General features: G+C 35.0%; 2 protein-coding genes across 9 annotated transcripts in view; one reads left to right on the top strand and one right to left on the bottom strand.

Moving 5' to 3' along the window:
- The window catches only part of Slc25a12 (solute carrier family 25 member 12), a 170,514-nt gene extending 142,738 nt beyond the window's left edge, over positions 1 to 27,776 (top strand). For all 3 annotated transcript variants that reach the window (XM_058580186.1, XM_046447385.2, XM_046447386.2), the window contains 9 exons: positions 693 to 774; positions 2,206 to 2,364; positions 5,979 to 6,031; positions 6,284 to 6,364; positions 19,597 to 19,737; positions 21,642 to 21,780; positions 24,624 to 24,782; positions 24,885 to 24,975; positions 26,685 to 27,776. In XM_058580186.1, the coding sequence (XP_058436169.1) occupies positions 693 to 774; positions 2,206 to 2,364; positions 5,979 to 6,031; positions 6,284 to 6,364; positions 19,597 to 19,737; positions 21,642 to 21,780; positions 24,624 to 24,782; positions 24,885 to 24,975; positions 26,685 to 26,886 (1,107 nt within the window). In that variant the 3' untranslated portion in view covers positions 26,887 to 27,776. The remainder of the gene's footprint in view (positions 1 to 692; positions 775 to 2,205; positions 2,365 to 5,978; positions 6,032 to 6,283; positions 6,365 to 19,596; positions 19,738 to 21,641; positions 21,781 to 24,623; positions 24,783 to 24,884; positions 24,976 to 26,684) is intronic.
- Positions 27,777 to 51,131: 23,355 nt separating this feature from the next.
- On the bottom strand, positions 51,132 to 106,203 carry Dync1i2 (dynein cytoplasmic 1 intermediate chain 2). Of its 6 annotated transcripts, XM_058580181.1 has the most exons (18): positions 106,043 to 106,203; positions 105,797 to 105,904; positions 103,862 to 103,978; positions 100,891 to 101,008; positions 89,511 to 89,528; positions 88,680 to 88,770; positions 81,918 to 82,033; positions 71,057 to 71,152; positions 70,687 to 70,849; positions 70,480 to 70,579; positions 69,664 to 69,789; positions 68,691 to 68,837; positions 68,195 to 68,308; positions 67,743 to 67,876; positions 66,752 to 66,896; positions 55,602 to 55,742; positions 53,620 to 53,745; positions 51,132 to 52,205 (listed from the first exon to the last, which is right to left on the bottom strand). In XM_058580181.1, the coding sequence occupies exons 3-18, from the start codon at positions 103,967 to 103,969 to the stop codon at positions 52,092 to 52,094; spliced, it is 1,857 nt and encodes a 618-aa protein (XP_058436164.1). In that variant the 5' UTR covers positions 103,970 to 103,978; positions 105,797 to 105,904; positions 106,043 to 106,203; the 3' UTR covers positions 51,132 to 52,091. The 6 variants fall into 6 exon arrangements, with proteins under 6 accessions (XP_058436164.1, XP_058436162.1, XP_058436166.1 ...); XM_058580179.1 differs by lacking the exon at positions 105,797 to 105,904; XM_058580183.1 differs by lacking the exon at positions 105,797 to 105,904 and having other exon boundaries at positions 51,132 to 52,202.
- Between the last annotated feature and the right edge of the window lie 37,976 nt (positions 106,204 to 144,179).

Here is a 144,179-nt window from a genome sequence, read left to right as displayed (position 1 = left end):
ATAGGAGGAAAAAAGCTGTGTATTTTGTCATATATATATATATATATATTTTTTTTTTTTTTTAATAAAATCATAAATCTATTCTTACTCAATTTCACTGCCTGCTTAACTGTAGTCTACAAGGCTGCTACCGGGGACTCTAGATATGTTTTTTAAATGTTAATAATAGAAGTATTTATTTTTAGTTTTTAATTTTTTATAGTTTTTTTATTACATAGTATCTTTATTTTGATATAGAAATTTTAATAACCAAATGATATAAATAATTGTATGCACCAGTAATTATATCTGGGGCTCTTTCTTTTTCTTTTTTTAATTGGTTCTTTTTAGTTATATATGGCAGTAGAGTTTATTTTGATATTATTATACAAGCATGGAATATATCATATTCTAATTAGGATTCCATTCTTGTGGATGTACATGATGGTGGAATTCACTATGATGTATTCATGTATGTATATAGGAAATTATTTCAGATTCATTTCACTTTCTTTCCTTTTGAAGTATTTTTTAAAAACTTTTTTTACCATTTTTGACTACATGAATATCTTATTTTTTTTCAAAGATGTTACCTCATTAACCATATTGCTTTTACTTTTGTTTTTTTTATCTTGAAATAGCCAAATTCTTGCTTTTTTTCATTTCCTGTACATTTTTCCAAAGTTTTTTACATGTTTTCTTCTTCCCTACAGCAATCTCCTGGGTTAGGCAGGCCTGTCTGGCTCCAGATTGCCGAGTCCGCTTACAGATTTACTCTGGGCTCAGTTGCTGGAGGTGAGTGACATGTCTGTGTGCTGTTTCAGGCTTGTGTTAATGTAATATTATCTCACTAGACTGGGGCAGATCAGCAAAGGTGCAGTTCATTGTTCCCAGAGGTCAGGACTGCAGGGCTTTCTGAAGTGTTCTTTATTTTTACCTATGATCAGAGGACTTGTCATAACATGGCTGTGGCCCCTCTGGCTCCAGTCTGTCTTCAGAATAAAACCTCTCTCTGTCTGAGATGCAGTGCTATACTCACCTTAATTATACTGGTGAAGGCCAGTATGAAAAAAATGGAGAATAAGACCAAATTTTTGGCATAGGGGCAGGTAGGAAATCAAGATTTGTGATATAAACTCAGAACCTCATGAAACAAAACAACCTCTCAAAGTGATTTCACTTTTGCTTTTATGTTTATATTTTTTTCTTTCTTTTTTCACTGGCTTAAAACTATCTAGACTTACAGTTTATTTGCTAAAAGGAACTTCCCTTCCCTTCCTTGCTCCCAGCAGAAATTTAAAGAGATTGTTTTTGCTTAATACTCTGCAAAGAAAATGTGTAGTCACTTTGTTGAGAGGAGTCTAGCAGGTGTGATTAAAATGTTTATGATTTTTCAAAACAAGCCTGAACTTATGAAACTAGTATTTTTTTTTCAGTCTTAGTTTTAGAAGTCATAAAGCATGTTTGGGTTTCAACTGTCAAAAATACAATACTATGGCTCATGTAATAAATATTTCAGTTCCTGACAAATTCTAAAGCATGGCCTTATTTTTTTAAAAATCAAATTCTATATGTAGGGAATTTTGTTTCCAATATTATGGTTATAACTAAGATTAATTTACCAAAATGCTTTAGTATACTTGATTTTAAAAGTACAGCCACTTGGTTTGCATATATAGTCATTTTATAATTATTAAGATGTAGGACTGGGGTTGTGGCTCAGTGACAGAGCGCTTGCCTCGCATATGTGAGGCACTGGATTTGGTCCTTAGCACCACATAAAAATAAACAAACAAAATAAAGATATTGTGCCCATGTATAATTAAAAAAATATTTTAAAAAAGATGTAACTGCAGTAATAGCATTTAATGGAAAAATATAAAGAATTGTTATACATAATATTTTAATGTTGTTTTTATGGGAAATTGAGTGTGAATTATCTGATAGTGGTGATGACTTGATAATCTACTTTTCAACTTATGAAGCTAATATATCAAAGATCATTCTTGACAGTTGTTCTCTGAAGCAGTTCTTTTTATTGCCTCCAGTGGTTGTTAGTCTGCCATCCTTTGGCTATGTATAGGAGAAGGAAATAATAATAAGTCTCTTTTATAAGAATAGATCTTGTATTTTATATCCTCACCCTTTCAGATGAGATTTATTGTCCTTATAGACTCTATATTTAATTGTGTGCTTTTTTAAGACTAAACCTTGTTCTGTTTGTAGCTGTGGGAGCCACCGCAGTGTATCCTATAGATCTGGTGAAGACCCGGATGCAAAACCAGCGTGGCACTGGCTCTGTTGTTGGGGAGCTGATGTATAAAAACAGCTTTGACTGTTTTAAGAAAGTCTTGCGTTATGAGGGCTTCTTTGGACTCTACCGGGGTAAGCAAATCTCAGCAGCAGTTAAAGGTAGAGATCTTGTCTCACCAGCAGCAGATTTTTTAAAAAATATTTTTTAAAGTTGTGGATAGGCCTTTATTTTTTCATTTATTACTTATTTATATGTGATGCTGAGAATCGAACCCAGGGCCTCACACATGCCAGGCAAGTGCTCTACCACTGAGCCACAGCCACAGCCCAGCAGCAGATTTTAACTATTATGGAAACCAGTATATGGCCTACCTAGTCAGTTTAGAGATGCTTCCTCTCTATTTTCTCTTTGCTCATTTTCCTCTTTTACATTCTTTCTGGTGACTAGCAATATTAGTCTGCAAACAAGACCTGTGTGTCTTCTTCCTTCTATTTATATTTCTTGAAATCTAAATCTTGTGTTTGTGCCAACATGAGTCTATATCACCATGCTCTTACAAACTAAGGCACATGTCTGCAGGTGGAACACAGGGATGGAAGCTAAAAAATAGCTTCTTTTCTCAAAGAAGCTAGGCTCTACTTGAAGATGAGTTTATCTTCAATGCACTTGCTTCAACTAAAAGAAATATAAAATATTTTTGTTTCTTCTGAAGAGACAGTTTTATAAGTCTTATCCAGTGGTTCACTGAAAAAAAAAAAGAAAAAAACAGTAGAAAGCCCTTTGGCTCTAAGTCTCATTCTTGCTCCTTTCCTCCCCTGAGATTAGAGGCACACAGTCATAGCAGAGATTTTCTTTTGCAGGAATGTTACCACCAACTCTGCACTGAGCACAGTGCTATCAGCATCAGAGGCTGCAGCTCCATGCGGAATCCTCCCCAGCTCCCATCAGCTTTGTAGGAACTTGTTCTCTTTGGAAAGAGAATGACTTTCATGGACATGTTTTCACATTAGAATTTACAGTTCCTTTGTGGGGGGGGGGATCAATTTTTTAATCCATTTGGGCGCCACATGGAATTCTTTGAAAATACTCTCAACATGCTCAAGTCCAGAATATTTATGTACTTTACTGTACTTGTTTGTTTATACACAGAGGCTCATTAATCCCTAAGCTCATTCTGAGCTTTGTTGAACTGTTTGGCTTAGAACTTCTTCCTAAGAAAGAAAGATTGGGCCTGAGCAAAGCTGTAGGCTTCGGGCTGGGGTTGTGGCTCAGTAGTGGAGCAATTGCCTTATACATGTGAGGCACTGGGTTTGATCTTCAGCACCACATAAAATAAATAAATAAAATAAAGGTACTGTGGCTATCTACAACTTAGAAAAATGTATTTTAAAAAAACTTAAATAAAAAAGCTATAGGCTCATGGACAGAAGAAAAAACACCTCTAATTAGCATTATGTTTAAGTATTCAAGTTAAGAATGTAACTAACACACTTATTTGAAGGAGAGCATGATGAAGATGTTTGGTTTTTGGCATTTATAGAATAAGAGAAGAGAGTTATTTTGAATTCAAACTGGGCTCGAATACCCCATTCTTGAGAATAAATCTAATTAATTTTGCTCAAAAAATTAATAAAAATTAAAAAAAATTTAATATAAAAATTTTTAAAATTCACAACTGTAACCTCTTTAAATTCTGGTTGTATAGCGTATATTCCATGAGAAGAGGTGTGCATTCTCCCAAAAGTAGATCTGCCCATGTGAAGGCTTGTTTTAAGCTGATTAAGCCCTGTATGTCTAGAGTTTATTTAATGGGAATCAATTGCGTGGCACTATGATTGTTTTTCTCTTTGACATCACCAATCTTTTCATTGTTGAAAAATGACCTTTTTCTTCCTTAGTCTACAAAAAGAATGTTCTTAATTAGAAGAAACCTGGATATATAATGCATGGTTTAGCCTTTCCAAGGATAAATGCTCACAGAAGATTTCTTTTTTGGATTGAACCCAGGGGCACCTAACCACTTAGCTACATCCCAGCTCTTTCTTTTTTTCGTTCTTTCTTTCCTTCTTTTAAATTTTGAGACAGGGTCTCACTAAGTTGCTAGGGCCTTACTAAATTGCTGAGGTTGGTTTGAACTTGTGATCCTCCTGCTTCAACCTCCTGAGCCACTGGGGGCACACAGGTATGAGCCACTGTACCTGGCCAAGATTTCATGTGGAAGAGGTACCATACTAATTAAATGGGTGCAACACAGTAAGTGGGGGAAGAGATTGTTGGCTCTATTTGGGATATGAACTGATAAACTCAGTCCTTAAATGAGAGATTTTTGTTTTAGGGAGAAGGTTCTAGGAGTTCTGTATGTGAGCACTGTGATTATTGAGATTGTCATATATTGTTTAGAGCTGGTCCATTATTTTGTCAGATGATTGACAAAATTGTTGACAGATTAACTAAATTTCTTTGCAGGCAACAATGATAACATGACACAAGTCAGTACTTTATTAAAATTCCACAAGCTTTAGTGTGGCAAGTTGTAAAACAAATACCCATGCTGGCATGGTTGTATGGAAGTTAGATTAAAAATAATAGGGCCTGATAATCATGAGAGTTAGAAAGTTAAGACTGCCATCTGCTGATTCATTCTTTTAAATCATTCTGCTATCCATGAAAGGTATGTGCAGATTTGTGTTTGCCATTGATAATTCAGTTTGACTGACAGTAGCCTGTATGCATGATTATTTGCTGGCTCAACTCATGGAACCTCACTCAGCACTGTCCTCAAAGTAGGCTTAAGATCAGCAGTGAGTGAGCATGCAAACACATATATAACTCCCTGGGCTGAATGAGTTAAGGATATAAAATGTTTATTGTTAGCATACATTTTTTTTAAAGATGCTAACAATTTGGATAAGCTGTGTGCTTTAGAGAGCTGAACCCTTGGAATATCTACAGATGTTGAATCATTTATACTTTTTTTTTTTTTCCTAGTTTGCAACCTGCCTGGGAAATTTAACTTTCTAAGAATAACAGTTTCTTTTGTTTTGAGGGGATTCTTTTAAAATGTCTTAAGGTTGACACATGTTAGTAAATGCAAATATAAAAGGCATTTTTTAATAGAAAATATTCATCAGATAATACTAGAAACTTCATTTTTCTTTGCAGTTGTGGCTTCCTTTTAAATAGATGAATACTGAATGCTGGATTTCTCTGAAGAGAAAATTATGGGAGTTGGTATTCTATAATAATCAAGTTACTGTAGGCTGTTATGTCAATAGCATTATTTTTTTTGTAAAATTTGGGTGTACTTAACAAAACACTATTCAGAGGTTTTCCAGGTAGACAGCATTAACTTCCATAAAGTGTCTGTATATGTTTGTATATTGTTGGTTGTAACAAGGGAGGGAATTTGGTTCTGTTGCTATTGGCAGTATTCCCAGAGTAGAGAAATCCCATAGACTCTATTCTTTCCTCCTGTACTGTTTTAGAAGGTACTAGATAGCTAGGCTTTTAACAAAGCATGTTTAAGAAAAGGACTTATAGCCTCAAGAAAACATGACATTATATTTGACTTGTAAATGATTATTACATACATTTATAGAGTTGTTAGGGTAATCACTTTGCCCCATTTTAATTAAAGCCCTAAAATGTTTGCTGGGTAAATAGTATGAAGAAAGCACTTCCTTCTTGTGCTTTTGTATAAGTATTTAGTAATTTATATTGCTATTGATTCTCTCTCTTTACTTAGGTCTGATACCACAACTAATAGGAGTTGCTCCAGAAAAGGCCATTAAATTAACTGTAAGTTTCTTTCTCTCCAAACTTAAGTCATTTATTTAGATTGCCATTTATTTAGATTAAGTTAAAAATTAAAATTGATGCTGCTGAGACTGGTACACTATCAAGACACTTGTAAAACTTTACATTTATATGTAAACCTTTGGCAAATTAAATAATTTTATCATGAGACAAATATTTTGCTGACTTGGAAAAGCAACAGTAGAGGAAATGGTTGGGAATCCTGGTTAACTGACATATTATCTTTCTAATTAGGTTAATGATTTTGTCCGGGACAAATTTACCAGAAGAGATGGCTCTATTCCACTTCCAGCGGAAGTCCTGGCTGGAGGTTGTGTAAGTATTAATCCTGGGTGTTTCTTGTGGCAATTACATTCCTTTAATATTTTTTGCATGCAGGGTATGATAACTGAGTGCCATTTCCCTTGAACTCAAGTGATTCAAAGCAGGTTTTCTCATGTGGAATGATTTTTTAATTTTCTTGTACAATCTAAGTGGTTTTGAGGACAGAAAAGAGATACTATTTTCATCAGCTCTCTTAGAAGTTTCTGAAGCATAACCTTACAGACTTTTAAAAATCCTGATTCTTATTATTCTTAACTATCGCAGGAAAAATAGCATTGTAGAGTTATCACATATTTATATCGACTGGACCTTTTAAGTATGAGATGACTAATTAATTGAACCTTTATATTTTAGGTGTAAGTAAGCAATTGTGGTATAATTATAATTTTCCTTATTTAAGGGACTGAAGGGTGTGGCCAGCTTCTGAAACTATATTGCAGCTATTGATAAAAATTCTAAAGTTAAAGGTTCAGATTATACTTACTGACAGCACAAGGGCTTCTGTCTTAAAAATATAAGCTTTATGTTTGATTTAGGCCAATTATCATATCTAAATTACAACTCAAGTAATTTTACTTCTGGTATTTGTTTCACATTTGAGAATGTAATTTGTTTCATACTTCTTTAGTCCATTTTGTTCCTGAAAGTGTAAATAACTTCTAGCTGAATTGGCAGGCAGTCTTCACTAAAACTTTTTTAGTTGCTGAGCCTGAGGTGATGAGGTCAATGACCTCTGAAGTTTTAATTCAGAAAAGATGCCCCCTGGCTCATAGAGGTAGGTTGTTCAGGTTCTCCTTGATGAGATTTGTCAGCCTAATACATACTAAGTCTTACCTTTCTGCACCCAAAGTTCTAATAAAAGAGGTGGATTTGGGTGTGTGTGTGTGTTTACATTTATGTTTCTTGTATACATTCTGAGCAATGCATTCTGAGGATAAACAATGGACAAAAATAAAACTCTTGCCTAGGTGGATCACCAAACTTGTAGTTTCTCCTCTCTATCCCAACTAGACACTCTAATTGTTTCTCATCTAGTGAGATAAACTTTGTAAATTATAAATATTTATCTAAGTGGTTAGCTTCTATTTGGTTAAGGAGTTTCCTAGTTCATTTTTACCACAGCATGTGCATACATTTACCAGAAACCTAAGTCATGCTCTTTCTGTCCAATAGTCCTTATAATACCAGTTTCTCAGGAGACTAAGGAAGGATGATTCCAAGTTTGAGGTCAGCTAGGGCAACACAGTGAAACCATCTCAAAATAAAATAGAAAAAAAAGGGCTGGGGATATAACTAAGTGGTAGAATAAGCATCTAGCATGTGTGAAACCTTGGGTTCAATCCCCAGTTCTGCATGCATAAATAAATAAATAAATAAATAAATAAATAAATATTTCCATAGAGCTAATTATTTCTGTTTTTATTTGTGATGGAGGATTTTGGCCATAAAACCGAGCTATTCCCATGTCTGACATGTGACCTAAGAGATTAAATTATAATCAGATAACTTGGTTCCTTTCTTATTCCTGGGTATGGACCCCATTTATAGATTTGAACTTCTAAGGATTTCTGTTTAAATCTTGAGGATTGTGCTGACATTCTAAATCTCTTACTTAATCATGACTCATTTCTGGAAGCTTTAATGAATTGTCTAGCTGGAAATTAACAGGATGGAAATAATTAGGTTGGGCTCTAGGCAGAATGATTAGGTTGTTTGCAGTTCTTTACCTTGAACATTTTCTGCTTCCAACTTTAAATGTCTTTATTCATAGATGAAAGAAAATGCAATTATTGAGTTTTTACTGATGAATTCATACTACAGTATAAATGACTATTTCTTCCAAAATTTGATAAATTTCAACAGAGAATAAAGTCTTGGACATATAGGGTGAAACTATAGAATACCAGGCACTATGGGATACAAGATACTCTTTCCTGGATTATAAACACTGGGAAGCAAGTAGCTGCGTGACATCCTGTTCCTGAGAGTTCTCACTATCTGAGGTATCGATGATACAAGTACAGTGTCCTTGAAGGTATTTGAGTGCTGTCAGTGCTACCTGTGAGAAGAGTTCTGATCTTCTTCCAAAAATTATCCAATTTTAAAGTTGTACCTAATACAGGTTAATTTGGAAGAAATGATTGAAACTGAACAATAGGCTTTTTTTTTTTTAATGGGTACCAGGGATTGAACTTGGGGACACTCGACCACTGAGCCACATCCCCAGCCCTATTTTGAATTTTATTTAGAGACAGGGTCTCACTGAGTTGCTTAGTGCCTTGCTAAATTGCTGAGGCTGGCTTTGAACTCACGATCCTCTTGCCTCTACCTCCTAAGCCGCTTGGATCACGGATGTGCATCACCACGTCAGTTAGCAAAGACCTAGGCTTTAAGTTTCTTGAAGATAGGTGAGAGGGAAATTTTGTTGCCATGGAAATAACTAAAACATTGTCCTTTCTAAAAAACTATGTGTATTGTCTAAATCATGAAGTAATGAAGAAGTGAAAATCTGGTCCTCTGGCATTATATATTTTTCATTGTTGTTCTTTGTTTTATTTTATGATATTTTCTTTTCTTTCTTTTTTGGTGCTGGGGATCAAACTCAGGACCTCATGCATGCTAAGCATGACTCCACCACTGAGCTACACCTCTAGCCTATGATCAGTTTTTAAAGATATGTGATATTTGATACATGCAAAAGAATACATGCTATGTGGATATAAAGAGTAATAAAATGAACATCCACACACTTACTACCCAACTTAGCTAAAATATTATTACTATCTTTGCACTGATTTTTGCTTTTAATGTAGCCTGATCTGCTAGATTCCTAATGAGCAGTAGGGACTTTTCCTACTGGGCTGAACATTTTATAGCAATTATCTCATTATCATTCCTAACTAGGTTCACTAAAACCTCAGTGAGATCCAGCACTTAGTAAATGGCAAAGTTGAAATTAAAACCATTTCTGCCTCCAAAACCATATTCTTTCACATTTGATATATGTCCATTCATTCATTCTTTTATTTGTTCATTTTCTTATTCATTGAATACTATGTTTCAGGCAAAATTTAAAAAATAACAGCTTTGTTGTTGTTGCAATGGAAAACAAACCCAGGGCATTTCACTGGGGTGGAAACTGGGGATTGAATTCAGGGGCACTTGGCCACTGAGCCACATCCTAGCCCTGTTTTGTATTTTATTTAGAAACAGGGTCTCACTAAGTTGCTTAATGCCTTGCTTTTCTGAGGCTGGCTTTGAACTTGGGATCCTCTTGCCTCAGCCTTGTGAGCCCCTGGGATTACACTCATGCACCACCATGCCTGGGACCAGACTTTGCATATGCTAAGCATGTGATTTACCAACAAGATATATTCCCAACCTGTCAAAAAGCTGCTGTGTTGACATGCAATTCACATACTATACAATTCCCCCATTTAACATGTACAGTTAAATTGGATTTTAGTATATTCAGAGTTGTGCAACCATACTCTCAATCATTTTTAACATTTTCATCACCACAAAAAGAAACCTAATATCCTTATCTGTCCCCCTCCAATTTTCCCACCTCATTCCAAATTCTAACAAACCGTTAATATACTTTGTTTCTGTAGATTCACCAATTTTTTAATATTTCATATAAATGGAATCATATATCATATGCCATTGTGCCTGTCTTCTTACACAGAGCATGCTTTCAAGCTTTATCTATGTTTTAGCATATATCAATACTTCATTCCTTTTTATTGCTCAATATATGGATATACAGCATTGTGTTTATCCATTCATCAGTAAATGGAAATTTGGGTTGTTTCCATCTTTTGTTTATTGTGAATAATGCTGCTGTGAACATTGGTATATAAGGTTTTTACAAACAAACACAAAAATGTGATCCCCATCCACCATGCTAAAAACATGTTAAGCAAAAGAAACCAGCTATGAAAGAATGCACAAATGTTTTCATTTCTCTTGGGTACCTACCTATAAGTGGAATTAGTGGAGGGTCATATGGCAATTCCAGTTAGGATTTTAAGGTACCAAAATCCTGTTTCCAAAAATGATCACACTTTTACATTTCTATAGTAGTTCATGAGTTCCATTTTCTCCACATCTTTGCCAGTTGTCTGCCTTTTCATTGTAGCTATACTACTGGGTGTGAAGTGTGGCATTTTATTTGTGGTCTAACAACTAATAATATTGAGCATCTTTTCATGTGCATATTGGCCATTTGTATAATCTTCTTCAGAAAAACATCTATACAGAATCTTTACCCATTTTTAAATTGGTTGTCTTTTATTATTGAGTTATAAGGGTTCTTCATATATGCGAAATATGATTACCTTATTAGATATGTGATTTTCAAATATTTTTCACTTTCTTGATGATGTTCTTTGAAAAATTGGACTTTAATATAGTCCCATTTATCTATTTTTTCTTGTGCTGCTTGTGCTTTTTGTATTATGTCTAAAAAATCATTGCCTAAAGCAAGATCATGAAGAGTTATGTCTATTTTCTTCTAAGAGTTTTATAGTTTTAGCTCTTACATTTGGGTCTTTGATATTTAATGCCATTTTTTAATCTTACATTTTTAGGATCTTTTACCTTGAGAAGAGAGATTATCAAACAACAGCTTTTAAATTTTTTTTTTTTTTTTTTTTTTTTTTTGTATTTTTAGTTGTCGATGGACCTTTATTTTATTCATTTATATTTTGTGTTGAGACTTGATCCCAGGGTCTCACGCATGCCAGGCCAGTGCTCCACCACTGATCCACAACTCCAGCCCCCAACTTTGTTTTTCATTGCTAACATTTGGCATGTTTCCTTCTAAAGTTTTCATATACTGTACATGTGTACACGCTCTTCTGCATCGTGTGTATGAACACAGTGAACACGGTTCACACACATTCTCTTTTTTAAGCCAGATGGAAGTTTCATTGACTTTGACTTTCTGATTGGAAAAGCAAGCTGCTTTCACTAAGGGAAGGATAGAGTCACAAGTGGAACATCTCACTTTAGAAATAGAATATAGAGCTGGGGGTGTAGCTCAGGTAGTAGAGCCCATGCCTAATGTGTGAGGATCTGGGTTTGATCTCCAGCACCAAAAAAGAAAAGAGGAAAAATAGAATACGATTTTTGTAAATAGAACTATAAACAGATTGTGTATTTATTACTACCCAAGATAATGCTCCAGAAAATCCATTCATGCCTCTATTCGATCAGTCTCTTAGCCTACTTCCCTGATGCAACTATAGTTCTGAGTTCTGTCTTAAGTTTTGTTTGTACTTGGATTTCATATAAATGGAATATCAAAATGCATTCTTTCATGGCTGGCTTCTTTTGCTTAACATGCTTTCAAGTAGTCATCCTTGTTGTTATGTGGGAATCAGATTTGTCTGCATTTTTTTTTTTTTTTAATAATTTGGCTGAGTATTATTCCATTGTATAATTGTATAACATTTTGTTTATCCATTCTTCTGTTGGTGAACATTTGGGTTGTTTCCATATTTTGTTTGTTATAAATATGTTGCTATAAATGTTGTATCAATCTTTTTGTCAACATGTTTTCTTTTGGGGGGTTACTAAGAGTAGAATAGGGTAGATGTACGTTCAACTTAAAAGAAACTGCCAATTACTTCTTAGAAGTGGACAGGACATCTTACTCTCCTATTAGCAGTGTGTAAGTATCCCAGTTATTGCACATCCTCACTAATGTTCAAAATTCTTAATGTTTTTGCTCTTAGTCATTCTAGTTAGTATGAAATGGTATGTTATTTTGGTGTTTTTTTCTGCTTTTTATTTTTGTGGTCATGCTGAGGATTGAACCCAGGGCCTTGTGCATGCTAGGCAAGTACTCTACCAACTGAGCTATATCCCCAGCCTGTTATTGTGGTTTTAATTTGCTTTTCCCTGATGCCTAAAAATATTGAGTATCTCTTTATATGGTTTACTGGCTTTTCTTGTATCTTTTTTTTTTTTTTAGAGAGAGAAAATTTTTTAATATTTATTTTTTAGTTCTCGGCGGACACAACATCTATGTTTGTATGTGGTGCTGAGGATTGAACCCGGGCCGCACGCATGCCAGGCGAGCGCGCTACCACTTGAACCACATCCCCAACCCTTCTTGTATCTTTTTTGTGAAGTATTTGTTTAAGACTTTTGCCTACCTTTTTTTTTTTATAGGTTATTCATATTTGTTATTGATTTATAGTTCTTTATACATCATGGATATGGTTTTTGTCAGATACATGTGTACGTGTGTTATATTTTTCATAGTCTCTGACTGATTACATTATTATTTTTCTTCATGGTGTTTGGAGTAGTTTTTTTTTTTTTTTAAAGAAAATTTGAGGACTGGGGATGTGGCTCAAGCATGCTTGTCTGGCATGCGAGCGGCCCGGGTTTGATCCTCAGCACCACATGCAAAACAAAGATGTTGTGTCCGCCGAGAACTAAAAAATAAATATTAAAAAAAAAATTCTCTCTCTCTTTCTCTCTCTCTCTCCTCTCTCTTTAAAAAAAAAAAGAAAAAAAAAAGAAAATTTGACTATATATAGTTTCTTGGATGTATCTAGAAACTTATTTGGGAATAAATTTAAATGTCTTTCCAAATTGACAAAACCAAGTTTAAAACTCTAAATGGGCTGACCTGTAAGTTCTTTCTAAAGATTTCTCTGGTAAGTACCTATTATTTTTTGTTAAAAACTAACCACAGGTCAGTTTACTATTCACCTGACTGATTTACCCTCCTTCAGAGTGTGTTTACTTCTGAGTAGATGGAAATGATAAAACCCAAAATGTATTTATTGCTAGCAAAGGGCTAAAGTAATCTCCTCATGTTGCAGATAAAGTTCCGCAGCCATGTGCAAACATACTTCATAGAGGACACATCCTTTCTTTTGTGTCTTGTTTTTAATCTACATAGTGCCCTCACCTTAGTTAGCACTCCAAAGCCCTATGAAATAGATAGGTCAGTTGTTGGGATCCCAAGGAAACCAAGAATTGGATTGGCTTATGATTATCTAGGTCAACAGGCTTCCAAACCCAGAATCTTTCCACTGTCCAAAGTTTCTTCTTCTTAGTTTATGGATGTGTGCACATGTGTGGGCACACACACATGCCCTCTCCCCATATAGGTGCAGCAGAAATCTTACTTGTTAATTGGAGCATTTAGCAATCTTTGTGGCCAGAATCTTGAGCTACCCAGCTCCCTAACTGAAGAAGTCTGCTTGCATCTTCCTCTATAAGCTGATCTTGTGCATCTTTAAATTGCTCCTCTGTCTCCCATCTCCAGGGGTATCTGTATGGTCTCAACTTTATGCCTACATACTTAACGTGAATATGTAAACGTATGCTTACAAGTTAAAAGTGTTATATGATAGGTACACAGGGATTTTGATACTTCTTTTATTAGCCTGTTTTGGCAGCTATAACAAAATCCCTTAGACTGGGTACTTTATAATATAAATTTATTGTTCATAATTCTGGGAAGCTCAAGATCAAGGTGCCAGCAGATTTCCAGGGTGATAATGGTGCCTTGTTGCTATACCCTCACATGGAGGAAGGGACAAGATATTTACCTTCAACCTCTTCTATAAGGTTACCAAGCCCATTCATGAGGACAAAAGCCTCAAGATTTAATCACGTCCCATAGGTCCTACCTCTTGATACCGTCACCCTGGGGAATAGGTTCTAAACTATGAATTTGGGGGGAATACCAACATTGAGACCATAGTACTTCTTTTACCCTAGATGTAAGTATGTATAGTTTTATATCACAACAGCCAGCTGTATTTTATCACTTAGCAATGAACATTGCAGTTTGTTCTTTTTAAACTAGTACTATCTTAGACTATTTTAGAAAGAACTATTTCCTATTGCTTAATGAAAGTAAGAATGTTTGGTTGATGGTCTATAGGACAGAGTTACTGTTGCTGTTTCTCTTGAGTCAGTGCTAGTGACAGCTCATTTGGGAACACTTATTGATTTGTTCTGGGTATTTAAAATACACATATTTTGGGGGCTGTGGATGTAGCTCAGTGGTAGAACGTTCAATTAGTATGCACAATACCCTGAGTTCAATCCACAGTACTACCGAAACAAAACAAAACCCCCACATATTTTGTACATCTGCTTGAGTAACTGCATGGCCTTAAATAAATTGAAGTTAGATTTTTTTAGTGAGGGAAGTTTTTATAGTGAGTTCCATGATAAGATATTTTGTGGTTGGAGGGAAAGGGTTCTAAACTACAGAGACAAGAGATCAAAGAAAGCCAGAAGCAAGGGACTTGGATAAACAGGGCCCAGTCCATACTCTTTGTGGACCCTGCCCCTGGGGTAGGATTGTGAGGGCAGAAGGTTGAACTGGCCAAATCCTATGTATGTAACTATGCCAAATCCTCAGCCTTGGGCACATTGGAGGCCAGTGACACTTTAATATATCACATCCTTTCCCCACTAACTTTTCCTGCTAACTTTAGTTGGTTTATTTTCTCATTAAAAAATGGTGTGACATAAGATTAAATGTACATTCTTTCCATTTTTGTCACATAATAGTGACCCTTATTCTAAATGGGATTTATTCCCCTTTGTCTTTTTAATTCAGTTTTAGAACAACTACAACAAAATGACAGTACTGAAAAATAAAAGTGTCTAAGTATGTTTCAATATTAGTGTTTCCATTTCTTTAAGAAAAATAAGTAGCAGATCTCTTCTGCCCCCACATCAGGGATGAAACCCAGGGCCTTATGCATGCTACTCAAACATTCCTCTAGTAAGCTGTGCTCCCAGCCCCCTAAGCAGCAGATTTGCTGAGGAAAACTTACGGATTACAGGGTTAGAAGCTGAATTTGGTGATGAGGTGAGTGAAAAAATTCACCAAAGATATGGCATGTTATGTAATGTAAATCATCAGAAGCAGCAAGATGTCAAATCTGGCAATGTCCATTTAAATCTATGTAGTTGTATATTGTTGATGGTTTATTATAAACCATCCACAGTATACACAATATACATCTTTGTTTGTTTTTTGTTTTGCTGTGTTGGGAATTGGAACCAGGGCCTAAGGCCTAACAGGCAAGAAGATCTTTACCACTAAGCTACATTCCCAGTAGCCCTGACTCTCATTACTTTTTTTACATTTAAAAAATTTTGAAACAGGATCTCACTAAATTGTACAAGCTGGCCTTATATTTGTGATTCTCCTGTCTTAGCTTCCCAAGTAGCTGGCATTACAGCTATGTGCCACCATGCCTGGCTAAATTTTATGTATCTCAATGTCTGTTATTTCCAATAATTAGCTATATTTGGTTAGTGTTTTTTTTTTTAGTGTGTGTTGGTGTGTGTACGCACGCGTGCGTGTGTGTGTATGCTTTTTAAAGTTTGAATCCACAGATGACTAATGTCAACCAGCTAAAAAATAGATTTAAACTATAAAAATTGTCAAATTTGCTGTGAGGAGGAATGTATGAAGGAGGACTTAGTCTGTAAAGAAACCCAAGACTGGTTCTCTCTCTTGTCATTTTTGAGTAGTTTATACATTCGTATTATTCCAGAATTTAAAAGGTGCAACAAGGTATGCTATTAATTTTTTTCTTCCAGTTCTTCAGTTTCTCTTTCTAATATACAACTAATGTTTTAATCCTTAACTCACTTTGATTTTGGTAAACTTAAGTAAAATATTTTGACATATTTGTGATCAAATGTGTAGCTAATATTTTTCATTCTGTTTATGGAATTTGTCATGATTTAATGGCAACTTGCATTGCTTTATTAAAAGTATATAATTTGCTTCTATTTAACTGTTTTCTATTGAGCATTTGAATTTTTTCAGTTCAATTTTGTTCTTATTAAAATTAGCAAACAAACTGGGTTTGTGGCTCAGTGGTAGAGCACTTGCCTATCATCCGTGAACACCCATCCTCCTATATACCCCCTGCCCCCTCACACACACACACACACACACACACACTAAATAAATACATGTGCACTTACATAATAAAAATAAAATTGCAAACAAATTGGCATGGTGGTGCATAACTGTTATCCCAGCTATTTGGGAAATTGAGGCAGGAAATTGCAAGCTTCAGACCAGCCTGGACAACTTCATGAGACAGTCTCAAAATAAAGATGTCTGGAATATAGCTCAGTGGTACAGTGCCCCTGAGTTCAATTCCCAGCACAACAAAACAAAACATTAGCAAACATCATATTTGTATAAATACAGGTACTATTTTTTTTCATTGAAAATTTACAATGTTCATGAAATTCTATACATTAAATGTATAATTTGTAAGCAGTGCTTTTTTCCTTTGAAAAGTTGTTATTCTCTTAATGCTATCACTTAAAATTAGCAGAGTTTTAGAATAGAGGAAATGTATTTGTTTCTCAGAGGGAGAAGATTCAGTTGAAGGGTATGATAACATCATAATCTTTATGTTGCTTAGTTACTTACCAGTATAATAAACTAATTCAGATTTTATTGCCCCTCCCCCTATCTCCAGTTTAATATGTTTAAGATAGTGGTCAACATCAAAGTTTTTAAAAGGACAGTGCATATTTGCCCTTTAAATGATATAAACATCCAAAGTTTTAGACATATAGCAGTCGTCAGTCTAAACTATTATTTATTTAGTCTAAATTTATTCAGTGTTCCTGGATAGTATTTACTTACATGTTTCTAGGCTTATCATAAGGTTTTTTAAAAATGTTTATTGGTTTTTAAATATATACAAACTACATAATTGCTGGAAGTTTTGCTCTTTCTAGTACAGTAGAATAAGTAGGTAAGAAATAAACTATAGTCGTATGCCTTGCTATAATGTGTCATCGTTTCATTGTTTGTATGTTCCCTTGCCAGGTTAGGTATGTTTATAAATGCATATCAGTTTAGTTTTGTGTTCATGTCCAATGCATTTTTGTATCTTACTGTAAGGTAACTAACTTTTAAAACATATAACAATTAAGGGGAATGTATTTGAAAATGTTGTCACCTCCTCTCTATTGTACTGTTTTAGTAGAATTTTAGTAGATAGTTTGTTATTTGTACAGATGGAAAGAAATATGAAGAATTGTTAAAGAAGAACAAATCTTAATAAACTGGCATTTTTTTCCAAAAGTGGCCATGGTAGAAGGGAGGTGGGATGAGAGGGAACTTGGAGTTGGGGAATGCAGATTGTACTTCCCCTACTCTGCCGGATATTATAATTTACTAATAATTAAAAGCATGAAAGAACTTTGTATTTATTTAAACAAAATGTTCACATATAACACTTAGCACCTAGGGCTGACACTGTCTGATGGTAGCAAATTTGGGGGATTATGATTAAAATTTGTAGTCCTGTTCTATTCTTCTTCTTTTTTTTAAATCTGCTTGGAATATAAAACACATTTCCCAAAGATAGTCTTTGCAACAATTATTTAAACAAAAGATTTCAGGGAAGTAGTAAACTTTTCCAATTGGTTTGGTCTTTAATACTAGCTACAGGAGTAATTACTTGGATTATCAGTTTAACATAATTTTTCCCTCAGCAATCCTTTTGAAAGTATTGTTTGCTTAGATTCAAACATTGATATGCTCCCTTCTGCCTGCAGTGCAACAGATTAAAAGAGAGAGAAATGCAGGCATATCAACATATAAAACTGGGTCAGTACATTGTTGGGGGACCTGTGTGCCAGTGGTCTGAATTGCTTTGAGTCGGGGAGTTACAGGAAACAGTGTTCCTGCAGGAGAGTGTGTGCAAGTGTGCCCTCAAATCGCTGCATTCCTTGTTTGGTAGACAAAAGAGGGATTTAGGCCCTGGGGAATCCAGGAAAGAGGAAAGGATCTAGTGTTAGTGTTGGCAGTTGTGGATTATGACAAGAGGAAATGGTCAAATGGAACTTGTGTAGCTGTGGGGTTTTGTAGCCCCAGAGTGGTTTGGAAAATGCGCCAAGCAACACAACATTGCTGCTCTTTGGAAAGGGTTGTGGGTTTTACATAACTGAGCAGGACTGTTGTTGTGAAGTTAAAGCATGGATATGCTATTGAGGTTGCCTGTGTAGTGTTTTTGGGTATTGTTTGTAGCATTTTGATATCCATGGAATCACAGTGCCCCCAATGAGGCACACATTTCATATTTCACATGGTACATGCATTGCAGTTGTTATGATTACTTAATGATTATATGAATATGATTATGAATATTGTATGAATAGAGTTATGATTATATATATAATGTAAACAACCACAGTTTAAGATGACAGTGTATAAATGGGATTTTTTCACTTCATGGAAAGAGATAATATATATTTTATTTATTTTTATGTATCCATAGCTACACATCTTTTCTTTCTTACAGATGTCAAAAAGGAGTTGGTAGTATTTATTTTAAACATTCTTTTTTTCTTTACTAGTTAACAAATTTCAGATGCAAATACACTATGATTATCCAAATTCAAATCTTTTATCACTCACCACTAAGAGTATGGAATGTGGCTTTGATCTGAGGGTGTTGTACTCATGGTAACTAGATAGATGTTCCATTTCTTAGCTCTTCATACAAGAGTTTTTCTGGTTTTGTCTGAAATGATACTGAAATATATCTTTCTAAATTTCCTCCTTTTGTGTGGGATAGCTAGCTATCTGTCTATCTGTCTTAGAGTTCTCTCAGGCTCATCTATTTTAGAATTTGAATTGGAGACTTCCCTCTCTCAAACTTGAGATACTTCTGAGGGGCAAAAGTGTTGTTAATTGTTCTACAATCCAAGGAAGTAGAAGCAAGTGGCTAGGCTAAGGGAATGCTTTCTAAGAAACATTATAGATCTGGGTTATAGCTCCATTATATAAAAGATACCAGTCTTTTGTCATATTTTACCCTTTCACTGGGTAGGTACCCTACTGCCACATCTGCCTTCACATTTGTTTTCCAAACTAGGCTTATTAGTTTTGCTGTTTTTAATATGGCTGGGTTTATCTTGGTTAAGATTGGTCTGAGGAACAATCTTGACATTTTAAATAGAAACAAACCCAGACATAGGTTGACCTGTGACAGGGACCATCTCTCAGAGCATCAGCTAAAGCGTCAGCTAAAGCATCTTTTTCCAATGAATAAGAGGGAGGTGTAAAGGTGTGTGTGTGGGGGGGGAGGGAGGGAAGGAGAAATGGAAGTTTCCTAGTTTTTTCTTATTTTCATCGACACTCTGGCTCTGATGTGGAATTGCCTCTGTCTCTTCTCCTTTGTCTGCAGGCTGGGGGTTCTCAGGTCATCTTTACAAACCCACTGGAGATAGTGAAGATTCGCCTGCAGGTGGCCGGAGAGATCACCACAGGACCCAGAGTCAGTGCCCTGAATGTGCTACGGGACTTGGGACTTTTTGGTCTGTATAAGGTGGGTTGATTCCCTTGGGCTAGCTCAGCAAAGAAGTTGTAATGTACTCAATATAAATGTGAAAGAATGTGAAAACCAGACTTCGTCCCCACTAGTTTGAAAAGCAATCTTGTCCAGCAGGGTTGTCCATGGAGTAGAAAATCAAACAAAAAGAAAAAATCAGGACGCTGCTATTAAAGGCAGTGGGATACACAAGCACATTCTCCTGTTGTCATCTGCAGCTTTTGTGAAGCCTCTGGCAGGGAGGCCTGCACTGCAGACCTGCTGGCTTCAGGCTCTCAGCCTTTAATTCCATGGGGGCTTGGGAAGTTTCTTTGGTATTCTCTTTGCTGGGGGTTTAGAACTTCAAAATAGTCTTTATTTTGAATCTAAGTTATCTCTATTGTTATCCTCCCAATAGGAGCTTCTCTTTGTCTTAATAATTTGACCACAGTCAAACAGTAGTAGAGTTTGGTAGGATTCAGATCTTTAAGAAGTTAAGTGGTAGGATTTGTCAATAATGAATTCCATTAAAAAAAAGAGTGTATTATACTTTAGCAAAATGCCAGTCAACAGATCCTTCCCTGCAGGTATACTTACTCCCATCATTACAGATCAGATGTAATGGAGCAGAAGCTATTATTTTTCTTAAACAAGGAAGAGTATTTCTTTCCATTCCTTTGCCTCGTATAAGGAGGAATACATAAATTTAGCCACTCTAGGCAATTGTGTTTCCACAGCATCCAATTTATTTATAGATCCATCATTGTAGGAATGTGTAAATTTGCTTCAGTAGCTGAAAATTAGAAATTAGACATTCTCTAGATTAGAATCACACAGCTACAGGGTTCTCTGGAGACCAGCAAACAATGATGCTTATCTCGAGAGAGTCTTTGCACACTTTGCTCCTCCCTGTCCACCTCTAATTTCCATTCTTTTTAGAATTCCCTTTCAGAGCTGAATTTATGAATATTTTTTCTCTCTGTATTATCCTTTAGAGTCCTTGAATTTTTTTTTTTTTTTTTTTTTCCATTTAGCTTGCCTTTTCCTTAGGAACAAGTGCTGGATTGCTGTGGGCAAAGTTGAGAAAGGTGGTCATTGTGACCTTAGTCACTGGGACAAGCTATCACTTTTTCTACTCTCATGGAAACCTCCTGCTAAAATATTTGTCTGGGTTTCCCCTAATCCACTTCTAGTTAGCACATTGATAATAAAGAGGGAAAAATTCCTTAGAATAGTTACTCTCACCCCTGCCTATGTAGCCTTTTACCTTGCATGGAAAGAACTCTTAAACTGATAGAGATCAAATTGATAATTTGATAGTCTTTTTGGGCTATCTTTACTAATTACTTAGGAATTAAGCTATTAATCTTGGAATTTAAAGTCTAAACCCTCCCCTACAACTCTGCCCTCAACTTTCTTCCCCTTCCAAAGCCAAATAAAACAAGCAACCTGGAGGTTTGAGAATTAAATTTTTATTAATCTCAAAAAATTGAATGTAATTAAATGATATAACTTTTCAGTTATGCCAACATTAATAAGTTATAAAGATTTCTAGAGCCCTATGCTTGTAATTAATATTGTACTATATGCTCATAAATTTAAGAGGGTAGATCTCATCCTGTGTATTTTTACCACAACAAAAATCAAATTGATTAATTTAAAAAAAAATGTGAATCTATTAGAAATACCAGAAAAGTCTTGTTTGTGAGAATACTATCATTGCCCAGTTATTAAGTCTAGGACTCTAGGATCCACTCCATTAAGTTCTGTGCTTACATTCATCTCTCCCACCCCCATTTCCCTTCCACATCAGTTCTAATACTGTTTGAGGGACACATCAGGCTGAAAGCCCTCTGGATCCCATTTGAGCATTCACACCCTGTTTACACACTGTTTTGTACTATTTCCTGACTCTGTGACAGGGTGCCAAAGCGTGTTTCCTCCGAGACATTCCCTTCTCTGCAATCTATTTTCCTGTTTATGCTCATTGCAAACTACTTCTGGCTGATGAAAATGGACACGTGAAAGGTTTAAATCTCCTTGCAGCTGGAGCCATGGCAGGTAACTACAGAATATTTTAACCCAAAGAATTCTCCCATTGTCTTTGAGAAGTACAGAATCTCTATGTACTTTCCCCCTTTCTTTTTAGAAAAGTTATTGTTTATATCTGACTTAGTTAAATATGATTGCCTTTTCTCCTTTGTGGGATGTGCTGTAATTCTGATGAGAGTTAATTACATTTGCATAATGTGGATAAACAGCTTAATGCAGCTTAGCAACTTGGAGCCAAATTAGATCTGCCCATCTAAATTGGGCTTTCATCATTAACATGTTTCTTAGTCTCCCTCTCCCCTGAAACCTTGGGTGCCGCCAAGCTAAGCATTAAGGTGGAAAAGTTCTCATCAAATCAGCTGCTTTGTTACACCCCATGCTGATGCACAGGTCTTGCATGCCCTTACTTCCTAGCACTATATATTGGAGTTTATGTGATTTGGCCCAAAATTGAGTTCTCTTTGTGAAGCTGTCCCTATTCTTCCTGACATTGATTTTCATCAAGATCCTTAACTTTTTGTCTCTTGTCTTTTTTTTTTTTTTTTTTTTTTGTACCAGGAATTGAACCCAGGGGCACTTTACCACTGAGCCACATTTCCAGCCCTTTCTTATGTTTTATTTTGAAATAGGGTTTCACTAAGTTGCTTAGGGCCTTGCAAAATTGCTGAGGCTGCCTTTGAACTTGGGATCTTCCTGCCTCTGCTTCCTCAGTTTCTGGGATTTTTCTTTTGTTCATAGTTGTTTCTATGTTTTATAATCTGTACTAGGCTAAGTACTGCTTTAGGATAGGAGTTTCATTCTGTTCATCTTTGCCTTCTATATAGCCAACATAGTAATAATAATAGGAGCTCAATAAGTGTCAGTAGAATGAATGAAAATTTTCATCTAGTATAAAATACCAAAGTAGGCACAGAAGAGATTCCATTTGAAAGAAGAGTCTAAGACCTTTCCTTCTGATCTCACAGGTACAGCCTTACTTTTTTTTTTTGTACTGGTGATTGAACCCAGCAGTATTTAACTAGTAAGCTATATCCCCATTTCTTTTTATTTTTTGTTTTGAGACAGAGCCCTGCTAAATTGCTGAGGCTGGCTTTAAACTTGATATTCTCTTGTGTCAGCCTCCTGAGCCACTGGTATTACAGGTGTGCATCACTGTGCCTGGCTAGCCTTACTCTTGAGTTAGGAAGGAGCTAACTTGGAACAGAAGGGAGAACCAGGCATCCTTGGCTGTACCAACACTCAAGAAATGACAGAGGAAGGAAAGGGCATGTATTTGTTTTCCATATAGCCAGCAATAAGCCATTATAGAGCTCCATGTGGCTCTGACCAGCTGGGCTCAGGTACCCTGTTTGGTTCTCAGGTGCCAGGTTTATTCTTTTCTGGTAGCTTTGGCTATAAAGCAGGATAGCCTGAGCATGTCCAGAATTATGGTGTGCTCAGTGTGTTCTGAGTGTGGAGATGGACATGTTGTTATTCTTGCCTATAATGGCAGAGGATGGCTTGTGATGATTTAGAAACTCCCTCTGGGAATTTTGAGTCATAATTTTGGGTTCAGCAAATCCCTTTTCTTTGCCATTAGTAATTTTGGTTAGTTGAACATTAAAAGTTAGCTCAGTCTTGGCACTGAAGTGTTCATCGGGCTCCTTTCTTATATGCGCCAATCGCCCCTTCTTAAATGGGGGCCAGCATTTTCCCTCTAAGTTTTTCCTTGTACTTTCCAATCAGCAGGAAAAAACAGGCAGAGAACATTATGATCATGGACAGGAATTTGCCAGTGGTTGATTGAACTAAGTAAACATATTCCAACTCAGCACCATCTTCTTGCCCATAGACATTTGAAGTGTTTTCAGAATGAGATATGATTTTTTCTAATTTTTACCAGTAAAGCTTTGCTGGTGGGCACTGAGAACATTTGAAATCCTGTCTCCTAAAGGAGGCAATTTACCTAGTTTCATGTGAATAGGGTGCACCTGTGTGGAGGTATTTGCATCGTTCCTTAACAGAGCCCCCATAAGGCCACCCATTCCTTCTGCCTAGTGATGATACAGTAATATTTAGGCCAAATTGGATTTCTTCCCCTTGGGGAATGTTATGTCGCTCCTGTGTCCTGTTTTGTTTTATAAGTAAAAAGTGGGTTGTGAAATCCATCTTGTGTGTCCTGCTGATGATCAATCTCAATATGACTCCAGGGAGCTCAGGCATAGGAGATAGATACAAAGCCTTTTGATGATCAGCTTCCCTGTTGTTCCTTAACTGGTCACCTGGCCTCCTTTTGCTCCAGTTGTAATGATTCCTGTCATGTAAGTCTGTCTGAAAAGAGTTATTCAACTCTCAAGTTAGCTGGAGACTCTCAAGTTAGCTCACCCTCCAATAGGTGAGTCAGTACTTATTAGTATTGCAATTTACCTCATACAGTATAGTTGACAAGATTCAGCAAAAAACACCATAGTTGGGTGTCAGATACATTCAGCAGCTCCTTAAATTGACATTATCCTTATATTTTGTACATAAAATGATCACATTTGAGGAAAAAAGGAGATAAAATAATTGAAACTGAAAGGGAACACTTGGGAATAATCCTGTTACTATTGTTGCATTTTTTTCTTTTCACAGTTCTTTAGGATCATGCAATGTACAATGATTTTCTTCATTCAGAAAGAAAAAGTATTTTTCCTGGATCATACAGTAGCAGCTAATAGGTTCCTAGACGTCCCTTTTTCTATTAGTGCCTAGACATCTACTTAAGGAGCTTTGAGTTCCTCATACATGGTTAAAGTTGCAGATTGTATGGTTTAGATGTCAGCAGTATTTCTGTCCTTTTATGCATGAGTTAAATATGTCTCTCCTGAAAGGTGTGCCTGCTGCTTCTCTGGTGACCCCTGCTGATGTCATCAAGACAAGACTGCAAGTGGCTGCCCGTGCTGGCCAGACGACATACAGTGGTGTCATTGACTGTTTCAGAAAGATACTTCGGGAAGAAGGGCCCTCAGCGTTTTGGAAAGGGACTGCAGGTAGAACAGCTAATTGGCTTTACTGTCTTGCCCCTTGTTACTCAGTGATTGTCTTTGCCACAGTTGTTATGGTTTTAAGCCTACCCCACTCCTCTTTTTCAGCTCGAGTGTTTCGATCGTCTCCCCAGTTTGGGGTTACTTTGGTCACCTACGAACTTCTTCAGCGGTGGTTTTACATTGATTTTGGAGGCCTGTAAGTGCAGCTGCTCAACTATTTTACAAAGAAATCACCAAAACCAAAACAAATGTTTGTTCTGTTTACAAAGACATTTTGGAATTCAGAAAACCAGTAAGAAAGAATTTGTTAAGACCAATGCATTTTATTTATTTATTTATTTTTAATATCTTTAATTTTATGTATTTATTTGTATGTGGTCCTTAGGATCAAACCCAGGGCCTCAAGCATGCGAGGCAAGTGCTCTACCACTGAGCCACAATACCAGCCCCACATTTTATTTTTTTACTTTTTAATTTTTGAGTATTAGGAATTGAACTTGGGGGCACTCAACCACTGAGACACATCCCCAGCCCTATTTTGTATTTTATTTAGAGACAGGGTCTTACTGAGTTGCTTAGTGCCCCACTTTTGCTGAGGCTGGCTTTGAATTCGTAGTCCTCCTGCTTCAGCCTCCCAAGCCATGCCACTGCACCCAGCTAGACCAATACATTTTAAATAGTCAGCTTAAAAAGCTTCAGTGTTAAGAGGTAAGACCTTGGCAGAATGATGTAATGCACATAATAATCAGCTATTTGGGGAAAGTTTAGGGAGGCAGCAAATGAAAATGCTTTGTGAATGATCATCTGTTTTTGTGTAAGCAAGTTTGGAACTTTATGGAGTTAAGTCCTTCAATGTGAATTGTATTATATGGCCTTTCCAGCAGAAGTGATATAAATGTGTACTATTAACACTTTTGTGAATTTTCTGCCAAATACCCAAGCTCTTTTGCACCTCTAATATTTCATATTCACCATTATTTATTATTAGATAGTTATAGGTCTTCCTAGAGCTAATATACTGTCAACCTGCCCCTGTCCCCTAGCAGGTTCAAAAAGAGGTTATGCCTGTGGGTATAATCATTGGTAGGATATAGGCAAAAAAATTGGGACACTTGAAGCTTACCCTGGGGAGAAGAGCAGTTACTTGTTACATTTGCTGGGTGGGGAAGTTTTGTCCAAAGCAAGCAATTATCAGCTTTTCAGCAGAAGACCAAATACTGTTTCTGAATGCTCATAGCAAACTATGAACCTGACTCTTCCTCAGAGGTTAAGTAGGGAATTAGCTGATGAACCAGGAAGTGGAGGGACCCAAACAAAAAAGAATAAGAATAACAACCTTCAAATTATATCATACAAATATTAAGATTCTATGAAATCATAGAAAAGCCTGAATCTTAAAAAGAACTGGCTGTTTCTCTTTAACTTTTTGACATTTATGAGCTACTATTAAGCTACTATTTTAAACTATGCCAAAATAAAGAAAAATGTATGCTTTTATGATTAGTTTCACATATGCTTACTGTAGAAAAAAAATTTAGGAAATGGAAAAATATATTTTTTTTGGTCATCTATTTATATACGTATATAAGCATTGAAATTGAGACCATTCTCTTCAAATATGTGCATGTAGAGCTTCCAAAGTGCTATAAATCATGGCTAATGCAACATAGATGACATGGAAATGGTTGAAACAAACAAACTTCTTGGCATGTGGGTCAGACTGAAAATGTTCACTTTTAACCACCCTTGTCAATCTTTTTTTTTTTTTTTTTTTTTTTGTGGTACCAGGGATTGAACACAGGGCCTTGTGCATGTGAGGCAGGCACTCTACCAACTGAACTATATCCTTAGCCCCACCCTTGTCAATCTTGAGCACACTAACCATTGACTTTTTCCTGTCAACAGCAAACCTTCTGGCTCAGAACCAACACCTAAGTCCCGCATCGCAGACCTTCCTCCTGCCAATCCTGATCACATTGGTGGATACAGACTTGCCACAGCCACTTTTGCTGGAATTGAAAACAAGTTTGGCCTTTATCTCCCCAAATTTAAGTCTCCTACTGTTGCAGTGGTTCAGCCAAAGGCAGCAGTGGTAACAGCTCAGTGATGAGACACTGTCAAGAATGGCAAAATGGCACCCGAAAAAAGAGGCCTAGGAGAGCAGCCCTGTAGTGTATCCAGTCAGCTGCATGGTGCTGACTGAGCTGGGAAGTCAAACTATTCTTTCTATATGATATATATATACATATATTTGTTTATAAAGTAATCATCTGCCCAGGGAAAAAACCACAATGCAGTTATAAGCGTTAGTCTTATGTGTTGACATGTTTTCTAAGCCTTGGCATGAATTAGTGTTTTAGACTCTGCTTTGCACAGCTTGTACTTACAGTGACTGTACATATTGTACATCTTTGTACAGAGACATCTTGGCACCTCATCCGAACAAATCACATTTATAGAAATGTAATGCAGTTCTGAGTGGCTTGAAATGTACAGAATGTTTTGAAAGTGTTTTATTAAGAATCACATAAGAATCAATGTATTAAAATTAAATTCATTCTCTTATTGGTGACTTATGGAAATAAAGCATCAATATTGGATGTATTTAATTCCTAGTTTGTTTTCCGTTCTGGAATAAGAAGGTATTTGCTGATAAAAGGCATAATGAGACCCATCACCAAATAAGTAATACTTTGGAAAGGCGCATGCTAGTGGATGCCAGAGGATCAAGCTAATGACTTGGTGTGCTCATGTGTTTCCATTTATATTTAATGTGTGTGTGATCTTCCTCTGTTAATCAACAAGCATTTCTGGGACAGCTCTTCTCCTGTCGGTGTGCATATGGAAACAGGGTGGTTTCCAGCATTACTTGTTTAGGTTTGCTTTCCTCTGACACAGCAGAGCAAAGGTCAAGCTTTTGAAAGAGTAAAGGACACTTTGACAATTTCCCTTCATATGGTATGATTCCAATAAAAAATAAAAGCACACCAAAATGTATGAATGTAGTTGGATTTTCCTTCATAAATATACTGATAGTGCTTTTTATACTCATTCACTACTGATTTTAAACAACTCAAGGTCAGGTTTACCCTCTTACACATCTTTATAGGAAATAGACAATTTGGTTTCCTAAAGGGATAGGGTGGAATGAGGGGAGGCAAGAAAAAGAAAAGCTCTTTTTTTATGTGGTGATTTGGTGGTATCTAGCTCCTTACTTAGCAGTCCAATAAAAGCTTATTTCATCCAAAAGTCACTCACCAAGGGTGTGATTACTAATTTGGATCTAAACACACATCTTGATAGCTACATCTATACTTTGCTATGGATGTAATTTGATGTGTAGCCTTAGAATTTATTTACTCTTAACAGTGTTTTGAGAAGACATTGCTATTGCCCATAAGCAATGTAAGTAAGAGAATGTAAGCAAATATTTTCAAGGGGTGAGCCTGGAGATGGACCAGGTTACTTAGTATCCTATGCAACATTCATCAGTTGATGACTGACAGCCCTGGGACTGCAACTATAAGCTTTCTCAAGTCCTTCCAGGATCAAAACAACTAGCTTTGAAAGAAAGTTCTTTCCAGTGTATTAGATTAGTGTCTTTAGAATGGAACAAATACAATTGTTTTGCTATACTACTCATTAAAAATATACAAATAGTCTATGGATGTATAATTACATATATGTGTGTATAGAATAAGAGGTGAAAGTGCCCTCTTTACCCTGCCCCACTTCCTGCCCTAGAGTTAATAATTGCTAACAAATTATGTATTTGTAGTCTGTTTTCCACACTTACATAAGTATATGTACATATTTATATTTTTAAAACCAGAATTATGCTGTATATGTTATTCTGATACTTTTATTTACTTAGTACATCTGAACTCTTTCCATGTCAGTTCATAAAATGTATGTTAACAGCTGCATAGTGTTTCATTTTATGAATTATGAAAAATTTGGTAAATATTACATTATTGATACTTATTCATTTTCTTCACTATTGCAAACAATGCTGAAGTGAATGGAAAACATTTTTGTATGAATATACTAAGGATATATGTTATTATTTCATTAGGATACAGAATGGAAATGGAAAATTCACAAGACAAATGAGAGTTTTTGTGATACTGGGGATCAAACCCGGGGCCTCATACATGCTACATTTCCTAGTCCAAGATAATTTTTATATTTTTGTACATAATACCACATTATTCTTCAAAAAGCTTTTATTAATTTACTTTCTTTTTTTAATATTTTTTAGTTGTTGATGGACCTTTATTTTATTTATGTGTATGTGGTGCTGAGAATCGAACCCAGTGCCTCATGCATGCTAGGCAAGCGCTCTACCACTGAGCCACAACCCCAGCCCCTAATTTACTTTCCTATAAGAAGAGTATGAGAATGCCTAATTCTTAGGAAAACCAGTGGCAGGTGTGATCCTTGTTGTTTTAATTTTTGTTTTCCTAATTACTAGTGGGATTGAATGTCTTTTCATATTTACTGGTCATTTGTATATTTTCTTGTTAAGGAATATATAGAAAGAAACATGTATATGCATATTTTAAGCAATCGTAAAAAGAACTCCATATGATTAACCAGGTCAAGAAACAGAACGTTTCCAGCCATAGGAGTTCTTCCATATGCTCCTCTCTAACTCTTTCTCTCTACTTTAAAACCATCCATACTCTTTATTTCTTTGCTTTTCTTTATACTTTTACCACCCATGTATATTCCTAAACAATATATTCCTATAGTTGAAATTTGTATAAATCAAATTATATTGTAAACCTTTAAAATTTATTTTGCTAAATATTATGTTTGTAGGATTCATGTCATTGTGTGTAGCTATAGTTTATTTCATTGTTTAGCTATATTTATTTTTCATTTTACTCTTGATGGACATTTGGATTTTTCTAGTTTGGGGATTACAGACAGTGCTGCTATGGATATTGTGAACATGTATTCTGGACTATGCATCTTAAAAAGATAAGATGCTTAAGAGTGGAACCACAGAGTTACCAGGCTTATTATATTTTTAATTTTACTAGATCGTGTTAGACTGTTTTCCAAAGATTCTTGTACTAATTTACATGTTCCCAAGGGTATAATGGCTTTTTTATTTTTACCAAAAAAAGTAGATGTATAATGGTATCTTGTTTTTAATTAGCATTTTCATATGTCAAATGAGGTCGAACATCTTTCATGTTTATTGGCCATTTGAATTTCATCTTGGGTAGATATGTTAAAATATACTTTTAACCCATTTTTCTCATTAATTTACATATTCTGGTTACTACTTTGAGTTGTTTGTGTTACAGAATATTTTCTCACTTGGTGGCTTGTTTTCACAATGTTTTTTGATACATTAACATTTTAATTTGAATATGTTCAAATATATCAACATTATTCAGTATGGTTAATTTGTTTTGCATTTCTTATTTTAAAAAATATTCTCTTTCTAGGTCAAAAATATAGTAACTTTTTTTGCTAAATGCTTTACAGTTTGCCTCTCCCATTTAGGTTTCATCTACCTGGGAACTGTCTTTGGCATGCAATATGAGGTAATTGTTTGGCATCTTTATACGTCCAGTCTGTTGTGCCAGCACTGTTTATTGAAAAGTGTTTGTTGAAAACTCTGTGTGACTTTGACGTGCTTTCTTGTACAGTGTCAGTTTACCCTTGAATTTATTTTTGGGCTTTTGTTTTATTATATTGGTCTATGTCAAAATACATACACTATCTTCAGTACTCTATCCTTTAGAAAAGTTTTGTTATATAGTAGAGCAAATCCTTTCACCTTATTATTCTTTAAGAGCTTGTGGTTCTTCTTGGTTCTTTGATTTTTCCATATACATTTTAAACTTATCCATTTCCACCCCCAAATAACAAACTAAACACATGGAAACATTGATTGCAGTTGCAATGAATTCGTAAGCCATTTTCAGGAGAATATATATCATTATAGTAGGGCTTCTAATTCATCAACATGATATATTTCTATTTAAATTTTTTAATATCTTAATAAAATTTTACAATCACCAGAGGTCTTGTATATCTTTTGTTATGTATATCCCTCAGTGCTCCATATGTTTGAATGCTGTTATAAATTATGTCTCTTAAATCTCATGACTCAGGAGGCTGAGACAGAAGGATCTCAAGTTTGAGGCCAACCTTAGCAACTTAGTAAGGCCCTAAGTAACTTAGACCCGGTCTTAAAATGAAAAGAGAACTGGGGATGTAACTCAGTGGTAAAACTCCTCTGTGCTCAAACCCAAGTCTCCCCCTAAAAAAATTTTTATATGTCTTAAAATATTATTTCTGATATGCAGGACTAAAAGTATTACCCTACTTTTATTATTAAAAATTTTGGAAGTATAGAAAAGTTTGAAGAAATAAGATGAATTCTTCAATGCTTTTCACTTATTTACATTTTTCCACTATAATACGTATATATTTATATACATACATAAACATAACATTTATTTTTGTTGAACCATTGGAGAACAAGTTGCAGACATATCATACTTTATCCCTATTTCAGTATACGTCTTATTCTCTAACTGAACAATACTATTAACATAAAAATCTGTAATAACTTCATAATGTCTGGCATTCAGTCTAAATTCAAAATTCCTAATTACTTGCAAAATGTCTTTGTTTTTATGATCCAAGATCCAATAAAAATTGACACATGATGTTTAGTGGTTAACATCTTTCATTTCTAACTCTGAAATATTCCCTTTGTCATTTTGATCGTTTATCATAAGATTGTAAGCCAACTGTCTTGTAGAATATCTCATTTATTTATCTGATTATTTCCTTCTGGTATAACTTGTTCCAGTACTGTACACTGGAAATAGTCTAGCAGTAGTTTTTCTTTTAAATAGCTTTACTGATTCTTTTCTTCCTCCTTCCTTCCTTCCTTCCTTCCTTCTTTTTTTTGTAGATGAAGAGCATACCTTTATTTTATTTGTTTTTATGCGGTGCTAAGGATGTAACTCAGTGCCTCACATATGCTAGACAAGCCCTCTGCCACTGAGCCACAACCCCAGCCCTCCTGATGTATTCTTTACAGAGCTCTGTAACCATCACCACAATCCCATTTTAGTGCATTTCCATCACCCTCCAAAATGTAAAGTGTATCATAATCCCATCAGCAATGGAAAAGTGTCAGTTTCTTCACATGTTACCAACACTTTATAATTGTCAATCTTTTGTTTAGTGGGTATGAAGTGATACCACATCGTGATTTTGATTTGCATTTCCCTAATGACTAATGATGTTGGGCATCTTTTCATGTCTTATAAACATCTGTGTTTCTGAAAATCTGTTGTTTTTAAATTGTGGTTTGTCTTTTTGTTGAGTTGTAAGAGATTTTTGTTTTTATTTTGTTTTGTTTTGGTACTAGGAATTGAATTCAGCAGCGCTCAACCACTGAGCCACATCCCCAGCCCTATTTTGTATTTTATTTAGAAACAGGGTCTCAACTGAGTTGCTTAGTGCCTTGCTTTTGCTGAGGCTGGTTTTGAACTCATAATCCTCCTGCTTCAGCCTCCCAAGCCACTGGGATTACAGGCGTGTACCACCTCACCTTGCTGTTTTTTTTTTTTTTTCATACATTGTAGATTATATCAGATTTGCAAATATTTTCTCCTAGACAAATTTTTTCCCTTGTTGTACTGGGGATTTTGAACCCAAGGCCTTGTGCATGCTAGACAAGAACTCTAGCAGGGCGGCCTATAATCCCAGTGGCTCAGGAGGCTGAGGCAAGAGGATCATGGGTTCAAAACCAGCCTCAGCAAAAGTGAAGCACTAAGCAACTCAGTGAGACCCTGTCTCTAAATAAAATACAAAATGGGGCCGGGGATGTGGCTCAGTGGTTGAGTACCCCTGAGTTCAATCCCTGGTACACCTGACTCCACCCCTCAAAAAAAGAACTCTACCACTGAGCTACATTCCCATCTACTGATTTATCTTAGTGGTATCTTTTGAAACACCAAAGTTAAAAAAAAAAAAATTAAGTCTAACTTGATACATTTAGCTCTTATGGATCATGGTTTCAGTGCTTACTAAAAACTCTGCTTACAAACGAAGTTCACGAAGATTTTCTCCTCTTTTCTTTGAGAAATTTTTCATTTTAGCTCTTACATTTAGGTTCATAATCCATTTTGAGTTAATTTTTGTATGTGGTGTGAAGTAAGGATCTAAATTTATCTTTCATGTGGATATACAGTTGTCCCAACACCATTTTTTGAAAAGAGCATCCTTTCCCCAATAAATTGTCCAGATAGATTGATAGATGGGGATGTAGCTCAGTGGTAGAGTTCTTTTTTATGGGAGAGGGTACCAGAATTGAAATCAGGAGCACTCAACCACTTAGCCACATCCCCAGCCCTATTTTGTATTTTATTTAGAGACAGGGTCTCACTGAGTTAGCTCCTCACGATTGCTGAGGCTGGCTTTGAACTTGCAGTCCTCCTGTGCCACTGGAATTACAGGCGTGTACCACCATGCCTGGCTACATCATTTGTATTTAAGTCTAACATGTCATTTATTTTTTCTTTGTCCAATCTCTTTTATATTTCTTTTTACTTTTCCTGGGTGTTTTGGACCAATTATTTTAATGTTTCTCTTTTCCGACTATTTACTGAGACTGAAATTTTAAGTTTAATTCCTTTCTCCTCTACAAAGTTCTTGGTATACTCAAAGATTTTGTGTTAGCTTCCAAAGCAGAAGTTACTTAAGTGCTCAGTTTACTTCTCTGGGTTCTGGCTTTTCATTACATTGTTGACTAAGATCTTCTATTATACTCTCAGCTTTCAAGGGCTTTAAAGATTCTTAATCTAGTTTTGGGGGATTTAACTCAGGGGCACTCAACCACTGAGCGATATGCCCAGCTCTATTTTGTATTTTATTTAGAGACAGGGTCTCACTGAGTTGCTTAGTGCCTTTTGCTGAGGCTGGCTTTGAACTCGAGATCCTCCTGCCTCAGCTTCCTGAGCCGCTGGGCATTACAGGCCTGCACCACCACTCCCGGCTCTCAATCTACTGGTTTTAGTTTTCAGCACTAATATGAATAATCTAGCCTGCAGTATTTCTAGGAATAAAGTTTCTTTCTTGTGTGCTGTGAACATTGCTCATTTTAAAAATTTTTAATTAGGGTGACTATAAATTTTTTCTTTATTGATTTGTGTGATCTGCATAGTAACCCTTTGCAGTATTTCTCTCAATCCTTTTATATGCATTTAGCTTTTTTTTTTTTTGGAACATAGAGTGAGGAGTAGAGAGATTTTTTTTTTTTTTTTTTTTTTTAAGAGCAGTTTTAGGTAGGTACACAGGAAAATTAAGTGTTTACCCTGTACTTTTGTAAATCACATTTACAACTAATGCAAGTACACTTTTTAATAACACTATATTGTTTCATGGGTAGTGCAAGTACCTATAATAATAAAATGTCCCTAATTTTTCACCTCCTGAATCATTGCTGTTGTTCATTCCACTTAAGCATAATAAGCATACAAGAGCATCTATACACGCGTGCACACACACACACTCTCTCACATTCACACTTCTGAATGCATTGTTATTATTTTGAACGCAAACTATCAGGTCAGTTAAGCATAAGATAAGGAAAATTTTTTACTTTACCTTTATTTAGGCCTTCTCTGATGCTCTTCCTTTATATCAATCAGCATTTCTGACCTATGTAATTTCTCTCTCTGAAGAACTTCTTTTACACTTCTTGCAAGGCAAGTCTACTGGCAGCAAATCCCTCTTCCCTGTTTTTGTTTGTTTATTTGTGTTGTGGCTAGAGCTCATGCTTAGTAAGTGCAAGGACCTGGGTTTGATCTTACGCATTGCAAGAAGAATAATTTGTGTGTGTGTGTGTGAGAGAGTATTTCTTCTTAAATTTAGAGGGATAATTTCAGCGATTACAGAATTGTAGGTTGGTGGTTTGATTTTTTCAACTGTAAGTATTTCATTCCATTGTCATCATCTTGTTCACATGATTTCTGAGAAAAAGTGTTAGGTATTCTTATCTTTGATCCATATAGGCAAGTTGTTTTTCTCCTCTAGCTTCTTTCAAGATTTTTTTTTTTATATTTGACTTTCTGAAGTTTGAATATGTTATGCCTAGTTGAGGTCTTTTTGGCATTCATCCTGTTTGACATTCTTTGAACTTCCTGAATCTGTTTTGTTGTCTGCCATTAATCTGTGGGAAATTCTCATTCATTATGCCCTTAAATACTGCTTCTGTTCCATTCTTCTGGTATTCCCATCATGCATATGTTATACCTTCTATAGAAGACTAATTCTTGGATTTTCTGTAATGTTTTGTCTTCCCAATCTTTTTTTCTCTTTGCTTTTCAGTTTAGAAGTTTCTGTTGTATATTCTTAAACTTAGAGATTCTTTTTTCAACTAGGTCCAGTTTAGTAATGAGCCCATCAAAGGCATTCTTCATTTCTGGTAGTATTTTTTCCTGACATTTTTATTCTTAGAATTTCCATCTTTCTTCTTAAATTATTCACCTGTTCTTTCATGTTGTCTATTTTTTTCCATCAATGCCCTTCGCATATTAATCAGAGATTTTAAAATTCCTGGTGTGATAGCTCAAACATTCCTTTCACATCTGACTCTGGTTCTGATGCTTGTTCAGTCTCTTCAAACTGTACTTTTTGCTTTTTAAAAAGTATGCCTGTGGCCAGGTGCAGTGGCACACGCCTGTAATCCCAGTGGCTTAGGAGGCTGAGGCAAAAGTTCAAAGTCAGCCTCAGCAATTTAGCGAAGCCCTAAGCAACTCACGGAGACTCTGTCTCTAAATCAAATACAAAAAGGGGCTGGGGATGTGGCTCAGTAATTAAGGGTTCAATTCCTAGTACTTGCCCCACCCACTACAAAAAAAAAGTATGCCTTGTAATTTTTTGTTGAAAGGCAGACAAGATATACTGGGTAACAAGAACTGGTTAATTGAATTTTAGTAATGTAAGGTGTAGGCATTGGAGAAGTATTTCATAGTCCTCAAATGTTTTGGTGAGCCTATCATGAACTTCACCCGTGTTTCTGTTATCCCTATCTCTTCAGGATGGGTGGAGGGGAATGGAGTTGTCTATTTCCCTATCTCTCAATATGAAAGGCTAGAGCAGATAAAGTTCGATACTTCCCTTCCCCAGAGAGGTCAGACTTGGATAAAAATAGTCCCTCCAAAGGAAAGGCCTTGTCAAAAACAGTACTCTGGCATATTTCAAAATAGTTCCTTTTGCCTTCACTGTCAGTAGCTTCAAGAGACTTTTCTCCAACATTCACTGAGGACTTGATAAAGTTCCAAGAGATAGGACTAATAAAAATGTGTCCCCTCAACCCTATGCTTTGTGTTTCACTTAGACATCTATTTTGCAGTGCTGGGGACTGAACCCAGAGCTTCACACGTGCTAGGCAAGTGCTCTGCTACTGAACCGATTCCCAGCCTTCCATGGACTTTTTATCTCAGTCTCATCCATACTGAGCCTCTGGCAATTTGTCAATGAGTTTAGGTTTTCCTATCCTAGCACTGGTTTCTGTTTTGGTGGATTGTGATTCTCTGTATCCATTGGCTGTTTCTCCAATTTTGGGGGGCAGTCATTTGCCACTAACCTCACTTCTCTGATGTATCTAAGAAGAGTTGTTGATTTTTCAATTTGTTAAACTTTTACTTGTTAGAACAGGGTGAAGTCTTGTATGTTCGTTTTTTAAATGATGCATTTCATCATAAAAGCTTTTTAAAAATACTTTTTTAGATGTTGACGAACCTTTATTTTATTCATTTATTTATATGTGGTGCTGAGAATCAAATCTAGTACCTTACACATGCCAGGCAAGTACTCTGCTGCTGAGCCACAACCCCATCCCAAAGTTTTCTGTTCTTAAGACAGTTTTATCTACCAATTTTTTCTCGTATGGTTTTGTGTCATACTTAAAAACCATTTCAAACTCCAGTATATAAAAATGTTCTATATTTTTTCTAATATGATTATAGTTTTATTGAACTCTTACTAATCTAAAATTTGTATTTTTATAATATATGAAAAACTTTTTGAAATGCAGAGTCAGTTGTCCTCTACCATATATTCAAATCTGTACTTTTTGATTTTAAGGTCATCTTTATTACAAAGAAAATCCCAAATATAGATGAGCCTATTTCTGCATTATTCATTCACCCTCCTTTGAGCTATCTTATTCTTGCATCAATACCATATTGTTGAACTACTATTCAACATTACTATCACTTTAATATGAAACAGCATTTGGTAGGTAAAGTCTCCCTTCAATGTTCTTTGTTTTCAAAATTAAAATTATTGTGGTTATTTTTCTGTTATTTCTCTTCCATATACGTTTTACAATCAATGTTGTCTAAGTTTGCTTTAAAAATTCTGATGGGATTTTATTGGAACTTTGTAGATTAGTTTCTGGAGGTGTACTGGCATTTTACAGTATGGCATCTTTCATTTTTTCAGATTTTGTTGTTCTTCAGCAAAATTTTACACCCTTACTAAAGTAGTAAATAGATTTTTTTACACTTCTTTTATTAATCTTATACTTAGGTTTAAACATTTTCCTTCCAACTATGAACAGACTGTTGCCTATTTTCTAATTAATTAATGTTGTATGTTAGAAAGCTGCCGATTTTGGTACACTGATCTTATGCTCAGTCATCTTTAAATTGACAATAATTATACATTGGGGTAGGGTATGATTTTTAAAATACTTTTCATTGTAGACAGAACACAGTACCTTTAATTATAATTTACTTATTTGTCTTTATGTGGTGCTGAGGATTGAACCCAGTGCCTCACATGTGTGAGGCAAGCACTCTCCCATTAAGCCACAACCCCAGCCCAAGAAAAAGTGTGCAGTGATCATATCAGCGTAACTGAAATATCAATCATCTCAAATCATCTCAAACATATATTCTTTTTTTTTAGCTGTTTTGAAATATACAATTAATTGTTGTCAACCATACTTATCCTATGGTGCTATATAACATTAGTGGTTATTCCTTCTGTTCCATTACACTGCACCTGCTAACCATCCTCTTTCCATTCCTTCTCTCCCTCCCTTCCCAGCCTCTGGCAACCACTATTCTACTCTACTTCTCTGAAATCAACTTTTTTTTTTTTAGCCTCTGCAGATAAGTGAGAACATATGGTAATTGTCTTTCTCTATTTTACCTAACATAATGTCCTCCAGGTTCATCCATGTTGCTACAAATGACGGGATTTCATTAGGGTAGAGTGATTCTGGATGAAATATTTTTATTTATCACATTTCCTTTATCCATTCATCCATCAGCAGATACCTAGGTGAATTCTGTATCTATGACTGTAATGAATAGTGCTGCAATAAATATGGAGTGCAGATATCTGACATACTGATTTTAATTCCTTTGGTTATATATAGTGGGATTGCTGGTTCATATGGTAGTTTCTGTTTTTTTGAGGGATTTCCATACTGGTTTCCATGACTGTACTAATTTGCATTTCTATTAACCATGTATGAAAGTTCCTCTCTGTGCATTTTTAAAAATATTGTTTTAGTTGTAGATGGATACAATACCTTTCTTTATTTTTATGTAGTGCTGAGGATAGAATCCAGTGCCTCACATGTGCTAGACAAGAGCTCTACCACTGAGCACAACCCAGCCTTTACTGTGCATTCTTACGAGCATATTTTTTGTCTTTTTAATAATAGACATTCTAAAAGAGGTGATAGATTTGGCCATCTGAATGAATTATTGTAATAACTGTGGTTGATTGAGTTGCTTTTGTTAAAAACTTTTTCTGCAAAGGTAGTTTAATGTCTTTTTTTTCAGTATTTACATTTTCTGAATAGGAGGAGTTTGATAACAACCTTGCTGTTTCCTAGCTTTAGTGAGACTAACATTTTACCTTTAAGTATAATGCATACTAATAGATTTCTGATGGATACCCTTCATTAACTTAAGAGTTTTCTAGTATTTCTACTTTATTTTGGTGTTTTCTTTTAAAAATCAAGAATAGGGCTGGACATGGTGGGACATTCCTGTAATACCAACAACTTGGAAGGCTGCAGCAGGAGAATTGCAAGTTTGAGTTAGGCTCAGGAACTTAGTGAGACTGTCTCACAATAAAACGTAAAAAGGCTGGGGATGTGATTCAGTGGTGAACCCTTGTGTTCAATCCCAGGACTTCCCTCCCCCAAAAAATCAAGAATAGGAATTAAATTTTATCAAATACTTTTTAGGCTCTACTGAGAAGGTAGGATTTTTCTCTACTGATTAGTATTAATAAATTTACAAAAATTAATAAATTTAATTTCTTAATGATAAATCAATAAATTTCTACTACTGAAACATTTAAAAATTTCTATGATAAACCTTGCTTGGCTGTGGTATATTAATCCTTTCAAATATAGCATTATATTTAATTTTTGCATATTTATTTATAACTAAGATTGGCTTACTCTTGACTTTTTTTTACTGTCTGTTTCTGGTCTGGAGTTCATTACATTTTCCATCTTTTTCTTATTTCTGAAATAGCTGTTTTTGAAGCTCTATAAATTGTGCCTTTAAAAGTTAAGTCTTCTTAGCAAGTACTTTGTCTACCTTTTTAATTTCTTTTTTTAAATTTTTTTTCTATCATATTAGGGTTTTCTTTTTTTTCTTGTATGTGGGTGGGGGTACTGTGCAGGGAGCCACCTTGAGTTACTTGAGGGTCACTGGGTATCGAGCCCGGGAGGTTTAGGTTTGGCATTGTGAACTATTTTGTGGCTTCTCCCAATCAATGGATTGCCCAGTGCATGTGACCTCTATCTCCTCTCTATTGGGAAGACCACTCTGTAGCTCTGAGTTGGGCATAACCCGTTGGAAACTGGACAGCCCACCTGGTACCTCATTTGGCAAAGAACATTCCATGGAAAACCTTTGATGATCCCCCCATATAAATAAAGCAAGCACAGGCTCCATTGCTGCTTTTTTTTCAGTGTGGAAGCCCTATCCCCCAGATTGGCTAGTCCATCCACCCCTGCTTTTAAAAATTTCTTTCTGTACCATGTTTTTTTTTCTGCTGTTTTCTCTTTCTTAGCATTTATTCCACAGCCGGCCCATTCCACCAAGAGGGACTTCCATCCCATCACCTATGCAGGTCACAGGCGAGAGTACTGGGGATTGAACCCAGAGCCTTACACATGCTAGATCAAGTGCTCTATTACTGAGCTATATCCCTAGTCCTGGTTTTTCAAATTTATGAACAAAGAAGGTGCATACTATATTGACCATTTTTTAATGTTTGAAAAAATTAATAAAATATATGCAAGCTGCCAAAATAATATATTTCTGTTTATCCATCACCTAGCTTCAACAGTTTCAACTCATAGCTAATCCTGATTCAATTATATATGTCACTCACTTTCTCCCGTTACTTAATTGTTCTGAAACTCTAGACCTTTCTAGACCTGAAAAATTCTCATAGATTGATCTAGATGTATTTTTGAAAAAATACATAACCACAACACTCTTTCCCCAATTGTCTTTTTCCCTTACACATATATGGTTAGAATGGGGAACCAAAAAAGGTTCAGATTTGGAATTGATCTGAAGTCTCTAATTTCTGGTTTTCCTCTCCTCCTCCTTTTTAACTTCCAGTTTATTTAATACAGTAGCCTGTTTGTCCTGTAGAGTTTCCTATATCCTGGATTTTTAGGGTGGCATCATTCTGGGGGTGGTTAGCTTGTTCTTCTATTTCCCTAATTTTGTGTTTGGTAGTTACAGATTCAGGATTCTCCTCCTGCCCCCTGCTTTTTGGGGCAAAAATACTTTGTGGGTGTGGTGTGTGTACATCCAAAAGAAGGCACATAACGATGTGTGTTTTTGCATCAAGGAGCCAGAAAATGGTAGTATTCCATTAGTCTTCATTATCTGGGATACTTTTAACAAAGAGAAACTTAATTAGTTGGTTACTCAAAGATGAAAAACAGGATAAATGCTTGATTCCTTCTTTTTATTTATCAGTTTTTTTAAAAATAATTTGTTAGGTGCAGTGGCACATACCTGTAATTTCAATGACTTTGAAGGCTAAGACAGGAGGGTTGCAAATTTGCAGCCAGCCTCAGCAATTTAGCAAGACCCAGTCTCAAAAAGGGGTTGGGTTGCTGGGTATGTAGTTCAGTGGTAAAGCACCCCAGGGCTCAATGCCCAATAATGGAAACAAAAAAAAGTTTACCTGGGCTGGTTTTGTGGCTCAGTGGTAGAGCTTGCCTAGCATATGTGAGGCATTGGGTTCAATCTCCAACCCCACGTAAAAATGAACAAATAAAGGTATTGTGTCTGCCTACGACTAAAAAAATACTTAAAAAGGAAACGTTTCCCAGCAGGTTCCGGAAATAACCAATGGGAATTATTTTTTTTTAAAGTATCAAGGAATTAAACAGATTTGATATTTCAGTCCTTTGTAATTATTTTTCTTGCTGCTCAGTTATCTCATCTTTGGCCAGTTGTTAACTTGAGTCTTCTTGATCAAACCTCAGGAATCCTTTGGTAGCTTCCTAGCTTTCTCCTATTATACTCCAACCTGTTTCCATTCTTGGCAAGATTAGACAGTAGACATTTCTTCAAGAAGCCCTAATCCTGTGTTAAATACTGTGATTCACAATTTATTTTCTTTTACTCTCAGTTATTTAGAAGGATATTAAAAATTTTCTCAGACAAACCTTGCATTTTTAAATGTAAATTTTACTGTACTGTAGTCAAAAACATACCCATAATCACTCGAGATACTGGACATTTTTTTTATTAACAATTCATATTTAAAAGGAATAAATCCTTTTAAGACTTGTATCTTTTCAGACCAAAGAAATCGGGTCTTTTTTCTCCTTCCTACATCCCTTTTATCTCTTTTCTGTTTAGATACTGGAGATTTTGGACCTACCCCTCTCTCTCAGCTTTCCTTAATACTTATTTCATCTATAATTCTAGGTGGAGTATTGAGATCATCTTGTGATGATCCAGCTGACAGCTTTGTTCTTCAGCTATATCCCTGTTATTTAGCCTTTAAAAAATAAAAATAGCTAGGCACAGTGGTGCATACCTGTAATCCTACCTACTAAAGTGAAGCAGGAGGATCAAAGGTTGAAGGCTAGCTTTAGCAACTTCGTATGACCCTGTCTCAAAAAGGGGTGGGGATGTCTGAGTGGGTTTAATCTCCAGTGCCACAAACAAAAATCATATTTTTAATAACTAAGACCAGCTTGGTTGTTTTTTGTAATTACCTGTACTTATTTTATGCCTATGATATTCTCAATGCTCTTGATATATTAAATACACTTAATGTCTTCTTCATTCTATCCTGTTATTTGTGTAGATTTTGTGTGTGTGTGTGTGTGTGTGTGCGCGTGCTTGCGCGCGCATGATACTAGGAATCCAACCTAGGGGCATTGTACCCCTGAGCTACATTCCAAGCCCTTTGAGACACAGAGTCTTGCTAAGTTGCTGAGGTTGGCCTTGAACTTCCTAGTACCTGGGATTACAGGTACGTACCACCGTGTCTAGCTAGGTAGGTTTTTTAAATTTTTTTTTTAGTTTGGTTTTTCATCAGGTTCAAATGTTTTGGTGATTCATAGTTGAACTTTGTTTAGTTGCTTATTTAAATTTTTATAGTTGAGTGTTTCTTTTACAGATATCATTTCTGTTTATCAAAGCTTGTGATGGGAGCTGTGCTGCCAATCAAGGATACACCAGTATTCAGATTCTAGGCACAGGCTTTTCTTTTTCTGAGGATCAGCAGCTGTCTGGGAGCTTCATCCTACTTCTCCAGTCCCAGTGGCTTCGTCCAACACTCATACACTCTTTTTGCCCCTCAGTATGGGAGACAGCGGTTGGGAGATAGGGCATGCTTAAGCTATTTTGGAGCAGCTCCCTCATCACCTTGGTAAGCACCCCAGGTACCCTCCTGTTCTTTGTTGATTCTGGGTTCCTACCCATTCCTCCTGTTTAGTGGTCGTTGCTCATTTGAATTGTGATTTCTTCTCGTTTTGTTTGCCTATTAGCTTTGATCCTATCTGCTATTTTTCTGGCATTCCTCCAAATTTCAAATACATTGCTAGCCCTCTTATTTTTCAGTACTGTAGCAGATTTTATTTTTCTTCTGCTTTAGAAATCCATGAAATTTAGAAGGAGGTGCTTCCGTGCCATCTTGATCCAGTTTCATTAATGCCATTTAAACAAAACAAAAATTCTTATAACCTTTCTCTTGTTCCAGTTAATTTTCTTTAAAAGAACTAGTATTGAAATGCCTCCTGGGGTGATCCTATAGTGAGTGCTACACAATTAGCCATTCACAGAAAGTACTGGTTTACAAGGTTTTATTGAAATCTTCCAACATCTAAGTTTTGCAATGAACTCATCAATACTAAAAGCCAATTTCTAGGAGCCATGAAATATTATTCAGTGGTAACCAATTTTGTTTGTATTGAAAGTAGGGAAAACAGAAATATCTTTAAAAATGTCTCAGATGACTTTAGGAGAAAAGGCAATCTAGCATTTCCCTTAGTTGTCGCACTTTAGAAAGCTTCTAGAGACAAGAATTCTACGCTGAGGCCCTCTTACCATCTAGGGACAAAGTCTATAGGGTCAGCAGGATATGCCTCTGGGAGCTCATTTTGTTCCCTTTTAGACCATGTTCAAAGTACTTGGAATTCTGTTCCTGCCTGAATAGGTTGGATTCAGGGCTGGAGAGGGTCTCTTTCCCAGATTTACCTTCCCCTAAACTCACCCAAATCAAAAGGGTGGCTATTTTCAGGGGTGTGAACAAAACTTAGGCATATAGATGGAAGAGTCCAGAGTGTTCCTGTGAGGTCCTCTAGCATACTGAAGGAGCTGTGAGCTGTTTTCTACTGGATGCCATCTTCTGGCATGGAATTCTGAGAAGTCTGAAAATCTAAAATTCAAGTTGGACTTGCATATCATTGGGGACATAATAGTTTTTCTACTTAACTTATAACATTGAAATATTTGTACTTATTTCCTCAGGGTCCAGGAAGGAGAAAGGTGGGTCCTAGGTGGGTTCAGGCAGCATACCTACTGAGTGGTGGGCCTGAAGGGAATCCTGCTCTTCATTTAGGTAAGTCGTTTATAGCTACTGGCATCTTTTTCAGTAGTGGATTTTTTTTTTTTTTTTTTGTACTGGGGATTGAACCCAAGCTACCCCGTAGCCCTTTTTGAGATAGGGTCTTGCTAAATTGCCCAGGTTGGCTTTGAAAGTTGGGATCCTCCTGCCTCAGTTTCTTTTTTAAAATATTTATTTTTTAGTTGTAGGTGGACACAATACCTTCATTTATTTATTTATTTTTGTGTGGTGCTAAGGATCGAACCCAGTGCTTCCCACATGAGCACTCTCCCTCTGAGCCACAACCCCAGCCCATGCCTCAGGTTCTTGAGTAGCTGGAATTACAAGGTTGTGTCATCAAAAAAGCAGCAAGAAGTTCTGAAACTATGTTCCTGAAATCCATAGGACTAACCATAATTCCTCTCTTTCATAGAGATACTTTATGGTCTTTTTAAAAAAATATTTTTTAGTTATAGATGGATGCAGTATCTTTATTTTGCTTACTTATTTTTATGTGGTGCTGAGGATCAAACCCAGTGCCTCACATGTGCAAGGCAGGCGCTCTGCCACTGAGCCTCAGTCCCAGCCCCACTTTATGGTCTTTTAAACATGTGTCACTGTATGTAGGGTTTCCTGAGAAAAAACTAAAACCTCAGCAAGGTGCAGTGCCACATAATCCCAGATACTTGGGAGGTTGAGGCAAGAGGATCCTAAGTTACAGGCCAGCCTAAGCAACACAGTGAGACCCTGCCTCAAAAATAAACAGCAGCAGCAACAACAAGATCATAAAGGCAATGAAAAGTGGTTAAGTACATAACTGTAAAATCAAGACTTCCTGAGTTAGTGCCGAGAATTTGAGACTCTTATAGTTCCTAAACCCAATAATTGGCTAGACCTGGATTATTCCAGTGAGATATTTTATGTGTACATCTTCTCAATTCCATGTTCAGTGATCTCACTGATGATTGGTAGTTTATGTCTGAGCATGGTGGCAGTATTTATGCCACGGAAACTGGCTACAAACCTGGCCCAGATAAATTGGTTCAAATATTTTCCTCTTTTGTAAATTAGTAGTCATAATAGTTCCTGTGGAACTATTTCTATTTCCCTAAAGGAATTAGAATAAATGAGAATATGTGTTATGTACACATATAATCATTTAGCAAATGTAAAGTAAAAATGCTAGTAGTTATTATTACCACGTTAGAATGGACACAGGCCAGGTTTTTATAAGGCAGAAGAAATAACTTTGGAAACTGAGTCACAAAGTTCCATTAAGTATGAACTGTTGGTACTAGACCTTTGAGTAAGCACTCATATTATTTGTAACTCTATTTTTGTGAAACTTACCTCTTTCTGGTTTAGTGGTCCAGTAAAAGGAGCAAAATAAACTAAGACTACAAGGGAATCCAAACCGGTCAAGAAGACCTGTGTGGAAAAGCAGCTATGTCAGCAGAGCTTCCAATTTCTAAGCCTGTTGCCAACCTCTTAGAGCCTATGACTTGTAGGAGCAAATTCAGATTAGTAACTGAACCTGCTGAAGGTTATTTACTCATCACCTTGCACAATAGCAATGTGTATGTTTGTATGGAGCTTCATGGTTTACTATGCATTTTCACATACATCCTGGTTTAATTCTCATAACTGCTCTAAGTGGAAGATGAGGAAATAGGCTTAGAAAGGTGAAGCCATTTGCCAAAAGGCATGGTTAACTGAGTTTCAACATGTTGACTCAAAATCCAAGACTCTTAGAACTAGAAATATAAATCTCAGGACCACTATGTTTTGAAAGGGTTAATCTACCAACCAAACATCAAGATTTTTTTCTCTCAGTTGTTATAAGCACAATTAAAGCACATCATCTGGATATTCAATTAGCCTTTTAGGGCTTTTGACTTATGCGTTGTTCCAGGTATTCTCCTGTAACACTGATATTACTGTAACATTCATTTTACAGCAAAGAGAACAAAAGTCTAGAGAGATGAACTTGCCTAAGATGAGCAGGAAACCTAGGGGCAGTCTTCTTTGTATTACACTCAATTCCATAGCTGACTTGCAGCACAGAACATCTCTTTTCTCAATTGATAATGAATACTACTTAAGTAGCTCCTGAATTTCAGAAGCACTAAAGTCATTTCCTTTTATCTTTGAAGGATGAAGGATCCTCTAAACCCATCTAATGACCCTTAATGTACTGACGAATTCATGATTTTTATCAGATATTAGTGGAAGTGAGAGCCCTTAGTAAGGGCCTAGCCATTTTACCAAATTTCTTATTCAACTGATGTTCAATATATCAGGTTTTGACTTGTGTCTGGAAATCATACTTTGGACATATTAAGAAAGCAAGACATCTGGAGGTCACAGTGATGCATGCCTATAATCCCAGCTACTTAGGAGGCTGAATCAGGAGGATCCCAAGTTTGAGGCCAACCTAGGCAATTTAGTGAGACCCCTTCCCTCATCTCAAAATGAAAGTCTGGGGATATAGTTCTATGGTAGAGCATCCCTAGATTCAATCCCTAGTAGGGGGTAGGGGGAGGGGAATCAGGGATCTGCCAATCTAGGTCTGAGATTGATAAGAGTTATTCCTGAAAGACTAATTGCAGGGCTTTGTCTCAGCCTGACAACCACTCACACAGTTACCCTGCGATCAGTGCTCCTAGTGATCATCTTCACATGGTGAGCATGTGTTATTTCCAAGGGGACTAACCCTAGGAATATTGGAGGGGTACTGTATAAATTTGAACAAGTAATTGTTCTTTCCCAGATTTTTAAGGAAGTGACTGATGGAGGTTCTGCCACCATGTAGCAGTCTAGAAGCAAGTTTGTTTACTTGCTGATTCAAAAATAGGGTCCACTTCCTCTTTTCGAAGGCTCCAGATAATCTGTGTTCTGTATATAACTAAGAACAACACCTGGTAAAGACTGAAAATTCAAAATGGATCATTGTGTTCCATTTATCATAACTTGTAACTTTATCATAGAATGTAAAAAGGGGGATTATGACAATTAATATTTTACCCTCTGTTCACTGCTATTCCTAAATATCTTAAGTTTCTTAGGGTGTGTGTGCGCATGTATTTTTTGGGGGTGGAGAGACTGGTGATTGAACTCGGGCTGCTACTCTTTCACTGAGTTATATCCCCAGCCCTTTTATCTATCTATCTATCTATCTATCTATCTATCTATCTATCTATCTATCTATCTATCGACAGGGTCTCACTCAATTGACCAGTCTAACCTTGAACGTGCAATCCTCCTGCAGTCTCCTGAAAAACTGGGATTACAGTCATGTGCCTTGCCTAGTTCATAGGGTTTAAATGTGATGAGATTTCTTTAAAAATAGTTTAATCAACACCAATTCACTTTAATCCTTTGAAGATGAGGTCTGTTGTACTACACAAAAGTTTTACAGAATGCCCCTCTCCATTCTTTTTTTTAATATTTATTTTTTTTAGTTTTATATAGACACAATATCTTTATTTTACATTTATGTGGTGTTGAGAATTAAACCCAGTGCCTCATGCATGCTAGGCGAGCATGCTACCACTGAGCCACAACCCCAGCCCCTCCATTCTTATTCTTAAAAAAAAAAAAAAAAACACAAAGGAAAAAAAATCCTTGCATAGTCCTTTATAATCTACAAAGTTTCCACATAAACATTCTCTTATTGTCACAGAAAGCAAATATTTTCATTTAACAATACTGATCTGTGTTCCAGGTTACACTATTGGTAATGGGGGAAATCAGGAATAAAACTTGGTTGTTTTGAGTCCAGTATTCTTTCTCATATACCAGGCCACCCTTAAGTGTAAGAAATTTTGTTCTAAAGCATGTCTGTTATTTTGCTCAGAAAAAAAAAGTACTTAAAAAAATCTAGTACAAAAATTCACAAAAGATAAAATTACTTCCTATCAAGGTCTTACTGGTAGTATACCTGATTTCTGAAGTCACAGTGTCAGGTCTCTGCATGTTCGATGCAATGCAGATGTATTCTATACCCCATACAATCACTGCCCCACAGCCTTCTGAGCAAATAAAGTACATTATGAGAGAGGCAGGATAATACATTACCAGAGACGTGAATAAGTGACCTCACAAAGTGAAAGAGACCTTTCAAAAAGCTTACCTGAGTGCAAGCTGTTCCATCCTCTGACTGGGAACTGGTAATGGAATATTAAGAAGCCCAAACTGAGATTCCTGCTATGAAACTAACAACACAAAATACCATAATTTTATAAAAGTTTGTAAAAGATTGCTGATTGGCTATGTTGAAACTATCTGTGGCTAGAAGCTACATACTGAAAACTGAAATACCTGACATCCATTCGAACTTTGAGAAGTTGGGGAATTGTGAACATGGCAGGCAGAAAGAAAATCTAAACACCTAAAGTCCAACACAAAGGTCTGGAGAGCACTGGTCTATTATGAAAAGTATTACAATGTGATGACTATTCCAAGTCTTGCAGTTGGCATTCTGGTTAGGACTGTAAAGATCTTTTTCTAAAATCAACTGCATGTTTCCTATATATGAAAGGACTTTAAAATATAGTACAGTACAAGTAAATTAATAACACTTCAGGGCAATAAGACTAAAGACATAGATTAAAGGAATGTTCCTAACTGTAATTTTCCACTTGAAAATAAATACTAAACATGGATGTTCTTCCTATACTGCTTTTGGGGCATCTTTCTAAATCTTTGAGTCAAACATACAATTCTACTTGGGAATATATTTTTTTAAACCTTTGTTTTTATGCAGTGTTGAGGATCAAACCTAGTGCCTCACAACTCACATGTGCTAGGAAACCACAATACCACTGAGCCACTACTCCAGTCCTGGGAGTATTTTCTCCAAACCTATAACGTCTCCCTACTTGCCTAGCTATCAGCAAGATGACAGCTAGAAAGAACACCTTTCTTGTTATGTAGTATCAAAAATTTTTTGATACTCCAAATGATCAAGAGAAGCAAAGCTAGGGCTGTGGTTGTGGCTGGGTAGTAGAACACTTGCCTAGCATGTATGAGCACCACATAAAAAAAAAAAACATTGTGTTCATCTACAACTAAAAAAAAAAAAAAAAAAAAAAAAAGCCATTGACTTCTTGTTCTTTTTTTCTGGTATTGGGGCTTGAACTCAGGGACACACAGCCATACCCCCAGCCCTATTTTGTATTTTATTTAGAGACAGGGTCTCACCAAGTTGCTTAGTGTCTCACTTTTGCTGAGGCTGGCTTTGAACTCAGGATCCTCTTATCTCAGTCTCCTGAGCCTCTGGGATTACAGGAGTGTGCCACCATGCCCAGCAGCCATTGACTTTTTAATTTAGACTTGTGCCCAATATTGAAGCATGATACCATCACCGTGGATACCAATGAGCAGCTAGAGTTGTAACTGGAGCTCCAGTCTAACATAAATCTGATTAATGCAGCCTTTTCTATTTGGGGAATTACAATGTCAATGTTGAAATACTGGGGTTGTAAAAAAGACATTTAAAAGGCACTGCACAACAGAAAGAGGAAGACTGATATATTTTATAGTAGATTTTCATTAAGGCCTTCCTTTCCACATGGTTCAACTGATGGAGGTTATAGTCTATCTGTACTAGTACAGAACAGAATAAATCAATGTTCTTAAAACATTGAAAGACTAGGATCAATCATCCCTAGTACTACATTCCTTTAGTTCCTGATTCTACACTTCAAGTTATTCATTCATTCACAATGCAGTATCTCAGCATTATTGCAACCACATTTTATATGAATACATTTTTCCAAACTTTGTAGGGAACTGTAGTTTTAAGGAGGAAGAAAGCTTCTATCAATGACTATTTGGCTTAAATGCTACCCAAGGGTAATAATATTTTAACTTCCCATTCCAAACAGGAAAACCAAACAACAAAAATTAGCCAGAAAGCTACAACTTGTTTCCTGCTTAGAAAAAAAAAAAAAAAAAAGAAAGAAAGGAAACCTGATAGTAATTTCTGTAACTAGTTTTTCAAAATTGTATTTCATTTCTAAAAGTATTAAGAGCTATAATTAGCTCTTGGGTAAGAGCTAATCAACATCTTATCAGAAAATTCTACGTCAATGACAGTTTCAGTACTTTCTCTTCTGCTATTATATAGTCAACTGTAAATATAATTCCTTACATAAGTTCATGTTTTCCTAGAAAGGTATACTAAAATTGAATAGGCAAAGGTCTACATTAAGATTTTGGGAGCGGGGGAGAGAAATTATTCTCCCAAAGAAAAAACTCCTCGGTGATGAGTATTTTACAAATACTTACCAATTTTATTTTCTTTTACAATTGAACACAACTTGAGTCTGGTGAGTATCTGATTTGCTACATCTCTTGAGTTCTACCCTTAGTCAACACTGTATTTTAACATTTATGTGTTCCCCCTTTCTAGGAATTTTTACAAATTGAGGGTAAAAATATTACTATTATAGTGAATACATGAATTTTTCTATACAAAGACAATGTGACCCTGCTGAAAATGAGCTTCTGACTCTGTCACCATGAGATAACTTCAGTTGTTATCTTTGGTACATAATGGACAATTGTGGGGGGTCAATTTATGAAAACTGAATATATAAAAGTGGGAAATTGTTTGACATAATTTCAATTAATAATTTTAAAGACAGAAAGAAATTCAGATATCATCTAATTCAAACTTAATTAACTTAGAAAAGAATGAAAACACGGATTTTATGGCTAAAATCATACTTGTCATAGGTGCCAGAGCTAGAACTAGAGTCTGAGTCTAATATTCCTGGTCAATAATTCCTTACACTACAGAAAATCCACAGGAAGTTTTGTTATTATTTAGAATTCTATCCCAAGTAGCCTTTGTTAGAATTATTAAAAATGCTCAAATTCCAATTACTAATCTTCCTTCCTAGTTCAAATCCTGTTGAATAAAAGTTAAACTTTAAAAGAACAAAGGAGGATCAAGGGAATGGACAATGTAAAGTGGATAAAAAAATCAAGATCAGATCATAGGCCTTTCCTCTAGTCCTGAAACAAGTTGATTTCAATACTAGTTCTTAGATATTTGTCACCTACCTTTCACACTTATAGAGAAAGTGTGGAAACAGATCTGAAGGTATTGAGTTGATTCAGTGTCAAAGTATGGGTCATTTGAGCACTTTTCTTCATCTTTATTGTAACCATGAAATCAGTTTCTCTCAAAGGAGGCTTTACTCTGAGAGGTCACAATCATAGTAGTCTCAATCAGTGAAAATAATAAGAGATTTCCATTTATTCTTTTCTTAAAAAATATTTTTTAGTTGTTAATGGACTTTTTTTCTGTTTTGTTTATTTATATGTGGTATTAAGATTGAACCCAGGGCCTCACACTGAGCCACAACTCCAGCTACTCCATTTATTCTTTAAAGTAAATATAGATAGAAAGAACAGCACAAAAGTTAAACTAGGGGAAATTTTTCACTGACAGATTATACAGACATCCATTCTTAATGCACGGGGAGATCTATAATGTCCTGTATGGCATATTTAAGGCACAAAGCTTTACAGGATTAAGAGATGTGTGTGTGTGTGTATGTATATTTATATACATATTTATATACATATATATGTATATAAATATACATACACAGCAGGGGATTAAAGAATATATATGTATATATTAAAGACTACAAAGTGATGGAAAAATTAAAATTGCAAGGAGTGAAAATGAAAAGTTAGCACATATTTGCTTTTATTTATGGGTAACTACCACATGAACTATAAAGAGAAAGGATGTTAGAATGCAACTTGGATAGGTGTATGCATGCTGCAACTAAGAAGAAATAATGTTTATATTATGACTAGTGAGAACATTACAAGTTTAACAGGGAATTGTGATTATTTAAAATATGCAGAACTTATTTAATCTGTGCTTTAGAAATAACTGTATATAGTGTTATAAATCGAAAAGAATTCAAAAGAATAGTATTAAATATATCCCTGTGTTCTGTAAAGTCAGTCAGCTGTATTAAAAATGACAAATAAAAAAAAATGCATGTTAATATAAAAGGGGCACTGTAAGATTTGCTTGCTGCATTAAATCAACAGTTTAATCCATGAAATTTCTCTTTAATTATCATTTAGACAAAAGCATGCAAATAGTCTTAGGATCTACTGTAGAGCCTTCCCCCAGTCCACTAAAGGCTATACTCCTCTTTTTAGGAACTAAGCAGGTATTCGGGTAGCTGCTTCCTCTTCTGCATCAGCTCGGTTTGCATTAATTTCTGCGAGTGTTCGGCCGAATCGTGCCCATTCATCATTGCGGGGAACGGCAATCTGCTGTTAAAAGAAAAGACAATGTTTTGTGTTACACTGAAATAAAAGATCATTTTACCTGCTATTATTCAGCTTGTTTTCAAATAATTTTTTCCACTAAAAAGTAATAATTGACCTAAACGGCCTTTCCATAATTACAGGGACTATAACAATGATTTACAACATTTCAAAACAAAAGATGGTGTTTGTCAAGTATGTTGTGACAGCCTCAGAAATGACTTTGCTATTATCACCATCAGTGCAAGAGAGAATAACAATGATGCTTTGTAAATTTTACTCCTGTGTACCGTCTCATGGATTTTGCTGGTGGGAATTCCGTTAAAAATTTTTTAGTTCATTCTCATCTCATTCCTAGTTAGAAATAGTTTTGAAGCATTATTTTCATCTGAAGATAACCTTTCATGATTCCCTCACAAAAAGCTATGCTACTATTTCACATTTAGCATTGTAACAAGATAATAAAAGAAAAAGAGACTGCAGTTCTTTTGCCTCACAGAGGCAGTTGGGTGATAAAAATTTTTGATAATTGCCAAAATAATATCACCGAGTCTATCAGGATAGGACATAAGCCACTCTGTGGTAAATGGATGTTCCTTCTTCTAAATCTACACTATCCAGTAGGGGAGTTACTAGCCAATGTAACTATATTTAAAGCTAAATAAAACTTAAAATTCAGTTCTTCAGTTGTACTGCCACATTTTAATTATTCAATAGCCATGTGTGGCTAATAGCTACCATATTAGTACAGACATAGAACATTTCCATCTGTGCAGATCAACTGGCTGTTCTAAATGATTCAATCTACTTCCCTTCAGATTCAATTGCTAGAGGCCATGGGATTTTCAGTCAGGATGAGGAATCATAAAACAGCAACAGAAAAATGACAAAGTTACTAGCCAGGGCTAAAATGGAGGGAATCAATCCTGGGCATTACCATATAGCCCATCAGAGCACTAAAGATGAGGGAGCTGCATCTCATCTTATTGAATTCAGTTATAATGGATCAAGGATCCAGATTCACATTTCAGTCATCAGATAATTCTCAAAAAATACTACTTTTGGTTTCTACTATCTGGCCCAAACAAATGTATGAATAATAATAATAAAAAAAGACTTAGTATCAGTTCTTTAAAATTCCAGTGTCCATCTATAACTCCACATTTCTTTTTCTGCCTGAAGAATTTATGATTTCCAGTAACGTATTCTTAAAGAAACAAAGTACTTCCATCATACTATATTAGTCTCAAAATCTGCCCACGGACACAGAACATCCAGTTTAGAAAGAAAATCTCAAAAATTTCTTTTGTAGTACGAAGTATACAAGCATATGGTTTACACAATTCAGGATCCACAAAGATACCTTCACTACAATGTCACTAAATAGATGTATCAAAATTATAGACAGTAAGCCCCATACCTCTCCCACATCATATATAACAATCTGTCCTTCAGAATCACCCACGGCAATCTCTCTTCCAGAATGGGTCCATCTTACACGATTAAGAGCAGGATTACCCTCCACAGAAATGCTGGCAGTTGGTACCTAAAGTCATTTAAAATATAGTGCAGTGTTAAAAGTTTCATCAAGATTTCTATAAACATGTAAAACAGTATTTCCTCTTCCAATCTGTTTAAAAAAAATAGATGAAAATGGATAGAGAATTTTCCCAACTTTCTTCCTACTCAGCAATATATTATGAATGACATTATAGTCAATCCTTGAACATGGTTTGGGAAAATAAGTCCTTCATAAGAAATTCTCACATGACTGGATATACCATTTTGAAATAACTTTTCTTTAATAAAGGACTCTTTGTTGTTTTAACTTAAGTAGCCAAGCTATTTGAAAACACAGGGTCAAATCCCATTTAAGAGGAAAACATTTCAAAAGCCCTCATAAACAGATCATGGTTCAGTTTTACAGACAGGAATTACTTTTGTAGCTTGGATCTCTGAAACTTATGTTTGATCCTCAGTTCCAAAAAATAGTTCACACTGAAGGTGCACCATGAGTCTTTCCAAAACCCCTTAATTTGCACAGACTCAGAATGAAGGCATGATGATGGATGGCACTAATACAGCAGTACCAGCCTTTTGGGTCTGATTGTGTATCTCCTATGCTGAGGAAAACACATGAAGCAAATAAATTCAGACTAAAAAGCCCCCCCCCCCCCAAATTTAAAGTTTTGAAATGTGGCCAAAATAATCCTTTAATTGACACCAGTCTTCCCCAGATGATTAGCTCAAAATTGTTATAAAGAAACTTCTTTTCTTTTCTTTCTTTTTTTTTTTTTTTTTTGTGGTGCTAAGGATCAATCCCAGGGCCTCACACATGCTAGACAAGCACACTCTACCACTGAGCTACATCCACAGTATAAGAAACCTATTTTGGTGTATTCTTTAACTATTATGGGAAACACCCACACTTAATTATAATCATAAATCTCTGGTACCAAAATCAAAGCTAAGAAAATAAAGTTAGTACCTAATACCTACCTAGGTAAAAGGTAAAATAAATTCTAATCATTCAGCAAGGCTTACTTAACACCTTTTCCTACCTCCCAAAATTACTAAGTCTGTAGATGACAATGTTAAAATTCTTACATTTCCAATATATAACTTCCTTGTCCTGCACAACCACCCATTTGACTTCAGGGATTTGGAAAGATGCCACCAAAAATATGAAGAGATGTGAGAAAAGGCACCAAGTGAGTTTCTCCTCAACAACCATTACTCATGGGAACTGCTAATATTACTTCTACCAACTAACAGCAACACAGAAATCTTAAGAACATTTTAGCCTCTCTGCTGGTAAAAACACATGACTAAAAATAAGTGATAGCTGCAATTAAATTTCACTGCTAATGTTATTTGAGTATAGCAATTAGGAAATCTGATGGTTTCTATATTCATTTTATAGTACAGGAACTGACTTCAATCCTTCACAGAAAAAGTCATCAAAATACATTTCTCCTTCATTCATACAAGGCAGGCTAAGACTTATATTTATGAATCATAATTCTATCACATCTAAAAGGATAATTCAGAAATTCAGGATTAAGGTTAACATTACTTCAGTAGTCTGAAACTATTTTCCAGCTTATGAATGGAAAATATCCCAGCTGCCTTTTGAACGAGACTTTGCCAGGACATTAGAGATACGATACTGCTTTTCGTAAGTTAAAGGAAATGCCCCAGTGCTCATGGCAACATTATTTCTCCCTTCAGTTCTGCACAGCATGCTGTTTGTATTTAGGGTACAAAGCTTATTTGGTTTCTTTGTGATGAAGCCACAATCGGAGTCCTACATTTCTTTGGGATAAAAGGAATTTCACAAATTATTGAATAAATCTCCAATTTTCTATTTTTCAGTGCAATTTTTGTTATTTTCCTGCTCACCTCTGTATCATTATTGAGATTCCACAAATCCAATCTCCCCATGCCATCAACACAGGCAAACAGGGCTGGGTGGGTGGGTGACCACATAACATCATAAACGTAGTCTGAATTATCTTCAAATGAGTATAAAGGCTTGTTATTCTGAAAGGGAAAAGTTGATTCTTAGTACAGTAAAAACATGACAACTCACAAATCATTAAACTACTGATCACTGGAAAAAAATATGGCTTATATTCAACAGGTATACTATTTTATGATATTTAATACAGTAGAAAAAGTTTTTGTAATTCATTACAGAATTACTTGGCATTAAACTAAGAATCAACTACTGAATCACATTTTTCTCTTTTAATTTGTAGATGCCACATTGGTTTTAAAAAGGAATGGAATGTGCTTCAAATCATTTGTTAGTCAAATAATTCCAGGAAAATGGTAGCAGTGGCAGTGTAATTTTGAATCTCTTCTAAATCTCCCCATAAAACCTGTTACAACAACGAGCATGGCAAACCAAAAATTCACAATGTTCACGGTAAAATCAGGAGACAAACCTCCAAGCATAAGTAGGAGTTAACAAACCTCTGACAACCACAAGATCCACACAGTATCTGTATCTGTGTGGGAACAGTCCTGACAGCTCAAGTACAGAAGAACATCACAGTCAACAGGTGCTCACTGGACAGCACAGTGGGCCAGTCTGAGAATAGCAGTAGAAACTAAGATCACATTTATTAAAAAATGCCCCAGATTGCAATGCAATACCGAATCTGGGTCCTATAAGCTCTCAAAATTAAATCAATGCTCCCTTCCACGATAAAGTCCCAATAAAGAGAAATGGCTGGGAATAGAATCCAAGTTGTAAAATAGAGGACAACGGACAAAGGAAAAGAGAAGGTTCAGATAAAAGTGGTGCAGAAGAACAGAATATGTACATCTCAGACAAGATGTATTTGTATTTCCACTTTACAAAAACCACAGAAGAGAAAGATTTAACCTAGACCATGAAGCTAGGAAACCTATTCTTGCTCATTCTCTTTGTCTTAAGATTATAGAAAAATTTATTTTACTAATAGGTAATAAGTAACAGAAAAGGATCTTGGTCTAATTCCATACATAGTTACTGTGATATAAAGATAATTAAAGAAAAAGTCTTTTCAACAAATGGTGGTGGGACAACTGGATATATACATGCAAAAAAAAAATGAAGTTGTACTCCTCATCTCTCACCTATGTTTATGAACATAGGTGAACGCAAATAAATGCATCACAGATCTAAGTGGAAATACTAAAACTATACAACTCTTGTAAGAAACCATAGAAGTAAATCTGCATGGCCTTGGACTCAGCAATAGTTTCTTAGATATGAAACAAAAAGCTCAAGTGAAAAAAAATAAATAAATAAAAATTAGATAAACTTCTATATGAAAATTACCCAGGCATAGTGGTGCATTCCTTATCCCAATAACTTGGGATGCGGAAGCAAGAGGATTACAAGTTCAAGACCAGCCTGAGCAACTTAGCAAGGCTCTAAACAACTTAGTGAGTTACTGTCTTAAAAAATAAAAAGAACTGGGGATGTGTGATAAAGCACCTCTTGAGTTCAATCCCTAGTAACAAAACAAAGCAAAACCAACCAACAAACAAAAAAACTTCTATGTTTTAAATGACATCATCAAAAAAGTAAAAGAACAATTTACATAGCAGAAAAAAATATTTGCATCAGCTGTAGTGGTGCACGCCTGTAATCCCAGCAGCTTGAGAGGCTGAGGCAGGAGGACTGTGAATTCAAAACCAACATCAGCAAAAAGTGAGGTGCTAAGCAACTTAGCGAGACCCTGTTTCTAAATAAAATACAAAAACTGGGCTGGGGATATGGCTTGGTGGTTGAGTGCCCTTGGGTTCAATCGCCGGTACCAAAAAAAGAAAATATTTGCAAATCATGTATTTTATAAATGATATATCCAGAATTCTAATAATGACCAATTAAGGACAGAAAAAAATGCTCAAAATTATTAGTCATGAGCTGAATGCAAATCAACATCACAATGAGATATCACTTTATACCACTAGTATCACTAGAATGAAAGAGACAGACAATATGTGTGGCTGAAGATCTGAGAAGTCAGAACTCTATTTCTTACCTGTCAGGGAAGATACCATGATCACCAAGAAATCAGAACCCTCATACCTTGCTGGTAGGAAGGTAAAATGGTGTAGCCAGTTTGAAAACAGTTTTCCAATTCCACAAATACTAATTAGAGTTACCAAATGACCTGATAATTCTACCCCTAGGTATATACCCCAAAGAAATGAAAACGTGTGCACACAGAAAATTTGAACATGAATGTTCATAGTAACCTTACTCATAATAGCTAAAAAGTAGAAACTCCAAATGTTCATTAACTGATTAACAGATGAACAAAACATAGTAAATCTATTCAATGGGACATTATTTGACCATAAAAGGAATGAAGTATCGACATATGCTAAAACATGGATAACCCTTGAGAACATTATGTAAAGTTAAATAAATCAGTGCACATATTATATGACTCATGAGATGTCCATAAACTGTCCATATAACAGGCAAATCCAGAGACAGAAATAGATTAGTGGTTTCTAGGAGCTGTGAAAAGGGAAATGAATAGTAGCTAATGGTATAATGGGTTCTTTCTGAACTTTCTAAAATTTCTGAAAATGTTTAAAACATTCAATCCCAGTGACTTGGAAGGTGGAGGCAGGAGAAATGCCAAGTTCGAAAGCAGCCTCAGCAACTTAGCAAGGCCCTGTCTTAAAAAATAAAAAAGGAATGAGTATGTGGCTCAGGGGTTAAGTGCCCCTGGGTTCATTCCCAGTAACAATAACAACAAAAGAGACTGGTGACAGTATACTCACAGAAATATTCATGAAGAACACTGAATCGTAACTTTTTTTGTGTGTGTATTTTCAAATTTAGAGACAAGGTCTTACTGAGTTGCTTAGGGCCTTGCTAAGTTGCCAAGGCTAGCTTTGAACTCACAATCCTCCTGCCTCAGACTCCAGAGCTGCTGGGATTATAGGCATGTGCCATTGTGCCTGGCCTGAATTGTATGTTTTTGAAGGGTTAATTTTACACAAATTATCTCAATAAAACTGTCAACTTAAAAAACAGATAAAGTGAATTTTTAAAAAAAGTTATAGACACAAAGAAGATTAAAAAGACACATCTATACTGGCAGATCCTGAAGAAAGAAACAAAAGCAATAATACAGAACAAATACCCAAAAAAATTCTTCTAGCTGGACCTGGTGGCACACACCTGTGGTTCCAGTTACTCAGGAGGCTAAGGCAGGATTGATGGCTTGATTTCAGGAACTTGAGACAAGCCTGGACAACATAGCAAAACCCTGTCTCTTATAAGAAAAATAAGAGGGGGCTTGAGATGTAGTTCAGTGGTAGAGCACATGCTCATCTCATTACCCTGGGTTCAATCCCCAGCATTGCAAAAACAACCAACCCCTGCCATACATACACAAATGTCCCCCCAACCCCTCCACCAAAAAAAAAAAAAAAAAAAAAGACACAAAAAACAAAAAACCCTCTCCTTTGAAACTACATATTGATTGACTGATTGTATATGTGTGTGCATACTGAAGATTAAGGCTGGCCTCAAACTTGTGATGCTCCCACTTCAGCCTCCTGAGTAGCTAGGATTATAGTGTGCCATGGGGCCCAGTGAAACTACATATTAAAAGGGTACTCTTGTGTACTTAGGAAAACTGACCTACTTCAAAAAAGAAAAGAAAAAAAAAAAAAGATCATTTCAAAACCCAGGATTTTTTAAAAGACTAAGTCACAGTAAGGAAAACAAAATCAGCTTGTCAGATTTGACAATGATCTTTGCCAGAAGACAACAGACTAACATAGTTAAGGTACTAAAAAAAAATCTGTGTCATGGATTCTATATATAATCAAATGATTATGATAATATGATTTTATCATGAATATGATAATACTGTACCCTTGAGCATCTTTTGAGGAATCTATTACAGAATTGAGATACATGACCAAAAAAGATTGAACAGACATCGACATGAGAGGACTGGTGAATAAACCAAGTGAATCAAGAATGTAAGTGGTAGCACACTTACTTAGAATGCACGAGGCCCTAGGTTTGGTCCCTAGCAAATGGGAAAAAAAAGGGGGGGGGGGAGGGAGAAAGGGAAGGAGGGAGGGGCAGAAAAAGAAAAAGAGACAAAGACTCAACAGGCACTTCACAAAATGACCAATAAACTCATGGAAGGGTGCTTTAGCACATTAGTGTGACAGTAACACAAAACCACTACTCCATGCAACTATATCCATTGAAATGGTTAAAATGAAACACAAAAAATTGCAAGTGTAGTAAAGGATCTTACTACTGATGGATTATAAACTGGCAAAACAGCTTTGGCAACTTCATGGTAGCTATTAAAACTGAAAGTATGCATATACTCTGATCAAGTAATTCCACTTCTAGGTGTATGCCCAATAAAAATGACTATTTATGCCCACTGAACGAAAACCAGAATGCTCATGGCACAACTATTTATAACAGTTCCAAACTGAAATTAACACAAAAACCATCAGCAGAATGAATAGATTATGATATATTTATGTAATGGAATAGAGCAAAGAGAATGAACAATCTACAATTATTAACAATATGACTCTCACAAAAATAATGTTTAATAAGAGAAGACAGAGACGAGTGTGTGTACATACTAATTTTTATAAAATATAAAAAAACTATATGAAAATTAGATAAAACATTTATAATAAAAGAAGATTGCTAAATATCTCAGGAAATGATTAGATCAAATATTTCACCTATTGAGTGGACAATTATGCAGAGATAAAAGAAAGATGCATTATACTTGGGTAAACAACACTGCAAATTAAAATCCCAAAAGAATCATTTAAAATGTTTTATTTAAAAGTATATATTTTTTCCCTTACATTTAAAGCACTTCTGCCTAAATGATACAGAGGCAGCAGGGAAAAGTTGAAAATGGACCTACTCACTCATCTCAGGCCTGCCACTAACTAGCTTCAAGACTTTGGAAAAATCACTACATCATTCCAAGCCCCTAATTCCTTATTTATAAAACAAAGGCTTTGTACCTGTGGTTCTGAAGCTTGACTTTAATTGTAACCACCTAGAGGATTTTTAAAAAATTATGCTGTTACTTAGGTCTTCTCCTATTTTTGTTTAACTGGTCTGGGATGCAAGGTGAGCACTGAAAGTTTTAAAAATTGTTCAGGTGATTCTAATATGTAAGACTGAAAACTACTGAACTAGATAATGTCTATAGGTCTCTGAAGCTTTAAAATTTTCACAAATAAACAATTTACAAAACATATTTGCCAAAAGAATGAATCAAAACAAAGAGCTTCTTTGAATGACAGCATTTTAATAGGCAAAAATAGCTCATCCTGGTTCAGTGGTAATAACCATTGTCTGGTCAAGGGACAAGTCACATTTTTTTCTTTTTTAAAAAAATATTTACATATTTTTAGTTGTAGTTAGACACAATACCTTTTATTTTATTTATTTATTTTTATGTGGTGCTGAGGATCGAACCCAGGGCCTTGTACGTGCTAGGCGAGCACTCTACTGCTGAGCCACAACCTCAGACCTACAAGTCATATTTTTTTCTAAGCTCAAGTTATATTCAAGTTTAGAGAGTGCCCCCTAAAATTCATTTCTACCTGGTACCTGTAAATGTTACCTTATTTAGAAATAGATGTAATCTATTTCTAAATATATGTAAATGTAATCAAGTTAAGATGAGATCATGCTGCATAAGGGTGGTCCCTAAATCTAGCATGATTGGTGTCCTTAAAAGAGAACAGTTTAGATGCGCACAGAGGCATGGCAAGACAAATAGGTAGATAACATTTGATGACAGAGGCAGAGATCAGAGTAAAGCAGGTGCAAGCAAGGAATATAAAGGACTGCTAGCCATCACCAGGAGGTAGTAGAGAAGCATAGAACAGATTCTCTCAGAACCTCCCAAAGTAACCAGTCTACCAACACCCTTGTTTTGGAATTCTAGCTTCTTAAACTGTAGAGAAATAATTCCTGTTGTTTCAATCCACCCATGTAATAATTTGTTGTAGCAGTAACAGAAAACTAATGAAGATAATTTTTCAAAACTGGGTAACTGTAGAGTTCTAGTTTAATAACAAAGAGATTCTCTAGAGTAAATACTTGACAATAACAGTAAGGTGCTCCCAAGAAAAGTGGGAAATAAATATGTCCTCAACCTGGATCAGAAGAGAGAAAGATTTCTTTTAAAAGAAATTAGTCTAAGTTCAGAAATAACTTCTTATATAACCCAACGGAAGACAAAGTTTGTGGAATGTGTCTGTTAAAAGCCTAGAAATACAAAGAAGCAGAGTCTTACAGGAAAATGAAGACAGTACCTATTTAAGCATTGTCCAGGAGAGGAGTCTTAGAATTACTACCCCATGGTAAGGCTATCTCTATGTGAAGATGAGTGAATCAAGCTATCTTAGCTTGATGCCACTGAATATTCAAATTATAAAACTTCTTTTGTTCTAATTCCTTGCTCACCAAGCAATCTTCTGATTATAATTTGGCTTCCCATGTGGATTGTCTACAGGGAAACAATGAGCTGGTCAAGCCAGCAGGAGTATCTAGATCTTCTGGCAGTTAGGTTTCGCACTGTAAATTAATAAATTGATATTCTCCAATGGATCAGTGTCCTGGGAGCCTGTTCCATTCAGCACTCCTTTGTCTAATCAACTCTAGTAGGATGACAAAACTGAGTTTCTGAATATGCAAAGGAAAGGCTCAAAGGAAAGGCTCAACACTGGCCAGTGCTAAGTTACTGAGGCAAAGGCTGCTAGACAGGGCTAGGTCTGCATCATCAGTCAGCCTTACCCAAGAAATATCTCAACTTCAGAGCATTTTTTCATTTTACATACTCTATTATGTGCACAGTTGTTTTTAACCCTGTTTTAATGCTAGTATCATCTGAAATTTAAAAAAAGATAAGCTGTTGAAATAAGGAGCGCCTTTGAGACATCAAGGATTGTGAAATTTTTCAAGGTGTATATGGACTATAAAAGTCTTAAATCTACCTATTTTAAGAAACGATCACACTAACAATCTTAACTTTGGCACTTCATGGCAAATATGGTTCTGATGAATGTTTATTCTGAAACTAGAATATACTGCGCCTACATTAAAACACCTTGCCCCTCAAATAAATAATTCTTACATTTTAAGAGTAACCTGTAACAAGTATGGTTGAGGGTGATGGAACATTCAGCTAATTTACCAGGCCTACCCCTAATCAAGCTCTTCCACAATCCTTGGTAACCCTGAAGAAGGTTCCACTCCTCATTTACTCTCCCTACCATTTTTCAGACCTGCCAAAAATGCTTCTGCTGTGAATTTTCAAATCTGGTATTTTGAGATGGTAACAGTGATTACCAAATGTATTAGAAGCAATCCTTGATTGGTTTAAACATCACCAATATGTTGAAGAATCTAATTTTGCCTGTCTTCTATTCTAAAAACAGATGAATTTGATGAACCACAACTATTTGACTGAATATAAATTTACTGCCCAGGCAAAGATTAGAAACTAGCACAGAAGTAGATTAAACTAAATTTGAGGCAGTGTCAAACTAGGATTTCCACACATTTTTAGAGGACTTATAGAATGAGAGGAAAAAAAGGAATCTAGTTTTGCTATTGAGGCGGAGCTGGCCCTTAAAATGGATATTAAGGTAAAGTAATATCTAATGATTCATTCTTATACTTTATAGGAACTCAATTCCAAGAGTAAGTATGCACTTTTAAAAAGGAGAGGCAGAGAAGCAAAGTGTTTAAAGTGTGTTAAATTATAAATGTGAACTATTGGTTTAAAAAGCTTAAAATAGAATTTTTTTTCACCCCCAGTAGTAGTAGGGATTGAACCCACTACTGAGCTACATCCCCAGTCATTTTATTTTTTATTTTGAGACAGTCTTGCTAAGTTGTCCAGGCTGGTCTTGAATTTGTAATCCTCCTGCCACAGTCTCCTGAGTGGCTGGGATTATAGGTGTGCACCACCTGGCCCAGCTGGAAAAATGTTTTTGAAAGGAGATTTTAAAACACTGCCTATTATACATTACCATTCATGGTCTATTAACATTGTTTATAACATTATTACAGTATAGGGGCTCCTTCAAGTTTTTCAGTAGTGTAGAAATAAATACCAGCAATAATTAAAGTAGCAAGTGTAAATTCAAGATAAAAATGACAACTCTGGGAGCCATAGAATACCCATAAAAACATCTATTCAATATATTGTTGCTACTTGAATGTGCAAAAAAGAATGTATAACATTTTAGATGGTACTTGGGACACTCAAAAAACACCCTATTCTATGCTGGTCCATCCTTTGGCCATTAATGTTGGAAGGATGTTGGGGCAGGCATGTATCACAGTTGAACAAATAAAGGAACAATGTCTAGCTTAATTAGCAAGGAAAGATAGTTTATCACCCTTATCTACTGTTGAAATACAGTAAAATACAAGAACAAAAATATCAGTTACCCATCAACTAGCTGTGTCGTATCACAAAACCAAACAACAATATGTCTGCTATCACAGATAAGTTCTGTTCTTGATTAGGCAAGATGAAATATTCATTTCAAATCCTGTTGTTAATGTATATAAAGATGAAAACCTCAAATTTAAAGCCAAAAAGGAGACTAGCAAACTGAAGCCCTGAGATTTAAAAAAATCAACCAATCTACAAATTGATATAAGATTCTTTTCAACTACCAAAAAAGGAAGCTGGCTAAAACCTAACAAGGACATAATATCTCCTGTGACTACACACAGGACTACTAAGGTAAAAGCACATCAGAAATCTAGCCACTTTTATGGCTGTTGAACCTTATAGAGAAATAATTAGCTTCATCTTTCTAATTCTGTATCTTGCTTTGGTTTTACTAGCTAGATTATGCAATTATTTACTAATGGTTATAAGAATCTTCTTCCTCTACCTTTTCCCAACTCAAGAACCTTCCAAGAAAGAAAGAAAATGGTTTATTAAATGCATTTAGATTGGGGCTGGGGTTGTAGCTCATTGGTAGAGTGCTTGCCTCGCAAGTGTTAAGTACTGGGTTCGTTCCTTAGTACCACATAAAAATAAATAAGTAAAATAAAGGTATTGTGTCTGTCTACAACTAAAAAAATTTTTTTTTAAATGCATTTAGGCTCTGTCTAATCCCCATTAAGAGGAAAAAGGAACTGAAGATTGGTGCCTGTTACATGCTGTATACCATGTTAAGTACTTTTCTAGATGCTTCCTTATTTAGTTAAGGTAAGTGCTAGCCAGGCGTGGTGGTACATGCCTGTAATCCCAGTGGCAGGAAGATCTCGAGTTCAAAGCCAGCCTCAGCATCTTAGCAAGGCCCTAAGCAAACTCAGGGAGACCCTGTCTCTAAATAAAATATAAAAAAGGAGCTGGGTGCAGTAGCGCATACCTGTAATCCCAGCAGCTGGGGAGGCTGAGGCAGGAGGATGGCAAGTTCAAAGCCAGCCTCAGCAACTAAAGGAGCCCTAAGCAACTCAATGAGACCCTGTCTCTGAATGAAATACAAAAAAGGACTGGGGATATAGCTCAGAGGTTAAGCACCCCTGGGTTCAATCCCCAGTAACATATTACTACACACACATATATATATACGTATATATAGAGAAAAAGGAACTGAACATTGGTGCCTATTACATGCTGAAAACCACATTAAACACTTTTCTAGATGCTTCCTTATTAGTTAAGGTAAGGGCTAGACAGGTGTAGTGGCACATGCCTATAATCCTAGAGCAGTAATATCAAGAGTTCAAAGCCAGCCTCAGTATCTTACCAATATCTTACACACACACACACACACACTTAAAATATATAAATATATAAATAAATAAAAGAGCTAGGGATGTGGCTTCCAGGCTTTAATCCCCAGTACCCCTGCTCCCCCAAAAAAGGTAAGTACTATTTTTATTTGTTAATGTCAAACCTAAAAATTCTCAATTTTAAAAGGCAAGCTTTGAGAGGCAGACAAGCAGAGTTTTCTAACTCATTACATATTAGACTGAAAGAAAGCACCAAGAAAGAACAACAGTGAACAGTGAGTTTATCCCAGATTTCTAATGCAGTACTCAATAGATAAACAGGAGTTCACCATAATAGTGAAGGACATCTTTTAAGGCTATAGGTTTTCTCAAAAAAATTGAATAACCAAAGAAGGACTCTAAACTATCCATGATGAATTATTCAAAAAGTCAACATTTAGGGTAAGGTAGCTGGACAGAAAAAAATAAAGTGTAAAAAATTTTAATTTGTTTAAATAGAATCTGATATGTGGAATATGCAGTGTTACCACCAACAATGCAATAGTGCAGCAAAGGTAAGGTGCTTTTATCGTAAAATGGGATCAAATGAAACTACAAAATGCCTGTCATAGGAGGCACTGTTCCCTACATGAATTTGTCTCGAGACTTTTAACCAGACAGGGCAAGGTTGTATTTATTGGAATTGCTGGTGGATCAGGAAGCACTTTATCACATAAACATGTGTTTCAAATAACTGATGTTTACTAAGACCAAAGCAAACCATTACAGAATGACAACAACAAAAAGGACCCATACCTTTTCACAATGCTTTCTTAATGATTAAGGTTTATTATGTATAGCCTTAGGACTATAGATCCATTTCAGTCTTTTCTCTACTTCCTATCAGCTCTGTGAATCACTATAGCTCTGAATATGCCTCTAAGTTCTCCAAAGAGCAAATGTATAGCTTTTGTGTTGGGCTGAATGACAACTATATGAGGTACCATGTGAGACACCCAGAGGCTTTTCCTCCATTTTCAGTTCATAATAAAACAGTTCTGTGCTTGAAAAACCTGAGGTTGTGGTATATTTGCCAGCATACTTTTTAGAAAACAACAACATCACTCATGCTCTATGTAACTTCTTACCAGGTATGATTTATTAGTAAACAATTCTAAGCTATTTAAAAACTTTCCATCTTTCTTATGTAGTATTAGAGCACCACCTTGTGTCAGAAATCTGACTAAATGAGCAGATATATCTATATTTTAGATACCTTAGTTGTCCAAAGTTTTACTGTCCAGTCAAATGATGAAGTGACAAAAAGATGTGAGAAGTCTACTGCTCCAACAGCTGCATGACAATGGATGCCAGTGATTGGTCCTTGATGTCCCTCAAACATCTCACTAATTCCAGCTTTGCTATTTCATAAAAGTAAAAATGTTAGGGATATCTTTTAAAGCAGTCCACTTATAAAAACATATTATGGTGGGTTTATATATCAGAGCTTGACTTAATTTCCACAAACTTAACTCTGTGCTCATAATGCATCAGAATAACTTACGTTGAGTGTTATCTATCCAGATTTGATAATACTACTAAAGGACTAAGTACATTTTGGAAGCATAAATACCATGCTGTTGACAAGAGAATTCAAAAGTACAATATCTGAGGTGGCAGAATTGAGACAAAGAAATATTATATGTAAGAGAGCCAATCTGGGCTACTTTTAAATCAAAAGCTTTGAAGTGAAGGTGATCTGTATTTGAGATAAAACCCAGACAATTTTTTTTAAGGAAGCAATTGATAAAGGTACAGCTAGACAATTTCAAAACAGATTGAATAGCGGGAAAAGTACTAGTCAATTTAAAATGTGTACGTGACATTACTGTATGATTATCAGGAGGATTGAACTAAAGCACAAAGTCCAAATAAATAAAAAAATAGGAAAACAGCTGAAAATCTTATTTATAAATTTGAAAGCCAGTATGTGGCATGTGCATATTGTATTTGTAATTGCTAAATTTCTTCCCTACCACTAACTTCTGTGAGTGCATGCACACACCACAATCCACAAAATCCAGAACACATCACGAATTAGAGATACTTTTTAAAAAGTTAACTTCTAAGTTTATATGCCTGAACTCAACCTGTCACAAATAATGAGTAGTTCTAGGACTAATTTCTACTCAAATAAGGGGCAACCTGTTTCAATGAGATTATTCAAGGGGGATTTTAAATAAGTGCAAATTCCAGTTCAGGTTTACCTGCCATGGCGGCATGCTGTGTACACAGAACCTTCTTCACTCCCAACAACAAAGTTGTTGACATCTCCAACAGGGAAAGACATAGATGTCACAGCTACTGCCTTTGACTGTTTGTGAACCAACTCCATGCTATCCTATATAGGGTGGAAAAAAGAAAAAAAAAAAAAAAGAAAAGACGTTATTTTGTAAACAGTCAATTTTAAATTTTCAAAGAAAAACTTCTAGTTTTAAATAATTTTAAGAGATATTTAATATATTACTTACATAAACCACAGTTAAAGCAATCATGTTTGAAAATAAAAGATATACACAGCACAGTACTTTTGACACATGCTTAGATTTATAATCTGTTATTATATTATGAAACACTATGAAAAACATATGCTGGGGTATATACACAGTTTAAAAATAATAACATACTTCAAAATTTCAGTTTCGCAAGTTTAACCTACCTGTGGGTGGGAAAGCATGTCCAGACTCCATGAACATATTTTTCCATCAGTGGAGATGCTGATCAGATTGTGAGCATTTTGTGTTCCAACGACATTTACACAATAGACAGGATGCTAAAAACATGAAAAGAAAGTTTTCATGGATTATTTTACTAAAAAAAGAAGCAAAAACTGAAGCTTAATCATAGGTACTCTGTTTCATATCAAAAACTGTAGGTTAATCACAGGTATTCTGTTGTAACTTGAGGTTATTTTTAATGTGAAGTTTGCTGCTGTTCTATTGATTAACAAAAGGTTGTCTCAGAAGAGACATAAGTTCCTGATAAACAGATCTCCCAAAATAAAGAAAAAAGACCTTCGTTCTTGGTTGCTATCTGAGAAGCAGTTCATACACCAAAGGAAGCACATTTTGAAACCACTCTGGTAGACATACACTACTACGTAGTTATAGTGAAAGAGCATAGAAGTCTAAGGAAAATAACCTTATTATACTTACTGTGTGTGCAGCAGCTGACAGTGGAGTTCTCTGCACTGGTGTTCTTTTATTGCTACGGTTATCCCAAAGCACAATTTGGCCTGAATATGTACCACCAACAACAAGATTTGGATGAAATTTTGCAAATGTAGCAGACATCACAGCTGACTGCAAGTAGGATTTTTATATTTCAGATTTAAAAGGAAAAAGTTTAATAAGTTATAAAATCAATTTATTATTCAAAATATTTCCATCTGCACTATAGGTATTAGTAGCTATTGAGACAAATTCATTAAAATATTTAGAATTTTTTTGCTTAAAAGTAAAATGTAATGCCTACTATGTAACTATATTTTAAAAGTAATTTATCAAAGAAAGTAAAAAGTTATTTCATTTGATTGCAGTATTAGATAAATGGCCTTGCAACTGACACATGACTGTAATATGACAGAGTGTATTAAGTGTTTATTTAGGATTATGACATTATTAAAAGATTTTAACTTATGCAACCAGAAAACACTTGCAAATTCTGTCTGTTAAATCCACTTAAAAAATCTGCAGCTGTTTCCTACTTGAACCATATGTTTCTACTTAAAACTATCTAGTTCCAATTCCTCAGGCCATGTATAAGTAATTCAGTGGGCAAACCATCTAATTGTATATTCAGTAAATAAGTTCCTGAGAAACTCCCTATAGAAATACGTTTTATAAAAGATTCCATATATATGATCAATCACAAGAACAGAAAATCATAACTGTAAAGGGCTTTCAGTGTGATTAAACATTATAAGACATGTCAGTAAAGCTACAAAAGCCAGATTATGTTGAACTGAGAAGTCAGTTTTCTGTTAACATCTGTTTGCAAACATAAAGTGGTTTAGTAAATGCCAATCCAATGAAATCATAATGTTGACAAGAACAGAAAAAAAGGCACCTGTCTAAATTCATTAATGAATCCTTAAACTTGTGGAAGACTGTTGAAAGACCATCTTACCTGGCAGTGGAACACATACTCTGGAGTAGTTTTTTTGTATTTCATATTCCATACAAGGGCAACACCATCAGGTTCATGAGGAGCATCTTCATTGTTATTATAGGAAGCCACAAGTAACTCGGGATACTGCTCGTCAGAACCAAGTAGAAAAGAAAGGGAATGCATAATAAGAACTATTTCTTGACTATCCGATTATTCTGAAAAGTACAAATATCTACCACTTCACCAATTAAGAAATCTCTTTCTTATTTGACTATCAGATAATTGTGAAAGTACAAATATCTAATACTTCTAAGAAAGACGTCTCTATATTTATATTAATTGGGATATCAGTACAATTTTATTTATTTTTTGTTTTAGAGATGGGGTTTTGTTAAATTGCCCAGGCTGGCATTGAACTTGTGAGTCCTCCTGCCTCAGCCTCCTGATTAGCTGGAATTACAGGCATGTGCCACTGTGCCTGGCATTAGTACAATTTTAAATTAGTACAGTTAATTATTTAAAATATTTTAATATTAAAAAATTTAATTGAAGTATGTGTTTGTATTTCATACAAAGTATTTTGTGAGTAACTGAAATCAGTAAAGCTAGGTTTTGGCATAAGGTTCTGAATTTCAAATATAAATAATATTTCCATTTCTTTCTTCCAAAGTACTTAAGATGAAATGAATATGGTAACACAGAACCATCATCCATTATTCAATTTTAAATGATACATACTGATTTAATCATACAAAGTTCCTATAACTAAAATAAAACCACATGCTAATTATAATTTAAAAAAACTTAATAATAACCAATTTTGTTATATTTTACCTGAGATGACCAATCCAAACAACTAACAACCCGATGCTTTGACCAACGTTCATCAAAAAATTGCCGGTTTAATGATAGTTTAGCACCTGCTTGAATCTCTCTACAGAAAAAACCAAATCCAAAAAAAGACTGTTATGACTTATGTCATTCTTAATCTTAAAATAATTTAACACTGCTGAAGCTGTTGTGTTATCAATTAAACATTACCCTTCTTTGTCTTCCAGATCTCTCCCACTATAGTCAAAGAAGATGTTAATCTGTTCAGAAAGAGCTCTTTCTACAATTCTTGTAGAATGGTCAAAGAAACTTAAAAATTCCTCTGAGTGTAAGATTTGTTGCTTTTCTTCTTCAGTCAGCTCATGAGGCGGAGCTGGAAAATGAATATTTTTTTTTAACTATAATTTATGTTAGTCAAATTATGTCAACTCAGTATAACAGGATTCAGGGAATGCCACACATTCTTTTTAAACATTCACCTCTTTTTATTTAGAGCATTTCATTCTATTTTAATTGCTTAATAAATAGTAAATCTTAAGAAGAATAAAAAAAAAATTTAAAGTTAAATTCTTTAAGTTACCTTTACTTTCATTTTCTTCATCTTTTTTTAAAACTTTCTCTTCTTCAGGTTCAATAGGTGGTTTAGGAGTCACTACATCATCATCTTCCTCTTCATCTAAAAAACAGAAAAAAACAAATATTATTTTCATGAAAATAGCTAGTAACTGTGAGGTAGTAATTTCCAAAGGTATCACAACTCCCTAGATAAAAGCAAAAGCAAACCACTGTGCCAAGAATAAGTACAAATAATATGAGCTTTCCCAACACAATCTTAAAGAATTAAGTGGAACCCTCTTGCCTTTTATACATACCTATGTGGTACCGCATCAACAGTCACACTAAATTCTATAGCTACATAAGCGGAAACAAGATATATAAGCATGTAGGACGAATTCCTCATGGAAGTCTCTAAAAGCTTGCAAGCATTTATCATTCCAGACAGAACAACATGCAACTCCTGCATAGTTTTATATAGCATGCTGACACATTAATGCTGTAGAATGAAGAAAATCAAATGTCTAAAATAGCCCACAGAGCTGGCTGCTTACTTGTGATCTAAAACCATCAGTGTCTAATGGGTCTTCATATGGCATAAAGACGGCTTACATTAACTCTCAGGTTGCTATTTGAGAGGCAGATTTTAAAGATAATAGCTACAGGACCACATTTTCTATTCTGTCATTTTAAATGCAAGTCTCATTATCCATCGTTGTATGATGTGGCAATAAGCACTTATAATAATGCTTTCTTTAGTTTTAATAAAAATACATATTAAGATATATGTTTCAAAGACTAAATTACCCAAATCTCACATTCCCAAACCAAGAAGTAACTTAAAATAATTTATTTAAAAATGTTACAGGACATGTAACCTTGTCTACCTTCTCTTTTGCAACAAACTGAGATAGGTTTTTTTATGAAGAAAATCCTTATTTTCATTACTAAGCATGTGTTATCTGTCTATAAAGGGAGACAGCAGACACCTGCAGCAGAATGTATCTCAAGTAATGAGAGCCTGTTCAACATAGGGACTTCACTTGTTATAGTCATTTCCTTGACCCATGTACAAAATCATCTAAAACACACATACATACAATGTGCACAAAAGAATGGTCAAGGATGGGAACCAGCTGCCAAGTCAAGGTCCCAGCAGCCAGGCCAGCTGACTAGATAGCAACAACCAGATGGCACTGCTGGGATTGTGTCTTTCTGCTATAAGGTGGCAATGGGATGGCATAACATTCTTACGCTTGACTGCCTCCAATCCTGTGTCTCTCCCCAATGGTGAGCCTGTGCAATTACCCGCACTCCAGGAGGCCTACAGACAAGCCTTTACCCTGCAAACAAAATGCAGCTTGTAGGCCACACCAGCTGCCAAACCACACACATAGTGTTAGGCTTAGAGAGCTATGAAAATCTTTCTAACTCTACAGTATAAGCAATAAAAATATAACTGTACCTGTGGAAAGAAAGCTTCAAATGACACTGTATAATGCACACAATGATACAACCTCCAACTTAATCAAAATGATAATGACGTATGCCAATCCTACATTACTTGAAATTGAGCGATTTTTACGTTCTGACAAGTTTACAGAACTAGGATAAATGGCAAGAATGATTTCAATATATGCTCATACTTTTGAACCAAATGGTGAAGGTTAAAATTTTTCCTTTCAAGGGCCTCAATCAGCCACAAAGGAAAACAGTAATCACTGTCTTTTCAGCCAGCCCAACCGCATTTGTCAGCCCTTTCTCCGTCAATGCAGCCAGAGCAATCAACCTGCCAAACATTCAGAATGGAAAAACAATCTGAAAATACAGGGTATAATGCACCTGCCAGTGAAAATGGCCATTTCAAGAAAAGCTAGTGATCTCAGTGACCCTGCTGAGGAGGCGGTGGTGCAAAGGGGAAAGAACACGTAAAAGAATTCTTAGTGATCGCCACTCTCTTGCACATTGACACTTCCTTACAAAGCATGCCAATTACAGCTTTTGTGCTACTTAAAAAAATGAAAGCTTTTTTTGGCAAAATAATCACATAGAGAAACAGAAAGACACTACTCCTTTTTAGATGAATTCTCATATATGACAGATTATTAATCTGAAAACAGTATAACTGCTGGGGATGCTATACTATACTGCTCAAACATTAGGATAAAATTCTGCCATAGTCATCTGCAGGTGTAATGTAATAAAATAATTTAATTACATTTAACTCAAAAGTTGACTTTTAGAAAAGGACATTTACTTCAATTAAATATTCAGTGTGAGAAAAAGTACATTATATATTTTATCTTCTGCTAATTCTGTTAGCTTTCCTAATCAATTTTGTTAACCAGTAGAGTTCTTTGGATATAAATCCTAAAATCAAGGAGAGATTTTGAGTTACTTGGACAGGTCATTCTTAAACACTGTGAATTAAGAGATTTTTGAGTTACCTGGACAGGTCATTCTTAAACACTGTGAATTATAAATTACAGCCTCCTACCCACATCTTATTCTCCTCCATCAACTTTGTTGACTTATCTGGCTTCTAAGTACCATTTCCAGTGACAGGTGTCAAATTCCTGTTATAATGCATATGGCCAGTATTTTAGTGCTAAGTGACCTCATAATCTACATATTTAACAAAAAAGGTCTTGTTTACAGACATTCTTTTCCTTTTAGTATTTAAAATGTAGATGAAGTTTGTTAGTGATCTGCATCTGCCTGTTTACAGCAATTGCCATGGGCCACGTGTCCTATAATTATTTTAGTTGTAGTTAAATGAGTATCAACTATTTAAATATATGGTTTCAGATTTTTACTTTAGAATCAATGTATATACTTCCCCTTCTATGTGGATTAAAAGTGAATTCAGAAATTATAATTGGGACTTAAACTCAAGCTTTACTAAAATGATTAAGCTAAATAAATTTCCAGGAAAATAAAAACAGGTATGCTGTTCTGAAAAATTTCAAAATGTCACACTTTTTGTCTAAGCTGAGCTTAAGCAATTATCAACATATATCAAAAACATCTAGCAAAAATGCCTAACTTCGATAACATCAGATTGAAGAATGTTCCTTTGAAACAAGGAACATTCTTATCATAAACTAATAAATAGTGACTAAAAGACTATTAACATGGCCAAAAAGTATAGTATTATAGTTCTAAAGATTTTCTTAGCTAGTCTCTTTTACATGATAAACTATAATATATTAAAACTGGAAAAGACTAACAGAGCAAGAAGACTGAAAAATAGGACTGCTATGGCACATCAATTTACTGATGAATATTCATTACAATATGCTAAGTGGTTAACTCCATGCTTTCTCTGACAGGGAACTAAGGTTACAAACTGAGCAGTAAAGAGTGCAGAAAAGTAGCAGTTACTTTTGAAATGACAAATCTCTTGTCAATGAATTCTACAACGAGGCTTAATGAACCAGTGAATTTTTACTTTGAGTTAATATCAAAATTGTGATGTATTTTGGTAAGATGGAAGGAAAAGCTGTTCTGTAAATTAAGCTGCACCTAGAAATAATACCAACCAGTGAAATCCCAGTTGTTGGAATAATCTGTTACAATGGAATAGGTTAATCAAAGTTAAATCATCTATGAAATGGGTGGCTTTTGTTAAAGTGAAGGACGGAGTCTTTGAACAAGTTTTCTCTATATGTCATATTACATTTAAGATAAAATAAGCCATAAACATACTTTTAGTAGTTAAAAACATTATAGCATATTAAAAACGAAATATGTAAGATTAAAAAAAATCCTTAACAAACATGCTAGTTATGAATATATATTCATAACTTATGATTCTTAATATGAAGTAAAAAACAAAGTGCATTGTTGTTTAAGAAATACATTTGCTCTCAATTCACTATGTAGTCTTATTATACTGACATATACTTTTCAGATAATTTAATATCTTATACAGAATTCTTAACTTACAAAATAGTTTGATTATTCATGGTACAAAGAAATTTGATAATCAGTTCTAAAAATTGGGAAATTTGTTGCTTATAAAAATTGATTCACTCTACTGTTATGTATAACTAAAAAGAATAAAAATAAATTTAAAAAATTGATTCAATTGAAAAAATTCAATTTAAAACTTTGCAAACATTTATAAGAACACAAGAGGAAATGCTTCAATTATTAGTTCAAAATATAGGCTATATAGGAATATTTTTTCCTTTTTTATTTTCAGAATAATCTTTTTCTTTGATCAACATAATTTTGAATTACTCAATTTCAATCCATTTTTCCATAATTTCATCTTCTTATACCATAAAAATAACATTCACATTTAAGAGAATCTTCATTGGAACAAAGCTTCATCAATCCTTCTATGGAATCTACTCCTTATTTTAAACATCTAGAATAAGATATAAGGTCACTTGTTATTTCCTTAATAATCTAAATTTTCAACTGGGGAAAAATATATGGCTGGCTTTTTAATGAGGAAGTATTTTGAATACAGATACAATGCTAATCTGGGGAAAAATAAGGAGTAGTAGTTTATACCACTTTATTTTAATATGGATTCTCTACGTAACATTTTTTAAATGTAAAATTTGGATTTTATTGTGGAAGTATTGGCATGACAGATTCTGTTATCTGTGATCCCATCAAATATTACATTTTTCTAAGGCTATAATTATAAACATCCCATTAAAGTCTTTCAATCCAAGATTAAGAACAGATGCCACAATTTTATTATATTCTTACAGAAGGTTCAAACTAATTTATTAAGTATATTATTTCAGAATTTTTATTTAAAAAATCCCTTTTAAATAAAGGCAATACCATCTTAACCAGAAGGCCTACAAATTTGACCTATTTGGGAAATATGAATTCCAGGTATTAAGACCATTTAACAAAATAGTAAGAGTTATTGATATATAATAACTTTATATATATCACAAATACTAATCAACAGCTATTGAGGCAAAGTATATCTAGCCATCAAGCCAATACCAATAGTAAGAAAGTGGAATGAAACAACAAAACATGACATTTCGGGCTGGAGTTGTGGCTCAGTGGTAGAGTGCTCGCTTAGCACATGCAAGGCTCTGGGTTCGATCCTCAGCACCACATACAATAAAGAAAATAAAAGTATTGTGTCCAACTACAACTAAAAAATAAATATTAAAACAACAACAACAACAAAAAAAAAAAAACCATGGCATTTCACTGGAAATCAATTCCCAGGTTCAGTTACGGCTATATTTTTTTCCTCTCACATTTAACTTAGATTTATCAATTAACTTCCCAGTTCCTCAGTTTTCACAGATGTAAATATAAGCTGATTAAGCAACCTTTAGGGTTTCTTCCTCCTTTAAAAATCCTTTTTCCTAAAAATAACATCAAAAACCCATCCTGAAACAGTAGATAAGAAAAAATAAGGGCATTTTTCCAGAGTTAAAACTTTTAAAAGGGAAAGGGAAGAAAGTAACTTCCTGGAGTATATTTGTGGGCACTACTCTAGCCAGAAACTGTTTGCCTGTGGAGAAGGAAATTGACTGAGGTCACATGGTCCTAGTCAATTTCATTCACAGTAGGTGCTTTAAGACAGCAAAGCACCTCAGTTCAAAAACAGTACTACCATCTTATAGAGTAAACTTGAAAGCAAGAAGATGGCTAGAATGAGAAAAAAGAAAAACAAGGCAGAATGAAAACTGACTTTTAAAAAAACAGGTTCAGCCATTAAAAAGAAAAAAAAAAAAAAGGAAGACAGGTGAGAACTAAGACCAATTTTTACCTTCAATTTGGTAACTCACTACTTCTGTGATGATTACACTGCCTACCTAAATTTACTATTACACTCCAACTATGATTTTTTAAAATATTTTCTCATGGTAAGTGTTTTACTTTTTGTTACATAATTAAAAAAATTTTTTTTGGCAGTGCTGAAGATCAAACCCAGGGCTGCATCCATGTTAGGTAATCACTAGATCACTGAAATACACACCCAGATCTGTTACATAATTCTAAAGTGAGAATCAACTATGCTGAGTTTGAGAGCTACTGTATCAAAGCAATGGGTACATTTAAGCACAAAGTGTATACCTTATAGCATTATAATTTCTTTTTTCTTAGGGGTGGGCAGTAGAAGACCAAATTTAGGGCCTTTGTGCAGGCTAGGCAAGCCCTCTACCACTGAACTACATCCCCAGTCTTGCTTTATAAAATCTTAATTTCAAGGTCTTCCTCTTTCTATAACTTCTACAACTTGGCAAAAGAAAGTTCATATAAGAGCCCCAGACATTAAATTAACTGTAATGATATAGAAAGGAAAGAATTAAGTAGTTTCAAAGGCTAAGGATGGTTTCTTAGTATTAGAATACAATTTTCATTCTCATTCACTTATATACCTTAACTTATAACTGAAAAGACTACAAAATCAAAGAAGAAGCTGACTGTGTTATCCCAGTGGCTCGGGAGGCTGAGGATCGCAAGTTCAAAGTCAGCCTCAGCAACAGCGAGGCACTATGCAACTTGGTGAAACCCTGTCTCTAAATAAAATACAAAAAAATAGGCCTAGGGATGTGGCTCAGAGGTTGAGTGCCCCTGAGTTCAATCCCCAGTACCCCTTCTCCCCCAGCCAAAAAAAAAAAAATCAAAGAAAAGATAATCTAGTGCTTTTACCTACAGAGAACATAAAATCGATAAATTCAGAATCAATGGATACTTGCTAGATTAGAAATAAGCAAACATGAACTCTTATAAAATCAACATCTAAGTTTAGTCTACGTAAGAAAACTGAAAAAGTAATGGTGCTGAATGGACATTCCCCTTAGAAACTGGGCTCATGGGCTGAGAATGTGACTCAGTGGTACAGGACTTGCTTAGTGTGTATGAGGCCCTGGGTTCAATCCTCACACCACAAAACAAAAACAACAACAAAACTGGGCTCAGTTTCACCCATCTCATCATTTTCACTTCCTATCAGTGAAGGATTCAGCACTGGGGAAGATCAAAGATGCTTATTCACTGCTCTGTCTGAGACTATCACTAAAAATATTATCCTGATGCAGAAATATCAATAAACAAGCTAACCAAACCATGCTCTCCTTTAATGAAGTTTTTTTCAAATTAAAGATTTAAACCAATAAATTAAGCATGTTATGGTCAACATTTTTAAAAAAATTAAATATAATAAGAGAAAGGAATGTACTATAGCTGTTTATACTGGATTATAATACAACTTGAAGTAATTACTGTAGTTCACTATCATAAAAGCATAAAAGTTGCTTCTTCATGGCATGAGAAAAAGCATATCTTAGAATCAATCCATTAGACTTGCTTTAGAATCATAGCACTGGCTAGGTGACACTTGATGAATTACCTCTTTCAGCTTCTTTGAGTGTAAATAAAAACCAACTTCACTTTCAGAGTTTTGATGAAAGGACGAGGGATAACATAAAGTGGCTCATACCATGCCTCATATGTAGTGAGCACTCTTTGCCGTTAATAATTTTCAGTCATCAATTTAAACATTAAGTTTGGAGAACAGTTATAAATGAATAACTTGAATGATTTATTTAAAAGATGCTGACAAGTTCAGTTTTGTTCATGGTATTCAGAGGGATACAGAAAACATAAAGTAACAGCACATGTTTATATCAACCCAGTGATAAATATGTGATACAAACTACTGTGTTGATAAAAACATGGAATTCAAGAAGGCTATAAAGGAGAATCCAATGGTTTCATTTCTGGACAGAAGAGCAAATAACGATTAGTCTACAGTCATATTAAAACCTGAGACAAATCATAGTCTTTATCCAAATTTCATCAATAATTATGTTATAGCATTAATACTCAAAAAAACCTGATTTTTCTAGTAGCTGCTTCCAGAGTAAAAGTATGAAAAGAAACATCCCAAATAGGCAAAATCATTCTCCTGAGTAGGTAACAGCAATTTATTTCTTAAGCAAGTATTTATTGAGTATTTACTACATGCCACACACTATTCAGGTCAAGTATCACAGTAAGGAAGAAATAGTCCCTATGCTCATGGAAAATTTGGCAAAGAAGCTGAAGTATAATGATGCTAAAAAGACACCGTGAATAATTTCAAACAGAAAAGAACACAGTTTATCTTGTGCTTGTGGATCATCAGTTTATCTAATAAATGATCTTTTTATTTTTTTAAATTACTTACAAAAATGGAAAAATAATTTTTTTGAAAAATGTCAGTCTTGTATTATGCCAGTTCTATATTAAAATTAATTCGAGGGGGGCTGGGGTTGTAGCTCAGTAGAGCCTTTGCTTGCATGTGTGAGGTACTGGTTCAATCTTCAGCACCACATAAAAACAAATAAATAAAATAAAGGTATTGTGTCTGTGTATAACTAAAAAAAAAAATTAATTCGAGGGCAATAAATTACATGTTTACATTTTAAAATTATAAGCATCTAAAAATAAGCAATTAAAAATATAAATTCAAGGACACCAAGTTGTATCTATACATACACAAATATATAATTTCTGAAAACATATTCATAAAAAACTGAATGTATTCATTGGAAACAAAATATCAACAATGAATAAATCAAAATTGTACCACACAATTTCCCCTTTACATCACTTCTGTAGTACTTTCTAAATTCTGACTAATAAGTTACTACTATTAGAGTTACTACTATTAGTTACCAAAAAAATTTTTGTTGTTGTTAAATATTTATTTAGTTGTAGATGAACACACAGTATCTTTATTTATTTTTATGTAGTGCAATGGATTGAACCTAGTGCCTCATACATGTGAGGCAAGTACTTTACCACTGAGCTACAGCCTCAGCCCCAGAAAAAATTATTTTAAAAAATGAAAGTCATCCCTTAAATTTAATGTAATTACAGTTATAAGTTATTATCAAAAATACCTTTACAATGCTGAACAATTCAAACATCCAAAAGGCATTTCATAAGTATGATGGTATAACTAAAGATACAATCTTCAAATTTCCCAAAAAAGAAAAAAGGTCTAATCTGTTTTTAAATGAGTCACTGTGCCTTCATTTTGGCAATTTTGCCACTTTCTGAGTTAATACATCTAATAATATAGCTTCAAAAAGACAGACTTAATACTCAAATTAATGGACTAGTTAATAAAATAGTATTTTCTGGAAATTATGGAATCCTGCAGATTTAGTATTCTCCATACTGATAATTCAACCCTTCCTCCCTCCCTGCCTCCCTCCCTCCCTTCTCCTCCTCCTCCTCCTTCTTCTTCTTTTTTTTTTTTTTAAGTTGCTTATATCTCTAGCATCAATGGCTTTAATTCCTTTTGGGAACAAGGAAAGGAAATGTCCATGGTATTTAAATACATTCCATTTCCATCCTTAGAGGGCAGAAAAAGGAGAGTTATTAAAGTTGTATATGTTAGGAGGCTGAGGCAGGAGAATTGCAGGTTTGAGATCCGCCTCAGCACCTTAGTAGTGAGACCCTGTCTCAAAATCAAAAATAAAAAGGGTCGGGCATGTGACTCAGTGGTAAAGTACCCCTGGATTAAATCCCCAATACCAAAAACAAAACAAAAAAACAAAACATATCTAATTATCTACTGTAAAGTCAAAAGGCAAACAGTAATAACTCTAATTTTCTTTTGAGATATACACAATTAAGAAAATTGAATATTTACTTTCCCCATCCCCACTCCCTACCCGTCTTTTTCACTTACCTGTATTTTCTTGGTTTTCTGCAATGAATATTACTTTTGTTTCTCCCTAGTGGAGAAACATGGTAATTTAACTGAAGTTTTAAAGATGAATTAATTAAAACATTGATGGTTTCTGGATTTGTTTTTCTGTAATTAAATATGAACATATTTTCCTGGGCAAGTAGAAAAAAAATTTTCTTATACACAGACTATTGATTATGGGTCCACAATACCTTATCTACAATTCCAAAACTGCAACCAACTTTAAAATCCATTACTGATTTGGTGATAAACCCTGAGATGATCAGAGGTAAAACTATTTCTAATCATTATTTATCTCAGTATATTCATTACCTTTTGCTGCCAAGATACTAATGCTCGAGATTCTGCACAAGTGTTAATGTATGATATGTATACTTTGCCACTTTTCTAAAATCTGAAAAATTCTGAATTCTAATACATAAATGGCCCCATAGGTTTTTAGGTAAGAGACTGAATGAAGCTGTATTAGAGATCTCATAGAAAGTTTTTTTTATGTAAGACATAAATTCATTAGCCTCATTGGTTTTACAAAAATGATTAGCAAGTTACTTTCTGTTTAAATCATTAGCTATTTAAAATTAATTCTCAACTAAAAAATGGCAATTCTTTGTCATTTAAAAACTAAAGGACTCCATATTCAATACAATGTCTATGCATACTTCCTGGAATGACACACAGATTAAAGGCTACTATGTAATATAGTGGAGTCCTTAGATTATAAAAGATGAAGTTTAAGAATGAGGTCTGGATTTGTACATTAATATAAATAATAATGACAGCACATCAGCTTTACAGAAGATAATTTATGACTTCCTTTACTATAAGACACAATCTTTCCTGGGTAAGAATTACACTCAAATGACAGGAATAGAATATTCTTAAAGATTTTCTGCTTCTAAAATGGAGGATCTGCCAATGACAAAATGAGTACGAAAGATTTAAATTTATGTCAACAAAAAAAAAAACACATACATAGCATATACTGTTAACTTCTAGAATAAGGTTAAAAACTCTAAAAAAACCCCCCAAAGTTATGAATATGGAAGCCATAAAGCATTAGTTCTGTAATGTTTCCCTAATATGCTAAAAAACAAAACAAAAAAATAAGAGAAAGGAAAAAAAAAAACCCAAATCCACTTACTTAACTTGTGGTCTTAATGACAATCATATTAAGGATAGTCACCTTCTTTGGGTTGAGCCATAACTGGAGTCTGAGTTTCCTTAGTATATGTGACAATTTCTCGAGGAGGAAAGTCAACTTGCGTAATTTTGGCCATTCCAAGTTTAATAGGTCCTCGTCTAAATTAAATGAATATAAATATTTTTAAATACAACAAATGATAAATTTTAAAAACATCAAACTGTGTTACTTTTGAAAATATGAATTGAACATTTATGTGTATCTGACATTGGAATTTCAATCCATTTTAATCAAGAAATTTTAGATGAACAATAAATTGACTTTCATTTAATAGAAGAATTAGTAGCTAAAACAAAAGATACTTCCGACTCTTTGGGGGTGTTTTTTTTTACTTTAAAAGGCAAATAATTTTATTTTGTAAAGCAAATGTGTGGGTAATAATAGAGTAAGAGAACCGGAATTTCAGAATAAATTGTTGAAAAAGGCTGGTTGCAAGTGATATTTTTAACAGGGATATGATTCTAGATGTTTATGAAGAGTCAGATATATGGATCTCATTCAGACTATGACTGAAAGAAAAGGTTTCTGTTGAAAACCTTTTTCTACTTCCTATATTAGGCATAAATTTGGACTTATACTGTCAATTTAAATTTTAAAACTTTTAAGTCTCTACACAATCAGTGTGTCCTTGATACATAATGGTCAAACTAAGATCCAGATATTCTATACCTACCCTAAAGCAACAGATCTTCTGAATGTAATAAAACTAATATAGTCACTTATGTTTTAAATGAAGGAAATACATTATTTTTTGACATGGAAGAAGAGAGTTACAGCTGAAGAAAATGGACCAACAGAAAAATATTTCAGTAGCTATATGGGGGATTTTTATTCGATTATTATATTAGATGTCTAAGACTTCCAAGGAAGTTCTCAATTATGAAGCTATTTTAAAAGGATATCCAACAAAGATATGGCTGCAACTTCCTGAATACCAAGTGGGGTATCTGAAATATACATGTCACTGGTAATATAAGTGATTTTAAATATATATAAACATCTTTTTAAATTTTATTTAATAATTAATTCAAATGTTGTACAAAAGAGTGTTATATAATTAATACATTTTAAAAATTTACTGTAAGGTCCATGACATAAGCATTAGGAAGTTTATAACAGGTTACCTATTTTAGAAATATCTTAGCCCTAAAGATTAAAAAAAAGCATACTCAAAAAATTAAATGAGAAATTTTTAGTATATTTGAAGTAATCTACAGGAATATAAGAATTAAGTTTGAAATAAGAACTTTATATCCTGATTTTTAACATGCAAATCATATAAAAAGTAAATCACTCACATAGCTGGAAAAAAAAGTCTTTCCAATAGTATTACAAACAAGTTACTAACTTGAATGCAAATGGAGCCTAATAGTCAAAAGCCAAAATATTGAAACAAACAAAATATTTCAAGATTTTATAGGCAGAGAAGGGTAAGGAAGGTAATACCTCGCTTATCCAAAAGCACTTTTACTGAAAATAAAGAAGCAATAGGAGGGGAAAGCGAAATACCTCAGGGCCCCTAATAGAGAAGCTTTTGGTTAGTATACAAGAATCTCACATATTTTTCTTATATGCCTTCATTCAAGGCTTATTTATTCTAGTTTTAGATATGATTTGCAAATGTATGGTTACATTTTAGAAGTTGCAAATTATCAGGGAAAAGAGCTATCTGAGTCCGTATAAAGGCAGTAGCAAACATTTACAATTTTCATTGAAGCCTAGAATGAGAGTCTGTGAATGCATGAATAGCATGGGGCCATAATGTAGACACCAACATTTCTGTTCCTCTCAAAACTACAGATTCATATAAAGTAATCCAAAAGAGGTAGTTTTTTTGTACATCTTAGAAAAATTCACACAAAAATATAAAAATAATATGAAGAATTGGACATCCAAATGGATAGATTTTAATAAAACAACATACACGGAGTATTTCTTTCATTAATGATACAGGATAAATGAGGTGTCACAGTAAAATATAACTCTTTTGTTTTAACTATATATTACAATATTAGAAGTTTAAGCAAAATAAAATTAGGACAGTTTCACAAAGAGTAAAATTAATTATAAAAGAGGGAAGGTAATAAATCTATTCAATACCCCAAATCGGAATCTGAGTGAAGCTGAAGAACTGATGGATCTGTATCCCAATGCAGCGTCCTAAATGGTTGTAGGACAACCATGAAGCATTAGTGAAAAAGGCCATAAGTTAGTCAAGCAAATACACTCTATGAATATCTAAAGCTAAATTACTGTTTATAATTAAAAAACACCTTTTGGTTAGTACAAAACCCCACATTAGGTGTCACTCAATGCTGTAGTGCATGCAATAAGCATAATACAGTTTAAGATGCAAGCATATAAAGAAAAATAGTCCAAACTATTTTCAGATTATGAGAAACTAACATTGCATAACAATGGACAAAAATAACTAAGGCAGATAACCCAAATAAGACATTATTTATAGATGAGAACAAGTTAGGCTATAAAAATTAAAATTTCAAGATTCCTAATTTAAAAAACATTAATAAAAACATCTTGCCCAAAGCATTAAATATGTGCAGGAAATTGTCATACTAGTAAAGGAAATGAGTCAACACATAATCCTTTTAGTAAGAAAGCCAAAGACTATCCCACTGGGATACAAAATAGCTAAAGTTTCCAAAATGTGACCCTGCTATATGTGGCTCAAGCGGTAGCGCGCTCGCCTGGCATGAGTGCGGCCCGGGTTCGATCCTCAGCACCACGTACAAACAAAGATGTTGTGTCAGCCGAGAACTAAAAAATAAATATTTAAAAAAAAAAAAAAAAAAGAACTGCCTTGGGCTCACATGTCATCTACTTTAGCAAACAACTAAAGGTATTGGTCTCTAGGAAAAACAAAATAGATTATTTCCCTTGGAAAAATATTTTATGTTCAAAAGAATTACCCAACTTTTGGAGAATACCAAAGTATTTAGTGATGTTTTAGTATTAGGTAAATATCTTACACAGGATTTTTTCCACTTAAGCTAAATCTAGTCATTACTATAACAAAGTACTATATCATATTGACATCCTTATAAGTTAGCAATACTGCATAGTGTTCATACTTTCTATAAAAAAGCTCAATACTCTATGTAGTATTATCATATTTCTCACTTACATGTTATAATGCACAATGAATTTTAGCTGCTACAATATACAACAAATGATTTCTTTACCTTACCTGCCTATATAATTAATCACTAAAAACAATCAGATGAAACAAACTAGAGAAAATCTTCATTTAAAAACTATAAAGAAAGATACCGGAATTTAAATAGGGTTGTGTGTATGTAATGAAAAAAAGAGACTATAGAGAAGACCTACTTTTTATTACAATAAAATTAGGCTTTGTTAAATCAAAAGGGATTCTATGCAATGGTCTCCAAGGCATACTCTGTCAACAGTCTTTACATTGTACAAAAGCTCTAGCTGTTATCAGTAACGTTAAGCTCCCAGGATATTATTTTAATGTAAAATTAAATAATGAAGGCTGGGGTTGTGCCTCAGCGGTAAATCGCTCGCCTAGCATGTACGAGGCCCTGGATTTGATCCTCAGTACCACATAAAAATAAATAAATAAAGGCATTGTGTCCAACTACAATTAAAAATATTTAAAAATAAATAAAATTTTAAGTAAATAAATAAATAAATAAAATTAAATAAAACTTTACCTCAAAATATAGCCATACTAAAAATACATTGTACATCATACATGATTATACTTATCAAAGGCATCTTCAGATATATAAAGTTCAATTCCAAAATAACCCAAAAGGCTTAAAAATAAACTGATCAAAAATAGAAAAAAAAACAAGCATGAATTACCCAACTGAATAACTGTCATCTAAATTTTAAAGCTAACAGAAGTGACTAAGAAAGTGAGTAAGAAACTTAATGAAATGCAACTTAGTAATCTGCAAAGTTAGAGAAATCTCTCTTCTCACAGCCTTTATACTTTTTCATAAATTACTGCCAGTCCCAATAGAAATTCATTTAGAAAAGGTGGTTCAAACATGTTTAGATATGTTTTGCAATATCTAATCTATCTTTTCCTACTGTTGAGTTTACTAATCTTAGATCATCTTGGCCAACTAATGGAGTGTACATATACATACATCTTTTACATCTTCATGCATTTTCCTGTGATATTTCCTTACTGTCTTTATTCTTCCATTATCATCATTCCTGCTCAATATGAGTTTACTCTGTTTTTTTTTTTTTAATTTTGATATCTGAGTATTCTCTTTAAATGCCACATATTTAGAAATGCATTATTTCACTGCCAAAATCACCATCTACAACATTAATTATCTCTCCATTATGGAATCTCAAGATGCTTCAGTGGAATTCAGTTTTCTATTGTTATATATGTGTAAAATAATATACTGGGTGCTCTTGAAAATTAATGTTTCAAAGTTGAGTCAGTGCTCTCAAATGAGACACTGTTAAGATACAAGATATAAGATCACCTTATTTTTTAAAAAAGATTTTTTTCCTTTTCTGTTAGAAACAAATAATACAACTAAATTTGTACTTTCTCTAATAAGAACAAATACCTCTGAAGATACTAAACTACCTGTTTTCATTTTTTATAATTAATCATAAAAAATCTATATTTTATACTAAACATAAGTTAATATACTACTTATCCTTAGAGCTTTTAAATAAAGTGAAGAGTATCTTTAAATTAATGATATAATCATCATGAGAATGTATATTTTATAAGAGCAGAGTCCTGAACATTTTAGTTTTAGTGGTAAACTATAGTACTTAATGCAATATTGATGAATGTCTGTTCTATACACAAATGCTTTTTCTGCCAGTACTTACTCTCTGAACCAATTTAAAATATTTCAGAGGGTCTCTATTAATCGCTAAGTTGTCCATGAAACTCAGAAGGACACATTTTAATTCACATCTACTTCAAACCAAAGTAGATGTTACACAGTACTTTTGAAGGTAAATTTTGCTAACAATGTGTGAAAATAATCTTTTTACTCCAATCCAAAATCAGGAAAAATGGGTTCATACTGTAATATAATATCTATATAAAAATAAGGTTTATTATCAAATAAATTTAATATAGTAAATTTTAATTGTGGGAAATATTTTTACTATGGTAATGTTTGTATTAGAAGGAAAAAAAAGCCCTTCACTTCAAAATATCTGTTGCTTTTTAGTTATTTAAAGAAATATTGACATGTTTATTTTTAGGGTGGGATTGAACTCTGACATGCAAATTAAGTGCTCTACTAATGAGCTAGCTACATCCCTAACCCCTAAAAACTGAAATATTTGTATAAAAAATGCAGAAGAAGGAAAAAATTTAGCCTAAAAAATGAATTTGAACTAAATAAATTATTTTTATAATATTTATAAGATAATAATATTATTTGTAAAAAGAAAGTTTTGATTTTTTTCTTAAAAGAGTTATAGCATTTACACCTCCAAAAGCAATAATGCTAGATTTGCAATTTTTTTTTTTTTTTTTAAGAAAGAGTGAGAGAGAGTGAGAGAGAGGGAGAGAGAGAGAGAGAATTTTAATATTTATTTTTTAGTATTTGGCGGACACAACATCTTTGTTTGTATGTGGTGCTGAGGATCGAACCCCGGCCGCACGCATGCCAGGCGAGCGCGCTACCGCTTGAGCCACATCCCCAGCCCTAGATTTGCAATTTTTGGAAAGCACATTTTAAATTCAAAGTGGTAAGCTTTACGTGCCTTTTAATTGTTAATAACCTGATTATTCAAGAACTAATTTAAGTATTGACTTTATGGATCATCCAGTCCCCTTGCTTCTTTTTTCTTGCTCTTTCTTTTCACTCATTATTGAATACTTGTATCTTCAATCATAGGGTCCCAGGCACAAAAACGGTAAAATATCTAATACCTGAATTTTTATTAAAAAGGTATGGTAAGCGATTATTCTAGGGAGGATAATTAACTTCCTGGCTAAAGTGAAGATTCTGAATCATCTGTGGATTTGACTAGGTATGTTTACTCTCATTTCAATTATAATACAGAAGTCAAAAATATGATAAAGATTTGCTATTACCGTGTGTGTGTGTGTGTGTGTGTGTGTATGTGTGTGTGTGTGTGTGTGTGAGAGAGAGAGAGAGAGAGAGAGAGAGAGAAAGAAAGAAAGAGAGAGAGAGGGGATTAATAATTTTCTCAACATGGTCTTTGGAAGAAAGCTATAATCGTACTGAAGTTTTGAAAAACAAGTCCTAACATGTTTGCGGGATCTTAAAACAAACATGAAATAGAATTTTACAGTTCTCTCAATAATTTCTTGGTTTTTATTCCTTATTCTTCATATTTTATGCATTTTCTATCTTACTTAGCAGAGTAAGTTATTTAATAAAACAGAATTGTACTGCTTAACTAATTTAGGTTTTTCATTACTGAATGGGGAATTAAGCATAACCAAGGTTTTACACTATTTATAACCAAAACATTCACATAATAACAGATATGATGTTTAAACAACAAAAAAAGAATTAATAACTTCTAAAATCAATTAACTATTGAGTATAAAAGTATGACAGCTAAAATATTTTAAAAATTTCCCCCAATTTACAACAGAATTTTTATATTGCTGAGATTTTAACATATTAAAATTAACTCAATTCATATTTAGGATCCCTCTAAAGAAATGACAGTACTTGGACACGGAATGTGTTCTATCATTAAAATATTAAAAGAAAATTACTATACCTAGATCCCACGGCACCATCTCCAGAGTCTTGGCTTCCAGCTTCACTTGGCGTACTCACAGACTTGGAAGATGGAGACATAGGAGGAGGGACTAAATAGTGAAACAGACAGGTATCCGCTGTTACTACACGGAGAGGTTGCTCAGCTTATGACGTTTCAAAAATAATTTAACATGAAGTAATTAACAAAAAAGGAAAAAAATAATGGCAAACCAAAAAACAAAAATATATGAATGAAAATGAACAGTAGAAAGAAAGGGGAAAAGACACCGTTAACAATGCATGCTGAAGATTCATGCAATTTCTTTGGCAAAATGCATTTGGACTTCATATTCTGAAAATTTTTAAAAGGCAAGATTATGAAAGGATGCATCTTCATCTCATTCATCACCAAATGTGGCTACTAATTTTCAAAGGAGAGCATTCCTTCTCCCCTTTCTAACTTCTTATTTTCAAGACCACCAGATTTTAAGTATTAGTTACAATTGCTATCAGAATTAAAACCCAGAAATTGCTTCATTAAGTCATTTAATCTCTGGTTTTCCAAAATTTTGAAATGCTAACTTTTGATTAACGATTTTTCTTTCAAAAATTAATATTTCAAATTATTTCGTTTTCCCTCAAACAAAAAAAGTGGAGGTGGGGGGGTGGGGGTGGGGAAATTTAGAGAAATGACTACAACTAAAGGAATGGCTCCTTTAAAATGTCCATTAGTTTCCAGCAATTTGGGTGAAAAATGCAAACAAGCCATAATACAACATGCCTTCTATACATGATGCATAACATAAAGTGATGCATGCAAACAAGGCAAGACTTATGGTAACTTCCTTACCCCAGTATTCAGAAAAAACTGAAGTGTACAGACAAAGATACAGACACCCAAAATATTCTTAATCCCTTCTTATAGAAAATACATTTTTCATAGTATATAAAATAAATAGCAAACACTTTCCCCTAAATTGTCATCTTTTAATATTACACAATAGCAGTTGAACGTGCACTTTTCATGCCAGGACATTTCGAAAACTTTGTGATTACCGTTGCAGGGAGTATAGGAGGATCATCACTGCCATCTTCTGGTTAAATTTTACCATAAATGTCCCCAATCCCAAGTATCTTTTTAAAATAATTTTTCAATGTACAATATTAAGTGACTAAAATACATCTGATATTGAGCTAAAAGCCTCCCAAGGACACACAATTAGCATTGCTGCCTGTTGGTCTACTGAAGAAAAGGTTAAGTTCCTAGTTACATAGGAACTGAAGAATTATATATTTAACTAAATGCCTATGTTTTTAGAAGTCATATTCACTGAGCCCTTAAAATTATTTAAGGGTTCAAATATTTACAAGTGCTGCAGTTAACAACAAAAGGTTTGGTCATCTAACAAAACTTACAAAAATAGTAATGATGAACTGCATTTTAAACACAGATATAAAACTGATCATCCTTCATTTTCTCAATAGCAAATTCTATTAGTAACTAATAAGATTAGAAGATTGTTTTTAAAAGTTACAACTAGAATGTTTGTTTCCTGAGATGCAAAGGTTAATTCTTGTTTAAATTACAAAGGACAATAAAAACATACCCAGTATTTCTGATGTTGTGATTAAATCTTTCAGAAACAATTATGTCAACCACAGACAGCTTAGTATAATTCATGTGTTGATGGCACTGTGCTAGGTGCTGTATATATAATTCAAAATAGCTAAAAATGACTTACAGCTAAAGTAAAAGATGTGTTATTAACTTAGGTCACATTCCCTCATCTTTTTATTCATGTCCTCTTAGTCTAAGTCCCAGATAATACAATAATAAAGAATTTTATTTAAGAGTTGTTTGCCTACTGTAAACACAAATAAATGTTTATTAAATCATAGTGAGTCCACCATGCTTTCACATTAAAGAATTTCAAAGAAAAGTTCTGTATCTTTAAATTACACAGTTCATACTTGAGAAAATATTTTTTTTTCCAAAGGCTAAACAGTAATTATACAGAGATTAATAAATATATTTACTCAAAGTCAGTTTTGAAACAAAAGTTTCAGAAAAAAGAGTACATCAAGAGAGTGCTGCTACTAACTTATCACAGTTTCTTACCAAAATAATGCAAAATAAGGGCTGGGGTTGTGTCTCATCGGTAGAACGCTTGCCTAGCGCGTGCGAGGCCCTGGGTTTGATCCTCAGCACAACATAAAAATAAATAAATAAAACAAAGGTACTGTGTCCAACCACAACTAAAAAAGTATTAAAAAAAAAAAAAAAGAAACTCCATCTCAGAACTATATTTTTTGTGCTGAAAGATAATTTAAAGCCAACCAATTCAGAGAACTTATAAAAGACTCTTAGCTATTCTCTAGCTCACCGACTTCATCTTGCAATAGTAAATAATGTATACTACAGAAGGGACTAACCTAGAAAAAGCAAATTACTATCATTGTAAAACAAAAACTGTTAATATGGGGGAGAAAAAAAAGGAACGGTAATGTTATTTGGTGACTACCACCTTTGAATCCAATCAGTCCTGAAAAAAATTCATATAGAGTAACCACACAGTAGGATAATGCCACTATACTCTCAGACTTCAACAAATTCCTGAGAGGGGGTTTATATATGCTGCAGTGAAAACAATGGGTTGGGTAATCTAACAAAATATACAAAAATGTAGTATGAAATATTGAAATGGCATGTATTCAAGGAAGTATAAACAAAAAAGAAAAGTAAGGTTTTGTCAAGTGTTTGAAATATGATTTGCTTAGCAAGAACAGTGATTCATATTACCTTACTCCATAGTTCTGTGCATAAAGTAGCCTAAAACAGGCTTTAAATGGTACAAAACAAAGAAATTAACATAAATATGTGAGTATAATAATGAATGTAAGCCTTTTAGGAGTTTAGAGCAAAAAGATGCCACTATTCCCTTGAGAGGAGAAATATGAAGTAAAATGGGAAAAAAATTACACCATGGAATTCACTGACCATGTAAGTAATATTGAAAGAATGTGACTCTAATTCTCTAGAACAAAAAGCTGACCAAGGTCTTTCATGACAGTTAAGACCTTGGCCTCCCAAGGACACACAATTAGCATTGCTGCCTTTTGGCCTGTGAAGAAACAACCAGAATATTTTTAAAACAGGAAGACACTAAGAAATGCACCTAGATTTAGAATTAGCATTAAGTCTGAGTCAACTACTCAGAATTATACAGAAATCTCAAGGATGAAGGATGATGACAGCTCAATTATTTTTCAAGTAGAAGAAAGAAGGGGCTTCTGCCAGGAAGAAGGACCTAGAAAAGGTAGAAAGCCAAAGAAAGTGAATGTATAGAGTGGGAGCATTGATAGAAGACATTGAAACAGGAGGAGTGAGCTTTAGGAAGAACCCAAAGTTATAAAGTTTCTTCAGCTTATCAATGGTACTCAGGGCTCAAACACAGTCCACATTATAATTATGCCCCCTTGTGGATACAAGTGCTTATAGCCTAGAATATGAACATTTAAACCAACTTTATTCATATATTACTCTTTGTCCTTCTGCAAGATGTTGCCCTTAAATATTAATTTCTCCCTTTCATATGCCCCTTCTCCTAAAAATGAAGATGAAATAGTATCTTCATTGTAATTCAGAGCAATAAATTTTTAAAAAATAAAAATTTTATTGTATTAAAATACCATAAGTTGGCTGGGGTTGTGGGTCAGTGGTAGAGCACTTGCCTAGCACATGTGAAGCACTGGGTTCAATCCTCAGCACCACATAAAAATAATAAAGTTACTGAGTCCATTTACAACTAAAACAAATATTTTTAAAAAATACCATAAGTAACCAATATTCCTTTTCACGTAACAATTTGTAAAAATGAAGCTACGCTTGAAAAAAATGACCTGGCAGTGTGGAAAGTATTCTAAAATTCTAATTAAAAATATTAAAAGTTTCAAGGAAAGGAAAGGGGAAAAAAAAATGAAGCCATGCTTTTTTGACATAGCAAACTTACTTTGTTTCTTTCTTATAAAAGAAAATTCAGATACTAAATTATAGCAATAAATGTATTCTACTCTCTTGATACAGTCTAAGGATACAGAGTAACTGACAATATCTGTTTTCATTACTTTACAAAAATGGTTAAATAGTAGTTATAAACACACACAGATAAGTTATTTTTTTAAACATCATTCATATAAAAGAACTCCATATTTGATACAAAATATCTTAAAAGCTGTACCTAAAATTAGCTTCTAGAGAATGAATACTTAAATTTTGTGAAAGAAGAAAGTTAAACCTCACATTTTACAAAATATTTAAATTTCAATTTCCATCATGTATTTTCCTAAAATTTAACAAGATTTGATTGTTGTTATTGTCTTAAAGAAGGATGGCTTTTATCTGGCCGTAGTGGAAAGACAAGTGACCTAATAACAATCTAACAAATATTTAAGTGTCTAGCCAGTACTGGCACCAGGAATAAAAATGAAAGATTCTGCTCTCAATAATCAGTCAAATGATTAAATAAATCAGAATCTAGCAGCAAATAAAAGTTGTGAGGTTTTATTACTAATACCTTTTTTAAAAAATATTCTTTTTAATTAAAAAAAGAAAAAAAATCAATTTTAGAAAAACAATGTTTTTAATAAACCCTCTTGAGTATTCTAGCAGTGCTTTTCTATTTCTGTAATTTTGAAACATTTAATAAGTACTCAAGGAGTATTTCTACAATGAAAAGAGAACCAAGTATTTATTTATCCTGGGTTTTGACAAAAAAAAAATGTATTTAAAATTTTTTATTTTTAAAGAGAGAGAGAGAGAGAAGAGAGAGAATTTTTTAATATTTATTTTTCAGTTTTCAGTGGACACAACATCTTTATTTTATTTATATGTGGTGCTGAGGATCGAACCCAGCGCCCCGCGCATGCCAGGCGGGCGCGTTACCACTTGAGCCACATTCCCAGCCCAAAATATGTATTTTTTAAACTGTGCATTATTGGAAAAAAAAAAAAAAAGCTTGATAACCACAGTCTAGCCTTTATCTATATAAATATACATTGGACATTAGCATTGGAGGTTTAGGCATATGTTTTAAGGATTACAAAATGCATTTAGCCTAAATTTTCTGAAGACAGTAAAATTTTCATAAGGCCTTTGGCCCTTAATAGATTCCATTATGATGGTAAATGTGCTTAATAAGAGGTGGAAAATAGTTTAGAAGTCAGAAACTCAAAGGAAAAGATGTCTAGAGATCTGACTAGGAACTCTAAATGCTAAAATCCTAAATGCGGTGTTAACATTTTCTAAGAAGGAACAGCAGGCCCTATGTCCATTTCCCTAGCTATCTGAAGAGACTCTTAATTCAATGTTAATCAGCTTATACTACTTTGGTAAAATATAATCTTTACATTATTTAAAATTTCAAATAACTATCATGAGCTAAAAGAAAGCAATAATCTGTCACTACTTTTTCAACAGTATTTTCAAAGCATACTGTTTACTGCTCCCTTAAACTGTTCTATCCTCATCAGAACTGAATCTCTTTAATTACTGACAACTGAAACCTATCAAATAGTATAATAGATAAGCTGATATTTAATCAAGAAGATACTACTCTCTCATATCTAAAAAAAAAAACTTCTGCTGCAAATAATGTAATCTTTAAAAAAATGTAATCTGTAAAAAATTGTATTAATAATCTACTTATAAAATGACAGTAGAGGGCTGGGGTTATAGCTCAGCGGTAGAGCGCTTGCCTAGCACATGCGAGGCCCTGGGTTCGATCCTCAGCACCACATAAAAATAAATAAAGGTATTGTGTCCAACTACAACTAAAAAAATAAAAATATTTTTTAAAAAATGACGGGAGATAAAACTGTATTTCCCTATTCTCCAAATATAGAAAAAGTTTAAAACTTTAAAATCTTTCAGTAGAAATATTTTTTGTGAATCTCACATAAACCACATTAAAAAAAAAACTAATTTATTACAATGCTTCTCCCTGGGTTAATTTAGCAACAATAATCAACTAATTATTTGAGACTTGGCAATATTTCTCTTCTCTCATTCTCCCTTCTTCTCTCATACGTACATTCAAAAACCAAAAAACTTGGCAGAAAGAAAAATATCAAGGGAATGAGTTCTAAGTGCATCCTTTTCAAGTTTAGTCTAAACACACACATGCTACATGTATAAAAATACAGTACTAATACAATAATATTTACCTCAGCTAAAAACACTTTTATTCTAGGTCTGCTTGATTAAGATAAAATCATTGTTATTGGCTAAAAATGGTCCATTAAAGAATATTTTAAAAATTATATTTGATAATATTAAATTATCCAATAATTAAATATTCATTAAATAATTAAATAATTTTTCTTAGCGTTAACTCTCAAAAATCAGTTCCTGAGAGAGGCTATAAAACTGATAACTTAAGACTGGTTAGTTATAATAAAACAAGCCAGCCTTTAATCTCTGCAATAACTTGGTTTCATAACCCATCAAGGGCATTTTGCTTCAAACTCTTAATATGAAAATTCACTTCATCACAGCTAAGGCCCTATACAATCTGACCTCTGCCTCCACTTCTGCTCTTCTCTCTTCTCTAGGTAATAGTAGAACCATACCAGCTTAAATAAACCAGGGTCTACTACTTGGGAACTCTGTGCTCACTACTTCCTCTATATGGAATGATCCTCTTCTCAACCTTAGCATGGCTGGATCCTACCTCTCACTTTATAAGTCTATTTCTTATATAGCTCTTCCTGAACACTTTGTCTATTGTCACCTCTCATAGTCTCATGCTATCACATCATCATAATAATATATCTCCCCTACAGGAACATTATAAGTTCCAAAAGAGCAAGATTTAACTGTATTGTTCTTTAAAGTAGAACTAAATAAATATTATAGGACTGAGTTTCAGAAAGCAATGTTTCAAATTGTTTTCAATGTGTCAAAAGAAAGTCAACTATATTGAGATATTTCAAGTCACCTGAATCTATATTATATATTTATCCCATATTAGTTATATAATCAGATAATGGTCATGTAAAATAATTCTATCCCAGCCCAAGGGGTGGGGGAAGAGGGGAAAGAGAGAGAGGAAGAGAGTGGGGGGGGGGGGGAGAGAGAGAGAGAGAGAAAATGAATGAATGAGTGTGCATACTCTATACTCTTAGGATTGATTTTATGGGGGAGAGAGTACTAGGGATTGAACCCTGTACTGCACCACATCCTCAGCCCTTTTTTATTTTTAGACAAGTTCTTTCTAAGCTGCTGAGGCTGGCCTCAAACTTGATTTCCTCCTGCCTCAGCCTATAATGGGATTACAGGTACCACCATATCCACCTAAAAAACTTTATGATTTATAAAATGAACTCTGATCACATCCCTTTCCTAGCTGGAAAATTTCTGTGTGACCTCCCAACAGTTCCTTCCAAGTCTAACTTCACCCTTCACTTCCCTTATTTTCTTCTACTTTGCCAGCCAGGCAAAGTGAATAAATTGGTATTTCTCAGTACACTTTAATCTTTTTAATTTTCATGTTTTTCCTCACATTTCTTCTGCCTGAAAGGTTCTCCTTTACCATTAGTATATGTTGAAATCCTATAGATACGGGCACCAAAAAATCATACTTCACAAATAACATTCACTTATCAATCTAAAGACATACATTTTTAGGATATTCTATGAGATTTCAACATTTTAAAAAAAGCTTAGGGCTGTGGTTGTGGCTCAGAGGTAGAGCACTTGCCTAGCATGTGTAAGGGACTGGGTTCAATCCTCAGCATCACATAAAAATAAAATGAAGATGTTGTGTCTACCTAAAACTAAAGTAAATAAATAAATATTTTTTTAAAAATAAATAAGTAAAGCTTAACTATTTTTACAGTTTCTTCCTGGGTTTGAATAGCATATTCACTATCAGGATAAGAAATGTGAGTTTTACCATAAGGATTAAAAAAACACAGAACAAAAATAAATTATGCAAAAAGCCAATTATACTTAAGGTTCATCTGTCTTTCAGCAAAAATGGAGATTTAACATGCAACTTAAATACCACTACCTCCAAATTCTATCAAATGTGGTCTATATCAATTTTTAAAATTTTGTTTGTCTTCTGACTGGATTGTAAAAATGTGATCTGAGTTATACCCTCACAGATCACTTAGAATATTTGGTACATGAATAGAAGAGCTTGGGAACAAGACATGTGGTAAGAAAATTTTGTAAGAAAAATGAAAGTGTAGGTTGGGGATATAGCTTAGTTGGTAAGTGCTTGCCTCACATGCAAAAGGCCCTGGGTTCAATCCCCAGCACCATAAAAAAAAAAAAAAAAAAAAAAAAGAAAAAGAAAAAGAAAAATGAAAGTGCCAGTTATTTGATAAAAGGTAAAAAGACAAACCTTTTGCAAGAAAATATAAAAAAGCAGGGGTTGGGGATGTAGCTCAGCGGTAAGTATTTGCCTAGCATGTGGGAGGCTCTGGATTTGAGCACAGGAAAAGAAAAGAAGAAAAGAAGGTTAGCAAACTCTTAAAAGAAAAGAAAAAAATAATTCTAGGTATAATAAGAATAAAAAGTTATGAAGATCTGGGCATGGTGGCACATGCCTGTAATCCCAGCAGCTTGGGAGGCTGAGACAGGAGAATTGTGAGTTCAAAGCAAGCCTCAGCAACAGGGAAGTGCTAAGCAACTCAATGAAACCCTGTCTCTAAATAAATACAAAACAGGGCTAGGGATGAGGCTCAGTGGCCGAGTGTTCCTGAGTTCAATATTCGGTACCCGTCCCCCAAAATTATGAAGAAATCATGTATACCTATATGTCAATAAAACGGAATACTGAATTATTTCCTATGAGAAATGAATGTCAAAACTGATAAAAGAACCCAAATAATCTTATGGGAAATTCCTAACAAATAATTTTCTCTGGAACCACCGTTCCAGAGAAAAGAAGAAAGAAAAACTGTATAACTCATTTAATGATCCAGGCAAAATACACTAAAAGGAAAAAAATTAAAGAAGACTGCTTCTCTTGAGTATTGATGAAGAATTCCTAAATAGTATTAAACAAAAATGCAACATACACAAGAAATATATCTCATAACAATGTTGGTTTTTTTCCAGACTGTAATGCTTTTACATTAAGAAAAAACTATCAATGTTAACACATTAATACACTAAAAGGAAAAAAAATGTGATCATCTCAAAATATGAAGAAACCTATGAATTTGTTGTAAATATTTTGGTGGTTTTAAGAATGCCCACAAATTCTTTCGAGAATGTGGGCTGGACTTAGTGATTCTCTTCCAATGTAAAGATGAAGTGGTGCTTTGTGACTTATAAGGGCAAGTAATGAAAGAATAGTATAATTAAACTGAAACAACTTCCCTTTTTTCTATTGGCAGTGTTCTTAGGGTAACCAAACAGGTCTAGTTGTTGAGAAAAATCTTCCCTTTCCAGAAGAACTTCAGTTAGTATGTGCAGAGGGAATGGTAGAATTACAAAACAATTTTGCAACTCCTAAATAACTTAGATAAGATCAAGTATTTATAGTATTAGATTAAAAAAACTAATGGTAAAATTAATATCCACATTGTGACAAAGAATCACCTCCAGATATTACCTATTAGTCAAAGGAGTAATCATGATGGAAAGACCTGGTTATCATAATCATAAATGAATATTCAATTTTAGTGTCATTAATAGTTCAATAATTGACAAATATGCTGGTGTGCTATCCTTAAAATATACAAGGACTCTACAAATCATAAGATGAAGAACCTCAAAGCTGGGAAAGTAGTTCGGTGGTTGAGCACTTGCCTAGTATGCTTGAGGCCCTGGATACAATTCTCAATACCACACACTCACCAAAAAAGAAGAAGAAGAAGATAAAGAAAACCTAAACAATAAGCTAACCAAAGGATACAAATATGTAATTGCAGAAAGGAAAATCTGAATGACTGATATATGAAGATGGTCAACTTCATTGTAATCAAATAAACAAATATTAAGACATTTTGGGAATATCCCTTTATACTCATCAAGTTGGCAAAAATTAGAAGGTAGATAAACTTCTGTAGCTATTCTTAAGAGTGATACACAGAACCTAAATAAGCTTATGTACAATAACATGGCAAGTCAATTCTTGGCCATATACCCCAAAGAAACTCTTCTAGTCCTCAAGGGAAAAGAATATATTCTTTGCAGTGTGGATTATGGTAGCAAAAAAGAGAGAAGCAATCTAAGTGTATAGTTCTGGGGGAACCGGTTAACAAAAATATGGTACACAATGGAATACTCTATATCAGTCAGAAATTACTAACTAGATATGTATGTAGCAACATGGAATAAATAGAATGAGACATATAACATAATGCTCTTATGTATATTAAACCTATGTTTTACATGTGGATATGCAAAACCCCTTGAAAAATGTGAATACACAAAGGACAGGAAAAAGGAAGTATGTAAAAGTATGTTAAAAATGCAGAAGTGTGTAATTGATGCACCAATATGAAGAAGAAGGGAACTGGAGATGGGGTAAGACAATGAAAAAAAACATACACACATCCCTAAACAATGATCTTTTAAAAATCAATGTACAGAGGTGAGTCTTGAAAACACAAATAAGTGAATTCAGTAAAACTGAACAGAAAAGGAAAAAACAACAACAACAAAAAAACCCAGGCTGGGGTTGTAGCTCAGTGATAGAACACTTGCCTAGCATGCATAAGGCACTGGGTTTGATTCTTAGCACCATATTAAAAAAATGAATAAATAAAATAAAGATATATTCATTACAACTAAAAATATATTTTTAAAAAATCTTACAGAAGAAAACAAAAGCCAGTGGTATTCTAGATGCTGTAACCTGCCTATAATCCCAGAGACTTGGGAAGCTGAGGCAGGAGGATTACAAGTTCAAGGCCAGCCTGAGTAACACTGTGAGACCCTGTATCAAATATAAATAAATAAATGCTAATGGCACACAAATAAAGAGAACATTCAAGGACTACACATCTAACAAATAACAAGCAATGTGGTTCAGTTATTTGGGTAAAAAAAAAAAAAGTGTTCTAATTTATTTACTTTTAAAAATGAAATATATTGAGCTAGGGGTACATGATAGAATGCTTGCCTAGCACACTTGAGTCACTGGTTTTGGACCCCAACACTACCACCTAAAAAACAAAACAAAACAAAACAACCAATATGCAAATAAGCTTCTTACAGACATAAAAATCAATATCAATATGCTTAGATATGTCATAACACTGAAAAAAAAATCAGTCTTCAAATTCTACCAATAAGGAAAAGGAAAATGAACTTAAAGAAATAATAACAAGGGCTGGGGTTATAGCTCAGTGGTAGAGTGCTTGTCTACCATGTGTGAGCACTGAATTCAATCCTCAGCACCACATGAAAAGAAATAAAGGTATTGTGTCCATCTATAACTAAAAATATATTAAAATAAAAAAGAAGTAATAACAAAGCAGACCATGAAAGCAATTGGCTTTTCCCATCCTGAAACTTTTTAGAAACATCAGCTTTAAGGACAGTTGTGTTGCAATCTCACAACAAGCATTCAACAGTTACTGTCTCTGGCATTTGTCCCCTGGACTAGATGAAACTAACCCTGAAATTTTTAGTCCCCAAAGGACCAAGGCCATGTTAAACTAAACTACATACTATATAACAGCACCCAGCACAGGCCTCTTCTAAGTAAGCATTAAATGTTTTAGGATATGTAATCTAGATTGTCCTTAGTATCTCTACTATTTCAGCATCTTGGTTTAGCATAGGTATTAAAATGAATAACCCAGAAAAAGAACAATTCAAATCTGCCAAAATAAGCTACTGATTTTATCTCCCCAATTTACCTAACCTATAGAAAAGAATACAATTACGGTGAAATAGTCATAGTATGGCACACAAAACTTGCTCAACAAAATATATGCTGAAATAAATTACTCATTAATTAAGAAGAGTCAATTGGTAGTTTGGTATATGTTAATAAATATAGTTAATCTTGCAAGTCTTTTGAAATAAAATAACCATGTACTAGCACATCTGAAAAAAAGGCAATTCCAAATAAATAAGATTAATGATTGAGATACAAATAAGAAAAATATGCAAAATATATCAAGCTAAATCACTTATCTTGCTATGTCTCAGCTGAACAGACTATATGCTTATCTCTCATAAATGGATATATTCTTATTCTTACCAATGGGGGGTTCTGTAGTTAGCCCCATGCTTTGAAGCAATGCTTCAGCTTCTCTTCTTTTCTTTTCAAGATCTGATTCTTCTTGCACAGGAGCAACAGCTTCCTTTTTCTGATCAGTCTAAAAGTGTTAAGTTAAAAATTCAAATTTGATAAACTGTGGTATAAAGGTGTATTAAGAACTGCAATGCAAAAAAATTATGAATGTAATGCACTCCTTTATTGTGATGTATAAAAGAAATAATAAAAAAAAATTTTAAATTCAAGTTTGAATATGGTAGGAAATATTTCTATGTGCAAAAAACGTATTTTTTAAATAAAGTGCTAACACTGTATATTTTTATGAGACAGTTGTTCTCAGGAGTTCTAGTAAATACTTTCCAAATAATATGTACTGAATTGAGCCACGTTTATATGAAATCAAGGAATTTTTACAAAACCTTCCCTGATAGATAAGTTCAAAAAGTACAGTCAACTTCGAATATAAAATTGGTGACCATGGACAGGAATCATGGAAATCTCCCCCCAGAGTAGAATAAAAGCTTAGCCATGTCATAACACTGAAAAAAAATTAGATGAAATTGGCATATGTTAATAAATTAACTTAAAATTCCTAATTTTAAAAGAAACTTTAAGTGAATAAACAATTTGATTTGTTGAAAAAGTATGACTATTTCAAACTTTTCTGTATAAAATCTTCATCGTTTTTATGCAACTTTACATAGAGAACATTTATTAAAAATTTGTCAGGAGAAAGTTTTTATTTTTTAAACTACATGGCTTATTTTATTTCTTTTTTAATTTAAGAAACAGGACCAGTTTGTAAGTTGCCAGACTGGCCTTAAATTTTGGGGCTCAAACAACTCTCCTGCCTCAGCCCCGTGAAGGGCTGGGACTATAGGCAAATGTCACTCTGCCCAGATTTCAGGTTTTATTTTAATAATATAAACACAATGTTGGGTTTAGATAAAATTAAGTATTACTTTTTGCACATAAAAACATTTTTTTGTTATGAAAAGTTTTGCCCATTAAATTTCAGTTATTTATGGTTTTAGTAAAATCTAGTTAAATTGAATAAACTTCAACATTCTCAGACCACACAAAATATCATATGTATAATTCAAGCTTTCAAAGTAAAATTTACATAACATATACATACATATATGTCTCAAATGATGTCAACTAGACAACTACTACTCATATAGTGAGTGAATTTTGTTCATCATAATATTCTATAATATTTTAACTTAAAGTCATCAGATTATTCAATCAAGATAGCAAAACAGACTATGCTAAAACTTTCCTGTTTATAATCTAGTAGACTGTTTATTATTATTATCTCTTATAATGTTTTATATAAGCTTTAAATTAGATATCATGTAGTAGAAATCCCTTAGAGGCTGCTTATGGCCCAACTTAGAAAACAAAAATTGAATTTGTGTTCAGCATTGGAGAGAGTTTAAAGCCACAGACAGTATGTGGAATGGCTCTATTGATATTAATCATGCTTCTACCAGTTAGCACTTTTTTTTTGTTTGTTTGTTTGTGTTGGGGACTGAACCTGGGGTACTCTACTACTGAGCTATATATATCCCCAGTCCTTCTTAATTTTTAATTCTGAGACACAGTTTCACTAAATTGGAGAGGTTGGCCTTGAACTTTTGATCCTTCTGCTTGAGCCTCCCAAGAGATTACAAGGCATGCACTATCACACCTGGGTCTATCAGTTAATTTTTAATGATATATCTAATATAAAGCTCCAATCTTCTTATAACAGTGTTTGATAGAAAGGTTCAGCATAAACTAGCAAATTCTTCAATTATAGACCTTTACAGAATCATAGCAATGCCACAACTTTGATATTTTCCAACTGATTTTTTTCCTTAAGCAATTTCTACAAGCCTTGGCTATTATTTAGACTATTACATATAAAAACTAGATACTTGGGGCTGGGGATGTGGCTCAAGTGGTAGTGCGCTCGCCTGGCATGTGTGCGGCCCGGGTTCGATCCTCAGCACCACATACAAACAAAGATGTTGTGTCCGCCGAAAACTAAAAAAATAAATATTAAAAAATTCTCTCTCTAAAAACAAACAAACAAACAAAAAAAAAACCTAGATACTAAAGGCATACTTAGCACAAACTATCTTACACTAGCCATTTAAAACATATCCATGTTTGAAAGTATATAAATATGTCTAAAGAGTTTCCATAGGGATAAATGTGTGCTTAAACACAGGAATAAGTAAAATATTTGCAGTTCAAGGACAATGTATATGCATATATGATGAAATAGATGATTCTAAAAATTGTAAGACCAAAGTATTTGGTTTACCTTTATGGCACTATCAAACCTACTACTCAGTAAATATATTTCAACGATTAACTCTTTTAAAAGAGACAAGTACAAATTTTATAATCAATTAAGCTATCTACTATACACACATAAACAAGTAAGCTACCTACTATATACACACACATACACACACATATATATACACACACACATATGTTTGCCATTAATATTATAAATTCTGACAAAATTACTGGCATATTAGACCAGCAAAATATACAGATAAATAAGTTCAAAGTTCAAATTACAATTGTGGTATATATGCCCTATGTCTAATACAATGCAGATGCTCCTTACTTTGTATAACAAATACCTTCCTTGAAGACCACATATATAAGTTGAACTTCTATAAATTGAATCTTATAAATGTATCCATTATAAATGTATCCTTTTATTCAGTAAAAATAACCCCAAACCTACATTTTATCAGTTTTGCCATTTTCATAAATCTGGCTTTTTTTAAAGTAAGATTACTTTAAAGTAAGATTTACTTGTAGTGCTATATTTGCCATCACAACTCCTAGATTTTTAACTATTTTGAAATTATTAAAGGTAAAAGTACTTGAAATAAAATCCAATTATTTTACACTGAGATTATTTTTCCCCCCAAGTCAAACATACTTCTTTTTTTTTCCTTTCTTCTTCTTTTCTCTTCTTTTCCTCTCTGATTTGGGCCAATCGCTGTTTCTTACGTTCCAATTCAGCCTTTAATTCACTTTTGTCCGACATGTTTGTGACCTTAAGAAGCATATAATTATTTACAATAATCATTACCTTGGTAAAAGCAGCAGACTTTATACTAAGACTTGAGAAAAATTATAAACACATGTATGTAAGAAATACTACCCTGTGCTGAGCACAATAGCTGGCACACAGTAAATGTCTTAATGTTCATGTTCCCAAATTTAACACATTGTCTTATTTTTTGATGACAATATATTAAGTCACTGGAGATAAAGGTCAAAATTAGCACTTAGAACAGACATTGTGGGATGGCATTAAGAGGTAGAGAGGATCTTAAGCTGTATAACATAGATGAAAACTATAAGTCTTGCTTTTGTTCCTAGAAACAATGGAAGGGAAAACAGGAGATTCCTATAAATTCTAAAAGTAGTACTATTAAAGACAAACAAAACACAAGCTACCAGCATTATCAAATCAAATCTCTCTACATATCATATGGCACTTTTTGAACAATTATCTGTGAACATACTTAAAATGCTCCATATTAGAGTGTAAGGTATTTGAAATCAGAGACTATGTTTTAGTCATTTTTGATATCTTCATAGCTTCCAGCAGAGTGACTTTAACATTAAATCGACACTGGATAAATGAGTAATAGGTAAGATAATCAGAGTTACAAATATCTTCAAAAAATTACATGTGCACTACTTGGCCTTCAGTTTTAGGAAGCATGATTTGAATTTTTCTGAACTGCAAAAAAGTAACCTAGGGGCTGAGCATAAGGTAGAAGCCAGGAACTTGTTGCCTTCTCTATATTACTGATTTAACATAATGATCAAGCTGTCAATGTCTCTGTATAACAGAAATATTAAATGCTTTAAGATCAAGAAAAGTGGGAGCATAACCTCTGGAAAACTTTTTGGGAGGAATCTCTTAAAAAACAGTTATTAAATCTGAATAAAGGTTAAGTTGGTTAAGGCGCAATTCCCTCTAGTAATAAATGCATAAATGAAATTTCAAAAGACCAAAAAGAGAGATGAATTTTCAAGTATATAAAAACGGTGAAAAGTTGACACAGTAGACCCTTAAATACGCATGTAATATTTACCATGATTCATTCAAACAAACTAAAACGAATGGCCCACAAGAGACCTGTGGATCTTCCTCCTTTTCTGACCGATAAAAAGCTTCATCTTAATAAGCTGGAGAGAAATTCCATTCATAACTCTGTATGCCAGGCACGACGCCTAATTTTTTGTTAATTATTTTTGCTCAGCGTCAACGAGATGCCAATACAAATATGCATGTTGAAGTAAGTGCATTTTTGGTCAAATACTAAGAGTTTGTCAGGCTGAGCCACAGCGGACCGGCCCTCCCATCCTCAGAGAGCCCAGAGCCTCTGCTCCATGACGGACACGTTTCATTTTCTTAAAACTCTAAGGGAAAAGAGTGTCTCTAGAATTTTGTGCTACAACCCTCTGCGTTCAGAGACTTTCCAACATATACAAGGTGAATAGAAACGCTATGCAAGCAAGCAGCAACGACCTTTATTCGTAAAATGGAGCAAGGCGAAAAGGAATTCCCTTCCTCCTGGGCTTATGGCCAAGAGGGCGCGGTCCAGGCTAGGGCGTCCGGGGAAGGGCCAGGGGGCGCCAGACAAGCTCAAAGCGCCCCGAGATGCCCCTGGAGGGTCAAAAAGAGAAAAGAGCTGACTCCTCTCCCCAGACCGCCTGAGTCACGGCCCGCGTTCCCCCGGCCTTTCCTCCCAGAAGCCGGGCCGGCGCTGTCAGCAGGAACTGCTAAGCCACCTGGCGAGTTCAGACTTGGGACACAGCAGGCACACGGGCCTTGAGGAAAGAACCATCAACTCACCTGTCAGGTGGCGGGATGGGGAAGAGTCGTCCCTTCTACAACTTCCCGGCAACGTCCCTAGTCTAAGCCCCAACGCCAACTGTAGCCACCACAAGCTCGGGCGGATTCCTAGTGCACACAAAGAGGGATGGGCGGCGGCTGCTACGGCGAGAGCTAAGGGACAAATGGCTCCGCCAGAACGAGGTCGCTCTCAGAAATAAAGGATGGGGCCCTGCAGTGGGTAATTGTAGCCCCTCCGTGACTTACCCTATGTAAAGCTAAAGCCGAGAGACGAAACAAAGAATCCAACCGGCCCAGGGCCCCGAAGTGTTAGGCTGTCACCAAAAGCTGGGAAGTCACCCTTACTATCCTGGGGCTGAGCACGCAACCACAGCCCTCCCCGATCAAGTTGACACTATCTGGGAGAACTACAAGTCCCAGCGACCAGAGAAACCTGCATGCGGCGAGCAATGCATCCCGGGAGTTGTGGTCACTGGTCACCGCAGGGTATGCTGGGATCCGTAGTATGTGTCATAGACTTTTCGTTTTCCCTCTTGGAGGGTTCAAAATCCCAGTGAAATGCTTATAGCCCCTCTCTTTAATGAGCAATGTCCGCTGGGCAATGCTCCCAATGCTGGATGTGTTACAATATGAGATCTTTTGTCTAGCATGTGTGAGAACCTGCACCCGGGGGAGGGGGAGAGATTTTTGGCCCAAAATTGGCAGAATTTTAGGGTGAAGAACATTTTAAAGATAGATATATAGATATAGATATATAATCCATAGGTAAAAATTCTAGGGCGGGGGGAAGGGGAGGCTTTATCGAGGCTTCGCGTGGCATCTGGGGAAAAATCTAGTATTTTGTTCCCAGTGTCATAGGGAACAAAATTTTTGATAAGAAAACATTTTGTGCTATTGGAATCTTAACCAAGCAAGAATGGTTTCCACAATCGTTTGATTTTTTAATATATAAATATATAATATATAAATAACTGTTAGATAACTTATATATCATTTACCAGAAATTTATGGATTGATACATATTTTTAATATATTTAAATTATTTAGAGTATTATTTGTCAAAGAATTAGAGCTAACATCAAAACAATATCTTTCCTATGTTATAAAAAACTGATAAGGAGCACATTACTCAAGTTTAGGACTGATCTTTGGGATTCAGATTCTCAGTCCTTGGGCTTATCATCTTTTCCTTTTCTTTCTATGCCTGTATACAATATAAATGTCTCAGAAATTAATTTGGAAAAGAAAACTTCAAATTTGAAGATTTTTTCCTCATAACTTCAAATTTCAAAGAGATTTAGAAATATACAAACATTGTCTTGCTTTTTCTTAATATTTGGTTTTCATTTATTCATTTGACAAAAATGTTATTAATTGCCTACCATGTACCAGTAATGGTGCTAAATGTCATGTATATAAGAAATAAAACACACATCTATCTTTTCAATGGAGAAAGGCAGAGATCTCAGGTCAACTAAGTATTTTGATGAACGTAAGTAAAGAAGTTATAGAAACACGGTGGGAAGGAAAACTTTTTTAGGAGAAGATGATTCCAAGATGTCTTCTGAAAAGTTGAGTAGAAGTTAAACAAAGACGATGCAGAACAAAACCTTAAGGAAGAAAGAGTATGCCCAAAATACAGACATATGAGAGAATACAATAGGGTAGAATCTGGAAATAATTTAAAAAAACTGTAGCCTACACAAGAACTGGGGAATGAAGTCATAATCAAGGGTGAAGTCACATATCCCAGTTTAGATTTAGCTGTACAAAAGATGTGAATCCACTGACAAATTTTAAGTAAAAAGATGGTATGATAAAGTTTGTATTTTAGATAGTTCTTTCAAAGTGGCCTAGAGAAAGACTGATGTACAGGTTATTTTCTCTTTGTCCCCTAAATTCTTTGTCTGCCCTTCTTTGCCAACATCTATGATTCTGGAGGTTGACCTTGGCTTCTTTAAGGACCAACTTGTGGTTAGATTTGAATTGAGACAGACCTAGAAGAGTATATCAGAAGGCAGGTAGAAAGTGAAGTTGGGACACTTCTTCCCTACTTGCTTCCTCCTTTAATGTCACATTTCCAGTAATGAATTCATCGCTTCATGCCTGTATCAGGTGTGACTTGTTCCATCTAGTTTTCCCTGGTGTCCAGTAATTATTTTCTCCTTTTGTCTCTTTAAACAAAACAAAAAAAGAAGAAGAAGGAAAGGAAAGGAAAGAAAGAAAAAGAAAGAAAGAAACTAAAAAAAGTCACAGGCTGGGGTTGTGGCTCAGCAGTAGAGCCCTCGCCTAGCATGTGCAAGGCCCTGGGTTTCATCCTCAGCACCATGTAAAAATAAATAAATAAAATAAAGGTATTGTGTCCAACTACAACTAAAAAATAAATATTAAAAAAAAGTCACAAAACACTCTAACTAGTTTCTGAGTGCCTCATCTCCTGTTTGCTCTCTTACCAGTGCTCACCCCTCTGTAACTGGTTCTTTCACCAAAGTATTTTCATTTGAACTAGCTCAGGTGGATTCTGTTTCTTGCTAAGACCCTTACTAATACAACTTGCTTGAGGAGATAGAGTTGAAGAGAAGAGGAAGGGTAAAGACTGAGCATGGAATGCAGTTAGAAGACTTTTGGATAGTCTGAAATCATAAGGGCATAAACCAATGCATTTTAGTGGAAACTGAGACAAGTAGATGGGCACTGGGTTTGTTTCTCAACACCACATACAAATAAAATAAAGGCATGCTGTCCTTCACAACTACAAAAAAATTTTTTTTTTAAATACAAAACAGGACTGGGGGTGTGAGTTGGTGGTCAAGTGCCTGAGTTCAATCCCTGGTACTCCCCACCCACACACACACAAAGCAGATAACTGAAAACCAGTAAAAATGCTCAATAACACCTTCCTTCTTGCTTCAATGAGCTGGCAAGAAAGTAAGGAATATTTAGGACAAAAGAAGGCAGAAAGAATTTGGAATGTAGATTTGCAGAGCACTTACCCAAAGTGAGAGGCCCTGGGCTCAATACCCAGCACCCCCCCCCACACACACACACACACACACGGGAGAGGAAACCCAGATGGCATTTGCCTAAACTGGTGAACTTGATTATGGTTAGAGAATGAGAGACAAAGCCAAAGGCCTATCCAAAACTGGGTTTTAAAAGGAAACCTAATATATCCTTAATGTAAGAAATCAACCAGCACCTCCATCCCCCTCTTGGAAAATTGCCCAACAATCTTGGCAGAGTTGGAGTTGGATTTGAATTAGGCAATCACAATTGGAGCTTCACATGATTTACATCTTGAAATTTCAGTACCTGGAGAGTACATTAAAAACACAGTCTGAAAAATTTGGCTTAAAGTTGTTGTAAACTTGTCATGCCCTCCAGTGCTTGGGAGAAACAAACATGTGTTTTGGAAGAATCAGTTTTGGAACAATCAATCTTTATTTCAGGCTTTGAAGGAATCAACATTTATAAATTAAAAAAAAAAATGAACTAAAAAAAAACAAACACATGAGGAAATAAGGCATCCAAAACAAGATCGAAGAGCCAACCCAAACAACAAATAACAGAGTCAAATTCATGAAGACTTAAGTTTTGGAATGAACACACACATAATATAAAACAAGTATGATCAGTGTTAAAAAATAAAAGGAGGAACTAAAATATCAATAGAGCTGTTTTGAAAAAACACCAACTAGAATTTCTAGTTATTAATAACATAATAACTCCAGTTAAAAACTCAACAAATTAAAAAAAACTCAACAAATATGTTTAACATAGCTAAAGATACCAATGTAACCCTTTGATCAAGGCAAGAAAGGCCCATTCTTAGATGCTACACTTTGGAGTCTGCTGTTGCCCTCAGGCAGTTACAAGAGTAACTGTAACTCCCAAATACCTGGGATTACAGGTGTTCACCGCTGTGCCCAGATAACGGTGTTCACTTTATGTCCCTTGCAGTGTAGTATAGAATTGAGAGTAGAAAAAGAAGGGTTTGGAGTTGGCAGTTAGAAATCAGCTCTCCCTGTGCCACTGCACAATAGAGTATCTAGTATTATAGAGCTATAGATATCCCAAAATTTAAAATTTAAACCTGGACTTGGTCAAGGTAGAAAGATGTAAGATTATTTTATCTTATGCTTTCTTACCTTGATTTTTAACTTTTAAATATATCTATACAGTATGTGGCCTTCCATTTGTACTCTTACCCAGGGTCCTAGAAATAAAAGGGGCAGATCTGGAAGAAAAACATTTTGTATTAAAAAGCATATTAAAGCAATTATCAAGAATGCCATACAGAAAGACAAAAAGATATAACGTAAGAAAGACATGAAGACATGGAGGATAGAAGGAAGTGTAATAAGCAGTAGTGAAGTTCTAGAAGGAATAGGGAGAGGGTGGAACAGAGTTAATATCTGAAAAGATAGTTTTACATAATTGGTGAAAATCACTAATCCACAGATTCAAGAATTCCAATTAATTTGCAAATGTGATAAATGAAAAGAAATCTGGACCTCAATGCAGTAAAATGAAACTGTTACAACAAAATAAAACAAAACAAAAAATCCTGGAAATAATTCGAATGTCCATCAACTAGTGAATGGATAAAATCATGATGCACATATACAATAGTATAGTACTGGCAACAGAGAGAAATGTGCTACTCATATATACAATGATATGAAAGAATTCTGAAAATATGCTAAGTGAAAGAAGTCAGGCGAAGATCATATGCCTGACTTCTACATAATACACACTATATGATTGCATTAATATGAAATCCTAGACAAGGCAGAGCTATAGTGACAAAAAGCCAACCAATGATTGCCTGGGGTTGTGGTGGGGAGGACTGACTGACAATGAACAAGGGGGAACTTTTTGGAGTCTTGGAAGTGTTTTGATTACTGTGGTTTGCAGCAAATTTTTAAGTCAGGAAATGTGAGCCTTTCAACTTTATTGTTTTTCAAGATTGTTTTGCCTATTTGGGGGGTCTCTTGAGATTCCACCTAAATTTTAGGATGTTTTTCTATTTCTGCCCCCCAAAAAGGCCACTAAGATTTTGGTAGAGACTATATTGAGTCTCTAGATCACTTTGGGGAGTAGTATCTTAGCAATACTAAGTCTTTCAATCTATGGATATGAACTGTTCTTCCTTTTATTTAGATCTTATTTAATTTTTTTCAGCAATATTTTTAAAATTCTTGCTTTCCTTGATTAAAATTATTCCTAAGTATTTTATTCTTTTTGAAGCTGTTATAAATGGAATGTTTTTTTTTTAATTTCCTTTTTAGATTATTCACTGCTAAGCAGATCAACTAAGTTTTGTTGTGTTAATCTTATATCCTGCAGCTTTTCTAGATTCACTTATTTGTTTTAACAGTATTTTATTTGTTTTGCTTTTGTTTTGTAGTACTGGAGATGAACCCAGGTGCACTTTACTACTAGGTACATCCCTAGCCCTTTTTATTTTATTTTGAAACAAGTTCTCCTAAAGTTGCCAGGGCTGGCTTCGAACTTGAGACCCTCCTGCCTCCATCTCCCAAGCAGCTGGAATTGCAGGTGCACACTATCTTGCTTGGGTTCTAACAACTTTTTGTGGATTCTTTAGGATTTTCTACATATAAGATCATGTCACTTGTGAATAGAGTTAGATAGCTTTACTTCTTTCTAATTTGGTTTCCTTTTCTTTCTCTTGCTGAGAACTTTTGGTGCGGTGTTGAACAGAGAGAGATGAAAGAGGGCATTTTTAGGGGAGAGAGCTTTCATTCTTGAAACTACTTATTTTTAAAAAGACCTAAATACTCCTTCTTTTAATTTGGAGAGTACACTAGGTCTTTCTATGCAGTCTGGGTTCTCTAAGACCATGGGTAACCCCTCAGTCATTATTTTCACCTAGTCATCCAGGGAACTATGTCAGTTCTGGACTCCAGGGACTGAAAACTCCTGCTTTTAGGCAGGGAACTGAAAGGGGTGAAGGATATATCTATATATGTTGTTTGGAATTTCCATCTACCTAATAGGTACTAATGGATATTATGAAACCCTTTGACTAATCTCTTTTAGTGTCCTGAAATTTATATCTTGTTATAATTAAAGAATCACTGGCAAGATAGGGGATGTGTACCCATTTTTCAAATCCAATATCTGAATAAGTAAATTAAGGTGCAGCTATATAACATAGTACAATGAAGCCATTAAAATTAGCCTGGTAGTTCTTCATATGCTGATGGCAAATGACCTCCAATACTGATAATTGAAAAAATAACATGTAGAATAATTTATATAGAATGATTCTTTTTGCGTAAAAAAGAAGAAAGATATACATGTGTGTACTATTTTTTTTTTTAAAAGAACACACAAGAAGTGAGTGGTAATGAATGTGTCTAGAGATGTCTTGGTGCCTAGAGTATGAAGCAGATTTTCTCCTGTGACCCACCTGAATTTTTAAAAAAACATGTGACTGTGTAACTAAAAGGAAAAAAAATCCCATCTTGTTTCATTTTTAATACTTAAAAAAATCCATTATCAGCATGATTAGAAAAACTTTAACAACAGATTAAAAAGTGAATATTACTTGGTTCAAACCACTATGTATTTGCTACTTCTTATGGAGGCAGGGCTGAGAAGGGGTCAGAGAATATATTAGTGTTAAAATGGGTTTTCTGAGGGGGTATATTTGCATTTTGAAACTTCTTAGAGTTGCCCCATGTGGTGGCACATGCCTGTAATCCTAGCACCTGGGGAGGCTGAGGCAGGAGGATCTCAAGTTCAAAGCCAACCTCAGCAAAAGTAAGGTGCTAAGCAACTCAGTGAGACTCTGTCTCTAAATAAAAAATACAAAATAGGGCTGGGGATGTGGCTCGCGGTCGAGTGCCCCTGAGTTCAGTCCCCAGTGCCCCTCCCCCTGCCAAAAAAAGCTTCTTAAAGTGGTTTGTTGGAGAGGGTGTAAATAGCCATAATTGCATTTGTTGAACAATTCATATCTAGAATTATACTTGAATTCAATATGCCAACTTACAGAAAATTTTTATTAAATGATATATTGATGTGCAGGATTTCATTTACCAGATGATTCTTGAATCTACAATAGGGTTATGTCCCAATAACTCCATCATAATTTGAAAATATCATGAGTCAAAAATGGATGCAAAACACCTAACCTACCAAACATTCTTGCATCACAACACAGTACACTGTGCATTGGTTGTTTAACCCTCCGGGATGTGTGTGACTGACTGGGGGCTACAGCTTACTGTCACTGCCCAGCATCACCAGAGAGAATCACACCACATATTGCTGGATGGGGAAAAGATCAGAATTCAAAACTCCAGTTCTGTTTTCTAATTAATGTGTATTGCTTTCACACCATGGTAGAGTTAGAAAATCCTAAGTTGAGCCATCATAAATTGGGGACCATCTGTATGAAATTCAAAAGCAGGCAAAGCTAATTTAATGATATGTCAGAATAGCAGCCTGTTGAGATAAAGGGATGTTGAAACGGATATGGAAAGATTTCTTGGATGTTGGTAATGCTCCATATCTTGCTCTGCTGGGGGTTACACCAATTTGTATATTTGTAAAAATTAAAAGAACTCTAACCTTAAGATGGGTTCTCTTTACCTTACAAATGTTATATTCGATATAGAAGAAAAACGTAGCTATTAAACTATGAATATTAAACATACAAACCATCAAAAAGATGTAGCATACATCCAAATTCAAGAGGAAGAATTTGAAATGGATAGAAATAAAGTCTGTTACCCAGAGATAATGGAGATCTCAAATCGCCATTAAGTCTTCCCAAGTAATCAGTCGCAACATTTATAACCATTTGCTGACAACCTTGTTATATGCCCCCTCATTGTACAAAGTTTATAGTAAAATTGCCATTGTGGAAAAGAAAGTTGTAGTCCAATACCAATGCATGAAGCTTTCCAGTAATTATACTGTTCGTATTTGTCTGCAATTGCACTTGATTGGTTATGACTTTGCTAAAATGAAATGTACTAAAATTTAAGATAATGTATTCTTATGACATTCTTACCAGGCAAAGAACATATTTCCAAGGACTTCTAAATATTGGTTTTCTAATATTTTTTTCCACATGTTAATCATGGGTACTCTTAAAATCTCACTTTGAATACCCAAGTTCATGACATTTCTACCCCCTTGCCTCTGAAACTTTGAGACTGTTAATCTTTTGCATGTTAACATCTCTTTCCAAACTACTTGCATTTAAAATGTTTTCTTCTAAGTATTTCCACTTTATCTTCAGGAAATGCATTTGACCCTTTTAGAAACATTGGCAGAAGAAAATATTTTCCTCCAACTTTGGGAACTATCTTAACTTTCCCGTTTCCTCTCATGTCTAAGGGAAACTCTTTAAGAAACTATCTTCACTCAGGGGAGTGTTCACAAACTGGCCAGGAAGTCTCTCATAATTTAACAACATTACTTCTCTATTATCCTTATTATTGTTCTAGTCTGTATTTTTTTCCTCTGGAGTGTTTGCTGCATTGTTAACTTAATACAGGTTTTTTTCCCCCCATTATTTCCTCTACTTGTCTTGATGCACATATTTTCTCTCTTAGTGTCAAAATAAGGCGATGGTGAATTAGGAGTCCCTTCTGAGCTGAGAATACTTTTGTAATCTGGTAACCTTTGGCATGAAGCACATATCCTAGTGAATGATGGAGCACTTAAGAGTGATTCACCACTGAGCATTACAGAAAATAGGCTGAGGGGCTCAAAAATTCAAGGAAAGTTCCTTCTACTCAGCGTGGTGTATATACTGTACTCTCACTTTTCTACCCCCTATTATGTGGTTAAGAGAGAGGAGATAATGATGGCTTCCTAAAGTTACCTGTAATGCACTCAAAACTCTGTTAGGTGTAATGGTTTTAAAAGGTAGAATGAAAACACAGCTAGGAGATCAACACAAAAGGAATCATTTTGTGATAGAGACAGTGAGCCTGTGCTCCTCTTGATACACACATACACAACTCCTATTAAGTGTAATGGGAATTATGAGTGCCCCATTAAAGGAGAATATACTCCCCAAATGGGGTAGGGGGTTATTCATTCTCCCTCAAAGTTTGTATTGATTTAGGTTTTTTTTTTTGTGTGTGTGTGTGTGTGTGGTAAAAATAAAATCTTGTATTTTTTAAAGATACCCTTAAGTATTCAATACATTGTCTTTTGAATATATAGTTAACCACAAACCCTGTGTAAAGCCTAAATCAAACCAAGATGGATTAATTTTCATCCTAGAAATATTGATCCATGATATTCCTCTTTGAATAAATATTTATTCAACAGCTGATCTTACTGACTTTAGGCAAATTTCAGGATAGCTAAGATTTTCTCTATTAACATAGAAATGAGCTTCTAATGGTACAGAACTGTTGATTAACAACATGTCCAGATGTACATCATGGAAAAAACTATGGTTTGGTGAATAATCTTTTCAGCTATTTATGAATATGGAAATCTTGATCACTGCAGATATTTAGCTTTTAAAATGTTGTCTGCGTATGTCTGATTATATGTGTATGTATTATATGTGTATATACACACATACTTACACACTGAGAAATGTTTCCAAAAACGTAACACTATCTCCCAAGCCATACATCTAACTCTCCATTGGCTGTCTCCTGGAGACCGTACAGGCACCTCAAATTCAACATGTCTAAAACGGAACTGTCATCCTTCCCAGCAAGTCTGCCTCTCTCCTGTTCCCAGTCTCACTGAAGGAAGCCACTATTACTTCAGTCATCCAAGCCACAGTCCTAAAAAATCATCTTCTTTCAGATTCTGTGTCCCCATATGACCAGTGTCAATTCCATCTCCTAAATCTCTTTTGGAGGTAACAGAAAACCATCTGTAATGCTGTGGGCAGGTTGTAGCAAGCATGAATCTAGCATCAGATTTAGGCAGATGTTCTTCCTGAGAGAAGTGTGGCAGCAGGATCTGTAAATCTAGCCCCAGGGACTGATGGTGCTGAGATTCAACCAAGATAGTTTCCAGATTCAGAGAACTAATAGATTAGGGGGACTATGAGGCAGTGTAGTAAGGGGATGTCAGAGGTAGAGGCATAAGATGGGGAATATGTTCCTGAAATTGAGATGGCAGGCAGGGGACTTGGTCATATGTGGCTTTAAAAAGGCACCATGTGCTGAGAAGTAAGATATAAGGTCAGAACTAGACCAGCAGCGAACACCTTTACTGGTGCAGAGCCACAGAGCTGTCCTTATACTTCTTTGAACTTGCAACCAAATTAACCTCAGAGCCTGGAACAGAAATGTAGGAGCAGGTAGGCCTTAGATGGCCCCAGCTATCAGCTTCTAGGACTTTGGGTCCAATGAGGTTAATAACTTTGCTCTGCTGGTGATGTCTGTCATCAGCAGCTGTCCTTAATTTTAATTTGCTACCTAAAATGCTTTTCTCTGAATAATTGCACTGAGGATTGAACACAGAGGTGCTTTGCCACTGAGCTATATCCTAATCCTTCTTTAAAAAAAAAAACTAGTTTTAGTTGTAGAAGGACATAATGCCTTTATTTTACTTATTTATCTTTATGTGGTGCTGAGGATTGAACCCCAGGGCTTCATGTGTGCTAGGTAAGCGCTGTACCTCTGAGCTATGACCCCAGCCCCATCCCAGTCCTTTTTACTTGATTTTTTTTTTTTAAGCTGCTGAGGCTATCCTTGAATTTGTGATTATCCTGCTTCGGCCTCTCAAGTTGCTGGAATTACGGTCAGGCACCACTGTTCCTGGCCCTAGTTTTTATTTTTAAAAAATACTTTGGTAGTTGTATCAAAAATAATTGGGTGGGAAACCAAGAGCAGGGTTAGGGAGACTAGTTAGTAAATTAAATTAAAAAATGATTAGATGAAATCAGACAATGGTAGAATTGGGAATGATCTGAGGAATATTTATAAGGTAGAAGTAGTAGGATTCTAAAATTAATTTAGGGCATGGGACACATGAGAGTTCTGAGCAGTATGATAATTCAACATTTATCTAATGGATTTGGGAACAAAGTGACTTTCTATGAATACAATTCAAATATAGAAACACGTGACTGTAGAAATTCACATACTAATATACTTTCATTGACTAAAGTGGAGCAAATAGGCTAAAAGAGATGACTTACTCAAATTAAAATAATTCAAGGTTTGTGTACCCAAGGGACTAATGTTTTCTCAGGTATGGGGAATGGGCGGGAAAACTATAAGTGAACCACTTTAACCAGTTTAGAGTCCATGGCTACAGAGATTTCATCACATGGAGGATGTGGGGAGGAAGAGGAATGAAAACAAGGAAGCAGACAAAATCCTGCAGGGGGGTCTGCCTTGAGAGAAGTGGTGACCTTCTGCCAGGAGCCCAGGCAGCTCAAGTGATCTCACGTGGAGGAAACCTGGAGAACAAGTACCCTGACCACATTCTCCCTCTGATCTCCTCCTGGGTCTTCCCATTGGCCAAACCCAACCAGAAGCCAGAGGGCATGGGAGGCAGAAATCAGGGTGAGGAATGATGGAAGTGCATCTGGAGAGGCAAGAGAAGGGATCAGAGGATACATTAAAGGGTTTTAATTCTTATAATTGAATAAAGCCCTTGTTTCTGGTAGGCAACCAGACATTATTAAGTCTTAGATTTTAGCTGATTACAATACTGACTTCAGATAAATAGTAGCTTATCTGAGGGTAGCTATGTGTCACAAAATAGAACAATGCCTGAAAGGAGAGGGAGAGGGAGGGAGGAAAAAGGGGGGGGGGGGAGAGAGAGAGAGAGAGAGAGAGAGAGAGAGAGAGAGAGAGGGGTTGGGGGCAGAGGGAGGAAAGGGGGAGAAAGAGATAGAGACAATGTTTTTCAGGAATGAGACCAATGTGTGTTTTGCCATTTACATAAGAAGTTGCATGTGAAAACTGAGTTCATTGGTACCACATTTCTCATTAACTCTAATAATAGTTAAAATTCCTTTCTGGGCATTCATATGCAATGGCTCACTGCTGCCCTTTATTTTGAATGGTTGGATATAAGGGAGTGAGGTAGATGGAGGACTTTAGAATTCCTTAAGGACATTGTGTTTGATGAGACAAATATACAACACTGCTTTTATCTTGATCTGAATTTAAACCATTGAAGAGAGACAAACAGACAAACAAACAGAAGTCAAGTAGGCTTCCTCAGAGTGCTTGCTTCTATACACAACACCAGAGGAATTAATGTGTGCTTTCTTCAGGCCAAAGGAAAAGAAGATGCCAAAGAAGAAAATAAAGAGGAAGAAGGACACTGTATATACTCAGTTTTTTCCTCCAAATCACCAAAGATAATTTTCTGCTCCTCCTGCAGGGAGGAGTAAGGGGAGGTGACGAGGATGGAGTGGCCATCCTGGAGGAGATGACACCACAAGGAAAACAAAAGGCGATTAGATAGAAAGTGTTTCTCCAACAGAAGACAATATCCCAGCTAACCGGGTTAGTTACTAGGGAGTATAGGAGGAGAGGAAAATTGGGGACTTCATTTGGGAAAAGTTTGGTCTGAGGGACCAATGGCATCAAGATAGAGATATACAATAGGCAAGTGCATATATGGATCTGGAAATGGAGATTTGAGAGTCATATGCATATGGATAAATGGTAGTTGAAAATTGATGTGGACAATGATTATTTGGGCTTAATTTACATTAAAAAGAGAAGAAATAGATCCTATATAGGAACACTTATAGGAACTATAAGAACAACTGAAGTTGTTTATAAAGATATTAGAGAAAGGTAGGTAGAGTAAAATCCAAGAGAAAGTGATATTTCATAAGCTAAAGATTCCAGAAGAAGCCACCATATGCTAAATTAGGCCATGCAAAGTTGAGACTTTGAGTCTTAGACTCCACTATACTGTCTTACTAACAGATTACCTTCGCCAGATAGTTTCAAGAGGGCCCCAATGACTCATTTAAAATGAGCTAACGCAGGTAACGGTGTTCAGGTAGAAGAGTTTCTTAGCTGAATTCATATCAGTAGATTTTTATTATATATATTTATAAGATGTGAGTACAGAAATTATGAGGACATGAGGATTAGCCCAAAATTGGAAAGATATTTTGTTTTAATTTTCTAGCCTCTCCTCAAGAGTCTGGAACCTCCAAAAGTATTTGAATGGGGTAGTGGGCAGCAGGAAGTCATTCAAGTGTGTGACCTAGTCAAAACAGTGAAATAGGGCCCCAAATAGGAAAGATCCAAAGGTCAATGTCTCTACATCTTAGTTATGGCTATTTTAAAAGGTAGATTAAATCACTAGTTGGTAAACCATCAATTAATTGGAAAGGTAAGTTATCCAGCACATCCAATGTCCCAACAAGACCAATTTACTAAGGTACATTGTTTCAAATCATAAGATGATGTGTTGGATTCAATTTCTTAATTTTTTTTAGTTATAGATGGACACATATCTTTATTTCGTTTATTATTTTTATGTGGTGCTGAGGATTTAACTCAGTGCCTCATATGTGTGAGGCAAGCTTTCTGCCACTAAGCCACAACCCCAGCTTCTGATGGATTCAATTTTAAGAAGGGAAAAATCAAATAAAAAACAGATCTACTAAATAAATAGGTCATCATACAAAAACCTGAAGCTGAGACCTGAAAGAATAAGAGTATCTATACCAAAATACATCTCTTTGTGTGTGTCCCCCAAATTATATCTGATTGACTTATCTATCTCAGATGGTTTTAGGGTTAAATAAGTAAAAAATAATAATAATGATAAGGAAACCCATGTAACACATTTAGAGCCATAGCTAGCACATCATTAAGTTCCAATGAAAGTTTATTGTATTCTATTATAACTACTACTCTTACTACTATGACTTTTCTACGGAATACAGGGATAGAGGAAGTGTACACATAGGTAGAATTTCTCTACCTATACTTGCAATAGACAGTTTGGGATTTAGAAGCCTCTGGTAATTTTTAAACTTTTCTAACTCATAAAAGAAGCAGATAGCTGGGGTTGTGGCTCAGTGGCAGAGAGCTTGCCTGGCATGTGTGAAGCACTGGGTTCGATTCTCAGCACCACATATAAATAAATGAATAAAAAATAAAAGTTCATCAACATCTAAAAAATATTTTTAAAAAGAAGGATATAAAAATATGGCCTCTCCTTGGAAAAAATATCCCTGCACATAAAATATTACACACAATTTCAAATGTGGGCTAAGGGTTTTTACCCTTTCAGTGTAAGCGTTAGACGGGTGATCAGACAGGGAGCCAGTGAGTGACACCATCAGCCTGTCAGCTGCAGTCACAGTATCATCAGAGTGCTGTGCTAAATGTGGAGATAAGACGCTTACATGTTTAAAAGAGACTTTAAAATAGCCAGTAGCCTCATGCTGCCAACATTCACTAAGTCATACTGTGCATCCAGATGTACGTTGACTCTTATGGAAAATGCAAAGACCTATAAAATAAGGGCCTCATCATCGTGGTCTTAGACTTTTTGTGGTGGAAAAGTACTAGACAGTGCTGTGCTCAAATCCAGAAGCACAGGGCAGAAAGCCAGACTGCTGGGAATGGAGACTGGCTAGGCTCGTTATTATAAAGTTATTGGTAAATTAAAAACATATTTACTGAAGCTGCAATTGATACAAGTGCCAGTAAGGCACCATTAAAGGACTTATGTAGTGTTGGGGAAGACATTTATTAAAACATTTAATGATCTCAGATCCTGAAATTAGAGTAGACAACCATAGTCATTCATGGCACTTCTGGACCACAATTATAATGTTCTCTAATAAGATTATAATATCTGGCTTGTAACAAGGAGCAAGATACACCTTTTCGAAGGCATCTTTTTAACTCCTATGTTTTCAGAGGAGAAAGGTGGCCAATTATGAGCAGAAAATGCTGTGAATGAAAAACCTTGGCATGATGGCATGCCAATTAGAGAAGTATCACTAAATTTTTAAAAATTGCAAACTTGTACATGATCATAAGCTGATTAATAAGACTGTGGCTGATGATATAAAATAACCCAATTAATTTCAAGTGGAATTTGTGGAAAATCCCTTTTCATTGTAAAGCTACATTTGATCTAAAAAAACAAAAAATTAGCAGGCTGGGTTTGTAGCTCAGTGGTAGAGCACTTGCCTAGCATGTGTGAGGCTCTGGGTTAGATCCCCATCACCACATAAAACTAAATAAACAAAATAAAGGTATTGTGTCCAACTACAACTAAAAATATTAAAAATACTTAGCAGATAGGTTCTCTGCCTTCTGGATACTCTTGTATTTATTTATTCATTCAACAAATATTTACTGAGCACTCTCTGAGCAAGGAATGGTCATAAGTACGAGGAAATAATTGGGAACAACTCAATCAAGGGTCCCACATTCATTGATTGTACAGTCAAAAAAATCATTATTAATTGTGATAAGTGCTGTGAAGGAACAACCAGGTGAATAATAACAGACCAAAGCTCTTTTAAAATAAGGTGGTTAAGGGAAAGACTGTTTTGAGGAGTTAGTTCAGTGAAGACCTGAATTATAAAGAAGCTAGGTAATCAGGGGAAGAGAGGAGGGTTGGAGATTTTGAGGCCCCTAGAATCTGAACTCTTTTCTATATTTAAGGCCTTCTCATTTTGTGAGTCTTTCTAGGAGGCAGGTTTCTCCAAAGCCCATTGACTCCCCTTCCTAGCCCTCCTTGCAGTCAGGATGTGGGCATGTGACCCACACTTGGTCAGTCAGTGTTATCCGCAGTGAATCCGTGGCAGGGACTTTGAACGTGACATCCAGTTTCGAGAGCACTGACTCCTTTAGTCTATGAGAGCTTCATATCCAGGGAAAAAGGCCAAAAGGTCTTCTTCAGACTGATTCTGGTTGTGATTTTGCCTGTAGCTCTTTTTGTCCAGTCTTCAATGTTTTTTTTGTTTGTTTGTTTGTTCTTTTTATTTACACAGGACAGTAGAATGTATTTTGACATATCATATAGACATGGAATTTAACTTCCCATTTTTGTGGTTGTACACCATGTGGAGATTCTCTGCTCGTGTAATCATAGATGAACATAGGAAAGTTATGGCCAATTCATTCTACTGTTTCTCCTATTGGCAATAACTCTTTAGGGGTTTTTAAGAAGGACATTTTCATGATCAAATTCTGAACTATGGAAGTAATGCAGTTTACATTATTTTAAATTAGCACTTTACAATTAGATAAGCACTAAAGCAAGGATTTTGTGTTGTTGTTTTCCTACTGCAAAGATTCTGTTCAGTTCAATGAAATACTACAAAAGACATGAAGGAACTAACATTCACAGGGTGTCAGCCATGTCATGAACTTTGGATGATAATTTCCAGCACATGTAACCCTCAATATATCCCTGAAAAGTAGATACTAGTATGTTCATTTTTCAAATGAGAAAGCTGAGATTCAGAAAGGTGAAGCGACTTGTCTGAGGTCACATAACTTGTAATTGACCCCCAACAACAACAAAAACCATTCCACCACCCACTCTTCTTTCAGGGAGTTAACTGTCCAGCGAGGAATATGACAAACACTTGAGAACATAGCTAGAGTGGAATGCTATTAATGACTTTAGGGATGCATAGACAGTATCTTGGCACTTCAAAGGAGAAGCAAGCTCAAGACTTAACCTCTGGTAGGGTATGGTTTGAAATTCCTTGGCACAGAAGCATGGTTAGCATGATACCAGAACTACCTTCGACTCCTGCCAACCACTAAGATCATCTGCTTAGGATACATGAGACAGTCAGATCTCACTGAGAAAATGATAAGGCCCATTACATTTCTCACTTCTGTTATGAGAACCTGTAGCTCTGGTCTTGCCTGCTCACCAGCTGTACCCATCTTATTATCCACTTGCCTCCCTTTTACTAAGCCCAACCACTTTGTCATTTTCTCTTAGTTCCTCAGAAACTGTTTACTCTTTCAAACTCCATTCCCATTTTATATCTTTTGCACATGCCCATATCCCACTCTTCTTCAGTTTTGCTCTCCAACCCAATCCCCCACCACCACCACCTACATATCCATCCAGATTCTGAGATGGAATCACCAGGAACTGACTCTGGCTGATGTAAGCCTAAAAGAAACGGATTAAAGTATATTGAATGGCTCAGGAAATTTCCAAGAAGGCTAGAATATCAGTGAGAGAGCAAATGTGGTGTTTATACACAGTGGAATATCACTCAGCCATAAAGAAGAATGAAGTTATGGCATTTGCCAGTAAATGGGTGGAACTGAAGACTAACATACTAAGTGAAATAAGTCAATCCCCAAAACCCAAAGGTATAATGTCCTCTCTGATATGCAGATGCTGACTTATAATGAGTAGGTTCACCAGACTGGACAGCATGGAGTCAGGGTGGGGGAAGGGAGGGGAGATGGGAATGGGAAAGACAGTAGAATGAATTGTACATAACTTTCCTATGTTCATATGAATGCACACCAGTGAAACTCCATATCATGTACAACTACAAAATAGCATCCTGATTAGAATAAGTTATATCCCATGTATGTATAATGTGTTAAAGTACACTCCACTACTATGTATATCTAAAAAGAACAAATTTTTAAAAAAGTTTTTAAAGTTATTGTTATTCACTCAGTTCATTCCAGGAGAGTTACTAAAGGGGAAAAAAATCAACATATTTTTCTCAAACATCCGTAGAGAAATAGTCTAGGGTATAATTAAAAAACTGGGTCCAAAACCAAAGAGTGGATTTTGTTACCTTGAGATCATAGAGGAAGACATGACTTAAGCCCGCATGGTCTAAACCCAAATATTTTCCTTATGTAGTATTCTCTGAGCTTCACTATTTTTCATTTTAAGAATACAAAATCATATATGCTTTATACAATTGTCATTAACTGGTTAAACATGTAACTCAGTTAAGCTACATCAAATATGTAGCTCAATTAAGAAGTTAAAATTTTTAAAACATTATGAGATAAAGTCCTAGAGTATCCATCCCTGGCTTCCTGACTTACTTGAGCAACTTAAATCTAGTCTAACGAACTAAGAGTCTTTTAGTATCCTTTTCTATCTTCCTTACCCTGATTCTTCAACATTCATTTCCCTACCTCTAATTTCCATCCTGTTTCTTAGATGTGGGTGCAAAAAAGTTGTTTTTTCACGTCCAGGGGTGTGTAAAGAAAGAAGTGATTGCATTGTCAATGTGTGATGTTCCACTCCAAATAATAAAGAAGGCAAAGTGGGACAGATTCAGTTTTCTTTCTCCATTTAATCACTTTCTATAAACCACAAGAACTTGTAACCAGTGAGAGGTCAGATGTACAATGTCTTAATTTACATAAGGGGGTTGTTTAATGATGTCTTTTAAAACTCACAGCCCTCTTTTTTAAAATTTTCACATTCTCAATACTTTAGTATGTCCCTCGCACTGAGAATACCACACAGCCCTAGTGACAGGAGCCTCCAGTGAAACATGATCACAACTTCCCTCAACGAAAGGGGTAAAGTTTTCGTTGCTTGTAAACACAAATGCAACAAATAATTAACTACCAAGGAATGTTTTTATCAGATAATCAGGTCCTTGGAGTAATTTCTTGGCATATTTACCTTGAAATTCTAAATCACTAAGTAGTTCAGGTTCTCAGGGAAAAGATTATATGACTGTCAAGACTATAGGTGAGACAATTAGAAATGTTTATTTGCAAAGAAAAGCAAAAGTATGGCAAGATGTACTCATTGCATGTGAAAGGAGTGCATCGGTGAGCATTGCTGTATTCTTTTTGTATAGGTCGTGAAGTGAAATTATTTTAGGAGGATTTAACCCACTTGACTTCGGAAGTGTCTGGTCCTGGGATGAAAGTTTCATCATATCAAATAGGGAGGAATCAATGTATGATCTTGCTCTTTGTGCCTAAATTAATCAATTTATTAACCTAAATTAATACAGATTTCCAAGACCAAATTCTAGTTGAAGAAAGGGAAGAAAACTGATGAATCAGATTAATTTTTGAGGACTTGAACAATTATTCTGTCCTCGTTCAGCTGTAGGTTTTAGGTGGAATGCATCATTGGCTAAGAGAGGACGGGTCAGCATCAAGAGATTTAAACATATTTGTTCATATACTTAAAAACTCAACCAAATTACCCTGCATTGATTGTGCCACATTCTTTCAGAACGCAAACATCTCCCTGTACTGTGGTTTGGTAGATTGGCTAGTTCACTATAGGGGTGTGTATGTGTGTTTGTGTGCATGCACGTGTGTGTGTGTATGTACACACACTATGTCTGTGTGTTTAATGGCTAACAGAAGTGGGTAAAATTAAGTTATCTGCTTCAATTCAAAAGTTGGTATTTCATTGCATAAGAAAAATACCTACTTTATACTTTTTAAAAAAATGGCTGCTATTTTTTTAATTTTTATTTTTTTAAATTAGTTATGTATAACAGTAGAATGCACTTATGCACTTTGATATATCATACATAGATGGGGTATAATTTCTCATTTTTCTGATTGTACATGTTGTATAATCACATTAGTCATGCCATCATATATATACATAAAGCAATAATATCTGTTTCATTCTACTATCTTTCCTATTTTAAATGGAATATTCTGTATAACCATTGAAATAGAGTATCACAACCCAAATTCCATTTAAACCCACACCTGATGAGTACATAAGCCTTTTATTAAGAGTTATATCTTTTTCTCTATTTTCTGTTTTTCCTATCAGAGAATTGAAATTTACTCAATGACATGTCAAAGTTAAAGCATCTTATGTGATGCCTGGTATGATGTAAATGTCCAGTGAATATTAGTAACTACCCTTTCCTTTCTCAAGATTTCCTCTATCCTTTTAAATTTTTGATTCAAATTATGCAGTAAAAACATATAATAATCACATAATCTTATTTGATGAAATTGCTACTTATTTGAATGTATTCATCTTGTCTCCTTGTATTGGTTTCTTATTCTGCTGTAATCAAATGCCACACACTTGGTGGCTTAAAACAATACATATGATATCTTACGATTTGCAGTTTAGATGTCTGAAATGAGTCTCACTGTGCTAAAATCAAGGCATTGGCAGGACCCTGTTCCTCTCAGGAGGCTTCTTTTCCCAAATTCTAAAGGCAGCCCACTTTTCTTGGCCTATGACCAACTTTCATTTTCAAAGTCAGCAATAGCCACTTCACAAGGCATCACTCTAATTTCTCCCTCCCTTTTCTACAGTTCAGGACCCGCTGATTTCATTGAACCCATTTATATAACAACAACAATAATAATCTTGCATGCTATAAACTCCATATATGATATTTTTCTCTGCATTTCTCACAACAACAAGAGTAGATCTATGATTTTGGTTGATCCACTACCACCACCAGGTATTGAACCCAGGGGCGCTTAACAACTGAGCCATATTCTCAGCCCCCCCTTTTTAATTTTTTATGTATTTTTTATTTATATATGACAGCAGAATGCATTACAATTCTTATTACATATATAGAGCACAATTTTTCATATCTCTGGTTGTATACAAAGTATATTCACACCAATTCGTGTCTTTTTATATTTTATTTAGAGACGGGGTCTTGCTGAGTTGCTTAGAGCCTTGCTAAGTTGCAGAGGCTGGCTTTGAATTTGTGATCCTTCTGACTCAGCCTCCCCAGCCACGATTGGTTGATTCTCAAACTAACAGGATAAAAATTCTCAAAGGATAGTTTGAGGTGCTCTGGTAGTCTTTGGCTTTCAGTTGCATTAAAATTTGTCGGTGGCCAGGCACAGCTGCACACACTTACTTGGGAAACTGAGGCAGGAGGATCACCAGTTCAGAGCTAGCCTTGCAACTTAGCAAGACCTTGCTTCTAAACAAAAAAATAAAAAATAAAAAGGTCTGAGGATATAGTGCAGATATAGAGCACTCCTGGGGTCAGTATCCAGTACATATACACACACACACACACACACAAATGATAACGACATTGTGTTGCACAAACAAGAGAGTAAGCCAAGAAAGAAGACCTGGGGTCTGAGAATATAGAGTAGGTCAAAGAAGAAAGAAATTCTTAGCATATAGGAGGCCTGGACAGAACCAATCCAGATGGGAACCTGAGGTTGCTAAAATCTATCTTCCAGTTTTGCAGTTCAGATGTGTGAAATGGATCTCTTTGTGCTAAAATCAAGGTGTTGGCAGGACTGTGTTCCTCGCTGGAGGAACTACTAGGTTGACTAAATTAAAATAGAATTGCTAGGTTACTTGGTGTGTCTGAATATATTGAGAAGATATTTATACTACTTTCAGAGACTTTGGTGATGAATCCCCCCAAATTAAGCAAATAAGAATACTAGGCAATTATTGCTGGGGTGGAGGGAGGACATTATACCATAAAGAAAAGGTACTTATTGTATACTATGCAGCTTGCCTGTAATAAGAACAAAATGATAATAATATCAACATTGAATTTTAGTTAGATAAAAATTATTATATAATTACCTATGGAAATGAAAAGAGGAGACGTGTTGCAGGGAGGGTATACATGAGAAAGCATCAAATTCTTCCATAGTAGAAAGCCAGAAAAAAATTTAAAACTGTAAAAAAGAAATCAAGAAATAGCTTAAAAATATTATTTAGAAATGATATCAATTATAGAAGAAATTTCTAAAAGTACAGATGTTACTGGTAGGGAAGTTCAAGGCAGGGTCCTTGTATTCCTGTTTGACTGTTTATGTGTGTAAGTCAGTTAGGCAAAAATGACAGTTAAGATGGAAATTCACCCACATTCATTTTGAAATTAAAAAGTAAAAATCTCTATTTGTGTTATTTCTTTTTTCATTTTCTTTCTCTGCACCTGACCCTTACCTTTGGCAAGTTAGTCTACAGAAACTCTTATTCTAACCAGAGTGATTTGTTGTTGGTTTGATTGTTTTGGTTCTAAAAGTTGAAAGATTTCATTATGCTTTGAGGCCAATGTGTCTATGTGCTAATGAGACTAGCCAGGTAAATGTCCTCTGATGGTGCCTATGCAAAGGGGTCAAGGAAAATTGTACTAGGAGATCAGTTTCAGGAAGAATATTAATGGAGTTGAAGTATGGAAAAGGGAGCAATCTTATATTTCTGATAGATTGATGTATTCCCTGTTCTCCAAATGTGTTATTTTCTTAGCTATCATTCTTTATATACATTTATAAACCAATTATAAACATATTTGATGGAAGATGGCCATGTATAGTGGAGTTTTTAATAATTCATAAAATAATATATTCAGAGGAGATCATTTAGTTCAATTAAGCTTGGGCAGAGCCTCTTCCCTTCTTCCTGCTATCTCATTTTTTCCCCCTCCTTACCTTCTGTTCTAACTATGATGAGCATGTGGTTGGCAATGATTTGAAAGGTATTGAGACAAGATGTTTAAAATTAGAACAGTTCAGGGAGTCAAGTATGGTTATCCCAGGCTCTCAGTTGTTTAGATTTCTTTTAAAGTGCCAAGGTTGTTGGGCAAGGTTATGGACTTACAAGTTGCTTTTTGTTGTGCTTGTTTTCTGGGTTAGGAGGCTCTAGTGTTCATTATACCTTTTCCTATGAAGATGTACAGTTTGATTAGTTGGTTCCAGGAAGAAGTGTCTGGAAGCAGGAGGAGTTGACACAACCAGCCCAAAGAAACCAGTTAAAGAATGGCAGATTGCTTGAGCAACCTAAGGCAAAGGGACAGTTTCCATGACTGAACAATGACAATGACTCTGTTCAATTGCAGTTCGTTCATTCAGCCAATATTTCTTGAGCATTCTGGTGCCTGGCACTGTCATAGATGCTGGGGACACAGCTGTGGATACAGTGACACAATTCTGCCTAATTGAGATGCAACCATGTAAATTAAGAAGAGTACAGTCGAATTTTCCACCCCCTAATCAAGATCCAATCCAGAGTTCTTACTTGGCAGCATTTGACCAAAAGTTTCATAGAAAATACACTTTCTCATGAAATTTGCAGTGTACTCAGATATTCTGAGCTTTTAGGAGAAACAAGCTTTATTTCCGCAGCAGTTTGCCCTCCTCTACATGTTCCCCCATCAGCCACCTCTCAGACAAAAACCTAAATTCCATGAAAAGCCACAACTACTCTGTAGTAAAAATCAGTCCCTAATGATATTACACTTACACAAATTGAAATGGGGTTAAAAGCTCAGATTGTGGATTCTTAGGTTTCTTGCTAAGCTGGAAGCTTTTATGGGGCTCACTTTAAATTGAGAGGCAGAGTTTAGACCCTTTTGTTACTTAGGAGACTGAGCAAATTAGCAAGTCCGAAGCAAATCTTTTTTGATTACTGAACTATTACAAATGCCTCCTGGCCAAAGAATAACCTCTCTCCAGAGGGAATGTTCAGCGGGACCTTTTGCTTAAATTCATAAAATCTGTTAAAGCAAATCTCTCACATTTCCATTAAGTCAGTAAATTACTTCTACGGAAAGAGGATAAAACGCTGGCGGTAAAATGGCTGGACTATATTAATGATGGGAGGTGGGGCTGCAGAGGTGGAAGAATTGATGCTACATTTACGGTGCAGAGAATTTCAGCCTTTTTCACATGTAGGACTAAATGTAAATGATGTCACCTTCTCCTCCCTGAGTGAGAGGCAAAGTTATCAGGCCGCAGAGGCTTCACAGACCGCGCTGTGTGGCTGACATTAAAATGACTACAAGGTTATTTCTTTCCGTGTCTATTCTCTTGGATATTTTTTCAAGACTTTATTGTAGATGGGAAAATGCATAATGCTATGGGAAACAAAGCCCTGGCTACGTTCTTGCTGCTGGATCATTGCCATTCTATCTCAATGCTGATTGAAATCCAAGACTTTGTATCGAAGCCTTAATGAGATGCTGGCAAATATCTTTCTGCCCCACTGGAAATGTAATCTTTCTATTGAACATTTTGTCCCAGTGAATTTCATCTGCAATAGCATTTTGCATTTGAATCAGAGGGGTCACTGCTTGAGAGCAGAACATTGGTGCTGGCTTCGTTTACTTTTGGGTGAAATTGATCCCCAAAGGTGTTGAAAGTAGAGAGCAGTGAATCCTTATAGGTAATTAGCTCATTGTTTCATTCGGATGATTAAAGTCACAATACTGCTGTCCAGTTTGTTGCATTTCTAAATATCAGATTTTCTCATAAAAAATAACCTACAAGGGGCTGGGGTTGTGGCTCAGCCATAGAGTGCTCACCTAGCACATGCAAGGCACTGGGTTTGATCCTCAGCACCACATTAAAATAGATAAATAAAGGTATTGTGTCCAACTAAAATATTCAAAAAAATTAATAACCTACCATTTCATGACCACCATGCCTCCCAAGAATATTCAGTCATTATGTTGACTCTTAATGCATGTTGCCTATTTGCATGAGACTTAAGGAAACTCATGCATGTCATAAGATGATTTTAGTTATCCCTTCAAATGGTCATATTTTTCTACATTTTTCTTAGTTTCTTGTGAAAGAAGTTGTCTATGCTGTGAACTTAGGTTAACATTTAAAGTTGAACTAGTCTCTTCCTTGCCTAGCCGTCAGCATTTTTCGGAGCCTTTGAACATGGTTAATCATCAAGCAAATTGCTAAATTGTATGCTTATTTGCTAAGGTTGAGATGGCAGAAAAGAAAGCATCTAGTTATCGGTCTTCTACAGATAAGAAACAATAACCAAATACATTTGTAAATATGTGGCCTGGTAGTTAAATAATTTATTCCATGTCTATAAGCAACAAAACATATTATAATAGGAAAAGCATGTGTGTGTATACACACACACACACACACATATATATTTGTAACATATGTATGTATATACATATATATGCACATTTTTAAAGTAAATGTATGCTACCAAATATAAATCTGTTGCATCTCATGCTGTGTTAATATCAAAAGACTGAACATTTAACTGCTATATGGACATGGCTTTTACATCTAAATTTGCAAATCAAAAAGGCTTAGCAGAGTCTACTTTGAATTCACTTAAATAGTAGGAGCTTACTGTTCTATGCAGTATGATCAATTTAATCAAAAAAATCAATAGAACTACTAGGGAGATTTACCTATATTAATACACCAAGATATTGAGCTATAAACCCAATGATTATGATTCCAAGTGTGGAAGGAATTCAAGAAAGTAAACAGCTAGTAAATGATGAAAGAATTTTAACTTTGAGTAAAAATATGACCTATTATAATTCCAGAGAAGTAAGTTTATTACTATCATAATGCAACTTAGAGAAAGAATATGAAAATTTTGGTAAGTATGATTAATCAAAAACCAATAGAATTTTCTATAAGTAGAAAACATACAATTTACAAAAATATTTAAATGTGCTTATTGAAATTTGTAATATATATTTAAATTTTTAAATCATATAAACCTTTTGAACCAGCAATCCATTAAGGAAATGAGTAGTTAAAAAAAAAGGTTTAAATGAATTAATTACAATTGTCATAGTGCTTTTAATTACAACAAAAATATTGGAAAATCTAAGAACCCTACACTGTTGATAGGTTATGCACATTACTTTTAATATTGAACATATATATCCTATATAATGAAGTACTATTAGGCTATTGAAAGTGATGTGTAGAAATATCATTGAAGAAATGTATTTATTTAGATACAGAAATAGATTTTCAGTGTTACATTATGTTAAAAAAAATGCTCAAAGCCAGGCCCAGTGGCAAATGCCTGTAATCCCAGCTATTCAGGAGGCTGAGGTAAGAGATTTCAAATTTGAGGCTAGCCTGGTCAATTTAATAAGATCCTGTATCAAAATAAAAATTAAAAAAGAAAAAAAACTGCTGTAAATGTAGCTCACTGGTAGAGCACTTGCTGGAATGCATGAAGCCCTGAATTCAATCCCCAGTACCAGGGAAAAAAAAAAAAGCCTACTTTACACAACACTATGTGCTCAATGCTTTTACTTTAAAGATACTGACATGTAAGTTTTATTTTAAAATTTACAAGAAGAACAACAAACTATTCTCCGTACTTTCAGGCAATGAGTGATATTGAAGAAGACAAAATCCTTCTTTCCAAGAAACATAATTAAATTAATTAATTTTTTTTTTTTTTTTTTTACTAATTCCTGTAGAAAGGTAAAAGGCAGGTCTATAAAAACAGAGACTTGTTCAGAGCAGTCACTACATTTTCCCTGCAGTCCCCCATTCTCCCCCATCCAGCCTACCTTACTTTTGCTGCTTGACCACACAACATTCAATTGAGATGTTCTTCTGGCTAATGGGTCAGGGTCTAAAGCTGAAAGATCATTGGACTGCCTGCAGACGGCCTAATGACAAACCATCATTGGTTCTGTGATACCTAAAGGAAGTAGGAACCTTTGGACCAAAGGCTGCTGACATCGGAAACAGAACACATCTGCGGAGATGAGACATGCACAGGAGAGCTGACACAGAAAAGACAATCCTAGTGACTGCTTTGATATTTGATGGTGACGCTTGAGCCCTATCCTTGTCACACTGTGTCTCTTCAGTCAGAGCACAAGTTAATTGAACAAAGGTTGGTTAGCTCCTAGTGTTGGTTTTAGCTATTTACTATAGTTGAGATTAACAAATAAGAACCTAATCATGACCTTCCAACATGCAATGGGTTATTTTACAGCAAGAAGTAGTCAATTGTCTTCTATTCTCACTGACAGGTTGAGAGCCTGAATTATAGCCTAAGAAGTTTTGATGGATGATTTTTTTCTCCCCAGTGTTACTGTTTTTTTTTTCTTTATTAAGCAGTTACTATGCATCCTGTTCTGTGCTAAACAGTTTTCATGCACTACATTTTTACACTAACCCTGTAGAGTAGACATTACCTACTCCAATTTATAGATGAAATAACTATTATTTAAAGATTTTAATTCTTTCTCAAGTTTCCTTAGAACAAGTAAAATGGTAGAATCAGGTCTATTTTAAAGTTTTGCTCTTAAACACTACTTTTATGTCATTTAGGATGTTTTTGAATGCAAGTAATAGAAAATCCCAACTCAAATTGTCTTAAGCAAAGAAAATGTCATAATTCATTTGACCAGAGGTCATGTGGCTCCAAGGGAATGTGCCAGGACCCCAGACTCCTTTGCAGGGATTCCATAGGCTTTGCCTCCTCATTCTCAAGCTGATAACAAGGCAACTCATCCAGTCATGGTATCTAAGCCAAAAACATCCAGGCCAAAGCGTGGAGGTGGAGGGTAAACATCTTGTCTCTCTTTTAAGAATGAGGAGAACTTTTCTGGAAACACTTCCTTCCCTGAAGACTTTTTTTCTATGTCTGTCTAAAGGAGGACTTCAGAATTCAGTCATATACGCACTATTAAACCACTTACTAACAAGAGAAATAGGATTGCTGTTATAGGCTTAGGTTAATCATCTAGAGTGATTCTGATGACCAAGGAATTTGTATCACTCTATTGCCTTCTATAAAATTGATTATTATTAATTAATTAGAATACTTGAAACCAAATTTCAGGCCAACCACTAGCAATGTTTTAACTTTGGATATCAACATTACCCTGAGTTTTATCTTATTTTTTTTTACCTTAGTTTTCTCAGATCCTTATTTTTCAATACACTGAAATGCATGTCTTATAAGTGACCTGTGAATAAGACCCCATTCGGAAAAGTGCAGATGTAATTAATTTAAGGATCTTGAGGTGAAATCATCCTGGATTACTCAACTGGCCTCCAAATTCATTGTCAAGTTTCTTTACAAGAGATAGGGGAGAAGACATCGGGACACAGAAGAGAAGGCCACGCAAGGGACAGAGGCAGAGACTAGAGTCCCATGACCACAAGCCAAGGAATTTCTGGAGTCACCAGAAGCTAGAAGAAAGAAGCAAGGATTCTTCCCTAGAGCCTTCAGAAGGAGCATGACCCCACCTGGACAGCTCGTCCTCTAGCCACACATCCACAGATCCAGCCAATAGATGATTGAAAATATTCAAGAAAAATAAATGCATCCTGGGCTGGATTATTTGCCACCTTTCTCTGCTCAATGGGAGAGTACTTGCCTAGCATGGGGCTGTGGGTTCTATCCCTAGTACAGGAGAAGGAGGAAGAGGAGGAGGAGGAGGAGGAGGAGATGATGAAAAAATTACATCAGTTTGAATCTGAACTGAACATGAACAGACTTTTTTCTTGTAATTCCTTAAATACAGTGTATTAACTATATACATAGTATTAATATTGTACCTAGGTATTAGAAGTAATCTAGAGATAATTCAAAGTATATATGAGAATATGGGTAGATTAGATGCAAACACTGTGCAATTTTATTTATTTATTTACTTACTTACTTATTTATATATTTATGTTTTATAGTACTGGAAATTGAACCTAGGGGTGTTCTACCACTGAGCTACTCCTCAGAACTTTTCATTTTTATTTTGAGATAGGTTCTAAGTTGCCTAGGCTGGCCTTGAACTTGAAATCCTCTGGTCTCAGCCTCCCCAAGTTGCTGAGATTACAGATGTGTGCCTGACTACACTCTGCCATTTTACACAAGAGACTTGAACATTTGGTATCCTGGGGTGGGGAAACCAATCTCTCAAGGATACTGAGGACAACTCTGTACTTTGATTTCAGATTATGGCCTCCAGAATTATGAAAATATAAGTTGCAATTGAACCCAGGTCCTAGTGCATCCTAATCAAGCATTCAACTATTGAGCTATATTCTCAGTCCAAAGTTTTGATTGTTTTAAGCCATTTAGCCCATATTAATTTTTGCAGCAGACATAGGAAACTGATATCAAGTCCTTCCTCCTGAATGGGCATCAGATTAATTTACCACAGCATTAGGATTGAGAACAATGAGGTTTCTGGCTAAACACATGAAAACTCAGAAATATCTTTTGTGGAGTATACCAATTCAGTTAAGTGCATTTTTGTTTGTTTTGTTTTTTGGTGGTGGTGAAGATGGCTCATAAAAAGTGATACAAAGTGGACACTAGTAATGTTAATCATTGTGCACTGTTAGAGTCTGTAAACAAGTCAAAAATAACACCTGGCATTTTGCCAGGGGAATGTTAGAGTTCGTAAACAAGTCTGAATGGTGCCTGGCAAAATGCCAGAGGGAGTAGTCTGAGAAGTAACAAAAGCGAGCTATTAAGTGTGGAGATTCCTTATTGGTTGACTGATGTATCTAGTTTATGCTAATAAGATAAGCTGTGTGGAATGTATAAATACTGCTCCGGTCCTGCAATAAACGGCTCCTACTCCTGCTGTATCAACGTTCACAAGTTGTTCGTCACCCCCCGGTTATTTTGCTGCAGCCGGACTGCGGCAGTGCACAGTCACAGAATTAATCCAGATTCTGTGGTTGGTGTCTGTTCTCACTATAAATTGGCTTACTTAGCTGACAGGACCCCCATAGAATTCTCACTGAAGCAGGCTTAATTAGTGTTATTTCCGAAAGACTTACCCTATTTACATTTTACCTAGGAATGATATTTTTTTTGCTATAGCATACCATATTTCCAAAAAGAACTATTTTTTGGTTCTAACGTGGTAGCTGGGCATTTACTGACTTTTTACAAAAACAAAAGTAAGTTCCAAATTATACACATTATGTGACTATAATTGCTTATAAACTATGTAATTATATTTTGAATAAAAGATTTGCAATTTGTAAAGAGTATTTAGTATTTAGTCACCACAAGCAAAGAAATTGTATTGATATGGAGGATTTTAAAATATTTACATTTTAACTAAATAAAGGGAAAAAGGTTTCAGGTTTTTCTTACAGAGAATTAAAGTAATCTTTACCATTCAGAAATAATGCTCCTTCAAGAAAATTGCATTTGTGCTATTTGAAAGGAGAGGAGAGGATATCTATGAAATATAAAGCTTAGAACTGAAGGTTTATAGAAAAACCTGGAAAATCATCATAGCTTGTTTGTGAAAAGGCTCTTGCTTCTATGAAATTTCGACGTGTTCTTTACAGAGTTAAATTGTTTCCCGTCATTGTTGAGTGTCACAAGGCAGAAAGGTCTAGAATTACCATGTTATGAATGTGACTGAATTGGTTTCAAAATATTTCAAAATAGGTAGTTGAACAGAAGACTGAAATCCTCATTAAATAATTGTTATTATTTTAAATAACTGTGAGGTCCCCCTTTCCCACATCTAAGCAGCACTAATTGATTAGACTGAACACATACACAGAAAATGCATAAGTGGAAATGTTTTTAACATTTATTAAGATAAATACCCCAATACCTGGGCTTTGACCCAGCTTTTTCTTTTTCTTTTCTTTCTTCTTCCTTTGTTTTTTAATGCCTTTATATCAAAAGTGCTCCTATTAATGGTTACAGAAAAGGGAAAAGAAAGTGACTACAGCAAGAGTGAATAAATAGGAGAACGAGATGTGGGAAAGAAAGAGTAAAGAAATGTCAAGAAGGGAGTCAACTTTAAAAACCCAGAGACAAATGGACATTGATGAAATAGAGATTTCTCTGTTTGAGCAGAGAATTTAGCCAGTATTAAACTGTTCCAGAAATAGAAAGACACAGAACATTAATTTATGTTATGAAGCTAATATTCCTGATACCAAAAGCAAACAAGGAGATTATAAAAAAGAAAACGTAAAGGGCAGTTTTTCTCACAAACATGGATGTACAAAGCGTAGATAAAATATTGACAGTTTGAATCCAGTCATTTATAAAAAGGATAATAAGCTACGATGAGGTGAGGTTTATTTCAGAAAAGCAGGGTTAGTTTAACTATCAGAAAATCTTTTTATTGTTACTACATTAACAAAATAAAGAAGAGGAAACATCTGCATCTTTTTATCAATGTAGGAAAAGGGTTTGAGAGATATCAATAAGAATTCCTGATTTTAAATGATGGAAACCAGGAATGAATAGAAACTTTTAAACTGATAGACGGTATCTAATAATCACCTAGAGCAAACACCAAATGTGAAACGCCATGATCATCCACTTTAAAATCACAAACAAGATAAGGATACCCACTGTCATTACTACTTCTAGTTCAGCACTGTACTGGAGCTACAATGGGAGAAGGAATGGAGAAAAAGGATAAAACTCAATGATTTCAAATGAAATCACATAAAAAAAATCTAAAAGAAAATACAGATAAGTTATTAAAAATCCAGATTTGTACAGGGACAAATAGAAAATGCTATTCTAAAGATGTTTATCATAAAACATTATTAAAAAATAATATAATTAGAGCCAGGCATGGTGGCACCTACCTGTAATCTCAGCTACTTGGGGACTGAAACAGGAGGATCACAAACAACTAAGGGAGATTCTGCCTTAAAATTAAAAAAGGACTTAGGGATGTAGTTCAGTAATAGAGTGTCCCTAGGGTTCAATCCCCAGTATAGATAGGAGACAAAAAGGATCACTGGAAATAAATCAAACAAAAGTACTAAGCCTTTTATAGAAAAAATTATAAAACTTAATTGAAAGACATTAAAGATAACTTAGATGGAGAAATACACTATGCTCAAAGGTCAAAAGTTTCAAATTTATAAAATGTTTACAAAAATTAGATTAATAAGATTAAAGGAGAAAAATAAATTCTCACTTCAATAGATGGAAAATTTCTGATAAAATTCAGCTTCTGTTTTTATTTTTATTTATTTTTAAAGTTTTTTTTGAAAGAATATTTTTAGTTGTAGATGGATACAATACCTTTATTTAATTTATTTATTTTTATGTGGTGCTGAGGATCGAACCCAGTGCCTTAAACGCACCAGGCAAACGCTGTACCACTGAGCCCCAGCCCTAGCCCCTCAGCTTCTGTTTTTAAATTAAATAAATAAAACTCTTCACAAGCTAGGAATAGAAAAAAACTTTCTTAATACATAGCAAACCCTATACTGAATAGTTATATAATAACCTTCCTTAAAGCTACAAATGAATGACATCTCTACTTCTGTTCTACCTTTTATCTAGATTGTGCAATAAAATAAGAAAGTATAGTAAATTACAGTCAAATTTTTAGAATTAATAATACTTTTTATCAACGTAGTTTTATACAAGATGAATATAAATTCTAGTAGCAAAAGTAAGGAAATATAATTAAAAAGAACAAAAAATATAAGATACTTACAAATTAACCTAACAATATAATTATTATTTTTTGTACCATGGATTAAAGCCAGGGATGCTTAACAACTGAACCACATCCCGAGTCCTTTTTATTTTTTATTTTGGGTCGGGTCTTGGCTTAGGGCCTCGCTAAGTTGCTGAGGCTGGTTTTGAACTTGCAATCCTTCCGCCTCAGCCTCCCCAGCAGCTGGGATTACAGGCATGCAACACCATGTCTGGCAAACAATATAAACTTTAAGATGATTGTAGACTTAATTATAGGCTGGTGGTGCAGCTCTATGGTAGAACACTTGCCTAGAATGCTCAAGGCCATGGGTTTAATTCTCCGCACTGAAAAAAAAAATTATAAAACTCAATATTAAAAAAAAATAATTTTTAGTTGTGAACAGACACAATACCTTTATTTTATTTATTTATTTTTTGTGTAGTACTGAGGATAGACCCCAGTGCCTCACACATGCTAGGCAAGGGCTCTACCACTGAGCCACAACCCCAGCCCCAAAACTCAATATTTTAAAAAGACCTAAATAAAAGAAGAAATATGAATATGATAATCACAGAAAAAGAAAATAAATACAATAAAAGTGTAAATACTGTACATCTTGATCTAAAGATTTGATGTAATTCCAATTAAAATCCCAACAGAGTTTGTTATAGAACTTGTCAAGGTGACTTCCAAAGTTATCTGAACAGTATAAATGAATTACAGCTACTCATACCAAGAATTGATTATAGATTATTGTAGAACAATGGAGGTCAAGAATAGCCGAGATACTCCTGCAGAATGCTATGGTTTGGATATAGTTTGTACCCAAAGCTTTGTGTGCTGGAAATTTTGCCTCTGGTGGTAGAACCTTTAAAAGGTGGTGCTTAGTGCCAGAAAATTAGGTCATGGGAGCTCAACCCTCATGAATGGACTAATGCTATCCCTAGGGAGCAGGTCAGTTCTCCTGTGACTAGATTAGGGTTTTGAGAACAAGTTATTATAAAGTAAGGCTACCCATTCCTTGGCGCCCCCCGCTTTTTTTTAATTTTTATTGTTGGTTGTTCAAAACATTACATAGTTCTTGACATATCATATTTCACACATTTGATTCAAGTGGGTTATGAACTCCCATGTTTACCCCATATACAGATTACAGAATCACATCGGTTACACATCCATTGTTTTACATATTGCCATACTAGTGTCTGTTGTATTCTGCTGCCTTTCCTATCCTCTACTATCCCCCCTCCTCTCCCCTCCCCTCCCCTCTTCTCTCTCTACCCCATCTACTGTAATTCATTTCTCCCCCTTGTTTTTTTTCCCTTTCCCCTCACATCCTCTTGTATGTAATTTTGTATAACAATGAGGTTCTCCTTCCATTTCCATGCAATTACCCTTCTCTCTCCCTTTCCCTCCCACCTCTCATCCTTGTTTAATGTTAATCTTCTTCTCATGCTCTTCCTCCCTACTCTGTTCTTAGTTGCTCTCCTTATATCAAAGAAGACATTTGGCATTTGTTTTTTAGGGATTGGCTAGCTTCACTTAGCATAATCTGCTCTAATGCCATCCATTTCCCTGCAAATTCCATGATTTTGTCATTTTTTAATGCAGAGTAATACTCCATTGTGTATAAATGCCACATTTTTTTATCCATTCATCTATTGAAGGGCATCTAGGTTGGTTCCACAGTCTAGCTATTGTGAATTGTGCTGCTATGAACATCGATGTAGCAGTGTCCCTGTAGCATGCTCTTTTTAGGTCTTTAGGGAGTAGACCGAGAAGGGGAATAGCTGGGTCAAATGGTGGTTCCATTCCCAGCTTTCCAAGAAATCTCCATACTGCTTTCCAAATTGGCCGCACCAATTTGCAGTCCCACCAGCAATGTACAAGTGTACCCTTTTCCCCACATCCTCGCCAGCACTTGTTGTTTGACTTCATAATGGCTGCCAATCTTACTGGAGTGAGATGGTATCTTCAGGCACTGATTCTCTTCTGCTTCTCCATTGTGTTATGATGTAGCCAAAGGGATCTCACCAGGATGCCAGTGACATTCTATTTTGGACCCTCCAGCCACCAGAATAATGAGCCAAATAAACCTTTTTATAAGTTATGCACCCTCTGGTATTTTGTTATAGCAACACAAGATAGATTAAGAAAAGAACCAAGTAAAAGGATCTGTTCCACCCATATATTAAAACTTAAGCCAGGCACCGTGGTGCACACCTATAATCCCAGCAGTTTAGGAAACTGAAACAGGAGGATTTCGAGTTCAAAGCTAGCCTCAGCAATGGTGAGGCACTAAGCAACTCAGTGAGACCCTGTCTCTAAATAAAGTACAAAATAGGGCTGGGGATGTGAATCATTGGTTGAGTGCCCCTGAGTTCAATTCCCAAGACCAAAAATTAAAAAAACAAAAAACCTTAGTACAAATATGTGGTAATTAAACCACTATGGTGTTAGTGTAGGGGTAGACAGAATTGAGAGCCCAAAACAAACCTACAGCAAGTTGTACAAACTTGCTCAATTACAGAGCTGGTATGCTGGTATTGCAGATCACACAGAAAGAGAGAGTCTAGTGCTTGAAAATTGAATATCTATATGGGAAAAAAATGAAATTGGACTCCTATCATACCATATCCTAAATCTTGATTCCAGTTTGAATTAAAAATGTAAATGTGGGGCTGGCACTGTGGCTCAGTGATAGTGCATTTTCCTGGCATGTGCCTGGCATGGGTTCGATTCTCAGCACCACGTATAAATAAATAAAATAAAGATCTATCAACAACTAAGAAAAAAACGTAAACGTGAAAAAAGAAAAAACTTTGAGAAGAAATTGTGGGAGAATATTTTCATGACCTTAGTGTTCTTTTTCTTTTTCTTTGATGCTGGGGATTAAACACAGAACTCTGAGCATGTACTCAACTCTGAGCTACACCCCCAGCCCTGAACATTGTTTTTCTAAATAAGATATACGAGGCTCTAAAAGAGGAAGTTTGATGAATTTTATTCCTCAAAACTAAGAACTCCTGATCATCAAAAAACCGCCATTAAGAAAATGAAAAGATAATTCATAATCTGGAAGGAAATATTTGCAACCCACATAACCAACAAACCATTGGCATCTAGAATATATAGGAATTTTACATATCAGCATAAAAAGAAAAAAAAACACAATATAAAAATGAGCAGAAAGCATGAACAGACATTTCACAGTCAGGAAATATGAATACTCAGTAAATGTACAAAAAATGTATTTCACAAGCCAGGCACAGTGTCACATGCCTGCAATCCCAGCACCTTAGGAAGCTGAGACAGGAGGATTGTGAGTTCAAAGCCAGCCTGAGCAACTCAGTGAGACCCTGTCTCTAAATGAAATACAAAATAGGGCTGGGGACATGGCTCAGTAGTTGCATTCCCCTGAGTTCAATCGCCAGTACCCTATGCCATGTACTTAACAGTCATCAGAGAAATATAAATTAAGAAAATGAAGAGAAACCACTTTACATCCACCACATTGATAAAAATTTAAAAGTTGGAAAATACTAAATGCAACTAAAACTCCAATATAGTGCTGGTGGGAATATACGTTGAAATGGCTTCTCTGGAAAACAATTTTCTATTAACTAATAAAGATGGACATACTTTGTGATTCTACTCCCTATACATATACCCAAAAGAAATCCACTCATGTTAATAAAAGCATATATATTTGTAACATATATTATAAATATATTGTTTCCAAATCAAATGTCTCCCAACAAAAGGATAGGTACTACATGGTGGCCTGTTTCTACTATAAATTTCATGGAACAGTATAAATGAATTATGGCTACTCATACCAAGAATTGATTATTATAAACTGGATGTGGTGGCACACACCTGTAACCCTAGTGACTCAGGAGGAAACTGAGGCAGGAGGATTGCAAGTTTGAGGACAGCCTAGGCAACTTAGTGAGATCCTGTCTCAAAATTAAAAATAAAAAGGAATGTAGTTCAGTAGTAGAGAGTTTCTGGGTTCAACCCTGAGTAGTGAAAAAATAAATAAATAAAATATAAAAAATATTTCAGACAGAAGACACCAACACTATCTTGGCTATACTTCTAGAGATAAAACAATTCTGGTTTTACAATGGGACAACTGAGGCATTATGCTAATTAGATTAACCTAAATCTTCAACATATAGATGTTAAATCTTAACACCCTGCCCCCTCCAGGAAGAAAGAGAATAATAAAGCCAGAAGAAAGAAGAAATTAGAAATAAAATCATGGGTAGAAAGAGAAGAAGAAAGAAGAGATGCCTAGGTAAGGCTGTATCAGGAATATATTTTAGTGTTTTTTTGTTTGTTTGTTTTAAATCTTGCCACCAACTTTTTTAACCTATCTGCTAAATGCACTTTAAAACTTTCTCTAATGCAAAGAGTAAACACCTGCCTGGTAGCTTGATTCTGGATGGTTCCAGATACAAAACACAGTCCTCCAAATTGGCATGTTGTAACACTGATGAGTTAATCATAAGTTATTTGGAAACTTAGGCCTGGAGAAGATGAACTTTAACGCCAGCTAAACTGGAAGAATGGTGCAGAAGGAAGTAGTCTGGAAGTTTGAAAAGTTTTGCTTTTTGTATTTGGATCTTTAATTCAAACTGAAATTGGGAATTGGGGTGTGGTACGAGGAGTCCAATTTCATTTTTTTTCTACATGGCTATCCAGTATTCCAGTGCCATGAACTGACTAGACCCTCCTTTCACTAGCTCTACTGGGGAAGTGGCGGGGAAGGAAGGAGCCCAGACCTTCGGGTTTGAAAACTCCAGACTGGAAAAGCAACAGGTGAAACAAACAACAAAGCAGAAGTGAGGACACCCAAAAATCCAGCCCTAGAAAAGAAAGGGAAGGGTGTATCCAAATCAGACCTAGCCTGAGAAAAGAAATCAAGGAAAGGGAAAACACATCACCACCATGTCAATACTCACCCCATTAACTCTGTGTGTGCTTCCCTTCATGTAGTTTTGTTATGAAATGGTGACAGGAAATTAGCAATCTGGTATCTTGCCAAGGTGGAATTACCATTACTCCTTTATAGGAGGCTGATAGTGGTATGATTTGGGGAGGCTGGTGATGGTCTCAAATCTTGGCTGAAAGTCCATCCATAGCCCCTGTATTAGGTATCTGAAATTCTGATACTGGAGGTCTTCATGACTTGTCCTATCCGTCTGCCAAGGAAACTATTTTCTTCTGAAGGCAGAGCATTTTGTGAACCGATTGGCTGAATTTAGCTTAGAAGTTGAGTTTAATTTGAGCAGTTATGTCAAAATGCTTTCAAGCTTTGTGGCAGGGACACAATGGTAACTTTTCAATATGCCTGCCTTCTTTTCCAAGGAGAAACCAGCAGAAATAGAAATTCACAGTTGGAGACCAGCTAGCTCCTTGTCACTACTTCACCACTGCTGTCCTTGATCTAGCCTGTCCCAGGTCCCTTGGCAGACAGAATCCACCATAAATATATGGTCATATGTCACATACAACATTCCAGTCAACCACAGACAGACTGCATATGCGATGTTTGCCCAATGATGAAATGGCCTAATGATGCATTTCTCAGAATATATTCCCATTGTTAAGCAAAGCATGACTGTAGTTGATTGGATTAAGAATTTTCCCTGTCCAACAAACTTCTTTAGAGTCAGTCATCTGTTGAAAGATTAAGAAGAGAAAATCTACTATTGACATTTTGGTGAAGATGAGTTATTTAGATTCTTTACTTTTCAAAATCCAGACACTGAGGGAAAAGGAATTGGTTTGGGAGGCATGAAAAAGAAAGTAACCAATTTTGAAGTATAGGGTAAGTTCTGGAGGAGTGGTCTTATGGGATGCCAGGATGCAGAATATGTTTTGAAGATACATTTTCCAGACCCAATGCCTAGAGATTCTAACTCAATTGGGTAGCAATGTTAGGTCTAGAATTTAAATTTTTGCCAGGTGCGGTGGTGCATGCCTGTAATCCCAGCACCTGGGGAGGCTGAGGTAGGAGGATTAAGCGTTCAAAGCCACGGGGCTGGAGCTGCAGCTCACTGGTAGACTGCTTGCCCCTCATGCATAAGGCAGTGGGTTCGATCCTCAGCACCCCATAAAAATAAACAAATAAAATAAAGGTATTCTGTCCATCTACAACTACAAAAAAAAAAGAGGAATGATTGTATACATGGCTCTTGTTTGCAACTGAAATCCAATTGTTCTGCACACCAAATCCTTGTGAGCATCTTTAAATACTACACGATATGAGCCAAT

The sequence above is a fragment of the Marmota monax genome, unplaced genomic scaffold (genome assembly GCF_021218885.2).
Source record: "Marmota monax isolate L192 unplaced genomic scaffold, Marmota_monax_Labrador192_F-V1.1 WCK01_AAM20220418_F8-fsc00007, whole genome shotgun sequence".
In the NCBI taxonomy this organism is placed as follows: domain Eukaryota; kingdom Metazoa; phylum Chordata; class Mammalia; order Rodentia; family Sciuridae; genus Marmota; species Marmota monax.
Note: the sequence above shows the minus strand (reverse complement) of the source record. Positions and strands in the feature narration are given on the sequence as shown.

Excerpts from the sequence above, each read along its gene's own strand:
- Dync1i2 (XM_058580181.1), bottom strand. The coding sequence starts at position 103,969 with ATGTCGGACAAAAGTGAATTAAAGGCTGAATTGGAACGTAAGAAACAG. Across the intron at positions 67,877-68,194 it reads ACATGCTTTCCCACCCACAG|GATAGCATGGAGTTGGTTCA; the intron begins GTAGGTTAAACT and ends CACCCTATATAG. Across the intron at positions 55,743-66,751 it reads TAAAACTTTGGACAACTAAG|AATAACAAGCCTTTATACTC; the intron begins GTATCTAAAATA and ends TTTCCCTTTCAG.